The sequence below is a fragment of the Camellia sinensis genome, chromosome 8 (genome assembly GCF_055761805.1).
Source record: "Camellia sinensis isolate YWXY chromosome 8, ASM5576180v1, whole genome shotgun sequence".
NCBI lineage: Eukaryota > Viridiplantae > Streptophyta > Magnoliopsida > Ericales > Theaceae > Camellia > Camellia sinensis.
Genome location: NC_138968.1, coordinates 178,753,819 through 178,897,997, shown reverse-complemented (window position 1 = coordinate 178,897,997; position 144,179 = coordinate 178,753,819). Strand labels below are relative to the sequence as shown.

Below are 144,179 nucleotides of genomic sequence, written 5' to 3'. Positions count from 1 at the left end.
GTCAGCCAAGGCGCCACGTGTCCTGGTAGTTATGCCGAGGTTACCTAGGCAAGGCCGAGGTGATCTCCGAAGATATCGGAATCCGAGATAAGCAGATAAGGGACAAGAGTCCTAGAGTAAGGAGAAGACTTTGCTAAAGATAAAGATAAAACTCTTAGGGAGTTTATCTTTATCTCTTGAAGAGTCCAAATTCAGTATTAAGTTGGAGTCCATAGAAGTTAGGCTTCTAGTAGGACTTGGATTGAGTAAACTATAAAAGAGAGGCACCCCCGTGGGTCTAAGGTACACAGTTTTATACTCAAGGTTGTGAGTTTAGCACTTGATTTGTCTTTGAGACATATACTGACTTGATCGTCGGAGTGCCCCCGGGTGGAAGAGCCACCGCCGGAGCCTTTTCTTTTTGTTGCAGGTTTGCTGAAGCCATCTATTCTGCCGGTGCTCTCCAGCTGATTACTAGGCAGGCAGTGTGATCAGAAAATTACTCACACAATTTGGCGCCGTCTGTGGGAACTTAGAAGAATAGATGGCCAGTGACGAACAGAGGGAAAACATTGGGGGCGACACTCCTGCTAGGAGTGGCAGACCAATTGATCTTAACATTGAAGGAGACAACCACAGTACAGAAAATCATGACCAGGGCCACGGAGAGAAAGATGTCGGCCAGGAGGGCGGTACTTCGAAACGAACAGACCAAAGCAAGTATTATAACGAAGATAACCTTCAGGTATGGAGGGATAGGTGCCTACGGAGAGATAAGGAAGTAAAAGACTTGGCAAACAAATTGGCAGACCTACAGTCAGTGGTCAACTTCATGATGCAAAACAATGTTATGCAGCCATCATACCCGCTGCAAGATACGCCGATGCCAGCAATTAATACCCAGAAGGGAGGAAGGAAAGCAATCCTCGAAGCCCCTCAGCACACCAGGAGTGGAAGGCACTCTCACCGACCTTCCAGGGAAGTCGGACGAGAGGAGCCGAGGCAAGAAGAGTCCCGAAGGACACATCGCATGAAGGATCCAGGGCCCAAAGGACATCGGCATGTTCAAGGGCAAGCACTCTGCTTTGACACAACCCGTGGAGAAAGATCCAACCGGGCCCACCACGAGGCCGAAAGTAATGTGCCAAAAAGATTGAAGTCTAGAGATAGCCGAGCTCCAGGTAGGAGTAAAGAAGACTTGAGGGATTACATCAAAAGGAGGCAGCAGAATGTTGAAGGCGAGGTGACTTCCCCAGTTAAGCCGAGAACACCATTCTCGGTGGAACTGGACAAATTTGAAGCACCAAAGAGATTCAGTATGCCGAGATTCCATATTTATTATGGTAAGTCAGATCCCAACTTTCATGTTGGACTATACCTGAATTCAATGGCATTATATAGTGGGAACGAGTCGTTGCTCTGCAAAGTATTCCCCTCATCCTTCGTGGAGATTGCATCCGATTGGTTCCATAAACTACCGAAGGGAAGCGTAAAGACATAGAAAGGCCTGGCCGAGATGTTTGTGGCCAAGTTTGTGACGAACAAACTACAGCCCTTGAGGGTCGACGCCCTGATGGCTTTAAGAATCACCAAGGAAGAAGGCCTTAGGGCCTACGCGAAGAGGTACTACGAGGTGTTCAATCGAATACCCGAATGCAACCAAGAAGTAGCGGTCGTATCTTTCAAGAACGGCCTGAAAGATGACCGCCCACTACGGAAGTCTTTGGCAAAAACACTACCAAAAAGCATGGAAGAACTCATGACAAGAATCGAGAAGTACGCCAGAGTCGAGGAAGATACATCAGGAAACAAAGAGATAAAGCAGGAGAAAGGAAACGGCTCGCCGAAGCGAGGCCGGGGTAACAACAGGCCAACCAAACAAGAAACAGGATTGAAGGGTAAACAGGCAGTGACGACGGTGTTCCGAATCCCTATCCATAAAGTCTTGGACCAAATACGAAATCAACCCTATTTCAGGGCACCGGCAAGAGCACCAGGGGAATTTATGGAAAGAAACGTTGGTAGGCGCTGTTCTTGCCACAATGAAGAAGGACACCCAACTCAGGGTTGCAGAGCCTTAAAAGCACACTTAGAAGACCTAGTAAGGCAAGGCCATCTGAGGGACCTTATTGATGAAGCCAGGACAAGAGAAGAACAGGCAAGATTGCCTCAAGCACTTGCAGCTCCGCCTCCCCCAGCACAACAACCACAGGCAGGAGGACCACGGGTGGTTAATGTCATCCACTCAAGAGTAAGCAAAAACGACATTCGGGGAGAAACCCAAAGAGTAAAACACTTGCAGCACGTGAACCAGGTCGGACACAAAAGACCTCGGCCTGAAGAATGCCAAGGACCGATGATAACCTTCACCTGAAGCCGACCTAGAGATGGTCCAGCATCCGCATAATGATGCCTTGGTAGTATCCCTCCAGGTTGGGGAGTGCCAAGTAAAACGCATCCTAATAGATCAAGGCAGCTCTTGTGACATCATGTACGCTAGATGTTACAAGGAGCTGGGCCTTCATCCCGACGACCTGGAACGATCCAGCAACCCGATGGTCGGCTTCAATGGAACGTCGACATGGCCACTGGGCGCAGCAAGTGTGGATGTACAAGCTGGTACTAAGAAGATCAAGACAGAATTTATGGTGATTGACACACCCTCGCCATATAACATCATTTTGGAAAGACCATGGTTGCATGCAATGGGGGCAGTTCCCTCAACATTGCATCAACTACTACGGTTCCCAACAGAGCATGGGATTGAAGAAGTCAGAGGAGATCAACTGCAGGCAAAAAGTTGCTCCATGGCAGCAATGAAGTCTACTTGCTGCATTCGAAAGCCAAAAGAGGCAGAGATTGAAGACGAGGACATGGAGGTACTTGATGATGTCGGCAAGGAGCCAACCGAAAAGAGTGAAGAGACACTAAAGAAAATCCTTGTCCAGGAGGGCGACGAAGAACGCTTCTTTCTTCTCGGCTCAGGCTTAGCCAAAGAAGAGGAAAGCGAACTGGAAGATTTTTTGAGAGCCAACATTGAGGTGTTCGCCTGGACACCTTACGAAATGCCTGGCATTGACCCCGAGGTCACTTGCCACAGACTGAATGTCGACAGGTCGGCAAAACTTGTGATTCAACGAGCCAGAAGACCGACGTTGATGCACGTCGAAGCAGTAGAAGAAGAAGTAGACAGACTTCTAGAGGCCAGGGCCATCCGAGAAGTTCACTACCCGACATGGCTGTCCAACACAATAGTAGTGAAAAAGAAGAACAGCAAATGGAGGGTCTGTGTAGACTTTACCAGCCTCAACAATGCCTGCCCCAAAGACAGCTTTCCTCTGCCCAAGATTGACTAGCTAGTAGATGCAACATCAGGGCACGAAAGGATGAGTTTTTTGGATGCATACAGAGGGTACCACCAAATAGCCATGTACCCTCCAGACGAGGAGAAGACCGCGTTCATCACCCCTAAAGGCTTGTACTGTTACAAGGTAATGCCTTTTGGGTTGAAAAATGCAGGAGCAACTTACCAAAGGTTAGTAACAAAGATGTTCAAGCACCTGATTGGCAAAACAGTAGAAGTCTACATCGATGACATGGTCGTGAAGACCAAGGAATCTAAGGGTCATCTTGCCGACCTAAAAGAAGTCTTTGATATACTTAAAACATACCGGCTCCGACTCAACGCATCAAAGTGCGCGTTTGGAGTTGGATCAGGTAAGTTTTTAAGGTATCTGGTAACAAGAAAGGGCATTGAGGCCAGCCTAGACCAAATCAAGGCCATCCTAGAACTGAAGAGCCCAACGTCGGCAAAACAGGTTCAGATGCTTACTGGAAGGGCCGCAGCCCTAAACAGATTCATCAGTAGAAGCTCAGATAAATGCAGATCCTTCTTCAACTTGGTGAAAAAAGCCACAGACTTTCTGTGGACAGAAGAATGCGAAGCCGCTTTAACCGACCTAAAAAAGTACTTGACCACAACTCCGGTTCTTTCCAATCCAGAACCAGGGGAAGAACTGTTTTTGTACTTGGCAGTTTCAGAACACGCAGTCAGTGCAATACTAATCCGAGAAGAAAAAGGGGAGCAAAAGGTTGTTTATTATGTAAGTAAAACCTTGGCCGATGCAGAAACAAGGTATCTACCACTGGAGAAATTAATGCTAGCCTTAGTAATGGCTTCAAAAAAGTTGAACCATTACTTTCAGGCGCACAAGATTGTGGTCTTAACAGAGCATCCACTGAAGTCCTTGTTGTAGCAAGGAGATTTAACAGGAAGGATAGCAAGATGGGCCGTAGCCCTAGGTTAGTATGACCTGGAGTTCAGGCCGAGAACAGCAGTTAAAGGCCAAGTTTTGGCCGACTTCGTGGCAGAATTCACCCCCGAAACCATCGAACATCGGGCTCCATTGAGTCAGGATGAGCATTGTCCCAGCAAACAAGGAGAATCCCAGCCAAAGGCAAAAGAGCAAAGGAAGGAAAAGCTCAGACCCTGCAGCATCTACATCGGCGACTCATTCAGACTATTCGTCGATAGAAGTTCGAACCGACAAGGAGCAGGGGCAGGAGTACTGCTGATATCTCCAGATGGAGAAATAATAGAGCAGTCCATCCGTTTGGGGTTCAAGGCCTCAAACAATGAAGCGGAATACGAAGCATTAATTGTAGGGCTAAAACTGGTAGCAGCAGCAGAAGCAGATGAGGTAATAGTTTTTTGTGATTCACAACTTATTGTTAACCAGTCAATAGGTGAATTTGCAGCCAGGGACAAAAGGATGTCCGCATTTGCAAAAGAGGTCATCAGATTGGCAGCCCTATTTCAGAATTGCCGACTACTCCAAGTTAGCTGAGATGACAACACCCACGCCGACGCGTTGGCTAACCTGGCAAGTTCAATGCAGACTGGAAAAACAAGGACAATTATGATCGACTATATGTCGGGCCCGAGCATAGAACCAGAGAACACAGAGCAGCAAGCAATGTGTGTGGACATGGGGCCAAGCTGGATAGATGCAATTGTTGCATTCCTGAAAGAAGAAAAGCTACCAGAAGATCGTAAGGAGGCACACAAAGTTAGACTGAAATTAGCAAGATTCTGTCTGACAGAAGATGGACACCTCTACAGAAGGTCCTTCACTAGACCACTTTTAAGGTGCGTACACCCTTTGCAGGTTGAAGATTTCCTATATGAAATTCATGAAGGAATTTGTGGAAGCCATGCTGGGGGCAAATCATTAGCCTACAGGGCCATTACCCAGGGGTATTGGTGGCCCTACATGCAAAAGGATGCTGAAGCCTACGTAAAGAATTGTGAACAATGCCAAAAGTTTGCACTTTTGATACATCAGCCAGCTGCTGACCTGAACCCAGTGTCCAGCCCTTGGCCGTTTGCTCAATGGGGCATGGATCTGGTTGGGCAACTTCCCCAGGCAACTGGGCAGAGAAAATACTTGCTGGTGGCAACAGATTACTTTACAAAATGGATAGAGACAGAACCTCTTGCCAAAATCCAAGATGTGGACGTCAAGAACTTTATATGGAGAAACATCATCACCAGATTTGGGATTCCAAGAGCAATAGTTGCCGACAATGGAACACAGTTTGACAGCAAACTCATCAAGAACTTTTGTACGAAATTCAAGATCAAGAATTACTTTTCAACACCAAGTTTTCCCCAAAGTAATGGGCAAGCAGAAGCATCCAACAAAGTAATTTTGGATAGAATAAAGAAGAGGCTGCAGGCAGCAAAAGGAAAGTGGGTAGACGAGTTACCCAACGTGCTTTGGGCATATCGGACTACGCCGAGAAGATCAACAGGGGAATCCCCCTTTGCCATGGCTTATGGCACAGAAGCTGTCATCCCATTGGAGATCGGCATCCTAGGGATCAGGACCCAAGAAGTAGAGAATGGCACCAACGACATACTCTTAGCCCGAGATCTGGATCTTTTGGAAGAACGAAGAGAAAAAGCTGCAATTCAGCTCGCAGTATACCAGCAACAGCTTGCCAGAGCTTACAACAATTAGGTCAATCCAAGAGATTTTCAAGTCGGCGACCTAGTCCTGAGAAAAGTCGTCGGCAACAAGAAGGATCCCAGAGAAGGCAAGCTTGGCCCAAACTGGGAAGGACCGTACAGAATTACTTCGGTACTAGGAAATGGAGCTTATCGGCTTGAAGATAACGATGGCAAAGCACTGCCAAGACCTTGGAACACTTGTAATTTGAAATTATTCTATCATTAGATGTGTACTATTTTTGGCCGATGTCATCAATAAAATCTTTTCCCTTTTCTTTAAAACACATATGATGGATAAAGTTACATATTGGTATTTTTAGAAGACATAAGTAATGAGAACCCAAGTAGAACTCAGGTTCACATTGGGGGCAGAGAGAAGACAGAGACATTTAATTCACTTGTTGAAATTTGTAGCAATTTACAAGTTGGAATTAAGCTGATTCCTTATCTTCACTTGTTGAAATTTGTAGCAATTTACAAGTCGAAATTAAGCCGAGATTATTCCTTAATTCACTTGTTGAAATTTGTAGCAATTTACAAGTTGGAATTAAACTGATTCCTTATCTTCACTTGTTGAAATTTGTAGCAATTTACAAGTTGAAGTTAAGCCGAGATTATTCCTTAATTCACTTGTTGAAATTTGTAGCAATTTACAAGTTGAAATTAAGCTGATTCCTTATCTTCACTTGTTGAAATTTGTAGCAATTTATAAGTTGGAATTAAGCTGATTCCTTATCTTCACTTGTTGAAATTTGTAGCAATTTATAAGTTGAAGTTAAGCTGAGATTATTCCTTATCTTCACTTGTTGAAATTTGTAGCAATTTACAAGTTGAAGTTAAGCCGAGATTACTGTTTCTCTTCACTTGTTGAAATTTGTAGCAATTTACAAGTCGAAGTAAAGCCGAGGTTATAGTTTGCACACCTATAGCAATCTACAGGTTGATCCAACCAAAGAAGATGCTTAACACTTGTTGAAATTTGTAGCAATTTACAAGATAATGTTAAGCCGACATGTGATCATCTGTTGAAATTTGCAGCAATTTACAGGTTGAGGCAAAAGCTAAGTATATTGTTTACATACTGGTTGAAATTTGTGGCAATTTACAAGTAGATCATTGTTATAACTTGAAAAAAATTTACAGTATATGATTAACACTGGTTAAAATTTGTAGCAATTTACAAGTAGGTTAGACCAAGATCACTGTTTAAATACTTATTGAAACTTGAGAAAAAGTTTGCAAAAATTAAACATCGAATAGTATATGTTTCATACTTGTTAAAATTTATGAAAAGATTGCAGGTCAGTATCTTGCCGAAGTAAAGCTTGTAGTTATTACATCAGAGATATGTAACCCCGAGAAGATTGCACAAGGAAGGAAAGAAGTATGTAAATCATGCAAAATATTCTAAGTATAGAAACCACGCAGAAGCAATCAAAGAAAAGACAAAGATTCAAGCGTTACAAAAAGGAAAGCTGAGTTAACATTTACAAAATTGGGAGGCACGTCGGCCACGCAAAAGCTTACATTGTTCAGAAAAAGATAAAGGAAAAAACAAAATACAAGTAAGCAAAAGAAGAACATAAAGCTAAGGGTCTTCTCCTCCAGATTGTTGGATTTGGAGATCAGATACAACCTCGGCCTCCTTCTCTGCCATTATTTCGATGTCAATTTCCTGAAGAGTTTGTTCGACAGTCTTAACCTCGGAAGGGATGTCGGCTGGAACAGTGTCAGGAACAGCTTCAGGGATAACCTCATCACCTTCTTCATCTTGAGTCAAGTCAAGGACTTGCTCATTCTGAGGAGAGGACTTAGCCCCATCAGCATCCTTTGGTTTTCTGACCAAAGCCTTATCATCTTCCTCATCGGCATCCGCAGACTCAGATTCAGATTCTCCTCCAGGTTGACTTGATGGAGGAGGAGGGGGAACGGCAGAGGAATAACATCGGCTTCGCGCAGTGGCGAATCATCAGGAATGTTAAGTTTTTTGGCAAGGGCTATCCAACCAAGGGAGAAGCCCCTGTTGCATGCCTACCTGACTTGAAGTTTATACTCCTCAGTAACGTCAGCCATACCTTGGGTGTAAGCCTTCTCATCAGCTTCCTTGATTTCGGCTTTTTTGGTGGCCAGAGCCTTCTGAAGCTTTTTTTCGGCTTGGGCCTGTTTTACCTCGGCCTCTTTTTTCTCGACCTCGACAACTTTTCTGATAGCCTCAGCAGACTCCGCTTTTTCTTCGGCCATCTGTTGGGCCTTAGTGGCAGTCTCAGCCTGATCTTCCAGCTTCTTCACCTTTGTCAGAACAGTTTTGTTTTCCTTTTTTAAGACGGAAACCTCCCGCCTCATATCGGCCAACTTCTTCCTTGTTTCAAAAGCTTGCATGGAGAGAGAATGGGCATGTTGAATGGCCTGAAAGAACCCAAGGGAAAAGTTATTACACAAACCTTGCAAGTATAGAAAAAGGGATAGAAAGACAAGTTACCAAATGGGGGAACTTACTTGTACAGAGCGTTGGAGCATAAGGGCGTAGTTCTCGTACTCGCTCATCTTGGCATTTCGCTCAAGATCACCAGGAAGGAGAACAGCAGTGCTGAGTGCCACGCCGACGTTTATGTCTTCAGCACTGTCAGAAGCTAGAACAGGCTTATCCTCTAGGGTGATTTCAGGCACCCAGGGGACTCTTGGTATTTTGGAACTCGAGGTCGTCGCAGACGATGACCTCGGCTTCTTCGATTGAGTGGACTCTAACGGCTAGGCCTCAGCAGACCTCTTGGCAGAAGCAGAAGCACTCTTTTTACTCTCAGCCAATTGTGAGATGGGCAGAGCATCATCAGCCTCAACCTCAACCTCAGTAGCTTTGGCCTTGGGCTGAGCCTTTTTGATTGTTTTTGGCTTTGGTGGGGGCATGGATTGAGCTGGAACAGCATCAACGTCGGCAGGTAGGTCTGCTAAAAGATCAACAGCGATAGGCTTCGGGCGACCCATCTCAGTAGTCTTGACAAGTCGTCACCGACGTTTCCTTTCTGGTATTGGGATTAAATATGAGGCAGAAGTAGATGACAGATCAGCTGAGTCAGATGTTGACTCTTGATCTGTTCGCGAAGAGGTGGTTTGAGTTGTGGCAGTAGGAGGAGAAAGGCTTTTCTTCTTTCGTTTGGGAACGTCGGGCAAAGTCGACTTGTACATCGGAATAAAATTCAGTACCAGTGGGGCCTTGCGCTTTTGGATTGGCAAATCTAGGAGCTTCTTTAAGTCTCTGCTAGGAACGTAGGATTGGCGGAAGTCTTTTGGTAATTTACGAACGTCTGCAAGAAGAGACAAACATTAGAAACAGATAAAATATTGAAAACTTGAACAGAAACAACTAAAGTATTGACATTGGGCTCTTACCCTTGCCCTCTTTAATAGATCGGGGAAGAGGGTAGAGATGGGCATCCTCGTCTGGGCCAAACTCTCAATTTCCCGAAGCAATAACATAGTCATCCCCAGCCCCCTTGTTGGAGTCTGGGAGGTTAGCTACGATTTTGTATTTTGTCATCCTCAGCTTAAGATAATAAACGAAGCCTTTTTCCTTCAGGTTAAGGGAGCACATGGTATAACAGTACTGAATGTCGGCCAAGGTAATCCTAGCGTTCTCCTGCCTAGCTAAAGCTATGATGCCATTGATCACGCGATAAGAGTTTATGGCAAGTTGCATAGGGTTCAACTTGTAAAAGTGAAGAATTTCGCGAAAGAGAATGTTAAGTGGGAGCCGGAGTCCGCACTCAGTAAAAGCTACTATAGAAAAGGGCATTGAATCATCCGTGGGCATGATAGAGTCATTATCTTCAGCTAGCCTCAGATGGACATCGGCAGGAATAGAGAACTCCCGCCTAAAGTACTCAAGTTTGGTCGGGGTATCTACCCTATGTCTCCACATACCCATAACGTCGGCCTAAAGACAGAGGGCTAGGTTTCAGAAAGAAATGTGTTCTTAAAAGGGTTATCGGGACCTTGGCGAAACCCTAGGTATATGCTGGTAAGGATTGTTTCAGTTTTCCCTAAAAATTGAAGGTTCTATAGACAAAGCCCAAACCTAAATCTATGAAGGCAAAGATTGAAAGAAAGCAGAGATCTGGCAAAGACACAAAAAAAAAACAGAAAACAAAGGCAAAATTTCAGAAACAATAACAAGGATGGGCTATCAAGAACATGAAGAATACAGAAGTAAAAGGTCAAGAACAATGGCAAGAAAAGTGTTGAAACAATGCAAATGTTCAAAATATGAGTGAAATCATGGAATAGACGCATCCAGATAAATAGTTCAGCAAATCAAAGGTTTGAACAGAGTAATAATGGCAGTAAGTAAACGAAAGCACATAGAAGAAATTGGAAATGAGAGGAACAGAGGCTTACCAGAACAAATGAAGCCGGGATGAAAGTCGCCGAAGTAAGGCAACGACTGTAGACACGACGAAACGGCGAAACCCTCGCTGAGATGGAAGAATGAAGACGGTTGCAGAGCTTGAAGCTAGAGCAATGGCGGATTTGGGAGAGAGAGAGAAAGCCAGAGAATCAAGTGCAAAAGTAAAGAAACGAAGAAAGAAAGTAAAGTTTTGTAAAAAACTTGAAACGGCAGCAAAACAGGGCATTTATTGCGCCTGGAGGAACGTATGCGTCAGACGGCACAGACAGGTGAAAGACGGCTTACAAGTGCGTCACGGACACGGGCCAATGACGATAGAACACGTAAGGGGAACGGTTGAGAAGAAATGCATGACAGCTCATGCGCGCGAGGGAATTTGTTTGAGTTCTTGTTCTTCGAAGAGAACACGTCGGCCTAAAATGAATGATCTCGGCCGAAGAGTTCTCACGCCGAGGTACTGGAAGAAAATACAGATATAGGTTCCATCACCTCAGAATGCTGAGGTAATAGAACTTAGGGCGCAGTTGTGGGGATGTATTTTCTGAATACCAACACGTGGCATGGTGACGCCGACGTGTCAGCCGAGGTGCCACGTGTCCTGGTAGTTATACCGAGGTTACCTAGGCAAGGTCGAGGTGATCTCCGAAGATATTGGAATCCGAGATAAGCAGATAAGGGACAAGAGTCCTAGAGTAAAGAGAAGACTTTACTAAAGATAAGGATAAAACTCTTAGGGAGTTTATCTTTATCTCTTGAAGAGTCCAAAGTCAGTATTAAGTTGGAGTCTATAGAAGTTAGGCTTCTAGTAGGACTTGGATTGAGTAAACTATAAAAGAGAGGCACCCCGTGGGCCTAAGGTACACAGTTTTATACTCAAGGTTGTGAGTTTAGCACTTGATTTGTCTTTGAGAGATATACTGACTTAATCGTAGGAGTGCCCCCGGGTGGAAGAGCCACCGCCGGAGCCTTTTCTTTCTGTTGCAGGTTTGCTGAAGCCATCTATTCTGCCGGTACTCTCCAACTGATTACTAGGCAGGCAGTGTGATCAGAAAATTACTCACACAGAAAAATATATTTATTATATTTGAAAAATCGCATATATTGTTGTGCCATACAGGAACAACTCGCCCGATTTGCTTAAAAAATCCAAAATAATATTTATTCACAGTTATAATGTAAATGCCACCATTTTATTTATTTTACGTATCCCATCATGCTAAACCTTTATCTATTAATAAAAAATAAGCAAAACAAACAAACTCATTATACTAAACTAAACCTTATTCTTTTTTTCCTTTACAAAAAATACAATCAATTCAATTAATCTAAAAGAGAATATCTACAAGAAAAAATAAAATTTTCAATGAAGATGCAGATTGCTGCCCTTTAATGTTCCTTCTCTTCATGCACAAGCATTGCAAAAGCTTACTAGCATTCTTATACATACCTTTTGCCCCCAGAAAAAGCCTTGCATTTGTATTTATTTTAATTAACAAAAAAAATTTAAAAACTTTTCATGGGTGTTTAGACTAAAAGCTATTTTAAATATATATATATATATATAGTTGATGCCATCTTTAAAAATACAAAAATAAAACCAAGAAAACCTTTTAAATAAAATTTGTGTTTGTTTACTAAGGATTGCTAGCATTCATTTTTTATTTTTATTTTTGTTTTATTATTTAAAAACACACTCTTTCGAACATGTTCGTTTGACTAAGGGTTGATATCTTAATCACTATATTACAAATGCTTTGACATATTTTTTCTTTTTTTTCTTTTTTTAAGGTCTATTTCATACTTCACTTTCCCCAGGTTAATCATAGGAAATGCTAGTGAGATTGACTCAATGATTCTTACCAACCATTGTAATTGACCTTTCTTTTAAAATTAAAAGGAAAAGCATCAAACACATTTTTTAGAAATTTTTTTTTGTCTTTTTGTTTTATTATTTCAATTAGAATTAACAATTAATGATGCGATGATTGTATCTTTTATCTTATTTTATTGGGTAAATTACATTTATCTCTCTTGAGATTTTCAACAATTACAGGGACATTTCCTATAGTTGCAATAATTACACTAACCTCCCTTACTTTTAAAACTATTATTAAGATCCCCCCACTATTAGGTTATTTAACAAAATTTGCTAATGTCATACTGTTGTCATACCAAAAGTGACAAAATTGTCCATTAATTACTTTAGCTATTCAAATAAGAAATTTCACTTACCTCCCTTGAAATTTTGCATATGTATTATCAAAAATTCATACATATTTCACCATTATTTAATAAAATTCTTAAATTTCATGCAATATTAAATAAAGTCTTTAAATTGTTAAGACATTATTAAATCTTGAATGCTAAAAAAAAAAACTTATTTATTGATAAAGTATTTAAAAATAAATAATCTCCCTCAAATTAATGTTAGATAACATTCTAATAATTTAATATAACACTTATTTCATATTATATAAATAATCTAAAATTTATTATTAATGCATTTGTTAGTTGATTTTTTAAAAAGTTAAAATAATACGATTTATTTTTTACTGCAATTTGCATTACTTATTTATTTATATGTAAAAAATTTATTATTTTATCTTTTCTCAATCATATATTATTCTCAATTTTTTATTTTTTATTTTTGAGTCATTAAATTTCTAGTCAATACATATTTCAAAAAACGTAGGTTAATATTTTTTGCATGATCCAAATTTTTTTTAAAAAAAAGTAAAAAAAGAAGAAAAAAGAAGTGTCTCACAATAAATTAAAATTAGTTACTAGGGAAGGAAAGATCAATAAATCATTTGAGAATAATAAACAATTCAAACAGATTGTCATTTCTTACACCTAAAATTAAAATTAATCTTTACTTGAAAGAGAACTTATTTTAGAATAATAAAATAATCAATTAATTTGTTATGTATGATACCTAAAATCTATTTCTCCATCTTTATTTATCTCATTTAAACTATTTTTATTTTTTCTCACCTTCATTAATGGTTGAATTTTTATTTTATTTTTTGTTTATAAAAGTTCAAAAACTTGTTGCGGAAAAAATTAGAATCAAGAAATTATATTTAAATTTTAAAAAAATTATGAAAAATAAATAATAATTTCATATATATTTAATAGGGTAAATTAAATTACATTTACATATTTTTTCTTTAGAAAGTGTTTTATTTCATTGTGTGTTTAAATTAGTATTAGAGTATGATTTCTTAATATTGTCAATAAAATTATATGAGTATTAGATCTACGGAAGAAGTAAAATTAGATAATTTAAATAATAACACTTCATTATAAATAATAATAGAACAAAATAAATGTGAGAAATTAAAAAATAAAGTAAAAATTTAAGCGAAAATTAGTCTAACGTCCTCTAATTTTAGCTAGTAGAAGAGGTCCACAAATTTTTTTTATGTTAGATAAGGTCCCTCATATCCTTTACTTTTATTTTATTCAAAAAAAAAAAAACCAACTTTACCCTCACTCTTCTCTCGTCTCTCTCTACGTATTTAGGTCTCTCTTATCTCTCTCATCCATCTCTCTGATCTCTCCCTTCCTAAACCCTAAAACCCAAATCCACCATCTCCTCACTCTCTCACATTGCCATCTCTGCCTCCTTTCACTCCGACAACCACTTCATCACCGCTGTTGGCTCCTACTTCGATATCATCTTTCATTTTATCTTCTTTCTACAGATTTGGATCTCTCTACCACCTCACAATTTTCTTTTCCCAAACCCCAGAAACAAAATCTACCATCTTTTCATTCTCCACCACCGCCACCACTACCTCCACCTCCTTCCATTCTGACGACCGTTTCGTCACCGCTAGCCTTGTCCATGTCTCCAACGCCAAGTTCCTAACCCCCTCCGCCGCTTTTGCGGCCACGTCCACCCCATTGACCTTGTCCACTGCCATAAGGATGGGTCATTGATCTATTTGTTGAAGAATAAAGAGTGGGTGATCATGGCTAACAATAAACTCACGGATCTTGAAGAATTTAGAGGACCTGTTGAAATTTCTCTAGGTCCATACCATATAAATTTCACTGGACCTATACCAGGTAATTTTCTCTGGACTTGTATCAAAGAAATTTCTCTGGACCTATACTAGAGAATTTGGAGGACCTGCTAAAATTTTTCTAGACCTATACCAGAGAAATTTCACTGGACCTATACTGGAGAATTTTGAGGACCTGCTAAAATTTCTCTGGATTTATACCAAAGAAATTTATTCGTGGAGAGAAATTTCACTTGAACTCATATCTAAAATATCTGTTATATTGTTCTTTTTTGGTCATCACACACTTACAATCTAAAATTTCATTATACCTATATCTGAAATTTCTATGTCATGTTGATTTTCTTTGAATTTTCTTTGCAAATGTAATCAGAAAAATTGACTTGCATGTTGATTTTTTCTAACACATTTGATTTTTTCCTGAAATTTCTTTGCAAATGTAGTAAGAGAAATTGAATTGCATATTGATTTTCTCTATACATTTGATTTTTTCTAAGTTTCTCTACAAATGTAGCCAGACAAATTTAGTTGCATGTTGATTTTCTATAATACATTTGATTTTCTCTGAAATTTCTTTGTAAATGTATTCAGAGAAATTTACTTTCATATTGATTTCTAATTCAACGAAATTTTGTCAATTTTTTTCTTTTGAATTTCATTTTCATCATTGATCTTATTTGATAGATCTCGACAAGGGCATTCCAAAATATTTTTTTTTTTTTTTGTTGAAAATGGACATCCAAATCAAAAGTTATTAAATTTTTAAGTTTTGAAAATTTTCAAAAAGTGAAAGACATTTGAATGCAAAGGATATTTTCGTCTAACAATTTTGGAAAGAAGAGGCACATGTTTTTGAGGGACTTGAGGTAGTATGAAAGTTTGGAATGTCATTTATCTCCTAAAATTGTAATATTAGAGAGCTTAAAAAAATAAAAATAAAAACCCTAAATTTAACCATTAATGAAGGTGAGAAATTAATTTTTAGATTTAATTTAATAAAAATATTTTAAATGATAAAAATAAAGATGGAGAAATATATTTTAAGTTTTATACAACAAATTAATTGAGCATTTTAGTGTTCTCATATATCCATTCAAGTAAAGATTAATTTTAATTTTAGGTGTAAGAAAAGAGAAATTGTTTGAATTGTTTATTATTCTCAAATGATTTCTTGATATTTTATCCTGTGTTAACTAATTTTAATTTATTGTGAGGCGATTAGATTTTTTTTTTGCTTCTATATTTACTTTAAAATGTTTTTAATCATGTAAGAAATATTAACTTATGTTTTTTTAAATATATATCGTCTAGAAATTTAATGACTCAAAAAAAAATTAGAATTTGTTAATAATATCTTAACAATTTAGAGATTAATAATTTTCTTACATATGAACAAATAAGTAGGACAAGTTACTGGAAAAAAAATTAATCTATTTGTTTCAACTTAAGAAAAGGAAAGAAAAAATAAATTTAAATAATAAATGCATTAATTAGAATTGATAATTTTTTTGTTGTTTATATAGTGTGAAATAAATCTTATAAGTATTGTATTAATTATTATTCTCAAATCTTATCAGTATTGTATTAAATTATTAGGGTGTTAAGTTAAAATATGCATGCATTTTTCATAATATATATGCAAAATTTTAGGGGAGGTGAGTAAAAATTTTCATTTAAATAGTTTATTGGTTGATTTAAATAGTAATTTCCGTATCTTCTTCTCAATTCAACGGGGCAATATGGTTATTTTGGATAGCCAAGTAACGACATTTATGCTAAATTAATAGATTAGAAAAATCATGATATTATCAATAAAAACGTTAAAAATTTTTATAATTATTGAAATCATAGAGAAAGACTTTATATTTATCAAAAATATCATAAGAGGTAAGTGTAATTTATCCTATTTGTTATTGATAGGTTAAACCTGAATGAATGATGAGACTTATTAAAGTGATACATAAAATAATAAATAAATCTAGATACACTCCATGTGATTATTATAAAATGATTTTTTTTTTTTTTTTTTTTTTTTTTGAACCAGATTATAAAATGAATATTGGCGAGGAAAGAGAAACGTTAGTGAGTTGTAAGCCCACAGATTTAAAGCCCTTACCATCCAAGCAAGTGGATAGATAGAGCACCCGGTAAAAGTGTTGGACCTTCGGGTCAAACCCGCTCGCAGTATCCGAGTTCAATCAATGGGAATCTCCATCTCCTCTCCTCTTCTCCCAAGACCACAGAAAACAAAAACAAAAACAAAAAAAAAATATCCTCCTAGAAAGAGTCATAAGTCACTATTTGTTGTGCAAAATGGTATCTAGCATTGGAGACAAATTCAGAATTTAAGATTAATTTTGCATTGAAAAAATTTTAGGAAAAATTATATCACTGTGGATGTCAAGAAAAAAATTACAAAAAAGTGGTAAATATTATAAATATTAATTATTAAAATTATAAATTTTTTTCACTAATGTATAATAACTTTTAAGAAACCATGTTGAAGGGTAATTTCCCCATAATTTTATTAACTTGAAGAACAACTCTAAAGTATTTGATAAATTAAAATTATAAGGGAAAAAAAAAATCTAGAAACTATAAGTAGTTCTCATAAATTGCATCAAATAATGCAATATATTCATCATTACATGCAAAATAGCACGTCTTTATTTGTTTAAATTTGACTTGAACCAAATCAAGTAAAATTTGACTTGTGTGGCCTTTGTTTACAAATTTTTTTATCTAAAGGGATTAGAATATGCATGAATTTGTATATAGTTGGGGCATGTGATTATGTGCTTGATGAGTTGAAGTGAGTAGTCCATAAAATTATTGTTTGCTTCCGGAGTAATATTATGTGATGCACTTACACAATTTTTATTGGTTAGATCTCTTATTGATGGGATTGTGAGAGAATTTTACTATCAATTCATCATATCATCGACTAATTATATGGCGATTAGAGTACCACCACACCTTGATCTTGAACCACATATTAACTTCTTGAGTAGTCCAAGCTTATGATGTTCCTCTTTCATTGTCAAATATGGCCTTATTTGAGAAGTTGACTATTTTAGTAAGCCTCCGTTTGGCAAGAGCTAAACGGGACTTTTTTGGCTATTTTAGCCACAAAAGACAAAATAGGCTATTTTAGCCACAAAAAACAAAATATCACATCCAACCCATAATCATTACATTATTCTCTCACAAAAAAAGTTAAAAAAACCAAAAAGCCAAAAAGTCCTTCCCAAACCAAACTTTTTAGCCCAGGCTAAAAAAGCCAAAAAGTCAAAAAGCCAACTCACTTCCCAAACGGAGGCTAAGTTAAAAATTTTGTGTTTAGAAAGATAGTTAGATTTTTTTTGTAATTCGATATAATGTTTGTGAGAGAAAAAATGAAATGATTATGGATTTGATATAACATTTTGTCTTATTATCTGTTTTAACCTATTTTATATTTTTATGAATTTTAGCAAAAAAAAAAAAAAAAAAACCTATATATCCGGATACAAGATAAGGAACCACAACAATACATCTCATGTTCGTATACTTTGTTGGTTTGGTTTGGTCCATTGTAGTTTTTGCTGCTTAAAAGGCAACTTCATCAAATGACATTGACCCCACAATGTCTTTGCCTGCCACATGATTTAGAATAAAGACCAACCACCTTCGAAAGCTATGGATTTTTGTATGTCACAAAATTAAAATGATAATTTAGTATCATATCCAAAAATTAATTTCCTTAAATTTTGCTTTAAAAATAATAATAATAATAATTATTGATTGATAATAGTTTTTGTGATCATACTCACTACTGAAATTGATCATATACAAAACACAATTTAAGTTTGTCAAAAATGTACAAATTAATTGTTGTGATCTCACCTACTATTAAAATTGATCCAAATTAATTGTTTTTTTTAATAAAAAAAAAATTTGATGTCAAAAGTTTTACTTTTCAAGTCTTTATAATCTGAAAATTATTTTTTAAATAAAATCCAAGCAAATATTTATTTGTATTTATTGATTTTTGTATTAAAAAATAAACTAGTGTCTTCTAATCTATTAGGATTTAAAATTAAATTTTTTTTTAAAAAAAATTACTAAATAAAATAAATCAAGAAAATTTACTCAGAGAGGCAATGGTCAACCCAATTCTAAAGTACAAAAAGAGTAAAAAGAAAAGTATATGGTCATGAGGAACTTTTTTTATTTTTTGAACTGGATGGTCATGAGGAACTTGACTACCCACTGATGGCTATGTTTGGCATGTTTGGGGTAAAATAGTCTTATAAGATAAAATTAATTATTTTACTTAAATAAAATAAAATATCACATTTAAATTATAATTATTTTATTTTTTTCTTATCAAAGTTAAAAAATTTATTAAAATAAAATTTTTTAATCTTAAATTAAAATAATTAAAAATTTTAAAAAATTAAAAAACCAACTCACATAAAGCAGTGACGGTTGGGAGTGGGACCAATCATGAACTAATGCCTGAACTAAGTGGGTTCCAATCCCTCGTTTCATTGTCTCATGGAAAGAGAACATACCATCAATTTCATGCATCTATGATTATGTAATATTATCATATACTGTTCATTGTTGATTGATATGGACACCTACCATTGGCCTATGATGTTGGAGATTCTATCCTCTGCTCCTCCGCTGCATTCACCATATATATATATATATATATATATTAGAATATGTTTGGGACTCCAAAAAAAAAGGATCCCCGCGACCCCTATTAATGTATTGATCATTAACGTGTTTGAATTTTTTGGTAAAACTTGTGTCTGACAATGACATGAATGGTTCAAATCATTTTAAAAATTGTGAAATTATATTTTGTGAGAGTCTCTATCATTACTGATTTTTTTTCGTTGAATATAATATAGCCAAGATTTGTAATCTATAACAGGATTCAATTGTCACACCCTAGATGAACGTCCGCATTAACGAAATTATGCGTGCCACTTTTTTTAATCAAACATTATAAGCATTTTGTGTTAAAAATTTGCAAATCAAGGCTAATATATATTATAAGGAAAATGTTTGAGGGCCTGAAATGCCTGGCTCGAATGCCCCGAATGCCCAAAACGACGTTTTTTTTTTTTTTTTTTCCCGCCATTTCGACCTCTGCAATGCAGAGGAAGGGGAGAGAAAGAGAGGGAGAGGGAGAGAAAGAGAGAGAGAGGTCGCGTCGCCTGCGTCTCCCGCCGCCGATGGCGTCGCCTCCGCCGATCGCGTCGGCCACCGTCGATCGCGTCTGCCTCGCCTCAGCCCCTCCTCCTCCATTTTTTAGGCCCCCTCCAGTTCTTCCCTCCCCTCCCCTCCCCTCCCCTCCCCCCTCCTTCCCTTCTTCTTCTTCCTCCTTCTTCTCAAATTCGAGCCAAATTTTCGAGCCAAATTTGGCTCGAAACCCTTTTGGACTCTGTAGCAGAGCTCATATTATAATTATTAAATCGATTTATTTTTTTAACTTAAAATTATGTTGTATTAATTGCTAATTAATGCTGGAGACATCTGGACAATGGTTTTTTAGGGGACTCAAAATTTCAGCCCATCATGCTAGGAATTAATAAGTTCGTCTGTTATAAGATCTCGTATGATCCTCCAATCATTATCAAACACTTGCAATGATATTTAACGTTAAAAAAAATAATAATAACTGTTCAACGTAATTCACAATATTATCACAAATGCATCCAAACTAGGGGTTATTACATTACATACCAATAATGTCAGGAAAAAATATATATAAATTTATAAAAATATTATAAATTTAATTATTAATATGTATAAAATTTTCTATTAATTTGATTTTTTTTTTTTTAAAAGTTACCCTGATGTGTAATTTTCTCTCAAAATTACCCAAATGAATGATTTATACGTTTTTTGTGATACAACTATGCCAGCGTTGTAAACGACACTAAGTAATTATTCTAAAAATATTATACACATTGATAAATTTTGTAAAAAAATTTTTTTTTACTAATTAATGTGACATAATAATAAAATTTTACAAATTAGAACTTGGTGGATTCGATAAAGATTGTGTTTGATTTATGTCATTTTTTATTTCAACTAATTAAGTCAAAATTTTAACCTTACTTTGTTTTTTTGACTAAAAAAAGGTAATAATTGACCAAAAGTAAAACTAATATTTTAAAAGAACACACTCAACTCTTAGGGGAAAAAAAAAATTACATATATGAAAAAAAAAATTGTGTGACTCCCATGTAAATGGGATCGAGAGGTGATATAAAAATAACTCTTAATGCGTGTGTAATTTAGATAAAAAAAATAAAAAATAAAAAAATTAATATTATGATATGTATGTTACTTAAATGATAAGAGTGTTCTTAATAAAATTTAAATAAGATTTTGAATTTAAATCTTACTTTAGCCGATGAATAATAATTTTTTATTTTAGACTACATAAAGGTGTCACATGCCATGACATGAAAGTTTGGACACAAAATCTAACCTTCACTTAATAATAATATAAATAGAAGATGGATAAATATAATAGATACATAGATGTGAGATCCACGATATATACTTGTGTATTTAAAATTTTTATTTTTATAAAAAAATACTTATAATTTGATAAAAATTAAAATTAAAAAAAAAAACTAAATGATTTTTGTAGGGTCCCATACGAGGATCAATTTTTTAAGCCTCATTTATGAACATAATATTTTAGCTCAAAAGGGAACACAAGTTATCACATTACTTTTTTATTTTTGTACAAAATTTTTAATAAAAAATTAAAAAATAATCTTAAATAATCAATTTTCAAACCACGCCTTAATTACGAAAAATTATAAAATAATCTTAAAATATCACGTATTTTTACTTGGAAAAATGCTTGAGAGCACTAATTAGTGCTCCCACTAATTAGGTGACAGTGGGTCCCGTCATTAATGATGTGATATTTTGGTCTTGGAGTTGTATTTTTTTTTTATCTTTTTTAATACATTAGTGCTATTAATGATGATGTTTTTAGTGGGATGAATTGTGGTCATCGAGATGAAAATTATTGCTTATTATTATTGTTTTTAACAGAGATAGAAATTATCTCACCTACCCATAGGCTGTATTTAAGAAGAGAGTACTATTAAAGCCGAGGAAAGCCCAACGACCTTCTTTCATCTAAACCACACTACATTTTACACTGAAAAGGCAGTCAATCCCATGCTCACGCGCCTTCGAGATCGTGAACGTACTGCTAAATCCTGACCCACAATAAATATTACAATTATTTGAGTTGGGCTTCTCTGGTAAACAGCCCGGCCCAAAAATTGTAAAAGGACTGTGGGGCCCACTGTTGTGGGGCCTCACATATTACGTTTCTTAGACTGGACTGGATTAACGGGAGACGAGAAAAATGGGACACTTGCCAGTAAGTTACATATGCGAAAAATTCAAAATAAAACATTTGCGCCAATTAATCTTATATATTTTTAATTATTACTAAAATTTTTTTTTTTTTTAAATATAAATTTAAAAACGCTGTTACATCCCACCAGAGGATTCTATTTACACCCAAAAAATCATTAAGTGCTTCTAATTTCTCAGTACACTTTATTCAATTATTTAGAATTTTATGTTGCTCTCAGTACACCCTATAACTTTTCTCAAATTACCTTTAAGGTATACCCAAATAATAAATAATAAAGAAATTAAAAAACTAAATTATTTCAAAAATCTTCCGATACAGGGAACATGACTGACACCAAATTAATCTGTTGATATTTGGGCTGAACAATATTGCAAAATCTCTCTAGGTTGATAAACTAGATTAAACAATCAATCTTGAATAACAATTCCAATCCATGATTACCGATTAATCCATGACAAATTATGCTTACTAAGTAATTAAGATGAAATCATGAATTAATTACATATGTGATGTATTAATTGTGTTCATATCTGTCTATCGTAGAAATATCTATTTTTATTTCTATTTTATTCTACGAATTGAAGGCCTTATCGGTATTTGATCACAAAATTGACTTGATTTCTGTGCTAGTTATAATTTCTAGAACCTTATAATAAGTTTAATTAAAATTCGATTTGGAACGCATTAAATTAGAATAATTAATGTCAAATTACTTAGCTTAAGTTAAGATTAATTAAATGTCCTAAGCAAGCCTATATAAGGCCTATACACACCACTTCATTCACCTTTTTCTCATCATTTTTAAGCCTTCAAGAGACAAACGTGAGAGAGAAGAAGAGAGACCAAGAGGGGTTGAGATCAACACTAAATATTTGAAATTGTAAAATGTTACAATTTCAAAGCACGATTCTATTAAGCATTTATCCTTATTAATCAAATTGAAAAACATGTTATGAAACTGTAAAAATTTACAATTCTAAATAATATTATGAAATTATAAAATTTTGTAGTTTTAAAGCATGATTTATTTCAGCACCAAAAGACCTGAAACTATAAAATTTTACAGTTTTCACCATCTGTAACTAAAACTTGAAAACAATTTGTTTAGAATTTGAATTTTTTTTTTCCATTAAAACAGAAAAATAAAAGTGCGTAACAGATAAAATATATAAAAAATGAGAGATCAAAAGAAAGAAACAAATATACAGAGAATTTGTACCCCGACAACTATTTTTTGTTTAGATCCACTCGGATCTCATGTAGATCTACTCAGATATCGGATCTTATGTAGATATGAGTAGATCTACATAAGATTTGAGTAGATCTACTGTAACAATCCCGAACTATGATTAGCCACTAAACCATGATTAAGAATACTTAATGAGTAATTAAGATGAAATTCTGAATTAATTGTATGTGTATTGCATTATTTGTGTTTGTATCTGTTTGTCGTAGAAATATCTGTCTGTGTTTTTGTTCTGTTCTACGAATTGAAGGCCTTATCGGCATCCGATCACGAAATTGACTTAGTTTATGTGTTTATTTGGAATTTTTAGAAATTTATGATAAGTTTGATTAAAATTCGATTTAGAGCAATTAAATTAGAATAATTAATGCCAATTTAATTAGTTTAAGCCAAGTTTAATTAAACACCACTAAGCAAGCCTATATAAGGCTTAAGTTAATTATAGAGCATGACCTACACCCTCATTTTATCATCTTTGAGGCAACAAAACATAGAGAGAGGGAGAGAAGAAGATATTGATCTCAACTAGGAGAATTCTTGGAGAATCAAACTTGAAGCCTTTGAATTCACACCTTAGGTATGAACATTTTCCTTAATTCTTGGAAATAAGGTACATAGGAAGTGAATTCACGAGTCATGTAGGAATATTTACATGAAATTGAAGTAAATAAGTTAGAATTAAGTCAATCATGGAAGAAATGAGGTAATTATATATATGCATGCATAATTTATGGATTTTGAGTTTTGATTTCAACAAATTTTTACATACAAGGACCTATTTTTGTTCAATTATGGGAGCTCATTGTGGTTTTCCACCTTAACACTTCATTTGTACATATTTTGAAATATTTGGGTTCATGATAACACATGCATGATGTGTATTTATATAATTCAAGTTTGTTTTAAAGAATCCATTTGCTTTTGGGCCTTAATTTTGTGTAATGACCTTTAATTCACGATGTTTTCCAAGTTTATACATATTTCCTTAAGTTTTTGCCCAAAAGAACATGATTTTGTTGGTTTGAATTCGAGTTTTGAAGCTTGGAAGCAAATCTGGAAATTCCAGAATTCTGCTTCTCCGCTCGAGTGACAGATTTTGCACTCGAGCGACCACTCTTTGTTTTGCACTTCCGCTCGAGCGAGAGAAAGTTGGCTTGAGCGTAAAATGCATGAACCTAGAAGTTTACAATTTTTGCAGACCGTTCGAACAACAATAGTTTCGCTTGAGTGAAGACCTCAATCTCACGCTCGAGTGACCGTCGAGTGAAAAAATCAAGCACCCAATACTTTTGCAAAGTTTATAGACCGCTTAAGTGATGAAAGTTGCGTTCGAACGACCACCCTTATTTTTGACTCTCCGCTCTAGCGAGGACTCTGTTTTTCAGCAAATTTGACTAAGCGTTTTGACTCACATTTTGACATCCTCATTGCATCTTAGGCATTCTTAAGCCCTAATTAAGACATAATAATAAGGATAAGACTTAAAAACACACTATAAACGAAATGCAGTAAGTTAAGTACTATCCGAGTGTGTGTTTCAATGTGTGTGCCTATCATATTTGTGTAGGTCACGTGCCGCAAGTTATCTGATTTATCTGCTCTGTCTGTTTGCTTTGGAGTTATCTGTGCGTAATAACTTAGTAAAACTATGTTCAACTTTATTTATTTTATGTGTGATGAAATAAGATATGCTTTCTGAAATGTTATGTTCTGTATAATGAATGATTGTCCAATTTCTGAAATGTATTCATGGCATCCTTAGCATATCTGTTAGCTGTTACCCGATATCAACGGTTCTATTATGGAACTTAATATGTCTGCAATCTGTTGCCCGTACTGGAGGCTTCATAATGAATCTCAGCATATCTATTATTTGTTACCCGGATTCGAAGATTCCTTTATGGAACTGGTTACTCATAACTACTATCTGTTCTGTATCTGTTCTATTAGCGCTAATGGATGTACCACATATGATTAAGCATGAACTCTGATTTTTGTACATGATTTGTACAAGAATATGTATCTGAATTTGATATGGGACATCATTCAATAAAAACCCTTTACTCTGTTGTTATTCACTGGGCTTCTGCTCACTCTATTACTGATGTATGTAGGTGATTAAGCGCGTGGCCAAGCTCAATGATGATCACCCAGAGTTCTGTTTCGTCGACTAACCCTTGTGCTTCTCGATGAGGTTCCGAAAGTCAAGTGGTAATGTTTTGTTAACATATAAGACTTTGTTTTCTTTTGGATTATGAACAAGATTTCTATTTTATCTGCATAGTGGGCTAAGTTCCCTTTTGGTTATATCTGTAATGAGTGTGATGTAAGACTATTGTATTTATGATGTCACATGTATGTATATAAAGTTTTGAAATTTCTGTCTCATGTATGTCTACACAACTCAATGGGCTATGCAGTTTATGTATATTTGCTTCAACTAGCCCCTTAACATGTGACCATTTGGTCAGAGGCCTTTGGTGATCCCAAGATTACTGGCCAGTTACGGCATTAAACTTATAGGGGCGGGTTTGGGCCGTGACATCTACTCACCTTCTTCGCCGGAAACTTGTCTCCTTCACCGTCAGTGAGGGTAAAGTAAGGAATCGATGGTCGATGGTTGTTGGTGAACCCTAATCAATGGTGATCGTCGGTCGCTAGTGACTATATGTTAGAAAGAGAAAGAGAAAGAGAAAGAGAAAGAGAAAGAGAAAAAGAAAGAGAAGAAGTAAGACGTGATTGTCAATCGCTAGAAAGGAAGAGGAAGAGAAAGAGATAGCGAATAACGAATGCATAAAGAATAATGAAGAAGAAAAATACATAGTGGACTTTTGAGAATATCCAAAAATTTGTGAGACTAAAGGTTGTTTGGGATGATCTAAATAAGTGTATTTTTTTGACTTTTTATGAAATATGGGTTGGGTTTGAAGTGATGCAGTAAAGAGGTGATGTGACTTAAATAAGATGATGCGACTTAAATAGGATAATGACTTTTTAAATTTTTAATAAATGCCAAACTTAGCCTAAATAGACTCCTCATCTTTTAAATAGGATTTTCAAGTAATTCACCCAAAATTTTTAATAATTTTATAAGTAAAATACGAGACACAATAATTCAATCACAAAAAATATATATGTAATTTAAATTCATTTTAAGGCCTCGTTTGGGAACATATTTTTTTAGTAACTTTTTTATTTTTTGGCTAAAATGTGATGTAAAAAAAACTAGTATATTTGGGATGACTTTTTGACTTTTTACGAAAAGCTGTGCAAAAAGTAGAGAGAAAAATGAACCTTTGACTTTTTTGTATGAGTTGTTGGCTTTTTGATTTTTTTAGTAACTTTTAATTTTTTAGCTAAAGGGGATACTTGCCAAACGAGGCCTAAGTATATAAGTATCAACATACAATTGTTAAATTTGGGATACAAATTAATATTTTTAAATATTATTTTGTGTTTATTGATCGTCAATAATATTGTAATTTTATAAATATAAAATCAATCACAATTTTCTCATACGCTTGCATATGAGATTTACATTGTTGTAAACATTATATAAAAATATATAAGATATTAAGGTTATGTTTGGCATTTTTTTTTTGTTATTTTAGTCATAAAAAGGTAAAATAGATTAAAAAATTAATAAGATAAAATGTCACCTCTAAATTATAATTATTTTATTTTTTTTTCTCATAAAAGTCAAAAAAATAAAAAAATCCATCCCAAATGATCTCAGACTAAAATAGTCAAAAAAAATCAAAAAATCAATTTACATCCCAAACGAAGGCTAAGTTATACGTATGGAAAAAATTATTCTGTGTAATTTGTGGACATGATTACAAATGAGTCTGAATATTTTTTTGTAGGGCAAATTACACTAACAGTCTCTATAGTTTGAGACTCGTGTCACTTTAATTATTGACTTTTTAATTGTGACACATTTGATCCGAAATTTTGAATATTGTTCAAAATAAGGACAACTGAAGATGCCATTACTTAATTTCAAAGGCAAAATCGTCAATTTGATAAAATATAAATTAATTTGACGAAAATAAATGTCAAAAAAATATTTTTAAATTTTTACAAATTATTTCTATCCACCTAAGATAAATTATGTAAAATTGATAAATCTTTTAGACATTTATTTATTTATTTATTTTACCAAATTAATTTTTATTATATATTTGAATGATCATGTAATTGGTAGTTATTAAGCTTTTAATGTATAATCGATATATTTAATATATGAAATATTTTTAGTGTTGGATATTTGGATTTAATTAATTGGTTTAATAATGATATTAAAATTGTTGTCATATTTGACTTTTGGAAAAATATAAACTAATTTAATGAAAACAAAAACAACCACTCATTACATGATCATCATCCAAATACATAATAAAAATTAGTTTGGTAAAAAAATAATAAATAAATGTCTAAACGATTTGTCAATTTTACATAATTTTATCTTTAGTAGGTAAAAATAATTTTTAAAAATTTAAAAATATTTTTTTGACATTTATTTTTTTCAAATTAGTTTATATTTTATCAAATTGATGATTTTGCCCTTGAAAAATCCAATATTATCTTCAATTGTCCTTATTTGAAATAAGATTTAAAATTCAGAGTCAAATGTGTTACAATTGAAAAATTAAGAACTAAAGTGACATAAGTCCCAAAACTATAAGGATCGTTAATGTAATTCACTTCTTTCTTTTCTTTTTTTTTTTTTTTTTTTTTTTTTTTTTTTTTTGGTGGATATGTTGAGACGGTGCACATGGTTCACAATTTTTTTAATAAATAATTTTTAAAAAACACATAATTCATTAATGACATGGGAGTTATGTCACATGGGGAAAGTTCAACAGCTATACTATTCATTAATTAATGAAATTCAATTACAGTGAGCATTTTAGGGGTAAATTACGGGTTAAACATATTAAATAATGTTGATAATGATATATGACTAATGATATATGGTAGTACTAGGGGTACAATTGACTACAATTTGGGAGAAATTAAGGGCTGGTTTGGCTTATCTTAAATAAGTTAAAAAGTCAAAAAGTTATTCCAAAATTCAAAAAGATATCACTATTCACAAAAAAAAAAATTAAAAAATCAATTTTCTTCAAAAAAAAAAAGTACACACCGAATTGATGTGTGTGCAGCTGCTGTGTGCGGCAGTGGAGAAAAAAGAAATGATTGGGTGTGGTTTTTACACACACCGTTGTTCGTCTTATAGGGGTCATCACGGGTCCCGTTTTGATAATCTGAACCGTTCAATGTGTAGAAATCGTCGAGAACTATATGTCTGCAAAAATCACATTGATCGGATATCGATAACTATATGATCAAATCAGTTATGTACAACAAATGGATGGTGTTATAATTAATGATTAAAAAATAAATAGATCTGATCAGATAGCTATCGATATCCGATTAACGTGAGTTTTTGTAGGTATATAGTGTTCGACGAGTTACACACATTGAACGGTTCAGATTATTAAAATGGGACCCGTGATGACCCCCACGGGCCAAACAAAACCGTCCAATGCTTTGTACAAAAATTAGCCAATAATTTCCAACTCCAATTGAGTTTGCCGGTTGTACAGCCGGTTGTATGGCTGGGGCCCACTCCTCTCTTATCATCTCTTACACACTTTTTTTATACAATTTTTTAATACACATTTTTTCATAAAAAAGTCAAAAAGTTAACCCAAACCTCCATATTTTTTTTTTGTCTTTTTTAGTCCAAAAAGACAAAAACACTTATATATTATGCAATCTAATTTTTGATCAAATTATTTTGTTTTGATACCAATGGATCTTAAAAAATTTAAAGAAAAAATTATTTGAAGAAGAGTATTAATTATTTATTTAGAGAATAATAATTGTGCCACTAAAAGACAATAAAGTTTTTATAATTAAAATATAAGTTGCTGTTTTAGTGAGACTTTAATTGTAATCACTTCCAAGTTCCATCACATTAGGACGTTGTCTTTGACCTGCGGACAAGGGGGGAAATTTTCTTGTTAAAAAAAAAGAAAAAAAAGAAAAAGTGTAAATCCCACCTGTAAAAAGAAGAATCTCCGCAATTAAAAATTTGTTAGAAATTAGTCTACAAAACAACTTAATGACATGAAATAATATTTAAAAAATAGAGATAGAAAATAAAATCCAATGAATAGTATTCTTAAAAAACAACTACATAAAATTTTAAAACAATTTAATCAAAAATAAAATTTAAATTATAATGTAACACAAAAATTGTTGATTGTGATGTGAATGGGTATCTGGGATTGATATTTTTTATTTTTCTTTTATTTTTTTGTGTGTCTTTCGTGAGTTTAAAATATAAAAATATTAAAAAATTTATTAAATGTCTTATATGGGTGTGAGACTTACATGAGACCCACATTGTATGAGTTTTACACCTATGTGAGACATTTGATAGAAATTTTGATAGAATTTTTGAGATTTCTAACATTATTCTTTAAAATAAATTAAAAACTTTACAATTTTAGGCTCCGTTTGGTTTGCGTTTGGAATCATGATTCCAAAGGCAAAATTTTCAAAACACTTTTCAAAATTCATAACCAAACACATAACTTAAAATTACATAAAACTCAATTCAAAAATTAATTTCAAAACTCATAACCAAACACACAACACAAAACTCAATTCAAAACTTTTTTGATGATACAATGTTGAGGCTAAGTTTGGCATATTAAAAAAAAAGTTAAAAAGTCAAAAAGTCACTATCCTATTTAAGTCACATCATCTTATTTAAGTCATATCATCTATCTACTACATCACTTCAAATCCAACCCATATTTCATAAAAAGTCAAAAAGTGCACTTATTTATAACATCCCAAACAACTGATGGGATTGTTAAATTATTTTTATAAAAAATCTAAAAAAATAATTTCTATATTTAAAAAAATATCTAAAACAAATATATATATATATATATATATATTTTCAAATAACAGGCTGCAATTGAAAAAAAAAATAAAAATTCACAGTTCTAGTCAACCGAGCGGACTATCGGGTAGACCCAATCCGCTCTTTTCAAAATTCAAAATTCAAAATTCAAAAATATCTTTCAAAACACTTTTCAAAACTCATAATCAAACAAATTTTTTCTTTTTAAAACTCAACTCACAATTCCAAAAATAGAATAACAATTTCAAAATTAAACCAAATACAATCTTAAGTTTTAATCTAGACAAATCAGGAAAAAATTTATTACAGACTAGGAAAAAAAGTTTTTTTTAATAGTGAATTTATTTTGGATTTATTATTTTATTTTTTACTTTTTGATTTTTACATTAGATAAATTGAAAAAGTAAAAAATTTTAACACAAAATTTAAATAATCACTAAAAAAAAAATTATGACGGCGTTTGGTGAGGCTCTCAAATCATAATTCCACTCATTGATTTGAATGCGACGTTTGGTTCAGCGTTTCAAAAATCATTTTGACAGTTGCATTTGAAAACTCGTTTATCCGGTCATCCACCCGGACGTCCCCCGTCGTCCGACTGGTTGATTGGAACAGTGTTTGTGTTTTTTTTTTTTGCACCTGTTATTTTTATATTTTAAATAAAAATATTTTGAAATTTTTTAAATTTTTTTTATGAGTTTTGAATAGAAATTTAAGTTGTGGATTTAGTTATGAGTTGTAAATTTTTAAATCAAATATCGTATATCACATCACTCTTTTTAAAATTCATTACTAAATAAATTTTTCATATTCAAATCATAATTATAAAACTTACAAATTTAAAATATAACTCTATTATTAAATTATAATTCTAAAATTTTACCAAACGCAATCTATATATATATATATAACTCTTTTAATTGGATGCCAAACATACCCTAACAAGCTGATGTGCTGCGCGTGGTGGTGGATTTATCAGGAAGAAGAATGTCGCCTTGCATTGGGCTTCTCTCTCTCTCTGTCTCTCTCTCTCTCATCAACAACACTTAAATAAAAAGCTGTCCCAGCGGTCAGGATATATAAATACACCATGAGAAGATGTACAGACAGTTTTTTACATCTTCGTTGCTTATTATTACCCTCTCTCTCTCTCTCTCTCTCTCTCTCTCTACTATCAGAGTGTCCTAGATCCAATCCCCCTTCCATTTTCCAATTCTCAAGCCCTAGATCACTCCTTCCTTCCCTTAGGGTTTTCACATCGCGCCGTTTGGAGGATGCAGAGTCTCCAACTACCCTTTCCTCCCTCAATCATTCACCAAGGTACTATGTATTGATACCCCCTATCTGTTCTGTAAAAAAAAAAACTCCACTGATTTCTAGGTTTTTGTTTTATCTGTATATCTATAATGAAGCTTATTGATTTCTGTATAGGTAGATACCATTAATTCTTTGTTGTAATTTGGTAATGTATGAATATTGAATTGGGTTGAGTTGAGTTGAATCTTGGGTTTTGGGAATGCTTGTTTCATTGTGTTTTGGGTTGTGATGGACTTGGAAGAAGATGGAATTGTGGGTATAAAGGGTCTTGTTCGTGAAAAGTTTTCGTCTTGAAGTTGGGTTTGTATTGGTTGTGCAATGGGTTGTTTTTGTTGTAAGCCCTCTGCTATTGAAGATAGTAGGGAGAGTCCAAAGGAGAGGTTATCTAGTAAGACTGCGTCGGATTTGCGAGTACCTAGGCTGACTTCGTCGAGGAGAGAAGATGGGTATAGAGTGAAGGATCGATCGGATAGTAGTGATGGGACGTCAATGTTGATTGATAAGCAGACAAATGGTGTAGTTCGGTTGCACGGTGAGACATTTGAGAGGAAAAGGGAAAAGGCTGAGCATGTTGCTACAATTCAGTATCCTGGGTTTGGCAGCATCCCAAAAGCTACAGAAGGGGAACAGGTTGCGGCCGGGTGGCCCCCATGGTTGTCAGCAGTGGCGGGTGAAGCTATCAGGGGATGGTTACCACGGCGGGCAGATTCTTTTGAGAAGTTGGACAAAGTATGTCTCTTTTTCTCTTTGGTTACAAAATTACATTGATTTTATATGAAGAAATTGCACATATTTGTTAATAAGTAATTATTGTCTTTTGGATGTTCTCTTCATAAGCTCCTCAACCTAGAATTTGTTTATCATGTAAGTTCAAATTTTGAAAAACAGTGTTTTCTGTATGAATTTCAATACTGTTAGCTCATTAGAAAGTGTAACTTCTTGAATGGAATTAATGAAAAATATGCTCATTAAAGATGGAGTCAATGAAGAACAGTTAGCTCAGAAGGCACTTTGATAGGTGTGCAAGATCTGTTAACTAATGTGGTATATGATGTGCTATTATGTTGGCCTTGTTCAACCAATTGAATTTTCTCAGATATCATGACATGGATGATTTTGTAATTTTTTGCTTCAAAGAACAACAAGCGCTTCCAATTTATCGGAGCTCCTAAATTATTGGGTTTTAAAATTTTTACTTGCAAGTTTTTTTGGTAATATTCAGTTGAGGAAATAGGATAACGTTGAACATGATGACATTGACCAAGTCCACTGGAAATTGGATTTGTAAGAGAGTCGAACGCAAGCATGTGACATAATCTCCAGCATGCCTCACTAGGTAAAATAGTGCAATACCTACCACAAGACAAGGCCTTATAGGGATTTTTTTAACCCTAGAAATAGGGTAGAGCACTTTTTTCTTCGTTTTTGACTTAAATGACTTTTGTTATCTTCTTTTTAGGAAAGTTTCAACTCTTTTTTAGAGGTTCTTACCTAACATGTGAAGTACTATAATGAAAGGCAAAGACCTAGGATATTGTGCCCATTTAATCTTTTTACAGAAATCTGGAGTGATTTTTGTTTTTATTCATTTTTAGAATACTAGAAATAGCAAATCATCAGGGTAGAAATAGCAAATCATCAGGGTAACAATAATACAATAGAGAATGAGAATGTAGGAATGAACCTAATGAATGGGACGGATGTTAGAGTGTGTGTAGGAATGAGCCTAATGAGTGGGAAGGATGTTAGAGAGTGTGTAGGAATGAACCTAATGAATGGGAAGTACGTTAGCATAGAAAGGCTAATGCATTCAATCAAATAGAGAATGGCGGTCCTCAATTCAAATATAATAATATATTATCTTTTGAGCATGTTTCTCTTCCAATCCTTTAGAAACCCTTACTCCCTAAAAGTTCCCCTTCACAGATGTTCAATACAAATATATTTTATTTTGAGCATCTTTCTTTTCCATCCCATGAGCTGCCTCACCTCACTACCACAAAACCTTAAACAAAAGCACCTTTTCACAGATGCTCTATTTCTTTGAATCTTCAACTGGAATTTCATGCATCATGTCACATTTTGAAGTCTAAAACGTTGGTATGGATCCCATGATTATCAACAAGTCTTTTTTGTCCAAAGATAAGCGTCTATGGTAGTCTTTAGGGTCTATATCTACCTCTTTAAATGTTTTATTTGTTGTTAGGATCTGAGGGCATTTTGGTAATTTTCAAATTGGATTAGAATTGGATTAAATCCATTGATGTTGTTTTGGGTCAAATTATTATATGAGTCATTATATATTGGTTTCTTGGGTCTTCACATATCGGTTTTGTTGGGCCTAGAATAGCTTGTAGTAAAAAAGGTCAAGGTTTCTTATGTTGAAGTTATAGTGTTATGGCCAACCAGAGGAAATGAATCCATGTAGTTGAGTTTGGGTAATCAGGATAGAATCTTTTGAGTTGAGATGAATCATAGTTGGGTAGGACTGAACACAAGACTAGAGTTTTGATATTGCATGTTGGGTGATGAAGTCTAACCCTTGTAAGGGTAAACCTTAAGGATTCTAGGTAAGGTAGTGTTTGCTGGGGCTTTTCAAAGTCCTTCCCAACTATAGAAGTCATTTTGGAAAAGGAATTTCGGTTTGTTTGGTGAAGATAACAAGAAGGCATTCCGCCAAAAGTTATGGGCTCTAAAGCTTGTTTGAAAGAAGCTACTTGGGGTGGTTTTGAAATCAACTCACGAAGTTCGAAGTTCACTTAAGTGAAATTTTATAATTCCCTATACTATACTTATTTTTTTAATGAGTTGTTCATAATACCCCATATCTCAAGACACTTGCAACCTGTAGCAGTGTAACCTATAACTTTTGCAATTTCAGCTTTGTATCGTGCGTACCTATCACATTGGTATCTATGTCTAGGCCAATAGTGGCCTCGACTGGAGGAGTTGAAGGAACAATAGTGGCAGCCCCATATTCGGCTAGAGGTGCCAAGAGGTGTAGGGAGTGGGTTTGTTAGGTGGGAGCTTGAAGTTGAAGTGCTGAAAGGACAGGTTTCTAATGCTGGGTTGGATGTTGAGCCACACTGAATGGTTACAATTTTGGGTGAGTCCCAAAACCAGAACTAAGTACGACCCACTAAAACCTCCTAGAATCAAAATAGGGTTTTCACCCATACGGCCTTCCCTTGCTCCCCCTTCGTACTACCGGGTTTGTGTTATCGTTGCAAAGACATCTACTATTGCCATCCCATTAGATCAACCAATCAAAACACATTATCAGGAGTGATCCGCTCTCAAATTTTACAAATAGTTGAATAAACTAATCAAAACACACACATAATCTGGAATGATCCACGCCCAAATTTGTAAATAGTTAAATTTTCTTATAATGTTTTCTCAGTTATTGTATTTTTGAATTAAATTTATATGAAAATTGATATAGGTGAGTAAATCATAATGCTAATGGACAATATTGACAGCGAGAAGCTATTTAGCATGTCTGAAATGTTGCTGCCCAATGTACCTTTACGTAGTGAAAGCACCTCTTGATTTCAAAGGAGTTTCAAAATAAACGTTAAGGCCTGGTTTGGAAACTGCTTTCAAGTTGACCCAATGATTGCTTCAAGAAACAACTCTCCATTTTATCCCTACCACTATATCATTCCAAGCCTAGTCAATCCTGACTTTTTCCTTTAAGTTGGGCCTTATTTAACATAAAAACCTGTTAGAATTTACCATCACCTACCACCACTACCACCTCACCTACTCCACTAAACCTAACCCACTACACCACTACCACCATCCACTACACCTACATCTATATAAGGAACCATTTGTAATAGACAGAATATCAATCAATCAATCAAATAATACAATTCTCTTTATACATTGAATTTCAACATGGTATCAGAGCAAGGTTAACACCTTAGTAATTCCGCTTCACCGGCGGGCGGCAGCCTCGCCTTGGCCGCCCGCCGGACCTCTACACATACCTTCCATCCGCTGCCACGAAAACCCTTAACCCAGAAGCTACATCACCGAAGCCTATGTACTCTTCTGCCACCTTGAGATTCATCTTCTCCAAAAGTTCTAGTTGATTGTTTGTCCCCTGAAGCTCGGCTTTGATAATGGTGGAGAGATTGGAGAAGAGACCTTTGAGAGACTCCGCAAGTTCGTCTCGCTCCTTCTCCTCCTCCCCAGACATGCCTTGAGCCCCCCGGTTCTCAACACTGATCTCCATGCTGGACACAACTCTCTCTCTGCCATGAAATTTCAGGCACACCGTTCAAACCACTGAGATTCTCGCTCTGCAATTTCGCTTCGTTTCCGATGGGTAACGTTTTAAGGAAAATCAGCATGTGCGTCACCCGCGACGATGGAGTTCGCCGGAGAAAAGACATGTCCCTCGTCATCTCCGACCCCATCGACGATCTGGGTCACTCCTTCTGCTACGTCAGACCCGACCCAGCCCGTCTCTCTTCCTCCAAAGTCCACTCCGAAGACACCACCACCACCTGCAGCTTCATCTCCACCGACGGACCACTGTTCATCCTCTCCGACTCCGGCGCCACCTGCCCCGTCTGCTGCCAGCAGTAGCATGAGTCAAGGAGGTCTGTCTGGACAGACCGATGTTCAAAATATTTCAGAGTTTTGCAACACCCCACCGACAACCTCAGCTCTGTTCTGCCTCAGATCGGAGTCCGATCTCCTTTGCCGGTCGATTTTTCGAGTTCAGAATCGAAGCTCGCTGCTTGATCGCACGCCGCTGCGGTCTGATCAAGATCCTCGCCTGAGATCCATGAGCCGGTCGATGCGCCGAGCCACTGCGCCGTCCTTGCAGTCGGCTTTGGCGAGGTCTAGACAGAAGTCTCTCTCTCTCGATTCTTCGATCGAATTTACAGCTTCCCGTTAATGGGTTCTCTGCTCGGTGACTGGCCTTCCTTCGACCCTCACCACTTCAGCCAACTTCGACCCTCTGATCCGTCCATCATCCTACTCATGATCGGACCCTTCCGAGTAAATATTCCCATCATCCTAATGTAGATGTGTGTGTGTGTTAGTGACTTCCAGCACAGCAAAGCTTCCCACGTGATTTCATCTCTTCTTTTCAAAAACATCCTCAAGTGCCCCACTTTCTTTTCTTTGTTTTTATATTTATTTTCCTCCATTTTTTTTTGAAAAGCAACCGCCCACTTTATTTTTTTCATCAAATTTTATTTTTTATTCTAAACCTTGATTGATACTCTCAGACATCATATTGTTCCCCACTTTTTTTTTTATATATCTATATTTTATTAAACAAGCAAAAAAAAAAAAAAAAAAAAAAAAAAAAAACACAAATAAAAAAAAAAAAAATCAAACCATTTACAACTTTGCCAAACACCCGTATTTTATTCCTCTCCGGGATCCACTCTGATCATAATTTTACACACACACAAAAAAAAAAAAAAAAAAAAAAAACAAACAACAACAACCAAAGCTTTGTTTTCTTTTCTGCAGCGGCCACACATCGACCTCACTTCTTCTCTACTCTGCTGCCAGTCTTTTCTTTTTGCCTCCGTCCTGGACGGCCCTTACCGGCGTTGCCTCCGTGTTTCCCACTCCACTGGGCATGATCACTACTCCCTGCTCCTCCACTGCAGCATATGGCGGCCCTCCAAAACGGAACATCACGGTGGCCTTCCGCTTCAGCTCCTTGTTTTCTGCCTTTAGCACACTTATCTCTGCTCGCGCATCCTTATACATGCGTTGGAGCAGAGCCAGCTGGGAGTTTAAATGCTGCACCTCATTTGTCCTACTCTGCAGCCGGTTCGACAAGTTTGTGACCGCCGTCATGCTTTCCACACATGCCTTCAGAGTATACTGATTGGCATCCACATCCGACTGCACTGCCATTCTTTGCTCCACCGCCCGCATCGGAAAGTTCAACGGAGCAAACTCCGGGGCGCTTGGTTGAGGTTCCAGTGCCACCGCACCAGTTCTCTCTCTTGTTGACTCGTTGAGGTCGGGAAAGAGGGTGAGCAGCCCGCGGGAAGACGATGAAGCCATTTTCTAGGCAACAGAGTGTTACACAGTATCTCTCTCAGAAATCTCTCTCAGACAACAGAGTGTTACAGAATCTCTCTCAGAACTCTCTCTCCGAATATCTCTCGCAGGTTTTTTTTTTGCCTCAGCCTCAGCCTCTGTCTTATAGCCGGGGCAGCCACGCGCATCGCGCGCCTCTTACCACCAGCCGACAACACGGGCGCGCAAGCCAAGGCGCCCACGTGCCTCGCCATCATGATGGCACGCCTTTTGATGGCACGCCTTTTGATGGCACGCCTTTTGAAAAATTGGGCACACCTTTTGAGGGTGCGACTTTTTAAGGGTCCGACAAGACTCTGTAAACTGTCTCGACATTGATTCCGGTTAGCTCCTTTATGAGTCCGACAAGACTCTGTAAACTGTCCCGACATAGATTCCGGTTAGTTTCTACAAGGGTCCGACAAGACTCCGTAAACTGTCTTCTACAACGGTTCGACATGACCCCATAAACTGTCTTCTACAACGGTCCGACATGACCCCATAAACTGTCTTCTACAACGGTCCGACATGACCCCATAAACTGTCTTCTACAACGGTCCGACATGACCCCATAAATTGTCTTCTACATAGGTCTGACACCGCCATCCAGTGTCCTCTACACCGTTATGACACCCCCATACAGTGTCCTCTACAACGTTATGACACCACCATCCAGTGTCTTCACCAATGGTCTGACACGACCATACAGTGTCTCCTATCCTCTTTTATTTTTATGTATTTTCTTGTTTTGTTACTATCTCCAAACTCAAGTTGGTTAGTTCCTATCCCCCTTGAGTTTGCGGGGGGCTGTTAGAATTTACCATCACCTACCACCACTACCACCTCACCTACTCCACTAAACCTAACCCACTACACCACTACCACCATCCACTACACCTACATCTATATAAGGAACCATTTGTAATAGACAGAATATCAATCAATCAATCAAATGATACAATTCTCTTTATACATTGACAGAATATCAATCAATCAATCAAATAATACAATTCTCTTTATACATTGAATTTCAACAAAACCCCTATGTAGTGTAATTTCCCCCTTATTCTCCTTTTTCTTTTGTCATTGAGTTGTACTTTGTTCAGGGCTCTGGAAGAATTCAATAGCTTATATCTAGCTTATTGGATGGAATGTTTTCACTACTGAAATGTAGTTGATCACATTCATTTCTCAGTCTAATGGCCTCCTTTTTTGCAGATTGGCCAGGGTACTTACAGTAATGTTTATCGGGCTCGTGATCTTGATCAAGGAAAGATTGTTGCTTTGAAAAAAGTGAGGTTTGATAACCTGGAGCCTGAGAGTGTCCGTTTCATGGCAAGGGAAATTCACATTCTTCGTAGGCTTGATCATCAAAATATTATAAAATTGGAAGGTCTAGTTACATCAAGGATGTCTTGCAGCCTGTACCTTGTTTTTGAGTACATGGAGCATGACCTAGCAGGGCTTGCTTCACACCCTGGCCTTAAGTTTACTGAATCACAGGTACTCTTTTTTTTTTTTTTTTAACTGCTATTTTTATTACTGTTTATAGTAAAGTTTTCTCTCATACTTCTGTAACTGTACATGCATTTTTAGAGCCCCTCCAACTGTAGCATGATATTATTTTACCAATCTTGTATATCGTTGTACTTGGAATAGATTACGGACCGATACTAATGTCCTATAAACTCTTGAGGTTCTTTAAGGTTTGTGTTTTTCATTTTCATTTTTGCTTTGGAAAACCTCAGGTTTTGTTTGCTCATTTGCAGGTTAAATGTTATATGCAACAACTTTTACGTGGACTTGATCATTGTCATAGTCGTGGTGTTCTCCATCGTGACATAAAAGGTTCCAACCTTCTAATTGACAATAATGGCATTTTGAAGATTGCAGACTTTGGCCTGGCAAGTTTTTATGATCCTCATCGAAGTCAACCATTGACAAGCCGTGTTGTGACTCTCTGGTATCGTCCACCGGAGCTTCTGCTTGGTGCTACTTATTATGGGACTGCGGTGGATTTATGGAGTACTGGTTGCATCCTTGCGGAATTGTATGCTGGCAAGCCTATTATGCCAGGAAGAACAGAGGTATCTTGTCATTAAATTTTTTTATGCAACATGTACAGCTGATGCTCTTTACAGCCTGTTTTTGTTCAGTTCTGGATGGTGCAATTTATCATTTTTTTCATTTGAGAGTTGAAGTAGCGGTAAGTGTTGTTTAACTGCTCATGAATTATCTGAAGTGAGGATAGGAGAGTCTGTTCAATACCCAATCTTCTGCAAAACCAAAGAGTGGATGGACAGTGGGTGCCGGAGGGAAAAGATAAAGGACATGATAGAGTAAATCAATAGATGGTCCACCTGGTGCTCTGTGAACACATGCATGTTTAGGAATGAACAACGTTCTGGCATTGAGGTGCAAACTACCGAAGTACCATCAACCCTGTGAATCTGTGATCATCTAGAACCTTGGAATGAAAGTCTAGACATTGTTCTGTTCTTTCTGGAAAAATCCTCTCTTGAAGTGGATGTTTGGTGGACAAATTGTTTGATTGAGAATGTATATGGAATGAGATGTTCAAACCATTCTCTCTGTCTCTCTCTCTTATTTGAGATAAGTATGTTGAAACCATTCTATCAATTGAGTTAAGCCTAATACTGAAACCTGGAAGCAAAAAACAAAGTTTTGTTTGGCAAAGAGTTCTGTCTACTCCATTGTCACCAGGAGTGAGTTAACTAAGACCATTTTGAGCAGTTGATCTCCAGAGAAAGAATTCGTCCGTAGCATATTTGAATTTTGTGACCGTGCCTAAAGTTTGACTATTTTTGTGATTATATCATTGAAATTTATATACGCCTCCCATGAGGTCCTCTTGCGTATTGTGTTGAAGCTCAAAGAAAAGCACCTTATTTGGCTTCAATAAGCGATCCCTTGAGACTTTCAATGTGCTACTTCTTCATAATTATTTTCACAATTGGTCTTTGTTTGTGGTGGCTAAACATCTCGTGTGCCTCCTAATTTTTGTGGGAGTGCACAATATTCTATTCACTAGAAGATACTTTAGCCTTCGTTATCTTCCCAAACAAAGGAAACTTCATTGGCAACATCACGATTCTATGGGAGGGTGATGAGACCACCCCCTTGGAATCACAAGTCTGTTCATCATTGAATAATGAGTCTATTCATCATCATAAGGTTTATTATGTGATATTTTTTGTGTATCTATTGTTATAGGGAAACAAAAAATCTTTGCGTGTTAATGAGCCATAGTTTCAAAAGCATTGGAAGCTTTAACTTGTTTTGAAGCAAAATAATTTTTAATATGATCACTGGGCATGGAATTAACTTACATATCATCTTCTTAAATGATACTTGGCAATATTATTAAGGTCGGACTCTTGGCCTCATGGTGACTTGGGCTTGTAAAGGTGTCCTACAATGTGTTTAAACACCATTGGATGCATTACCTATGTGCTCCTTTTTGTTTATTACGTTTTTTCTTTTCTGTCATTTATATGAATTGAATGTTGTTTTGTAAGTTTGTAGTTTCTGTCTCGTAGGTTGAGCAGTTGCATAAAATTTTTAAGCTTTGTGGCTCACCCTCTGAGGAATACTGGAGAAAGTCAAAGTTGCCTCATGCTACCATTTTCAAGCCCCAACAGCCTTATAGACGCTGTGTTGCAGATACATTTAAGGACTTCCCTGCACAAGCCTTAGAGCTTATGGAGACCCTACTTTCCATAGATCCCGCTGATCGTGGTTCTGCGGCTTCTGCTCTACATAGTGAGGTATGAACTATGAAGTTTCTTAAAAGTTGAATTTTCTGGAATGCTCTTGGTTCTCTTGAAGATTTACCCTTCTATATGGCTGACTTTGGGAGCACTAAGTTAAAATGATGTGAACAATAGGCATGTCGCTTGCCTTCCTGTCAATTTGGATAGAAAGTATAACATCTACAATTTAATCCAAGAGTACGAGGGTAACTTCATTTAAGAATCAGAAACATAAAAGTGCTTAAAGGGCAAACCACATGGTGTAGAAGTACATACCTCCTAACCTTTGTTATAATTTGCCAAAAAAAAAAAAAAAGGTGGCTGCCCTCAAACTTAAACCTGCAATCTCGCACTTGGCAGCCCAAACTTCTACCATTGCACCCAACAATGGCCCCTTGGCAGTATTACATATTTGATGTTCAATAAACTTTCTGGTCTGACTTTGTCCATTAAGTAATAGGTCAGGGGTCAGTTTGCAAATATGGTTAGTGACACGTATTTTTTGTGTCTGCTTCCCCAAATCATTGTGAACTTTGGAAATAGCTTTAGTAAACTGTGGTCATTTTGTCTGTGTAGAGCTCTTGATGCTTTTTTCTTTTATCATTGAACTCTCTCTCTCTCTCTCTCTCTCTCTCTCTCTCTCTCTCTCTCTCTCTTATGAGTATTGTTGAATTATTTTTGTTTGGAACTAATTATTATTCTCATTTCTGGTCATTTAGTAAATTACAGAAATATTTTTCCTTGGCTGATATATATTTTCTCATTGAGGAACTTGTTTCTTTCTTTTTGTGGAGTCTTTGACGTGTCTTGGTCTATTCTCTCCAGTTCTTTACAACAAAACCACTTCCTTGTGATCCTTCAAGCTTACCAAAGTATCCTCCCAGCAAAGAGTTTGATGCAAAAGTACGCGATGAAGAAGCCAGAAGGTGCATCTTGTCATATAATGTTAATTCATGTTATTCATTTAAGCACATCTCTGACATTTCAAACCAGTTATGCCTCTCGTTATATTTGAACTTGAAGGTGGCTTATTCTGAATTCTAATGTCCTTGATTTAGGCTGTGCAATTGTTATGCTAATTAAATTTAGATGATTTTGAAAACACAGCCATATACAAACATTTATAGATTGTATGTGACATTGGTATTTAATGCAACATTCACTTTAGATCTGTGCATTATGTGTCCCAAAATTAATCATGTCCCAAGAATGTTTGTTGGCTATTGGTTTTGATTCTTTGAAAGTTAATGTTTATCATAAAATAGCCCTGATTACACTTGCAAAATGCAATCAGCTATTTGTTAGTCTGATTGTTGGATTTTGGTGATTTACATGGCTTCATCCCGTGAATAAGAACTTTGAAATTTAACATTCATTTTTCTGGTCTTTATTTTTCACACTTCACTACGAAAGGGATGGCTGGTGAGAGAGGTTTTATGTACTGATAAAGTTGTGTTTGTCGGAAACTGTAGACAAGCAGCAGCAGGAAACAAGGGCCACAGATATGACCCAGAAAGGAGAGGAGGTAGAGAGTCTCGAGCCGTTCCAGCACCAGATGCCAATGCTGAATTAGCCTTGTCAATGCAGGTAAATATTTTCATAATGTTAATACAGTGTTCCTTCTGTATCTGCATTTCTTCTCACCCTTATTACCCAAAGACTGTTTGGATCAAGGCTTTGGGATGGAAAGGGAAAAGTGAAGGAAATATAAATGAAAAAGAGGCTAAATTTTTCTCCGTTTGTCCCTTTTTCCTTTCTCTTTCCAAATATCTCTACCCAAATTCATGATCCAAACATATGCTTAACTTGCTGACCTAGATGCTTGCCAGATCGTTGTTTAATTGTTGCTACTATAAAGTGCCACATTTCCCTAATTCTCTGACCCATGTCACTGCCTGTTCGCATACACTTGTTTTTGGTATTTTTTACTTTATACTGCAATGATTATAAAGTGGTGCTTTCTGATCACAGAAACGACAAGGTCATGCCAATTCCAAAAGCCGGAGTGAGAAGTTCAACCCTAATCAGGAAGAAGTTGCTTCTGGCTTTCCTATTGACCCACCTAGGCCATCTCAAGCTATAGAAGAAGCAAGCATTGATCCCCATGGACATATTCACAAGAGAGCCTCCCACTCTGGGCCACTGGTTCACCGGGCTGCATGGTCAAAGGCTGCGAAAAACATGGAAGAGGCTCCAAAGATTTCAACTGGGGCTGACTTGTCAATGGTTTCCAGCTTAGTATCAGCAAGAAATTTGTTGTCTGAAGATCGCAGAGAGAAATCAGGTCCTTCCCAACAGGAAGGTCAAAAATTAATCAGATTCCCAGGTTCTTTCAAGGAGGCTTCTGAATCCATGATGAAGCAGGATCAAAAGATTCGCACGCAGAGTGTAGCGGGTCCTCATCAGAATGAAGATGAAAGAACCAGTAGCAAAGACCCAGTTCTTGTAAGTACTACTACAGATTCCACCATCCACACACCATTTCCACCTAAGTAGCATGTAGAAATTTAATGTATAAAGAGAAATGATTGTATTATTGATTGTTGTATTTTTCTAAATTACAATGATTCATGATTCCTATATATAGAAGAGGGTGAGTGTGTAGTAGGTAAAGAGTAGGTGAAGTGGAGGTGGTAGTGGTGTAGTGGGTTAGGTTTAGTGGAGTAGGTGAGGTGGTAGTGGTGTAGTGGGTTAGGTTTAGTGGAGTAGGTGAGGTGGTAGTGGTGTAGTGGGTGGATTTTAACAGCCCCCGCAAACTCAAGGGGGATAGGAACTAACCAACTTGAGTTTGGAGAGAGTAACAAAACAAGAAAATACATAAAAATAAAAAAGGATAGGAGACACTGTATGGTCGTGCAGACCATTAGTGAAGACACTGGATGGTGGTGTCATAACGTTGTAGAGGACACTGTATGGTGGTGTCATAACGGTGTAGAGGACACTGGATGGCGGTGTCAGACCGATGTAGAAGACAGTTTATGGGGTCATGTCGGACCGTTGTAGCAGACACTGTGTGGTCGTGTCAGACCGATGTAGAAGACAGTTTATGGGGTCATGTCGGACCGATGTAGAAGACAGTTTACGGGGTCATGTCGGACCGTTGTAACAGACACTGTTGTGACAGTTGTTGTGACAGTTTACGGAGTCTTGCTGGACCCTTGTAGAAACTAACCGGAATCAATGTCGGGACAGTTTACAGAGTCTTGTTGGACCCTTGTAGAAACTAACCGGAATCAATGTCGGGACAGTTTACAGAGTCTTGTCGGACCCATAAAGGAGCTAACCGGAATCAATGTCGGGACAGTTTACAGAGTCTTGTCGAACCCTTGTAGAAACTAACCGGAATCTATGTCGGGACAGTTTACAGAGTCTTGTCGGACCCATAAAGGAGCTAACCGGAATTAATGTCGGGACAGTTTATAGGGTCATGTCGGACCGTTGTAGAAAGCTGCACCCTCAAAAGGTGTGCCCGCACCCTCAAAAGGCGTGCCATCAAAAGGCGTGCCTGAGTCATCAAAAGGCGTGCCATGAAAAGGCGTGCCAGGTTGTCGGCGAGCGTCGAGTGGCGCGCGATGCGCGTGGCTGCCTCTGTGTCATGGTCTTTATAAACCGAAGCGGAGGAGGCAGAAACTGAGACAGAAAAACTGAGAGAAACCTCTGAAAAATTCTTCGTTTTGCTGAGAAAGATAGTCTGTAACACTCTGTTGCCCAGAAAATGGCCTCGTCTTCCCGTGGGCTGCTCACTCTCTTTCCCGATCTCAACGAGGCCACAGGAGAGAGAACTGGTGCGGTGTCCCGTGAACCTCAACCAAACACCACTGGGTTTGCTCCGTTGAACTTTCCGATGCAGTCGGTGGAGCAAAAAATGGCAGTGCAAACGGATGTGGAGGCTAATCAGTATACTTTGAAGGCATGTGTGGAGTCCATGACGGCGGTCACAAACTTGTCGCACCGGCTGCAGAGTAGGACAAATGAGGTGCAGCAATTAAACTCCCAGCTGGCTCTGCTCCAACGCATGTATAAGGATGCGCGAGCAGAGATAAGCGTGCTAAGGGCAGAAAACAAGGAGCTGAAGCGGAAGGCCACCGTGATGTTCCGATTTGGAGGGCCGCCATATGCTGCAGTGGAGGAGCAGGGAGTAGGCAACTTGCTTGGTGGTCTAGGAAGTACAGAGGGAGCACCGTCAAGAGCCGCCCAGGACGGAGGCAAGAAAAAGAGACCAGCGGTAGAGTAGAGAAGAAAAAAAAAAAAAAAATCCCGCCGGTGGATGTGGTTGTTTTGTTTGTTTGTTTTGTTTTGTTTTGTTTTGTTTTGTTTTTTTTTTTTTTTTTGTGTGTGTGTGTGTAAAAGTGTGATCGGGGTTGTTCCCTGAGATAAATAAAATATGATTGGTTGTGCAAATTTGTAAATGGTTTGCAATGGTGTTTGGTGTTTTTTTTTTTTTTTTTTTTTTTTGTTTTAATAAGAATAATAATAATAATAATAAAAAATAGGTATCATGGAGTGGGCGGTGATAAAAATATGATTTAGAAAAAAAGAGGAAGGTGGTGGAATGATGGGTCAAAAAGTAGAATAAAAGAGAAAAAAAAAAAAAAAGGTGCACATGAGTTGGTATGTCAAAAAGTAGAATAAAAACAAAAGTGCACATGGGTTGGAAAGTAACATGACCTCGTCAATTATTTGTCCATAACTAGTTCCTTTCTCCTTAAACCAGTATGGGATTTTTCTCTTGGAAAATATGATGTTATCATCGGGGAGACCCGGCAAAGCAAATGTCTCTGTAACATAGAACAAGAACCTGGGAATGCCGAGGCGAGCACCAAGGTCGGCAGTCCAGGGATGGAACATGTCGCTGACGATGCAATCAGGGCGGCGTCGTTTGAAATGATCGCCGATGACCTGCGATTTTGGACGCCGATCACGAGGTTGAGATTTTCCGGCGAGGAAAAGAAGCAGAAGCTTCCGAGATCGCAGGATTCGCCTCTGATGGTGACGACGTAGGCGAATCGGACGGCGATGATGAGAACACCGAAGACAAAGAGTCGAACCAGAATGTTCCTCAGTAAGCTTGGCTTAGACTCCATAGCTCTCTGTATATACTAAATCTAGAGAGAGGGAGAGAGAGCCGTGGGTCTCCTTGGTTTGATGCCAGGAGAGTGTAAAAGAAATTGAGAGAGAGATGTGGAATTTGTGGCAGCGGAGTGAAGGAATGTGTGGAGGTCCGGTGGGCGGCCAAGGCGAGGCTGCCGCCCGCCGGTGAAGCAGAATTACTAGCTTCTTAACCTTGCTCTGATACTATGTAGAAATTTAATGTATAAAGAGAAATGATTGTATTATTGATTGTTGTATTTTTCTAAATTACAATTATTCATGATTCCTATATATAGAAGAGGGTGAGTGTGTAGTAGGTAAAGAGTAGGTGAAGTGGAGGTGGTAGTGGTGTAGTGGGTTAGGTTTAGTGGAGTAGGTGAGGTGGTAGTGGTGTAGTGGGTTAGGTTTAGTGGAGTAGGTGAGGTGGTAGTGGTGTAGTGGGTGGATTTTAACATAGCATGGACACACGACACGACATAGACATACTGACTTGTCGATTTTCAAAAAAAATAAGACAAGACACAGTTGGGGACACGTTAAAATTTTATATTCTTACAAATTTATTATGACATATGACTCGTGTGAATATTTTATTGAAGGGCAATGAAAAGTATGTAATATAATACTAAGACTTAGCACATGCTATATTATCTTATTTGAGTCACAATCATCTCATTTGGATCACATCATCTCTCTACCAGATTACTTTAAACCCAACCTATATTTCACATTATTTGTAAAAAGTCCAAAAGCATACTAATTTAGCACATGCCAAACACCCTCTAATTACATTAAAAAGTTATATATTTCATAACTTAAACATCCAAATATCATTCACGTAACATTACATTTTAAAGAATGCAAGACAAGTATAGAACATTGCAATACATATGATGTATTCATCTTATAAATGTTTTGGAGGATTCAATAAGTTTCGCTGAAGTTTGTCCAAAGTGTCAGTAAAGTGTCTAATATTATGAATTTGATTTTTTTTTTAAGACACATTAAAAAAGTGTCCAACATGCTTTTAAGAGTGTCGTTGTCATAAAGGGGTGTGAGACACAACAGGTTAACTCTACAAGTGTCCACACACACGCACACCACCCTTCCCCTTCCGTTGTGAGAAGTGGGTTGTGAAACCAATCCTCAATTATGAAGCGGGCACTCATTGTTATTATCATTACATATGTATATATATATGAATTTTGATGGTAATTCTTGGTTTCTGAGGACTTGCATTATGTTTGTGTATGTTTCTCCAGCTTGGATATGGGTCAAAGGGAAACAAAATCCACTACTCGGGGCCACTGCTAGTTCCATCAGGGAAGATGGATCAGATGCTGAAGGACCATGACCGCCATGTCCAAGAGGCAGTAAGACGAGCACGCCTCGACAAGGCCAAAGCGAGGAAAGTTCAGGTTGAAGGGAATCAATTACCAACCAATTCAGTATTTGTTTCTGGTCGTTGATCCAGTTCAAGTAATCCTGATTAAGATAAGCAAGAGAGAATTATGGAGAAAAATTCAGCCATGATCTTCTTGTGAAATGAGTTTGGGGGCGGTTTTTGTATAGGTGTGGTTCCACGAAGGTTTGCTGGTAATCAAATTTTAGTTGTTAATCCTTATAGTTATCTAGGACAGCTCTCTCTCTCTCTCTCTCTCTCTCTCTCTGAGCAATCTATCAGGTGAATGCTCTTTGTACTCTGTTACTGCAACCTGTATGATGGGCTATATTCATCTAGAGTTTATTAATTAGCCATAAGCTGTAGAGTGATCTTAGAAGAAACGACATAATTTGTTTAATGGGGACATGTGAACAATTAATTCCATAGTTGATTTCAGCTCAATGGAGATGGTGAGGCTGCAATTAGGTATTTTTATGGTAATCTTGATATAAAAGGCCTAGTTTCTTGTCGCGGTGGATGATCAGTTGTTTTATGACAGGTTACCAATATTGTATCTCTTGAATTGCAGGAAAGCTAGAAGTATTAGATGTGGAATAAATTCAGTCTACATATTTTATTTTTGAGGTACTTTTTCTTGGCATGTGTTATTGGTGCTGTAAATATTATTAGCGTTTGTGCAGCTCACACAAAAATATAATTCTACAGATTGTCTTTAAAATGTGACATTAAGTTTTTTTTGCACTAAAAGTAGTTTTGCAATAATTTCATAAAATTTGAGGTCTTTTCGCACTACTTTTTTTTGACTAGGGATTCTGAATTTGTTTGTTGTTTGTTGTTTTTTTTTTGTCCTTAGCGTCTTCTATAATTGTCTTTCCTGTTTGGTGTAGCTTATTGAATTGGTTAGAATTTTTTAATTTTGATAATCTGTGTTGTGTTTGGTTTTCTACTTATAAAATAATTTTTTTTAAAATAAATTGAAATTTTGATTATTTGAAAGCTGGAAAAAAATGTTTATTTTATTTTTATTTTTTTTCAACAAAAAAATTTAATATTCTATTCATGGGAATAATTCATTGTGAACTGGACAAACACAGAACGAGCTCTGCAACAAACCCAATGATGCATCCTCCTTATTTCTCTACCCCCATGACTCCATGAGGACTAAAGATAAAAAAAGGAATTGTCTTTGAACTTTTGTTTTTTATTTTTATAAAATTGTACCAAATAGACTCATTAGGCCGTGTGATTGCACGGAGGCGTTGATTATTTAGGTGGTGTTGGACATGCATTGTGATATCACATGTTATTTTAGTATATTATTTTATTTTGATTATAATTATTTTATTTAGGTTATATTATTTTTTATCACATCATTTCAAACACAATTTATATTTCATATTCTTAAAACATATATTTATTTAGATTATTCTAAACACCTTCTTTATTCTATGTTATACCCTCTCCTAATCAAATATAGTAAAAATGATCTCTTAACGCTGTGTTTGGTTGGGGTTTTTGGGGTGGGATTTGGAAAAGGAATGAGAAATGTAATCCTATTTATGTTTGGTTATAATAAAAAATATATGGGAAAAGAAAGGGGGTGAGAAATAAATAAAGAAATAGGAGACCTTTTAGGACATCAATTCTATTTTATAACCAACACAACCAAACATAGTTGGGATTTGAAATTCTATTAATTCTTTCTCCTTTTCCTTTCATTTCCATTTCCCTTTCCATTTCCCTTCCCAAATCCCCCAACCAAACACAGCGTAAAATATTTTCTTGTCCTATATCCTAAAATATTACATGCGCTCCTCACCCACCCAAGTAAGCTAGAAGACATTGGTTAGTAAATGATTATCTACTCAACTAAGAATTTTAAACAGATTAATATTAATCAAGATGACGGGGGTTCTGTTTCAACACACCAAAAAATTTTAGTGTGTCAAAATAGAAATTTTGAGATTTTAATATTTTAAAATTTAGATTTTGCACAAGAGAAGGGGTTGCACTGGAGGTGATTTGCAATAGTAGGAGTGGCTAACAACTGTATTGGCTGAATAATGCTATATGTATTAATTAATGTACGTTAGTGTACTAACAGATGATATTGTATAATTTTAGAGATTCTAGTTATTTGTAATTTGTATAATAAATAGGGTCATTCATGATATCATAACACTAGTTAGTACACTAGTGTGTATATTAATTGGTGCATGTAGCACCACGGGCATTGGCTTGGTGTTTTGCGAAGATGTGTATTAAGAGTATCTTTAGGGCATGTTTGATTGACAGGATTAGAGCATGAGATTGAGATTATTAATCCGTGGGCCCAATAATCTTGTGTTTGTTTTAAAATTTTGTTTCAGGATTATTAATCCAATAGATAATTAATCCAACAAATTTTTAGGATTATTAGTAATGGGGTAGGGGTGAGATTATATATCCTGAGTTAGGAAATAAAAAAAAAAAACTCTTTTACTTTTATATGTTTTCTTATCCCATACAAATCAAACAATGGACAAGAGAATACTTTACTACTAATCCAATTGGATAGTGAATACCACACTAAGGTCATGTTTGTTTGGGTGGACATGAGCTTGGGATTGGACTAATAGTCCAATAAAATTATTAATTCGATATTTGGTTAAACAATTGAAGTACAAACTAATTATTTTAAACTTGATTATTAGTTAAGATAGGATACATAATCCAACGGATTCGTGGTCCTAGGACTATTAGTCATGGGAATGCTAATCCAGTCCGCCCAAACAAACATGGCCTAATTTGATACGATTGTTAATACCTTCACTATTAGTCTTGTGAATCAAACATGATCTTAATGACAAATGTTATAATAGTATTGTCATTGTTAAATTATGGCAATGAATAGTAAAAAATAGATAGAAAATTGCAATGGTGCTCTAATGGTTCAATTGTCATTTTGGCATATAAATTGGTATGTTCGGACGACTGTCTGATCGACTAGGCGGTGGTCGATTAGTCGTTCAAACACATTAGTTTCTGTGTTTCTTTTGAAAAAATGATGGGTGGGAGAGAGGGATGTTTTGTTGGGAGGATAGAGGGAAGGAGAGAGGTGTTTCTTGATGATTTGACATAAATAATAGCATTCAAAGCTTGTGTTAAATTTGACACAAGTTTTAACATTTTTTAAATTTGGTAGTTGCTATTTCTTATCATTAGAGCACAATGCTCTATTGTTGTTACCAAATTATGGCAATAATAACTCCAATGATTTGTTATTGGAGATACTCTAAGAAATTTTATTTAGAATTTTGTTTGAAAGAATAATTTAATTAAGAAATAAAATCATAATTAAAAAAATAACACTATACATGTAAACTGAACATTTTTAATGTGTGATATTTAAGCTACTCAAGATGACACGCCATTCCATTCAAGGCAACAAAAAAACTTTGTATTGTACATCATTTTTTTAGTATAATTCCATTTGCATAATACAAAAATCTCAATATACAATATTTGTTATTTAGATATAAATTTTTAAATAAAAATTAAATATTTTGACATAAACTTTTAAATAAAAAATAATTATTTGAACATAAATAGTTGAAAAAAAGGATAATAGTTAGAGAAAAGGATAATTTCCCTATTAAACATGACTATTGTTTCCTGCTAGCGATGTTTTAAAAACCAACTTCTGAGCTAAAATATCTCCAAAAACACATTTTGACATTTATCAACAAAATTATTTTATCTGATTCATTTTCAGAACTTAAAACTTTATCACTAAAAAACCAAAAAAAGTAGTAAAAAAAAAAAAGAAAAGAATCAAGATGGAGAGGGAAGCAGCAACAGCAACAGCAACAGGAACAGCAGCAGCCAGGTTGAGGATAAAAAAGCAGGTGTTGAGGATAAGGTCCCAAACGCTACTCAGCTTAGGTTCGGAATTCGGTTCGGCTCAAATATAGTTACCGAGCCTACGTCCATTTTGTTCTCACTTCCACGTGTTGCTCTATCTATCTGTCGTTCACCACCGCCACGTGTTACTTCTTTGTTGTTATCATAACTCCACACCACACCATCACTCCTATACACTCTCTCTCTCTCTCTCTACACCCCCACCATTTCCATTCCATTCTCTCTCTAAAATCACCATTGTTAGGGTTTAATCTTCTCTACACTAATTTCAAATTCTAGGGTTTCAATCGTCTCGTCTATGCTTCAATTTTCCAATTCTTAATGGTTAGTTGCGAAGATTGCTACTCTCTTCTCTGTCAAATGAACATACTTGAATTTGATGATCAATTTTTTTTTTTTTTTTTTTTTTCGATTTTCAGCTCTGAAAGCTCATGGCAGAGTCCAGAAATGTGAAGGAGTTTTCGTTGGTTGAACGTGCGATTCTAGGGTTTTTGTAGATCGACGTTAACGAAGAAACAAAAGGTGAGTGAGAGTGCTGATAATGCATATATTATATTATATTATATTTAAAGGGCTAGAATAGTTTAACCTAAGTTGATTAGTTGGTAATCTTATTTTAATTTTGTTCAATGTGTATGCCGATACTTGTTCATTTCATTGGAACTCGAAGATCTCGTTAAAATAAAAATTTATGAAGATCCTCTCTTTCTCACGTGCTGGTTAATTTTTTATTTAATTTAATTTTTTTTTTTTGGGTTTGAATTTTTGTCTCTGATGGTCCACTTGGTTGATCGAATTTACCATTTTGCCTCTGGGTTCAGAGGACATGGTTGCGCCACGTACGCACCTGGAATAAAAGCGGGAACGAGTGGGTTGTAGATAACGAGGGACACCCAACGTTTCCACAAGAAGTAATTAAAAATTTGAGCTTTCAAACCATTACTAACGGTCTGTGTTTTTTATGGTGGAGATTTTTCTTTTTCTTTTCTTTTCTTTTGTTTTTTCTTGCACTGTTTGGACGAAGAAAATGCTTGGGAATTTATGAGGCTGTGGTGCTTCTTTTGTGGGGGAATCCCCACTCTCTGTTGTGAGTAGAGCTTTTTCTGTGTGGCTCTGTTTGCTAGTTGGATTGGGTGAAACAGAAGAACCTACTCACGTGGTGGTACTGGTACCTCTTTCCCTTGATACCCCTGCCCTTTCTCCCTCTCCATATTTGTGCTTGTTTGTGTGTATACATATATATGGGTCTCTTAATTATATGGATGTAAATATTCATGTCTGTTTATTTGTCCGTGTATATATATATATATTTATGATGTTCTTGGCTTGAGTCTCTTAAAAGTAATTTAAGCATCCCATTTTTGGTAATTTACTGGATTTTCTTTGATGGGTTTCTGTTGGTGGGGGTGTTTGTTTTATATAGGATTAAAACTGTGTGTCTAGTGCTGATTCATATGGATTTTATGCCCGGCAGGGAAGTTTTTCTATATGAAGTGAGCTTCTGGACATGATATGTTGATGGGTTCTCATGCCGATTCTCATTAAGATGTGATTAGTTATTCAAAATGATAGTGGTGGAGGAATGTGGTAGAACTAATCTAAGAGCTCCTTCATCTCTGAGTCGTGTATATTCCATCCTTCATGCTGCTATAGGTGGATAATAATGGAGGGTTCATCTGAGTCTGGTTGGCAGAAGTCCGATAGTTCTAGGGGATTCAATACTTCTGCAGTCTCAGATAGAAACCCACAACTGTTTCGTAACAGAAGAATCAGGTCTTCAGGAGATGCATCACATGATTCAGGCTTTATAACAGGAAGAAAGGAGAGAGATAGGGCTGTGTTGGCACGCAGAGATCTCCACAGAAACCTTGTTAGCTGTTCTGGAGTTTGTGAGGATGAAGTAGCTATGGACCCAGTTGTTTGTGCCATAGAATGGAGTGATGTTAGCTTGAGACAATGGTTGGACAATCCAGAACGATCAGTTGATGCTATAGAATGCTTGCACATATTTACACAAATAGTAGAGATCGTTAACCTAGCACATTCACAAGGAATTGTTGTTCATAATGTGCGGCCTTCCTGCTTTGTCATGTCCTCTTTCAACCATGTCTCCTTTATTGAGTCTGCATCTTGTTCGGATTCAGGATCAGATTCCTTGGAGGATGGGTCAAACAGGGATTCAGGATCAGATTCCTTGGAGGATGGGTCAAACAGCCAAACAGCGGAATTTAAGGGGTCAACTTCACCTTTGCCCCATGATTCCCATCAACAGATAAGTCAAGTTGGAAGAGAAACTTCTCAACTTGAGATAAATCAAACAAATGCTTCCCACTTGGTATCTGAAACTAGTTGCTTGCAGTCAAGTTCTGCCTACCTAATGCATAATTCTTTGGAAGTAGGCAGTAATGTTGAACAAGCAGAAGAAAAGAAGCACCCCTTTCCCATGAAACAGATTTTGCTTATGGAAACAAATTGGTACACCTGTCCAGAAGAGCTTGCCGGTGCGCCAAGTTCCTGTGCATCTGATATTTATCAATTAGGGGTCCTCCTTTTTGAGGTCCGTAATCTAGCTGTCGTTCTTCACTTACTATCACTCTAAACTGGATGAAATGTTCAGTGCTGTTACCCTTTTTTTTTTTTTTTTTTTTTTTTTTTTTTCCCCATATTTCTCTTTATTTTATTTTTTAATTTTGAAACTATTTTCAATATTTAGAACCGTTTTTGTGTTTTTCCTTTCCTCTTAGCTGGTGTGAATGTTTTAATGATGAGCAGTTATTCTGCACATTTACCTCGGCAGAAGAAAAGAGCTCAACTATGTCTAGTCTGAGACATCGTGTACTTCCTCCTCAGTTGCTACTGAAGTGGCCAAAAGAAGCAACATTTTGCTTATGGTTACTGCATCCTGACCCAAGTAGTAGGCCAAAAATGAGGTAACTTCTCACTTCATACCATGTATGTATCTCGTTTCATATATCTATTCTGTCTCTTACCACAGTAGTAGGAACTTGCTGCATTGAGGCTTGTACATGTGGTGTAGGATACAGGACAGTATTAGTGTTTGTAGAATCACTGTCGACGTCTTTCATTTCGGTCAATGAATGCTGAAATGTTTGTATGAGTTATACTGAGTTCTTCTCCTAGCTGATTTGATTCTTAGCTCAACTGGTAGTATAATTCCAAGATGACATTAGTCCTGCTCTTGTCAGGGGCCAAGTCCGTATTAGGGGTGTTAAAGTCAATTTCCTTTTCGGTGCATTCATTTGCAGTTTCAAGGAAGTAAGAATATGGCTTGACATATCTATACTTAGGAGTACCATCTTTCTTTTGTTGTCGCAGTAACGATAACTTATAAAAGAAGAAAACCTCAATCCAGTGTTCCTTCCTGATATGAGGTGCTGGAGGCTTGGATTGGATAGACTCCTTTGTCACCTTCATTTTCAGAAAGTGGCTTTTCCCAAACTCCAACATGTGTGCTTGCTATTGGCGGTCTAGATTTTTATAATTGCAGCAAGCAATAATTTGTATTTGTAACTTCATGAAGAATGTGATGTAGAGTATAAGAAGCTCATAGAAGGTTAAATTCAGAAAAGTGATGATACATGGACATTGGCATGATTTTATAGAGAAACTGATAGAAATCTTCTATAATTAGGTTTCTAGTATTATTAGAGTCATATTTTATTATTATTATTTTTTTGTTTTCTAGGATTTTTAAGATTAGGGGTATTTTGGTAATTTTATATTTACTAACATTGGTTATATGGGTCGGCCATGGGTCGTTTTGTGGGTCAAGTTATTTAATTGAGTTTTATTTATGTTTCTTATTTGATTTTAAATTAGTTTTGGAAGTCTAAGATATTATAATAGTTTTTTTTTTTTATTCTAGTTGGTTTTGGAAGTCTCTAAAGTCTATATAAAGTCATGTAATGCCTCTAATTCAATAGAGTTGATATTTTATAAAAAGTTGAGAGTTTTGAAGCTTTTTTAGGGTTTGTGTGATGCAACCCAACTCTAGGTGTGATGCCTAAGGGATTCTAGGAGTGATTTCTAGTTTTCTTCATCTTTTTCTCTTTTTCTATTGCCTCTCTTCACAGATTACTACTTCCAGCCCATAGGCAGTCTTTTTTCTGTCACAAATTCTTGTTTCCTTAAGCCCAAACCATTCATAACCAAACCTTAACCATCCCTAGCGTTATTTCACTAAACCTAACCCTAAGTTAGCTTAAAACTTGCTTCAAACCTGTGTGTTCTGCATCAGTTCCCTTGGTTGGAAAAAACTCGACCTCGAGTTTTGAACTGTTAAAGTATAAGCAGCCATAAACTTTGAAATTGCATCCGCGACTTCATGTTAAAATCTTTAAGTTGTTGCTGCCTTTTATTTGCTGGAGATAGGAACAAAAATTTTGATATATTGATCTTGTCCTTCATGATACTAAATATGTTGGGAATGACAAAATTAATAGAAGGAATTGAAACATTCTTGAATTGATCCAAATTTTGGGCTGCAAAATTCATTCCACGCATTCTGTTCTTGTTTGGCTCTATTGGAGAGAATGTAGGCAACAAATTGGTGACTTGTAAAGCCATATTTTGCTCAGCACTAGCAGCTGGTTGTGTCAGTTCTTTAGTCCCTACAACTCCCATAGCATCTAATTCCTTGCTTTGGACGCTAGCCTTTTCTTGAGTAATAACTAGATCTTCTTGAGGTGCTTTTGGATCATCAATAAGTGCCTTGTTATCCTTCAAAATCTGGTCATCTTTCGTTTTGGGCAAAATTGATTGTTTTCTTTCACTTTTGACTTCAGTCGCACATGTTTGACAATAATTTTTGATTTTGGTGTTACTTGTGATGCATGTCTCACACAATTTTGTGGTTGTTGTAGCCAATCCTCCTTTTGTAGTAGGCTTCAAAACTGTAGAATTCTCCCTAAATTCAAATTGCATAGCCGTTTCAATAGCATCTTCGAGGTCTTCCAAATATGCATGAGACATCTCTTCTTTAATTACAGATCTCAACCCACTTTTAAAACGAGCAATAGTCATCCGTTCACTTTCTTCCACTCCAGATTTGATAATAATTCCTTGTATTTTCTTGTGTAATCAATTACACACATATTACCTTGCTTAAGAGTATACAATTGATCAAGAAAAGCATCTTGAAGATCCCTCAGATGAATATTTTCTCTAAGAAGCGCTTTACCTGCTTCCCAAGTCAATCCACTTGTATTAGATCTCCCACAATGTGAGAACATCATGGCGAAACCTTCAGCTCTGATACCAAACTGATGCAGTACACGTAGGTTTGAAGCAAGTTTTAAGCTAACTTAGGGTTTGGTTTAGTGAAATAAAGCTAGGGGTGGTTAGGGTTTGTTTATGAATGGTTTGGGCTTAAGGAAACAAGAATTTGTGAGAGAAGAAAGATTGTCTATGGGTTGGAAGTAGTAATATGTGAACAGAGGCAATAGGAAAAGAGGAAAAGATGATGAAAATTAGGAATCCCTCCTAGAATTCCTTAGGCATCACACCTAGGGTTGGGTTGCATCACACAAACCCTAAAGAAGCTTCAAAGCTCTCAACGTTTTATAAATATCAACTCTATTGAATTAGAGGCATTACATGGCTTTATATAGACTTTAGAAATTTCTTAAACAAACTTAAATAAAAAATGGAAACCACTATAATATCTTAGACTTCCAAAACTAATTTAAGACCAAATAAGAAATATAAATAAAACTCAATTAAATAACTTGACCCACAAGGTGACCCATATAACCCATGTTAGTAAATATAAAATTACCAAAATACTCCTAACCTTAAAAATCCTAGAAAACATAAAAAAAAAAAAAAAAATAAGACTCTAAAAATACTCGAAACATAATTATAGAAGATTTCTATTAGTTTCTCTATGAAATCATGCCAATGTCCAAGTATCATCACTTCTCTGAATTTAGCCTTCTTTCAGCTTCTTATACTCTGCATATTTGGGTGATAAGACAAAGTCAGTGAATCCTTTGTTTTACAGGATGCATTTCCTATGATCAATTACTGTTTTCTCTATGTATTCTAAATAATAAGAAAAATAATAAATAAATAACCTCTTCTCTTTCAGCTTGGGTTTGCCTAGGTAATACGTTCAGTCTGCACGTTTTTACTTGTTTTCAGTGTGGATTTTCACATATTTGGTTGTGTGAATTTAGTTTTGTATATTTCCAGAAATTTGGTATTGGTATTTTGGCGTAATGTAAAGTAGAATGCATTGATACTTTTTGGCAAGGCTTTAGACACTGCTGAAGGATGATATCAAGGTACCCTATCAAACATCATGTTTTCGCAATTTCTGTGCCACATCAAAATTTTCCTTCTAGATTCTTGGTCACTGGAAGTTGGTTATGAGCTACTGTTGTCTTAGCATTTATCATAGGGAAACCATGCAATTTTTGGTTCTCTTGGCATCCTTCTTTCAAACAAATGTGTCAACTCATTAATTGCAATTCTGGGCAGGAAGTACAAACAAGGCACTCTGTGGCCTTAAGGAAATTGCTTGGCTGGTGGGGACACCAAATGAATTTCTTAGAAGTCGTCTTACCCTCTATTCATTTTATGTTCTAATTCATGCACCATTGGCCATAATGATGTATATTTCTTGCGTCCTAGTCGCTTCTATTTGTGGATAACTGTCCCTGGTGTTGGGGTATAAAAGTGTCTGAAATGGTTTACCAATAATGTGTTGCAAGTTGTTGGATACATTGTTGTCAAATCCTGAATCAAATCATGAATCGTTTTGTTAAAATAATGAGTTGTATCGAATCGTGAATCGTAAGATTCATTTTATTTAATGTAATATACAATATGTTAAAATCCACCTACTACACACCTACCACTACCACCTACTACACACTCACCTACTTCACCTACTCTCCACCTACTCCTCACCTACTCCTCACCTACTACACACTCACCCTCTTCTATATATAGGAATCATGAATCATTGTAATAGATATCAATATACAATCAATCAATAATACATAATTCATTCTCTCCATTTCTCTATACATCAAATTTAACATGGTATCAGAGCGGGTTTAGAACCTAATATTCTCGCTTCACCGGCGGGCGGCAACCTCACCTTAGCCGCCCGCCGGACCTTCACCTAGTCCCCTAGAATTTTCTACACATACCTTCCCTTTCCTGCATCTTCCAACTCATCAACAAAATCAACACAGATTTGTGCAACTGTAAGCAAACGATCCAGAGCCTCTTCAATCAACAAACGATGGCCTTCCTCGCCTGAATCTGAAACTCCGATGATCGCAGAATCAAAGGCGTTTACTAAGCAAAGAGAGAGCTCATCGAGTTCGTCTTCATCGGAAAGTTCTCAGGCGGAGGTGGCTCGTGGATGCACGCACTGCGCGTCGGAGAAGCCTCCACAGTGGCGAACTGGACCAACTTGTCTCTACTCTTGTTTACAATACCTCTTGTCTTCTTTCAAGCTTTCTAACACCCATGTCCTGCACTTCCTCTTGCCGCGTTTTCTTTACACCATGATTTTCGTATTCACTGAATATGACTCCATCAGAACACAATCCTTCCTCAATTTTGATGAGGTGAAGAGTCAACCTAGGTCCAATCTCTTGAAGCTTGACAGCACTTTTTGTAGAAGCTCGGTTAACCCTACCAAGATCACTTGCTAGACTTACAGTTGCCGCTTCCTCATCTGCTTCGCTTTCTGATCCATAACCAGCCTTGGTGACAAAGTCGCTCACGCCTTGAAGACTTCTTAAATCAGGAACTTGATGGTTCTGCACAAACTTTTCTTTTTTTTTATTATTTTACTCCATCTTTTGAAAACCCACTTAACTTTCTTTTTCTTTTTTTATTATTTTACTCCATCTTCTTTGAAAAGAAACCGACACACAACTTGCTTTGCACATGTCTCTCCTCTCTCTCTCTCACTTTACACCCACTCTCTCTGGTCCCTTTCAATCTCACATTTCTTTTTTTTAAATATATATATATATATATATATTAAAATAATGCATCATAAAACCAAAACCATGTTCACCCACATTCTTTCACACTTTTGCACCCACGTTCTTTCCTTCTTTTCTTTTATTTAAATATATATATATATATATATTTATTATAATATATTTCCACTACTCCTACTTTTATTTTATTTTATTTTATTTTATTTTATTTTTTTATCTTTCTTTTTCCATCAATTTTCCTTATTATACAACTCGTGAGCATCACCCTATCTTCCGTCAAAAAAAAAAAAAAAAAAAAAAAAAAAAAAAGACGCAGGGAGATCTGCACACCAAACTCATTTTATTCATGTCGGGGCTCACCCCGATCACCATGTTTCCACATAAAAAAAAAAAAAAAAAAAAAAAAAAAAAAAAACAACAACAACAACAAAAGAAAACAACATACACACCAACACCCACATTCACAGGTGGGATTTTTCTTCTCTACTCTGCCGCTGGTCTTTTCTTCTTGCCTCCGTCCTGAGCGGCCCTTGCCGGTGTTGCCTCCGTGCTTCCTAGATCACCAAGCAAGTTGCCTCCTCCCTGCTCCTCCACTGCAGCATATGGCGGCCCTCCAAATCGGAACATCACGGTGGCCTTCCGCTTCAGCTCCTTGTTTTCCGCCTTTAGTACACTTATCTCTGCTCACGCATCCTTATACATGCGTTGGAGCAGAGCCAGTTGGGCGTTTAACTGCTGCACCTCATTTGTCCTACTCTGCAGCCGGTTCGACAAATTTGTAACCGCAGTCATGGTTTCCACACATGACTTCAATGTATACTGATTGGCCTCCACATCCGACTGCACCGCCATTTTTTGCTCCACCGACCGCATCGGAAAGTTCAACGGAGCAAAACCAGAGGCGCTTGGTTGAGGTTCACTGGCCACCGCACCAGTTATCTCTCTTGTTGACTCGTTGAGGTCGGAAAAGAGAGTGAGCAGACCACGGGATGAAGAGGCCATATTCTGGGTAGCTGAACGGGAAGACGAGGCCATGTTTTTAGGTTGCTAAGTGTTTCAGAGAAGCAGCGATTACCGATTGGTATTGTCAGACAGGGTTGGTTACCAAGTGTTTCAAGATTTGCAGCTCTTAGAGACAAGCTCTCCGAGAGTTCAGAGGTTTCAGACTGGTTTGCACAGCCTCCGCCTCATCCTTGGTTTAAATAGCCAGGGCCGATCTGCGCATCGCGCGCCACTTGACGCCAGACGACAAACGGGCGCGCCAGCCAAGGCACTCACATGCCTCGCCATCATATCTGGCACGCCTTTTTATGGATTGGGCACGCCTTTTGATGGCACGCCTTTTGAAAGATTGGGCACACCTTTTAAGGGTGCGACTTTTTAAGGGTCCGACAAGACTCTGTAAACTGTCCCGACATTGATTCCGGTTAGCTCCTTCATGGGTCCGACAAGACTCTGTAAACTGTCCCAACATTGATTCCGGTTAGCTCCTTCATGGGTCCGACAAGACTCTGTAAACTGCCCCGACATTGATTTCGGTTAGTTTCTACAAGGGTCCCGCAAGACTCTGTAAACTGTCACAACAACTGTCACAACATTGTCTGCTACAACGGTCCGACATGACCCCATAAACTGTCTTCTACATCGTTCTGACACCGCCATCCAGTGTCCTCTACACCGTTATGACACCACCATACAGTGTCCTCTACATGGTTATGACACCCCCATACAGTGTCCTCTACAACGTTATGACACCACCATCCAGTGTCTTCACCAATGGTCTGACACGATCATACAGTGTCTCTTATCCTCTTTTATTTTTATGTATTTTCTTGTTTTGTTACTCTCTCCAAACTCAAGTTGGTTAGTTCCTATCCCCCTTGAGTTTGCGGGGGACTATTAAAATCCACCTACTACACAACTACCACTACCACTTACTACACACTCACCTACTTCACCTACTCCTCACCTACTCCTCACCTACTACACACTCACCTTTTTCTATATATAGGAATCATGAATCATTGTAATAGATGTTAAAAAATGATAGATGTATTATTGATTGATGTATTGATGTTGTATAAATTACAAATGGTGAGTGGCTCATTATATAGGAGAGGGTGAGTGTAGTAGGTGAGGAGTAGGTGATGGTAAATTGGTGGTAGGTGATGGTAAATTTTAACAGCCCCCCGCAAACTCAAGGAGGATAGAAACTAACCAACTTGAGTTTGGAGAGAGTAACAAAACAAGAAAATACATAAAAATAAAAGAGGATATGAGACACTGTATGGTCGTGTCAGACCATTGTAGAAGACAGTTTATGGGGTCGTGTCGGACCGTTGTAGCAGACAATGTGGTGACAGTTGTTGTGACAGTTGTTGTGACAGTTTACGGAGTCTTGCTGGACCCTTGTAGAAACTAACCGGAATCAATGTCGAGACAGTTTACAGAGTCTTGTCGGACCCCTAAAAAGTCACACCCTCAAAAGGTGTTGGGACAGTTGTTGTGACAGTTTACGGAGTCTTGCTGGACCCTTGTAGAAACTAACCGGAATCAATGTCGGGACAGTTTACAGAGTCTTGTCGGACCCTTAAAAAGTCGCACCCTCAAAAGGTGTGCCCAATCTATCAAAAGGCGTGCCCAATTCATCAAAAGGCGTGCCATCAAAAGGCGTGCCATCAAAAGGTGTGTCAAGGTTGGCGTCGAGCGCCGAGCGGCGCATGATGCGCGTGGCTGCCTTGGCTATTTAACCAAGGTTGATGCTGAGGCTGAGGCAGACAAAAACTTCTGAAAATCCTCTGAAAAAACTCTTCCTTTGCTGAGAGAGAAACGCTGTAATACTCTGTAACCAACCCGTCTCTGAAACACTCAGCAACATGGCCTCTTCTTCCCGTCCAGCTACCCAGAACATGGCCTCCTCGTCCCGTGGTCTGCTCACGCTCTTTCCAGAACTGAACGAGTCCACAAGAGAAATAACTGGTGCGGTGGCCAGTGAACCTCAACCAAACACCGCTGGTTTTGCTCCGTTGAACTTTCCAATGCGGTCGGTGGAGCAAAAAATGGCGGTGCAAACTGATATTGAGGCCAATCAGTATACTCTGAAGTCATGTGTGGAAACCATGACTACGGTCACAAACTTGTCGCACCGGCTGCAGAGTAGGACAAATGAGGTGCAACAGTTAAACTCCCAGCTGGCTCTGCTCCAACGCATGTATAAGGATGCGCGAGCAGAGATAAGTGTGCTAAAGACAGAAAACAAGGAGCTGAAGCGGAAGGCCACCGTGATGTTCCGATTTGGAGGTCCACCATATGTTGTAGTGGAGGAGCAGGGAGGAGGAAACTTGCTTGGTGGTTTGGGAAACACGGAGGCAGCACCGGCAAGGGCTGTCCAGGACGGAGGCAAAAAGAAGAGACCGGGAGAATAGGCGAAGAAGTGAGGTCGGTGGGTGGCCGCCTGCAGAAAAGAAAACAAATCTTTGGGTGTTTGTTTGTTTGTTTGTTTGTTTTTTTTTTTTTTTTTTTTTTTGTGTAAAATTGTGATCGGGGTTGATCCCTGAGATGAATAAAATATGGTTTGGTGTGCAAAGCTATATCACACGGATTTGTGAAAAACAGCAATGGTGTTTGGAATTGTTTTTTTTTTTTTTTTTTTTTTTTTTTAAAGAATAATAATAATCATAATAATATAAAGATAGGTGATAACAAAAAATAGTGGTGGATATGATTAAACGGGGCTGGTGGATGTTTTGGGATAATATTTTATAATAGTATTGGAAGTTGTGTGGTGTTGTGTTTGGTGTACTGATCAGAATCCATTAAGGATTTCAATTCATCACCGTTGCTTATTATTCTTCAGCATTCTTCCAAGGCATAAAGCGAACAACGCTTTGATTCCGACTTTCAGTGCTCGAGGATATGCTAGAGGACAGTTGAGGATTCCGACAATTCCTTCGAAAATTTCATCGCCATTGCTGATTTGAGCTCGGATTTCCGGCGATCTCGTTCCGGCGAGGACGATCTCGATGAGTGCAGCTGAGTTAACGCGGACTTCAATCGAGGAATGGAAGAGAAGAGACACGAGGTATGTGATTCGCTCCGGATCAGAAGACACGAACGCGCACTCCGATTCAGAAAGCGGAAACATCGCGAGAACCGCGAGCGCCTCGTGATTCAACTCGCACGAGTCGGAATCTGTATTCGAGAAGACGATAGCTAGGAGGACTTCACGCGCGTTGTGCGCAGAGATCACGGACCGATTCTTCTCCGAGTCACGAGCGAGTCCTCTGAGCCGTCGAAGCGCCGATAGCCGCGAATGCTTCGGAATCGACACCGACGAGGCTTGACTCAGGAGAGTCCGAACCATGGCTGGATCGGCGGGTTGCTTCGGAGTCTTCGAAGGGTGTGGTTCGGAATCAGAGTGAAGTCGGTAAGCGGGGCTTGGGTGACCGGACACGTGGTATTGCCGGTGGCGACTCAGGACTCGATACTGGTTCGGTCGTAGGTCTGACCGGTGCTCACGGTTACAGGGTCGCGTATGAGCTCGAGCGAGATCGGACACCTGAAGTAGTATGGGATCTGAACCCCCATGTCCAACGGCTCCAAGCTGCTGTGTGAATTCACTGCACAAACGGAGATCAACAAGACTTTGGGGAACTGGGTAGAGGAGATCAACAAGACTTTTGGGAGAGGTCCGGAATGAAGATATGTGTAAAGGTCCGGCGGGCGGCCAAGGCGAGGCTGCCGCCTGCCGGTGAAGCAGAATTACTAGCTTCTCAACCTTGCTCTAATACCATGTTAAAAAATGATAGATGTATTATTGATTGATGTATTGATGTTGTATAAATTACAAATGGTGAGTGGCTCATTATATAGGAGAGGGTGAGTGTAGTAGGTGAGGAGTAGGTGAGGAGTAGGTGATGGTAAATTGGTGGTAGGTGATGGTAAATTTTAACAATAGATATCAATATACAATCAATCAATAATACATAATTCATTCTCTCCATTTCTCTATACATCAAATTTAACACAATATATATTTATATATAAATAATAAAAAAAAGGCCCAAATAGTACACATTAATGTGTGTTTGGGAAGGAAAAGATTGAGTACACATCTAATCTTTGGCATAGTGCATATTTATATACATATAAAAATACATACAATATTTAAAATAAAGTAAATTATCAATATCACTAAATTATATATGTATATGCATATAAAACACATATATCAATATAAATAATTAATCTCTTTTGTAGAAATTTAATGTATAAAGAGAAAAAGAGAATTGTATTATTGATTGATGTTTGTAATTGTTGAATTATTGAATGCTACAATGATTCCTATATATAGAAGAGTAGGTGGTAGTAGGTGGTAGATGGAGTAGGTAAAGTGGAGGTGGTAGGTGGAGTAGGTGAAGTGGAGGTGGTAGTGGTGTAGTGGGTTTAGTGGAGTAGGTGAGGTGGTAGTGGTGTAGTGGGTTAGGTTTAGTGGGTGAAGTAGGTGATAGGTTTTAACAGCCCCCCGCAAACTCAAGGGGGATAGGAACTAACCAACTTGAGTTTGGAGAGAGTAACAAAACAAGAAAATAGACGAATACATAAAAAAAAAAAGGATAGGAGACACGGTATGGTCGTGTCAGACCGATAGTGAAGACACTGTATGGTGGTGTCATAACGTTGTAGAGGACACTGGATGGTTGTGTCAGACCGATGTAGAAGACAGTTTATGGGGTCATGTCGGACCGTTGTAGCAGACAATGTTGTGATAGTTGTTGTGACAGTTTACGGAGTCTTGCTGGACCCTTGTAGAAACTAACCGAAATCAATGTCGGGACAGTTTACAGAGTCTTGTCGGACCCATGAAGGAGCTAACCGGAATCAATGTCGGGACAGTTTACAGAGTCTTGTCAGACCCTTGAAGGAGCTAACCGGAATCAATGTCGGGACAGTTTACAGAGTCTTGTCGGACCCTTGAAGGAGCTAACCGGAATCAATGTCGGGACAGTTTACAGAGTCTTGTCGGACCCTTAAAAAGTCGCACCCTCAAAAGGTGTGCCCAATTTTTCAAAAAGGCGTGCCATCAAAAGGCGTGCCCAATCCATAAAAAAACGTGCCATCAAAATGCGTGCCCAATCCATAAAAAGGCGTGCCATCAAAAGTTGCGCCCTCAAAAGGCGCGCCCACTTCATCAAAAGTCGTGCCCGACAGAAAGCGTCGAGCCATCAAAAGGTGAGCCGGAGACGCGGCGAGGCACGTGAGCGACAGAGCGGCGTGTCGGCCGCGTCGTCAGTGTCAATATAAACCAATGCGGAGGCGGAGGAAACCAAACCAGACTGAAACCTCTGAACTTGTCATTCTGAAACAATCTGTAAATACTCTGTATCCAACCCTTCTCGGAAACACTCAGCAACCCAAAAAACATGGCCTCTTCTTCCCGTTCAGCTACCCAGAACATGGCCTCATCTTCCCGTGGTCTGCTCACTCTCTTTCCCGACCTCAACGAGTCAACAGGAGAGATAACAGGTGCGGTGGCCAGTGAACCTCAACCAAACACCTCTGTGTTTGCTCCGTTGAACTTTCCGATGCGGTCGATGGAGCAAAAAATGGCGGTGCAAACTGATATTGAGGCCAATCAGTATACTCTGAAGTCATGTGTGGAAACCATGACTGCGGTCACAAACTTGTCGCACCGGCTGCAGAGCAGGACAAATGAGGTGCAACAGTTAAACTCCCAGCTGGCTCTGCTCCAACGCATGTATAAGGATGCGCGAGCAGAGATAAGTGTGCTAAAGACAGAAAACAAGGAGCTGAAGCGGAAGGCCACCGTGATGTTCCGATTTGGAGGTCCGCCATATGCTGCAGTGGAGGAGTATGGGGGAATGAACATGCTGGGCGGCGTGGAAAACACGGAGGCAGCACCGGCAAGGGCCGCTCAGGACGGAGGCAAGAAGAAGAGACCGGCGGCAGAGTAGAGAAGAAAAATCCCGCCTGTGGATGTGGTTGTTTGGGTTTGTTGTTGTTTTTTTTTTTTTTTGGGTGTAAAATTGTGATCAGGGCGAAATCCCGATAGAAATAAAATGAGTGTATTGTGCAAATCCGAATGGCTTGAAGGTACAAGACTGAGCAGAAAAATTAGATGGAATGAATTTTTTTTTATTTTTTTATTTTTAATAATAAAAAATTGAGGTTCAAGGAAAAGTTGGGCTGTGGAAAGAAGAAAAAGAAAAAGTAGCACCCACGTGAGTTCCATCCAATTTTTTATATATATAAGATAAAAAAAAGGTTTGGATGGTGGAAAAATATTTTAAAATAGAAAAAATTATATAATATAGTTATCTCTTTGAAACTATATGCTGGTGTTGATCAAAAAAGTGGGCCAAATTACCAATACCGCCAATCTTGTAGACATCCTGAAGTGGGAGACGAAGAGGCTTGTCTGATGGCTTCTTGGGCTCTGTAATCATGTCGAGGGCATCAAGAAGGGTTGGGCCCTTGTACCATGTTACCGGTGTAGAAGACACTGTATGAGTGTGTATATAGACTGCCCAAAAGATATACATGGATATAGATATCGAGCCCTCAAAAGTCGTGCCCTATTTTGTGGCTTGGAATAGCAGGGGATTGAAACCAGACGCAAGGAAGGCCGGTGTCGCGACGGAGCTTTGGCAAAGGGACATCGACGTGCAAGCGGTGGTGGTCTCCGGCGACTGAACAGTAGTGCACTCAGAAAGGAAATTTCAAGGTATGTGTAGAAAAATTTTAGCAGATTAGGTTGAGGTCCGGCGGACGGCCAAGGCGAGGTTGCCGCCCGCCGGTGAAGCGAAAAATACTAAGTGCTTAACCTTGCTCTGATACCATGTAGAAATTTAATGTATAAAGAGAAAAAGAGAATTGTATTATTGATTGATGTTTGTAATTGTTGAATTATTGAATGCTACAATGATTCCTATATATAGAAGAGTAGGTGGTAGTAGGTGGTAGATGGAGTAGGTAAAGTGGAGGTGGTAGGTGGAGTAGGTGAAGTGGAGGTGGTAGTGGTGTAGTGGATTTAGTGGAGTAGGTGAGGTGGTAGTGGTGTAGTGGGTTAGGTTTAGTGGGTGAAGTAGGTGATAGGTTTTAACATCTTTTATATATCTTCATAGTTTAGTGAAAAATTACGTTGTTTCATGTATTATGTAAACAAAAAAAAAAAATAGTACTAAATCGCAGTGAATCACAATGAATCGTAAATTGAATCGTACAATTCACTCAATTTCTGATTCAACAACATGATTCGAATCGTTTCTGTTGAAACTCGTATCGAATCGTATGAATCGAATTGTGAATTGTACGATTCTAACAACCATGGCTGGATATAAATTATGTGTAACTGACGCATGTCTATCCTTCAAAATCATATTTTTAGTTTGGTGAATAATAACAAAAGTTATATTGAGAACTTATAAATTGTAGTGGGCAGGGAAACCTTGGCCTATAACCTTGAGGTTATGGGTTTAAGTCTCGGGGCAACTACTTTGTCTACTATGCCAAAGGTTAGGTGTGTATCCAATCCTTTCCCTCCCAAACACACATTAATGTGTACTAATTGGGCTTTATTTTTTTAGGGAAACTTATACAAGTTTAAGATAACCGTGGATTGAAATGCCAGGCCACTATAAAAACTAAGATATAGATCTTGCACTGTTTAACTTTCAGAGTTGCATTCAATTAGCATGTTCTGTCTTTTGTGATTTTTGGCCTTACATGATAGTTTTTCTTTCATTTTCTCTTACCATGTACATCAGTGAGTTGTTACAAAGTAACTTTCTGAATGAACCAAGAGAGAATATAGAAGAACGTGAAGCAGCAATAGAGCTTCGGGAGGGAATAGAGGAGCAGGAGTTGTTGCTGGAATGCCTTTTGCTGATACAACAAAGAAAACAGGAAGCTGCAGATAAGTTGCAAGATACAATTTCCCTTGTATCTTCTGATATAGATGAAGTTTCAAAGCAGCAGTCAATTCTTTGGGGAAAAGGGTGCTCTTGTCCAGAACTGGGCAAGGATTCCGCTTCTGGTCCCCCTTCAATGGAATTTGTTGAAAATGAAGATTCTAGTTGCTCGGGGTCTAGAAAGAGGTACAGACAAGGGCTTCAGAGTCATAATGCATCGGAATATGGTGGTCATCTACATGAAGGTCAGAATTCAGAAGCTCCAGCTGAGAATCAAGGAAGTATTCTCTCAAAAAGTTCTCGATTGATGAAGAACTTCAAGAAACTGGAGTCAGCTTATTTTTTGACAAGACAAAGGCCTGTAAAGCCAACAGGGAAATCGTTAACTCGACAGTCTCCAGTAAGCAGTGATGGTAGAGGGTCCATTGTTGTTACTGAAAGAAGTTCTGTCAATAATTTGCCCTTGAATGACCAGTTTAGTGAAGCTAGACAAAGTGGATGGATAAATTCATTCCTCGAGGGGTTGTGCAAGTATCTGTCTTTCAGTAAATTAAAAGTTAAAGCAGATTTGAAGCAAGGGGATCTTTTAAATACCTCCAATCTAGTATGTTCTCTGAGTTTCGATCGCGATGGCGAATTTTTTGCGACTGCTGGCGTGAATAAGAAGATCAAAATATTTGAATATGGCACAATTTTGAATGAAGATCGTGATATCCATTATCCTGTAGTTGAATTGGTCAGTAGGTCAAAGCTGAGCAGTATATGTTGGAATAGTTATATCAAAAGCCAGATTGCTTCTAGTAACTTTGAAGGTGTGGTGCAGGTAGGTCAAGCCTTTCATCTCATTTACTTATAAGCTTTCTGTATTTTGTAATGACAATAAGTGGTTTATCTAACATATCTTCAGGTATGGGATGTTACAAGAAGTCAAGTTTTTATGGAAATGAGAGAGCATGAAAGGCGCGTGTGGTCTGTCGACTTCTCATTAGCAGATCCAACAATGTTGGCCAGCGGGAGTGATGACGGTTCTGTTAAGCTCTGGAATATCAATCAGGCAATTCTATTTTTGCACTTGGTGGATGTCAGCTTTGAAACTAAACGTACTGCAGTCATCTAATTACCATTGCTGTGTAGATTTTATTCTGGATGTATAATTAGTTGTTTCTCTTACATGGGTTGCTACTGCAGGGAGTAAGTGTTGGTACCATCAAAACGAAGGCCAATGTCTGCTGTGTTCAGTTTCCTGTTGATTCTAGTCGTTACCTTGCATTTGGTTCAGCAGATCATAGAATTTATTACTATGATCTCCGTAACACAAAAATGCCACTGTGTACAATGATTGGACACAACAAAACTGTGAGCTACGTGAAGTTCATAGATTCAACAAATCTTGTTTCTGCATCGACAGACAACACACTGAAGCTTTGGGATTTGTCAATGGCCTCATCCCGGGTTCTTGACAGTCCTCTTCACTCATTCACCGGCCACACAAATGTGAAGGTATATATCTATAAATACATACATGTATGTGCACATATATAAATTATCATGGCATGGGTTGAGAGTGCTGCTATATTTTGTTCTGTTCTTATTATCATTGCCTGAACAATTAATGTGCTTATATAAGCGATTTGAAGCAATCAAGCTTATTAGTACAAAATTACTAGCAATAAGTGGTAAGCATTTTTTTTTCTTCTCTTTTTTGAAGTAATGGGAAGGGCTTCCAATAGTTGTTGGCTATCTCAATTTGTTGGGATTTTTTTTCCTTTCTAGTTCTTCACATGCTACTTGAGGTATTTTATATATGTTGTACTTTTTATTCATAGAATTAATGTATCAATTTCTTGAGAGGTTGCACATGGGATTGGTGTATTTTGGTATTTTGTTCATACCATTTGTTGATTCTTTAATTTCTTAACTTATCTTGCACCATGGATGTGCACACAAATATTCGAGGAGAAAAAAAGGAAGAACAGCACATTTCAATAATTCCAAGATGGAAGTTAGAATTTCATAGTAACCATAATTGGCTCTTGTATATTTTTTCTGGCAACTTTCCTGGTTTTCACAGACTTGGTCCAGTAAAGAAGAAAAAGGTGATTAGTGAATTTGGATGAAGCTGCCACACACAGTCACATCTGTAGTGAAGATGGACAACTTACGTATCCAGTATTCCTTAGGACAAGAAATTTTTTAACCACTACACATTGACATTTGTGTAAAATTTATGAGCTAAATTATTTGTCTTAGTTTTGAATAGAGTGTAATCTTTATTTATCAAAAAAATTATGAGCTAAATCTTATCTATCAGAAAAATTCGTGTGGTATAACTCAGAGTTGGAAACAGGAAAGGTAAGGAAACGCCACATTCTAAGATACAAACTATTGGGGTAGCTTATATATGTGAATTCCTTGGAATGTGATTGGTTAGTTCAATCTTTTGTAGTTCATTTAAATGAACCGTGTCATATACATGATAAGTGCTCGACATCATGAACAATCTTTAATTCCAAGTCCATTTTACCCGTGTGATTTTGGCTTTGGAACACTTTACTCCCTTGTCATTTAAAATTAGCCAAATTCGCCTCATATGATTTGGACTGAAGGCAATGCTAACTCTGTTAACAGTAAATGTAAAATGACCTTAATAGCCTGTCTTTTTCTCTTTCTTTCTATTGTCTTCTCCTTCTCTTTTATGTTGTACAATTAAGGGTAAATTACACCACCCTCCCCTGAGGTTTAGAGAAAACACAGTAAGCCCCAAAATTTTGACATAATTGCATTGATCTCCCTTTTAGTAAGGTTAAATGGACTGAAACTAATGGGGATGGTGTGAAAACACAAAAATAAACAACGTAAAGTATACATTTTCATGTAAAAGAGATAACATTATATTTCAATCATTTCTCCAAACCTCAAGGACTTAACTTAATTTTTAAATCACCCTTAGGGAGGTCAGTGTAATTTACCCTACAATTAATTTTAATTTGACTGCGTATTAACCAATTATGCTTAATTCTCTAACCTAGTTTCTAATTTAATATAATACTAAATTGTTATATATGACACATACATATATGTACAAGTATACACACAAGCAATTAATGGAAAGAATTTGCTTCCCATCCCATTATTCAGACAGTCTTAAATGCATCTATCTAATTGCCATAAGACACTAGTTATGGATGGAAGTTTTAACAGTAGGGAGGGAAAGTGCAAACTGTCAAAACAACATTAAGTGCATTTGGCTGTTTTTAAATAATGGGGGGTAAAGTGCTGCAAGGCCAAATGATAAGGGGATAAAGTGGATTTTGCCCTTTTTTTTATTATTTAATATTTAACAATTCAATTTAACATTTACTGAATGTCACTGTGAAAGGAAAATAATGTTAGTCATTGTGCTAAGTATTATTTCCATGGTATTTATGATAGATAGACAAGAAAATTATTGATAAATTCTTCATTTATCCCTGTATGTTACTGGTCATGTTTGAAATGCATGCATGTTTTGCTTTTGACAATACATACATATATTTTTTTGATCAGCCACAAAGAAGAATTATATTAAAAAGGAGAAAGAGAAATACCAAGGAGGACAAGCAGTCCTCAAAAGCAAAAACAAAAAAACTACAACTCGCATATAGCCTTCCAATCGCTAAGGGAAAAAAAAAAATAGAATTCCCCTAAACGGCGGAGCAACTGAAACCCAAAAAGATGCCGGAAATCTAATTTTTTCCCACATTGAAAAAACATCAATACTTTTGTTGTCAAAGATGCTCGCATTCCTTTCCAACCATATGACCTAGAATAGAGCAAAAACTGCACAAAGCCTCAACACCTTTGCTTTTTTGTTAAGTCCTAAGAAGTGAAAATCAATAGATAGCATTGAACTACATGATTCGGGAGCCACCCAAGCAAGACCACCCGAAGCAAAAAACTGTTGCCACAAACTTCTTGCTACTGGACAACGCAAAAAAAGATGATTCAGATTCTCCCCCGCTCCCTTACACATAATGCACCAATGAGGAGAGAGAGAACAATTAGCCCTCCTCTTTTGAAGGACATCATTGGTCAAAATGCTTCATGAACCAAAAATCATATAAAAAACTTCATTTTGAGAGGCGCAAAAGACTTCTAGGTTCTTTTGTGAAGAGGAAAAAATGGAATATTTGGGGTGTGTTTGGTTTGTATTTTGAGATAAATTTTCAAAAAAAAATTTTGGGGGGGAGAGTTTGGAATTTTTTTTGATTTGTTTAGTTGTATATTTTGAAAATAGTTTTGGAGTTTGAGAGTTTGGAATGATTTGATATTTTGTTGTAATTGAGTAGATGTGTGTGAGAGAAAAAGTGATTGAGAATGAGAGAGGAGAGAAAAAGTGATTGATTGATTGATGTGTAATATAGAGAGAAGTAATTTTAGAATTTTTTTGAGAAAATTTGTAACCAAATTTCCAAAAACATGTTTTAAAACACATATCAAACACACCCTTGACTTCTCAATGATTTTTTTGAAGAAGGATTTGCAAGAAAATACACCAAAACAATGCAAGAGCCAAACCAATTTGTCACCCGAGGAAAGATCCAACGACACATGATCAATGCGAGGCAACAAGGAAGCTAAATCACTAGCCTACCTATCAGTTGTTGGAATTAGGAAATAGTGATATTGTAATTATGGTAGTGTGTATAGAATCTGTGATTGTGTTAATCACAGATTCAATACTTTTTTTTTTAATTTTCGTTTCCTATTTTGTTCGTTTCCATTTTGTAATATTGTTTCATTATAAATACAAGGCTCTACCTCATTCATAGGTAAGCCAAAACAATTCTTTTCATTCTTTTTGGTATCAGAGCCAAAACACAGAAACCCTAGACCACCCCCTCCTCTCTGTTGGCCCCTGTTCTTCACTGCCTAGCAGTTTCTTCATCTTCTTTCTTCTTCCTCCAGCAGCCAACAGACCTCCTTTCCCCTCTAGACCATCCGAAACCATTTACCCTCCCTCTTCTACACCTCGGCAGGACTGTATTACACCTGCCGAGGGCCTTGCTGCTGTCAACCAGGTCTCATCCTGGCCTAGAGTACTTCGACCAGGTCTCCCCCTGGCCTAGATTAGTTCGACACCCTCGTTAGGGTGGTCTAAACCGTTTTTTTCTCTTTTACAGGGTGTAGTGTTGATGCTTTAAGCACTTTTCTGGACCCTTTTTTTTTTTTTTTTTTTTCAGGCTACCATGTTTATTCGGTAGCATTTAGCCGTTGAGTTTTTTCCAACTTTTTTTATTGTTTACTCGGACAGTGTTGCTGTATTGCTGTCTATTTCAGCCCTCATCATCTCCCCATGAATAACTCATCTTCTACCATTCCTACTGAGGTATCTACTGCGGTCTCCACCAAACTTGTGCTTGTTCCAAGTATTGATTTTTCTCTTTCCCATCACACTCCTATTCATCGTATTACGAGTGTGATGTTGAATGGGAAGAATTTTGCTGCTTGGAGCTGTTCTCTTAAATTCTATCTTGGGGAAAAGGAAAGGCCCATTGGCTTTTATCTACTATCACCCCGCCAGCTACGACAGTCCCTATACGTGTTCAGTGCAATATCGATAACTGCACTATATTGGGATGGATGTTCAATTCCATGGAAGATCAGATTTATCATATGTTCCTTTATTGCGATACAGTTCCAAGTTTGTAGCAGGCATTGTCACAGATGTATGCTCATGCTCACAATGATGCACGTATCTTCGAGCTTTACCAGGATATAGCCCAGGTCTCTTAGTCCTCTCTTGGCCTTTCTATAGCTGAATTCTTTGGATATCTTCAGGCTCGTTGGGAGGAACTTGCTTAATGTGAGCATTTGACTAAACTTCCACCAGAAGCTGCCTCCCCTTGTGTCCATAGGAATGGCAACGGGCCGGAGCGGGGCCGGGGACCACACTCCCTGTCCCCGATCCCCGAACCTATGACCGTCCTCGTTCCCGCCCCCCCAAAGGGGATCAGGTTTCCCCGACCTCGAAAATTTCCCGGACCAAATATGTTTCAACAACACCATCAACACCAAATTTGTTTCATTTTCAACATCAACATTAACAAAATCATCAACCGATCTGAGGAGGACTGAACACACACAAAAAAAAAAAAAACAGTAGAGACAGTATAGATCTGAGGAGGATTGAAAAAATGGAAAAAACATACATATAAATCCATGCACAAATAGTACAGATTTGAGGGCGGAGGCGATGGACAAAACATACATATAAATCCATACACAAACAGTACAGATCTGAGGACGGAGGCAATGGACGACGGAGGATGATGACGGAGGCGATGGAGGATGACGGAGGCGACGGAGGACGACTGCGACAACAACGGAGGTGCTGAGGCGATGGACGGAGGCTATGACTGCAACGACGGAGGAGGATGATCAGCATCGCGGACAGTGGCGGCGGTGGCGTTGAAGAGGAGGAGGAGAGCTGCGAGAGTGAGAGAGAGTAGAGGGAAGAGAGAGAGAGAGAGAGAGAGAGAGAGAGAGAGAGAGTTATGTATGGACCGTCCACTCTCCTTTCTATTCTATATATATATGGGTAAAATAGTAAATTTACTTCGGGGACAAACGAGGCCGGGTATGGGGCTGGGACACTTATCCCTGTCCCCGGTCCCAAAACTGATTGGGGATTGATTTTTAAATACCATCCCCGTCTCGTTGATTCCGGTTAGTTTCTACAAGGGTCCGACAAGACTCTGTAAACTGTCCCGACATAGATTCCGGTTAGATTCTACAAGGGTCCGACAAGACTCTGTAAACTGTCCCGACATAGATTCCGGTTAGTTTCTACAAGGGTCCGACAAGACTCTGTAAACTGTCCCGACATTGATTCCGGTTAGTTTCTACAAGGGTCCGACAAGACTCTGTAAACTGTCCCGACATTGATTCCAGTTAGTTTCTACAAGGGTCCAGCAAGACTCCGTAAACTGTCACAACAACTGTCACAACAATGTCTGTTACAACGGTCCGACATGACCCCGTAAACTGTCTTCTACATCGGTCCGACATGACCCCATAAACTGTCTTCTACATCGGTCTGACACGACCACACAGTGTGCTACAACGGTCCGACATGACCCCATAAACTGTCTTCTACATCGGTCTGACACCGCCATCCAGTGTCCTCTACACCGTTATGACACCACCATACAGTGTCCTCTACATGGTTATGACACCCCCATACAGTGTCCTCTACAACGTTATGACACCACCATCCAGTGTCTTCACCAATGGTCTGACACGACCATACAGTGTCTCTTATCCTCTTTTATTTTTATGTATTTTCTTGTTTTGTTACTCTCTCCAAACTCAAGTTGGTTAGTTCCTATCCCCCTTGAATTTGCGGGGGGCTGTTAAAATCCACCTACTCTCCACCTACTTCACCCACTTAAACCTACTCCACTAAACCTAACCCACTACACCACTACCATCTCACCTACTCCACTAAACCTAACCCACTACACCACTACCACCTCCACTTCACCTACTCCTTACCTACTACACACTCACTCTCTTCTATATATAGGAATCATGAATCATTGTAATTGATATCAATATAAAATCAATAACATCAATCATAATACATACAATTTCTCTCTATATCAATTTTTCTTACAACCATCCCCGTCTCGTTGGGGATATTTTTCGAGGAAAAACCGCTCAAATCGGGATCGGGGAGTCGGATCCCCATCGGACTGGGTTTAAATTGCCATCCCTGTGTCCAAGAGGCTTGCCCGACAGCACACTTATCAGTTTCTCATAGGTTTAAACTCTGAATTTGAATCTCTTCGAATTCAAATTCTAAACACATCACCCATGCCATCTCTTTATGAGGCTTTTGCCATTATTGACAGTGATAAGCGTAGTTCAACCCAGTGTTCCTTTAGTACCTCCAGTTTTAGTAGATCAGATAGCTCTTGCCGCGAGTTCTGGTTTTTGGAGTTCCATCAGTTCTGTTGCTTGTCATCATTGTGGTGCGCCTAAACATGTCAAAGCCCTATGCTTCAAACTTCATCCTGAGTTGAGGCAATGCCCTTCCCATCCTCGTGGTCCTGGCTCTTCTTGCGTTGCTGCTTTGGTGGAAATTACTCTTGCTTCTAAGCCTCCCAATGTCCCTAATCTATAATAGTTACAGACTCAGATTGGTCAGTTTCAGGCCCAACTTGGGTCTCTCACCATTGGTTCTCTTGGTCCATCATCCTCTACTGCCACCCTTGCTACAGGTACTTCTACTGCTTTCCATGTTCGGTCTGCTAGTTCTTCATGGATTCTGAGGCTAATGATCATATGATTGGTGAGTTTTCTTTTCTTTCTTCTCTTGCACCCGCCATTGCTGCCCAATCTGTGTGTCTTGCTGATGGTTCTTACTCTTCTGTCCAACATAAGGGTGTTGTGTCTTTATCCCCTGATATCACTTTATCTTCTATGTTGCATGTTTCCAAGTTTGCTTATAATCTCTTATTTGTTACTCGTTTTGCAAAAAACTTTAATTGCGTCGTCATCTTCCTACCTTCTTCATGTCTTTTACAGGACCTGAGTTCGAAGAGGATTTTTGGCAGGGGATATGAGCGCGATGAGCTATACTACTTTGGGGATCCACCGGACCAGCCTTATTCGACTTTAGCCAGTTTTCAGGCATCTGTTGTGCCTGCTTCTATATCTTGTGTTTTTTCTGTTCAAACTTTAGAGTTATGGCATGCCCGCATGGGTCATGTTGACTTTCAATATTTATGTCTACTTTTTCTGTTATTAAATAAAGCTTGCAAGGATTCTAAATTTCATTGTGTTAATTACGAGTTGTCTAAACGTATCCGTACTAGTTATATACCACATATGACACATGTCCCTAGTGCTTTTGACCTTATTCATTCTGATATTTGGGGTCCCTCTCCTGTTCCTATTTTTTTGGGTCATCGTTGTTATGTGACTTTTATTGATGATTACACTAGGTGTACTTGGGTCTATTTACTTCGTCGCAAGTCTGATGTGTTTCCCATCTTTGTTCAGTTTTTGCAAATGGTAAGACACAATTTCGTACCATTGTTAGGAACATCTGCTCTGATAATAGTGGGGAATACATCTCCAATGAGTTTCGTTTTCACCTTAATTGAACGGGTATTTTTCAACAATTTACTTATACTCGGAACCCTGAACAAAATGGTATGGTTGAATGTAAAAGCCGTCATATTATGTCTGTCGTGCGTTGACTTTTTCGTGGTATGAGTGTGCCCAAGTCTTATTGGCACATGGCTATTCTTATTGTTGTCTATCTCATTAATAGGACTCCTAGTCGTGTGTTAAGGCCTTACTCCATTCCATATTCTTATGCCTAAGACTACCATTTTTTCTCTTTTGCCTCGTGTTTTTGGGTGTACATGTTTTGTTCAGGACCGGTGTTCCACTCGCATTAAGTTAGATGACAAGTCTATTCGTTGTGTCTTTTTGGGTTATCCTTCCATGTCTAAAGGGTATAGATGTTTTGATCCCGTGTCTTGTCACTTTCACCATACTCTGGATGTTAGTTTTTGTGAAGATCTTTTTTTTTAGTCCTAACCTTCCGATGCAGGTTTCCTCTTCAGATACTCAAAGTGTTCGTCCGGTCCTTATTTTAGATAAGGTTGACCCTCCCTCTCATCCTCCACTTTCGCCTCTTTCCTTGCACGTATACTCTTGCTGCCTACGTGTTCTGCCCCCTCCTGCCACCTCTCTGGATCTTGGGTCAGGTAATTCTTCCCCTTTACATACATCTCCTTCTCTTCCTCGTTGTAATCCTCCTTGGGATCGACATCCCCCCAATCATTGGGATTATCTGTGTAGTACTAATCATCCCATTTCCCAATATCTCTCATATGACAGGGTTTTCGACTCATATCATTCTTTCCTAGGCAAGCTTGAGTCCGAGTCTATTCTTCGGTCTGTGTCAGAGGCCCTTCAGAATCCAAAATGGGTGGAGGCAATACAAACTGAAATGACAACTTTAGAACAGAATCATACTTGAGATTTGATTTTTTACCTTATGGCGAGAGTACCGTAAGTTGCAAATAGGTCTTTGCTATTAAGTACCTACCTGATGGCTCCGTTGACCGTTATAAGGCCTGGTTAGTGACTAAGGGCTTTACTTAAGTTCCTGGCAAGGATTTTGGTGCTACCTTTGCACCAGTTGCCAAGCTTACCTTTGTTCGTCTGCTCATCTCTCTTGCAGCATCCCATTCTTGGCCCCTTTATCAGCTTGAAGTCAAGAATGTCTTTCTGCATGGGGCTCTTCTTGAGACGATTTATATGGCACCTCCTCCTGGTTTTCGAGTTGAGGGGGAGTATTTGGGGCAAGTATGTTGATTGCACAAGTCTTTGTATGGCTTGAAGCAGTCTCCACGAGCTTGGTTTGGTCGTTTTTGCTCAATCATCATCTCCATGAGCTTTGTTCTGTGCTATTCAGACCATACTTGCTTCATCCGTCATAATTCTGCAGGCCAATGTATAGTCTTGTTGGTGTATGTGGAAGATATCATTCTTACCGGTGACGACTCTACAGGCATTGATCAAGTAAAACAGAATTTGGGACACACCTTTGATATTAAGGATTTGGGGAATCACAAGTATTTTCTAGGGATTGAGGTGGCTCGCTCATAGCAGGGGATTTTCTTATCTCGAAGGAAGTATACTCTTGACTTACTTAAGGATACTGGTATGTTGGGTGTAAACCTGCTTCTACTCTATGAATCAGAGTCTGGCAAATTACTAGAGGACCCAAGTATGTATCACTGTCTTGTTTGGCGTCTTATCTATTTGACAAATACTAGACCTGATTTGACATTTGCGGTTAGTGTGGTTAGCCAATTCATGCATGCGCCTTTTATAGAACATCTTGATGCAGTTCATCAAATCTTGAAATATTTGAAGACCTCTCCTTGCTTGGGATTGTTCTTCACAATTGATTCTCAATCTGGACTCTCCTGTTTTACTAATGCTGACTATACAGGATCTAGAACAGATAGGCGTTCTACTTCTGGCTTCTGTACTTTCTATAGTGATCATCTTATATCATGGAAAAGTAAGAAGCAAACAGTTGTTTCTAGGTCTTCTGCAGAAACTGAGTATAGGGTTGTGGTACAAGGCATTTGTGAGATTCTATGGCTGCGTTCTAAGAAGTACGGACACTTCTAAGAAGGTGACGTATTTGTGTCGTGTCGTGTCGTGTCGTGTTCGTGTTGGACACTAACACTTTTTGGACACTCTTAGGACACGTGTCCGACACTCTTCAAAACGTATCCTATTTTTTAAATTTTTTTAACGATCCAGACACTTTTTGGACACTTGGAGGGCACATGTGTCAATCACTTAAACACACATGTCTATCGATTAGACACACGTGAAACTAATTATAAGTTTAAACAAAACAACGTAAGATACAATAATAAAACAAAAACTATATAAATTTGTAGGAATTACTCTCATATTGCATTTTTTATTATCTTTGAATGATATATTCATATATATAACATATAATAAATAAAATAAAATTATATATTTCATGCGTATCCCTCACGTGTTGTGTCCTGCATTTTTTGAAAATTAACGTGTCGACGTGTCCGTGTCGTATCAATGTCGTGTCATGTGTCCGTGTCCATGCTTTTTAGACTGCGTTCTATTTTGGTAGAGTTAGGATTTGAGGAGACTGGTCCTCTGCTTCTTTGTTTTGTGACAACAAGTTTGCTATTATATTGTCTTCTGATTCTATCCTACATGAGCGTACTAAGCATATGGAGGTTGATTCACATTTTATTCGAGAGAAGGTTCGGATTGGTATCGTGAGACCATCCTTTGTCTTTTCTTCTTAGCAATTAGTAGATATATTCATCAAGTCTGTAGGCCCAACATTATTCCAGTTGTCTATTGGCAAACTGCGTTTATTGAATATCTTTACACCAGTTTGAGGGGGAGTGTTGGAATTAGGAAATAGTGATATTATAATTATGGTAATGTTGGAATTAGGAAATAGTGATATTGTAATTATGGTAGTGTGTATAAGAGTTATGCTAAAGACCCCAAATATTCTACCAAATATTTTATCAAATCTCTCACATGGGTGTGGGACCCACACACATGTGGATTTGTGTGAGTCCCATCCCATGTGAGAGGTTTGGTAAAATATTTGGTAGAATATTTGGGTTATATAGCATTTCTCGTGTGTATAAAATCTGTAATTGTGTCAATCACAGATTTAATACTTTTTTTTATCTTCGTTTCCTATTTTGTTCGTTTCCTATTTTGTAATATTGTTTCATTATAAATACAAGGCTCTACCTCATTCATAGGTAAACCAAAACAATTCTTTTCATTCTTTTTCAGTAAGATTCCTGGTGAAACTAAGATTCCAAGCAATTGGAGCCAAACTAGAACATGCCAACGGTGCAATGGAGAACCCATGAGAGTTTACAACCTTATAAAGATCTGGGAAATCTTTAGCAAAAGGAGAATTTCCGACCCAAATGTCCTCCCAGAACCAGATCGACTCCCCATTTCCGACCCTTATAGAGAGAAATCTAGAGAACAGAGGAAAACCATGAGATATCGACTTCTAAGGAGAACGACAATTACCCCTCAAAACCACATGAATAGACCTACCATCATCATGAACCCCATACTTGCTCTTAATAATAGAGAACCATAATGAGTCACTCTCCAAAGGGAATCTCCATAGCCACTTTCCGAGAAGGGCAAGATTTCTTGCTACAATGTTCCCTAATGCAAGCCCCTTTTTATCTTTAGACAATGAAACAATCTCCCATCTAACCAAATGCGTCTTTTTTTCCCTCATCCTTTCCTTTTCATAAAAAATCGCTCATTATGCTCTCAATAGATTTAGCAACCCGAATCGGCACCTTGAAAAGAGACAAAAAATAAAGGGAATTCCACTTAAAATGGATTGGATCAAAGTGTACCTCCCTCTTTTTGAAAGCAAAGCTCTCTTCCAATCCTCCAATAATCTCTTGCCTCTCTTACCCACCACCGGCTTCCAAAAGGATTCACTTCTAGGATTTCCCCTTACAGGAAGCCCTAAATATTTCATGGGAAACTTCTCTATGGAACACCCTAGAATCTCCACCAAGCTTTGAACTCGACTCTGTTACAAGTTAATGCCTGCCTACAATACTACTCTTGCTCAAATTAACTTTAAGACCCATGACGACCTCAAAAATCCTTAATAGCGAAAGGATGCACCTCACCTTGCGCTCCTCCCCTGATGAAAAAAATATGGGGCCATCTGCGAATTGAAGGAGAGAAATACAAACTATATCTATCCCTACCATAAAACCATCTACCAGATCTAACTCTTTTGCCCTATCAACCAACCTACCGAAAACATCCGCAACTAGGATAAAAAGGAAAGGGGACAACGGATCGCCCTGCCTTAAACCCCTTGTGGCCTTGAAAGAATTTCCCAGTTTCCCATTAACAATGATTGACATATTACATGTTGATAAACAGCCCCAAATCCATCTCCTCCACTTCTCCAAAACCCTTTTTAGACATTACAAAATCCAAAAAAGCCAAAACACATGATCATAGGCTTTCTCAAAATCAACTTTAAAAACAACCCTACCTTCTTCAAAACTCTATATTTCTCTACCGCCTCGTTTGCTACCAAAACAACATCTAATATCTGACGACCCTTTACAAAAGCTCCTTGAACTGAAGAAACAGTATCCCCCAAGGTCACTCTTAGCCTTTTTGATAAAACCTTCCTCAAAATTTTATAGAGCGACGAAACCAAACTAATGGGTCTGAACTCACTTATCTTAACTGAAAACTCTTTTTTGGAATCAAACAAATAAATGACGCATTTGTGCTCAAATTAACAATCCCCCTTTCATGAAATTCTGCGAATACTCTCATCAGATCACCTTTCATCACCTCCCAACAATCTTGAAAAACAGTCATAGAAAAACCATCTGGTCTTGGAGCTTTATCTCTTTCGCAATAAAAAACTGCTTCTTTAATTTCCGCCTCCTCAAAATGCCTTTCCATCCACCTAGCCAATGCCGCATCACACAAGTAATTAATGTAAATAATTTGCTTCCCATCCCATTGTTCAAACAGTCTTAAATGCATCTATGAAATTGCCATATTAGTTATAGATGGAATTTTTAACAGTAGGGAGGTAAAGTGCAAACTGTCAAAACCACATTAAGGGCATTTGGCTGTTTTTAAATGATGGGGGGGGGGGGGGGGGGTACAGTGCTCTGAGGCCAAATGATAGGGGGATAAAGTGGATTTTTCTTTTTTTTTTTCTTTTTTTTTAAAAAAAAAAAAAAAAAAAAACAATTCAGTTTAACATTATTGAATATCAATGTGAATGGAAAATAATGTTAATCATCGTGCTAAGTATTATTTCCGTGGTGTTTACACATTGCTATGATAGATAGACAAGAAAATTATTGATAAATTCTTCATTTATCCCTGTATGTTACTGGTCATGTTTGAAATGCAGGCATATTTTGCTTTTGACAATCTCAGTATCCTTGACATAGCTTTTACTGATGATGCATGTTACCTTGTCGCAGAACTTTGTAGGTTTATCTGTGTCTGAGGGATACATTGCTACTGGCTCAGAAACAAATGAGGTATGTTATATATCGCCTAGCATTTTATAGATTATTAGGAAGTTAGAGTTTGCTAGCTTATTGTAACTACTTCAATAGCATGTGCAAGGTAAAAACTGTTTTCTGTGTTTTCTTTTTGTCAAGCATGTTTAAGAGAAGCTTCTATTGAGACAATTATCTGATAGTAGAATCTAAAGCTGTCTTTAAGAACAAGTTTAGTAAAAGAAAGAAAGCCTTTTCCTTGGTCCATTGGTGATGAGTTACGCAATGGAGCCTTCCCCTCATTAGATCCAAGGTCTATGGTACCACCAAGAGACATTACCAGCTATAAACTATCTGGCACATTCAAAAGAGTCCTTTCTAATGGCCACTAGAGTAGGATCAAAAGTTTCTGCGGTCAGTAAGCTGCTTATGCTGACCTGATGGAAATTAAATTGTTCTGAAATTATGGTTTGTGCCAAGTCTAGAGCTCTCCTCTTCTCTTCACTTGGTTGGTTGAACTTGGTTGACTCCGCTCAGCTAAGAGTTTGATATTGTCAAATTTACATTGTTACCTAGTCAGTACATTCAAAATTAGAGGCAATATAGGTATCTCGTGTGCCATGAGGATATATTAGTCCTTTTGTTACCTGAGAACTGTGACAAAAAGTTAACTTCTTACTTCGAAGAGAGAGACATCAGCTTTTGTTAATGAATGAAATTGGCTTTCAAGATCACTAACTAATTTGTTTCATCTTAGTGCTTGACTTCAGGTGGCTTATCTGTTAAAGGTTTTTCATCAGTGCAATAATTAAATTTAGGCTAAGCAGCAGAGACAGGAACACGTGAAATGACACGGACATGGACACGTTGACACCAGAATTTTCAAAAAACGAGGACACAACACGTGGGGGAGATGCACAAAATATATAATTTTGTATTTTATCTGGCATATATAATGAATTATTATATATCATGTATGAATATTTAATTCAGAGGTAATGATTTTTTAAGTCTAAAGGTGAAGGGAAAGAATAAGTATAAATTTATTTTGTTTTTATTCTGTCATTAGATCTATCCAACCTTTTTACATTTAAAATGCTTACTGAATAACTCGTAGTAATGCTTACTCTCATGCTAACAAGTCACAAGAATTCCCAAGTGAAATTGCACAAGCTAATCATTTTCTAATGGGCACAGACCCCTTAGTGCGGGCTTGGTTTGATGATCTTTCACAAGTTGAGCTTGAATGAGCCATAACTGAATGGAACTAGAGTCACTCACGAAGAATGCAGTTTGTTTTGCACTAGTCCTAGGGTGTGACAAATATGCTTGTGAATCAGTCAAACCTGCTTGTTGTGCTATTTTCTTGGACATAACTACCAGTATGATTCCTAGAAAAAAGCAGGATTACATGCACTGTGGGAGCTGCAAGTTTCATTAGAGGTTGCAAGAGAATTGACTTGTTAGAAAAGACTGCATTTTGTTGACTGCATTTTCACCTATTACCATTTTTGTTTACTTTGGTTTTTGCACACAAATTTAGGTGTCCTTCGAAGGTTGAACGTCCATCATCCATCCCTGCCCTAACATCCTCTAAATATTATGTCCTTTGATAATTCTTGGTGCATATATTAATCCGTGTTACCGTTCTTCAGTTTGATTTTGACTGATACTGGTGTTATTCTTTACGGTACAGGTTTTCATCTACCATAAAGCTTTCCCAATGCCTGCATTGTCATTCAAGTTCAGTAGCACAGATCCACTTTCTGGCGATGACGGTGATGACTCTGCACAGTTCATCTCATCTGTTTGTTGGCGTGGTCAGTCGTCCACCTTAGTTGCTGCAAATTCCATGGGAAATATCAAACTTTTGGAGATGGTTTAAATATAATCGTTGAAAAATTAAAGAAGGCTAGGTTTCCAAGAAAGAAAAGTGACGATGAACGAGGATACAAGCCAGGACAGGCTTGATTTCGAGGAGTTTGGATGGCTGAGATCTGTCACTGCATGGAATGGAAGGTTATAGCAACAGAACAAATTTTGGCATTCGAACACAGCGGATGCCGACAAGATGAAGAGTGAGAATGAATTTTGATTCAAAATGTACTGTAGATAAATATTTAGACGACAAAAAAGAAGGGTGAGAATCAATATTCTTGTATATCCTGTAATGGTACAGTTCAGAATCATTTGAAATTATAAATATAATTGTTGGATAGGATGAAATAGCTAGAGCAACAGATTTACGAATATTTTCTTATGAAAAACGTATTGTATTGGAAAATATTTTCAGAAAATATTTTTTGTTAAAAAACTAGTGATAGCGTGGTGTTGGTGCGGTGGTGATGGTTAATAAGCCCTCATTTAATCGTGCTTAGTCTTCCTTTGAGATGTGAGTTGGTTTCTTAATTATTTTAATCTGGGGTTAAAAGTCTCATTTGAGATGATTTTTTTGACTTTTATAAGAAAAAAATAATGATTATAATTTAGATGTGACATTTTGTCTTATTAATTTTTTAATTTATTTTATTTTTTTAGGACTAAAATAGTCAAAAAAAAAAAAATATGCCAAACATAGCTTTACTTATTTAGGGTTGGTTTGGGATGTTCTAAAAAAGTGCACTTTTTGACTTATTGGCTTATATGGGTTGGGTTTGGGTTGACTTTGATGTGATGTGTTAGAGAGGTGATGTGATTTAAATAAGTTAATGTGACTTAAATAGGATAGTGATTTTTTGACTTTTTGTATTATTTAGGTCATGCCAAACTTGGCCTTAATATCGTATTAGATTCATTTAAAAAAATGAGGGCTAACTTATTTAAGGTCAAAAGTATGCTTCATTGTTTAGTGATACGGAACAATGATAGAGAATTTTAATTTTGAAGTTTTAAAGAAAGTTTTAATGATGTAATAAGAGAAAAAAAGAAAACAAAAATATAAACATATGCATTACATCACATATGAATTTTACTTCTTATCACATCATTATAATTTTCTTTAGAGATTTAGAATTAGAACTCTCAATTCTACATTTGAAGGTGATATTCAATTTCTGAAATCCAAAGCAGTGAATTTTGAAATCCATTACCTCAAAATATGGCTAAATTATTTTCTTAAACACCACTCTCGTCAATTTTTTACTTGCAACTTTAACAGGCCCTGTTTGGTGCAATTTATAGACACTATTTATATGTTTTTTTCCCCCTTTAAATTTAGGAATCTGTCACAATTTAGTTTATGAGATAGAAATTGCTTAAAAAACAAAAAATTAAAAAAAAAAAAAACTAATTATTGAAACACTGAGGAAGGGGCGCTTTCAATTTACAAGAAATTACACCAAACAATAATAGTGTGTTCGGATTTTAAATTTGTGATGAAATTTGTCAATATATATTTTTTTTCTTTCATAAATCCCTCCACAGTTCGAAGATTCAAACATGGACTAAGAAAACCACACATCAAGACGTAAAATCAAACTGAAACATGAAAGTTAGCAGAACTTGTGAGAGAAAAGCGAACACCAAAGAATAATTAATATGGGTAATTGGGTAGAAAAAAAAAAGTAGAAATAAGTAACTACATAATTTTTAACCGTGACAAAACCTAAGATGACAATGGTGCTAACTTTAACCACCCCACCCCCCCCAAAAAAAAAAAAAACTAAAAATTTGCTCTCTTTGATACAACATTCTTAAAAACACTTGCGCTTGTGGATTTTTTTTTTTTGGTTTGATAACTCGATATCTAGCCCATTGGACCGATTAATCTGGTTGGGCTTGTAGATTGAACCAACACTTTCCAATTTGCCCTTTTTCCAACGATAATGCTTCAATGAAATCTTACTTACAGTGGTTTTCACCATTCTTACTCGACAAAAGTAGCTGATCTATGAGCCGTCGCAGCCTTCGAGCTCCCGGACTCGGTTTAATCTTGTTAGGATTCCCTACCTTGGAACACCGGGGCTTACCCGCACACCAACCACCCGGCGTGAAGCTCCCATTTCTTCGGCCCAATAACTCCTTATCAATCTTATCCAAAACAGGGTCGTTATGCTTGAATTTACGTGCAAACGCAGCGCCACTAGCAATCATTTTGGCTGTGTCGTTTAGATTGAGGGTGTGGGGGTGCTGCTTCGGGGGAGTGTCCCAAGAGATATAGTGCATATCATGGTTGATGGCGGTTTGGACAAACTCCGGCACGTTGCATATGACGGTTTGAAAGTAGCCTTCAGGAGAGGAGACGAAATTTGTGTAGTACATGAGTAGTATTCTCGGAAGGTTATCCCAACCCCATATGACGTATTCGACGAATGAACGTGAAAGGACCATCCATGCCGAACCTGAAACAAATTTATATGTCTTGTAATAAATCAGACTCCAATGCAGAGGAAATAACACCGGTCATGAGTGTGAAGTCATCTGGATAGAGATGGTTCTACTTCATCATATATTTGCAACATGAAATATATGAAATAGATTAGAAACAACAATGGGTTCTCTGCCCCTGCAAGGATGGAGAGACAAAAGCTGGGAAGCACAGACACAACAATAAAAAATATTTATATGTAGATTAATATTACATGTAGAAAAAAACAATTCAATATTTTTCAAAAAAATACTAGATTTAAATAATTAATAGATAATTTATAAAAAAGACCCAAAAAAAAAAAAAACCATTCATCATCCAACATTCATCAAAAAAGTAGAAGGTAAAAAAACTAGTTGACATGTCCCCGAAAAAACAAATTGATTAAATAAAGGGACATGCTAACCGGGGTGTCCCGAGCAGCCATGTCATGTGTCCTTGTCGAAACTGACACTACAACACCTATTTTGGAGTGTCCACGCTTCATAAGGATAGAAGTTTTGAGAATTTGAAACAAGGTTACGGCGAGACAAGCTGTTAATCATTATGATATGTCTCAAAGTGGAAGTGCAATGTATGCAACTTAGGCATCCTAACAGACTGGTGGACCTTAACCATGTTCCTACATGACCCGATCAATTCGATGCACGACTGTTGTCATCTCGTGTCCTAAGGTGTTGGGTGAATACATGTTCTATTGCAAATTGCAATTACACCTCGTAGTCTATTTAAATTGTCCTGTTTCAATTATTAAAAAATCCGTGGCTTTATTCCACTTACGTGGTTGAAGGTCGAATTTTCTCAGGCAGCATGATTTCATTGATTAACTGCTTTACATTCATGATAAAAACCAATTAAGAGAGTGACTAAAACATGAGAATATCAACATTTACCACTTCATTTCAAACTGAGCTAGCATTGCAATACAGAACACTAGGAATTCATAATTACTGAAATAGAGCTTATAAACTCAAAGAAGAAATCAACTGAAACAATTAATTGAAACTTGAACTAACACAGATAATTATAATGTGAAATTTCATAGGTTCAATCCGTTTGGATATTGTGGTTTTGTAGATTGAATCTATAAATAACCAAAGTTCAACACACATTAGCTATTAAATTAACAAAAACATGAAATAATCAAAAGTAAAAAATACTAACCAGTAAACAATTTATAGGCTGTTGGCAAACCTCTCCCTGGTGTGGCCCAAAATATATCTTGCTTTGTTGACTGGTAGAGCCCGGGATCTACCATCAATGGCATTGCTCTCTTATCCCTTGAAAGAGAACCAAATATTAACATTTAACATATGGTTACCTGAACAGAAGAGGTAGAGAGAGAGAGAGAGAGCTTACTCCTTCCAACCCAAATGGCTTGTGTGCTCAATGAAATTCAGCTCTCGCTTTAAGTCAGAAAAAACGAAAAGAAGATCTGGACACAACATTCTAAATAAATGAAACAGCTTTGAAGAAAAACAAAATACATCTCAACTAACAATGGGATTTTTTGGGAAGTGGGTTATTCTCTCACAATCAGCTTTTAATTAGCTTTTAACCAAAAAGCTGATTATAACCATCTTCCCAAAATAGTCCAATGTTTATAATAGAGAAACGAACAGTAAAGCAACTTACCATCCTGTGTCACAAGAGGATAATCTGAAGCACTGAGGTTAATAAACCAATCCCAATCCTTACTTCTCTTGAGAAGGATAGCACATGCGTGAAGAGTATTGGCAACCATGGTCGGTCCTCTATAAGTAACCATATTAGCTTTGGTAATCATGTGAACATTCCCAACTTTGACAAACAGTGGGTCTTTTGCCACCAGGGAAGCAAGCTCCAACCTCTCTTCTACAGGCGATTCTAGGTCTAGATGGACAACATATTGGTTCCGTGGATGATATAGCGTTCTAAGCGTTCTCCAAAGCTTTTCCAAATCACCTCTAGACCCGGAAATCAGATAAGCGAAACGAGGGATAGAAGGCCCAGCAGGAGGAGGAGGAGGAGTGTGCACAACTTTGCTTTCCGCAAAAAGTTGGTCCGTGTGATTGGTATGAGATGGGAAAATAGAAATGATTGAATTGATCTTGCGCAACGAGGAAACAAGACCCATGTTGAATGAGGTTGCAAAGAGAAATACACATATGAACGAGGTTATAACCAGAGGAAATACCCATTTCTTCTCAACGTTCATCGACCCCATGGCTAAAACCTTTCACCCAACTCCACCAAACAACTCTTCTTTACATCCCACTCTTCCCCAATCCTTGGTTCAACAATTTGTTTTCCAAATTTTGAATTTGTATTGGCATAGGGTGTCACAAAATGTTCAAACACGGATCAAACGTTCAAACTCCTTCAAATAAACGTTGTAATCTGTCGAATAATCACCCAAGAATAAAATTCATTCCTACTCTATTAAATTAATGCCAATTATGAAGAAATCGAAGGCGTCGTAAACAGCAAAATGAAGTATTAAAATAAAGACACAATAAGACAAATTAACTCCAAACAAACAGGTACTAATATTTTATACGTATGTATCTATCTAGAGAGAGAGAGAGAGACAGAGAGAGGTGAATGAATATTATATAATCAATTAGAGGAGAGAAAACTGTGACATCAAGAAAATTGAAAAAGGTAACAACTGGGATAAATAAATAAAAAAAATTAAACAATTGGAAATATCTACATCGTTCAGGAGCTAATATTAATGCAATTGTCAATCACTTTCATTGAAAACCCACGATTTTGAAGCAAATAAAAAGCCAAATCTTCGTTCAATCTGAGGAAACCACGCACAAATCACCAGAATCGAAACCCTAGTTTGTAAATCTAATCCCTGAGCAGAGCATTAATGGCTAACTACTTACATTAACTACCCAAAAAAATACCCAAAAAATACATACAAATTTCAAAACCCAGATGATAAATCAAAGCTTTTAAATCGCTCAATAAAGAAAAAAAATACAAAATTTATTTACCATATCAACAATAGAGACAGATTAGAAGCTCAAAAAAATGTGAAGATTGAAAACCCAGAAAAATTCTGAAACAGTTCAATGAAATCCAAGCAATACAAGCTCGAAACACTCATCTAAAATGTTATATATATATATATATATATAAACAGAGATGGAAAGAAGAAGAAGAAAAAAGAGAGGAAAAAGAACCTGGGTTTGATGAGTGCAGCCCTGTTTATACACGTACAGTGTAGAGAGAGAACAATAAAAAATTGAGATGAGAGAGAGACAGAGAAAGCTTGTGAAGCAAAACTAGTATATTTTTTGAGACAGGTGTGAAAGAAAGGTGGGTTTTTTTTTTTTCTTTTTTGATTATTTCTGTTGTCAGTTGTTGATTGTTGAGTTTTCAATCTGACTTAGGACTTTTCTGTTACTGGTTTAAGGGAAGAAGACGATGAAGAACACATCAATTGTATGTTTACTTTGACCGAGGCGGCAATCAAATAGGTCTTTTACACATATATATAGCAACTGTTTATCTGTATGTATATCTACCTGCAAATATATACATAGATGGGAAATAGATTAAGAGATATATAATTGCATTAATTCATTATCATAACTAAAAAAAAAATACTTATAATTGAAAAGTTCTGACATCATAATTAAAATAATGTTCAAATTAGGGAGTTAAGGCAAATTTTTTAAATTGGGCCCTTCATATATCATTATTAAAAAAAAAAAAAATTGTTTGGATAAAACAAAAAAGATAAAAATTTATTTCTATTACATTACAATTTAACAAAATTTAGATAACAAATATATATATAATAGTTGAACTTCAATTAATTGAATCGAATCTTTATTTTTTAGCTTATCAATGCTATAAGAACAAAAATAAATGGGGGTAAGGATGAGAATTTTCGACATAACTCAAGTAATATATAAAATTAGCAAGTTTAGATTGACAATTTTCAACATGAATCCAAGTATGACGCAACTCAATAACATGAATTATTAGTTATATATTTGAATATTCATTAAGGAATGCCATGACATTTTTTTAATATTTTATTTAAGGGAAAATCGGTCTAAGGTCCCTATCCAACTTTTAGTAATAGATTAGGTCCACAATCTGTTCTTTTGTAGTCTAAGGTCCCTCACCCCATTCCCACTCCTAAACTCACCCATCTCACACCACTCTCACCACCACCACCACCGCCGGAATCTCGCTACTCTCTTCTACCCCTCCAGATCCCCAAACTCAACCTTCTTTCTTTCTCCCCCATTATTATAAACACTCTGCTTCTAAAATTTTCCAAAACCTGCTTCATCTCTCTCTCTCTGTGGTGGCCATCGAGTCTCCCCTGCTTTTTCATAATCTCAAGTTCATTTTGAGGTTGTTGTTGGACAATGTGATGGCTACACTGAGGACCCAACAATTTCAGACAACTCAAATACTGCCACTTTTGCAACTATGATTCTGCGAATTCACAATGAAATATGGGAATGTGTGATATAAGATATTTACACAAAGTGAAGCATTCTATCACAAATCTGGCGCACTCTCGAGTTCGTTTCTGGGTTCTATTGCTGGGGTTAGGAGTTCCTCACTGCTCTCTTGTTCTTTAGTGGTTCCTTCTAAACAATAAATACTTGAACATCCCCAAAAACAAAACTAGGGAAATTCGAGTTTTTCCCGGATTTCTTCTTGTTTCACTAGATTATTATGTTGTTTTTTCAGATTTGTTCTGATTTCATAGATTATTTTTTGTGGGTTTGGTGAGAGATTGATCGATTGATTGATTTGATAAAATGTTTCTTAGAAAAATAATCATAGAGAAAAACAATTAAAATTTTCTCTAGTTTGTTCAAAACACAGAGAAAATTATGATTGTTTTTTTGTTTGTAGGTAGCCCAAATTTCTCTGGTTTGGTTTGATTTTGAATGACCAATAATAAAGAAGTTTAGATAACCAAGAAATATTTCCTAGTAGGTAACTAGAGAAATTCTTTGATTTTGAATGACCAATAATGGCTATGAGAAATTTGGAGAATCAAAAGCTTCTTCTGCAACCATATATCCAAAGAAAAAATATTAGAGAGTGAGAGAGAGTTTAGGCTAAGATGAGACTTGAACTTACTTTGTCCAAAGAAATTAGAGTGGGAAATCCAGAGAAATTTGGCGAGAATTTCTCTGGACAGTGGGAAGCACATTACAATTTCTCTGGATTTCCCATTACAATTTCAAACAAGATGAAGCACATTACAATTTCTCTAGAGAGAAGAGAAATTTCTCTGGAGAGAATGGAAGGCCAGAGAAATTTACAGTGGGAATTCTAGGGAATGTTAGAGAAATTAGAAAGTCCAGAGAAATTCTTCCCAGAATTTCTTTGGACTAATTTTATCTTTGAAGTTGAATTTTCTCTGGAAGTCTAGGGAATGACTTCTTCTCTTTCTTGTCTATGCTAAGGTATGGCAAGATCTTACTAATGTCTAGGGTAGAGAAATGGACAATGGAATATGGGATTCAAAATTCTAATGTTGCTTACATATTACAATGTGGAATTTTTCCAGTTGAATTCAGTTGAACAATGTTGCTTACCCAATGAATCACAATGATTTGGATGTGAATGAGAAGAAAAGTAGAGAAACTCATCCAGAGAAATTTGGTCCAGAGAAATTTCTCTGGGCCAGAATTTCTCTAACCAATTTTCTCTGCACTGAAATTTCTCTGGACCAAATTTCTCTGGACCAATTTTCTCTGGACTGAAATTTCTCTGGACTGAAATTTCTCTGGATCAAGGTTGAGGGACCTTAGACATTATGAAAATATTGTTGAGGGACCTTAGACATTATAAAAATATTTGATGTCCTTTATGCTATAAAATCATAATACCAGGGACCTTAAAAAAAAAACCCCTTTATTTAACTCTATCTAATTGAATAAAAAAATATATAAAATGATAATTAAGGCTAATATATTTTTTTTCATTTAAGATATATATTTTTTTGTTACTTATTTTAGAGTCAATCTAATAAAAATATATAGTAATAAGCTACAATTTTTTTAATTAGAAAAATGCAATTGAATTAAAATAAAACATTTTATGAATAATTTCATTTAGTTGAAATAAATTTTATAAAATTCAACTTATGAGAAAAACTCTCAATAGGCTTGCTAAGTTATTCTTAACTAAAACTAAAAGTTTTCACATTAAATATCAATCGAACAAGAATTAAAATAACACCACACGACAACATCAAAATAAATAAATTGAGCTAATATTAAAATAATTATGAGATAACATCACATGATACACTCTCCTAATTAGGGGTCCTAAATTTTGTTCAAAATTGGGGGCCCGAGGCGGCAGCCTCAGTCGCCTCACCCCAAGGCCGGCCCTGTTAATTACCAAGTATGAATGGATAATATATGCAAAATGTTAAGGCCCCGTTTGTTTTCAGAGGTAGAATGGATGAGATTGATAGTGAGGGAATTAAGTAAAATTGTGTTTGTTTTGATGATAGTTGTTAGTGTAGGGATTGTTAAATTATTTCTATACTAAATAAATATAAAATAATAAAACAAATAAAAAAATACAAAAACATTAAATATTAATGTTTTAAAAAAATGCCCAACATGTAAAAAATTTAAAAAAAATAAAAATAAAATAAAAAATTTTCAGAAAAAAATAAAAAAAAATAAAAAAATAATTTTTACTTAACAAAAAATACAAAAAATTAAACATTAATGTTCAAAAAAAATGCCCGACATGTAAAAAATAAAATAAAATAAAATAAAAAATTTCTACTATTTTTCTAATACCAAGTCCTGGAGGCCCATTCGAATCTCATCTGCAAGGCCTATCCTAAGCCTTTCGGCCTAGCAGTCCCTTCCTCAACTCTGTAAACAAACAACACATTAAATGGGGTCTGCAGCTATCCTAATCCCAATCCTCCTCTCATACCCCAAAACAAACGGGGCCTAAAGGTTTTGTTTGGCAATCAATTTTTCGGCTAAAAAAAATATAAAAGACAAAATAAGTTAAATAAATTAATAAGATAAAATGTCACAATCAAATCATAATCATTTCACTTTTTCTCTCATAAAAGTAAAAAAAAATCAACAAAATCAAACGAAACAAATTGTTAATCCCAAACTAAAATAGTCAAAAAATCAAAAAGCCAATTAAAAGAGCCTATTGTCAAACGACGACTTCGACCTTATTTGTCAACTATATATTTTAACTAAAAAGTCAAAAAAATTACTATAAGCTGTCACATATCTCTCTCTATTTTTCTACACATCTTTTTTTAAAAAATCAAAAAATTACTAAAATAATCTATTTACAAATGAGACCTTAATTATATAAGACTTATAACTAAAAAACAAATGGAGTTATAATCGAAAAGTTCTGAAATGATAATCAAAATAATATTAAAAACTACAAAGATCTTAATAATTGTATTAATTATTAATTAACAAGTATGGATGGGTAATATATGCAAAATGTTATAACATACAATATTTATAACTAAAAAACAAATTAAGTTATAATCGAAAAGTTCTGAAATGATAATCAAAATAATCTTAAAAACTACAAATATTGTAATAGTTGCATTAATTAATTAACAAGTACAGATGGGTAATATATGCAAAATGTCATAACTTATATAAGACTTATATCTAAAAAACCAAATTAAGTTATAATCGAATCATAACTAAAATAATATTAAAAACTACAAAGATGGTAATAATTGCATTAATTAATTAACAAGAATGGATGGATAATATATGCAAAATGTTATAACTTTTATATAATCCTTATAACTAAAAAAACAAAGTGAGTTATAGTTGAAAAGTTTTGAGATCATAACTAAAATAATATTAAAAACTATAAAGATAGTAATAATTGCATTAATTAATTAACAAGTATGGGTGGGTAATATATGCAAAATGTTATAACTTAATTATATAAAACTTATAACTAAAAAACAAACTGAGTTGTAATTAAAAAGTTCTGATATCATAATCAAAATAATATTAAAAACTACAAAGATAATAATAATTGCTTTAATTAATTAACAAGTATGGGTGGGTAATATATTCAAAATGTTATAACTTAATTATATAAGAGTTATAATTAAAAAACAAATTGGTTTCCCTGGATATTTTTATCAGAAATACTGGGACGAAGTTGGGGGGGGGGGGGGGGGGGGGTTGTTTGTACCGCGGTGCCTAGTTTCTTCAATGCTGGTTAACTACTCAGAGAACTCAAGCAAACCAACTTGGTTTTGATTCCTAAGGTCAGTAACCCTATTACTTTATCGCAATTTCGACCTATCAGTTTGTGTAACTTCTTTCTTAAGATTATTACCAAACTCCTTGCTAATCGCTTCAAAGGAATTTTGAAGCTTTTGATTTCCCCTAACTAGTTAGCTTTTGTATCCGGGTGGCTTATTCAGGATAATGTCATAGTGGCCCATGAAGCTTTTCATTCACTCAAACTCTGTAAGTCAGGGCAGTTGGTCAGATGGCCATCAAGCTTGATTTTGATAAGGCTTATGACAGAATCGAGTGGGATTTCCTGGACATGGTTTTGAGAAAAATGGGCGTTGATTCGAAGTGGGTTAATTGGTCATGGAATTTGTTCCCACGGTTAGCTTCTCTATTTTTGCCAATGGAGAGAAAAGGGCCTCATTTGTCCCATCGCGGGGCCTCTGGCAAGGCGATCCTCTCTCCCCATACCTCTTCATCATCGTGGCTGATGTTTTGTCCAAGCTTATTTCTCAGAGCTTGCGGAATAGAGAGATTTCTGGTTTCAAGATTACACAGTTGTGTTCTACCCTATCGCACTTGTTCTTCGTTGATGATATGATGCTTTTCTTGAAAGCTAAGGACATGGAATGTCAAAAAATTCTGGATCTCTTGAGGGTGAATTGCGAGGCTTTGCGTCAGATGGTAAACTTTAATAAATCCAGTGTGTAGTTTTCGCCAAATGTTGCCCCTGCCGTTTGTGATTCTATCTGTGCTCTCATCGGCTTCAAAATTTCTTCTCCTCATGTGAAGTATTTGGGCTTGCCTTCTTTCTGGGGACGATCTAAAACAGCAGCTTTTGAGTTCATTATTGAGAAAGTCATCTCCAAGCTTCAGGGATGGAAACAAAAATTATTATCACAAGTTGGAAGAGAAATTCTAATCAAAGTTGTAGTTCAAGCTATTCTATCATATGCCATGGCGTGTTTTGCTTTTCCTAAACAATTCTGTGCAAAACTCAATTCCTACATAAGTAACTTTTGGTGGGGAGGAAACCCAGACAACAAAGGCATCTATTGAATCTTTCGAGATCAGCTAGCTCTGTCCAAGTTTCAAGGAAAGCTTGGATTCCGTGATTTTCAAGCGTTTAATTCAGCACTTCTTGCCCGTCAGGGATGGCGATTGGTGAAATATCCTAATTCCTTTTGTGCTCGCATTTTGAAAGGCATCTATTTTCCCTGCACAGACTTTATGCATGTTACTAAAGGCAGGCGAGCTTCATGGGGATGGGCAAGTCATTTTCAAGGGCGCCAACTCTTACAGCAAGGAATTAGGTGGCAAATTAACAGCGGCTCGCATGCTTTGTTTTGGGAGGATTGTTGGGTTTTGGGTCTCCCAGATTTCAAAATTTACTCATCTAAACCCGTTGGGACTGAGGTAGTTAAAGTTAAGGATGTTATTGATCCTATTCATAAGAGTTGGAATTTGAACTTATTACGTACTCAAGTGTCGGAGCCTAAAGTTCAAGCAATCAGTTCTATTCCCGTCTCGCTAGCACCAACCGAAGATTATCTTATCTGGCATTTCGAATCAACAGGTCACTGTACTGTGAAATCTGGGTACCATGTCACCAAGTCAGGAAATTCTGGGTCTACTGGCCACACCCCATCTTCTTCATTTCAGGTTCCGAGCTCCTTTTGGAAGCAAATTTGGAGGTTGAAGGTTCCCCAAAAAATTCGTCACTTTTGGTGATGGGTGTGTTGAAATGTGCTTGCATCAAGGGAGAATTTGTTTAGACGAAAGTGTGCTTATTCCTCAACATGCCAACTTTGCCATAAGGCACTGGAAATTGTGGAACATGTTCGTTTTGGCTGTGAGTGGGTTCGTCCAGTTTGGTTTGGTAGCACTCTCAACTATAGAGTAGATTAGGGTGCAATTCACTCGGTACTGCAGTGGTCTAGTGTCATGATGGACATCCTTGGAAATGATGAGGACCGTAATTCTTTCTTCAGTATGATGGCATGGATTGGCTGGTATATTTGGAAAGAACGTAACAATTTTGCTTTCAATCATCTCCTGTTGAGCCCTCCTCGACTCTATATCGAGCTAGAGTGGCTATGGCTGAATTTGAAGCGGTGGTCTCTCTTCAAGTTGCAGGTCATTCTCAACAACCTCCTCAGATCGCTGCTGCAACGAATAGATGGGAACCTCCTGACCATGGTTTTTACAAAGTCAACTGTGATGTGGCAGTTCTACAAGGATCTTCTCGTGTAACAATTGCGACAATGCTAAGGGATAAGAACGGTCATCTGGTAAACGGCCTCACAAAGAAGTTGTGTATTTCTTCACCTTTCCAAGGGGAGGCTCAGGCTTGCTGTTTGGCCTGTCTTCTTGTCCACCAGTTCAATTTGTTAGATGTTCTGGTTGAAGGGGATAACAAAGTCGTGATCTATTTTTGTGTTACCGAAACGGTTCCTCCATGGGAATGTGGAGCAATTCTTAGTGACATCAAGCTTTTGGTGTCCCAAGGCAGGTTCTCCTTTCAGTGGAGGCCCAGGGTTTCGAATAAAGTGGCACATTGGGTAGCACAGGCGTGCCTTCATGATCAACTCCCTGTAGATTGGGTGTCTAATCCTTCTTCTCCCCTGCTTTGTTTTTTGGCAGCTTCTTAGTTTTGGTTGTAATGATTTCCTCTATTAAAAAGGAAAAAGAAAAAAAAGTAGATAAAGTTTACGTGTTGTGTGTTTGTGTTGCTCTCTTCTAACTACTTAGATTAGATTAATATGAATGAAAAAACTTTATATATAATTCAAATTGTAGTCATTTTAGTTTTTTTCTTCGGGGGTGTTTGGGAAGTTGGGTTGGGCTATTTTTTTTGGCTAAAATAGTCAATAAAGACAAAATAGACTAAAATAGTCAATAAAATAAAATGTCATATTTAAACTATAATCATTTCATTTTTTCTCTCTATGTTGGCTTTTTGGCTTTCGAAGGTTATTATTGTAATTGCGAGCGTGCCAGCAAAGATCAATTTAGTCCTTACAGAAATTTAATTGCCAACCAATTATCAGACGACTGTGTTTTAGTTCTCTCAACCTCAATGACGAGGACTTTTACTGGTGGCTTGATTTAGGAGAATTTAAACAGAATACCAATCAAATAAAGAAAATCTGAAACATTTCACTAGAATGAAAAACTTACAATGATTCGAAGCGACAATCTATTTGAAACTACTCCTATGAATGAAAATGCAGTGCAGAATTTGAAGTACTGGAATGTAAAGAACAGGGTATGCAAAAGTAAAGTAAAATAAGACTTATTTTTTAGATCTGAGTCCGGGGGCTTTTTCCAGGGCCTTCTCTGCTATTTATACTGCTCAAACATGACAGTCGAACTGAATTTCCAACTGTCGAACTGCTCCCCCATGATCGTTGATTATGTAGCCTCAAGATTAGCTCCACTATGCCATCATTTGCAGTTAAGCTTCCCTCATAAATTTGAATTTAAATAAGAGTAACCGCTGATACCACATCACCTTGCATCTCTTTGTTGATCCACTGCTACTCAGATCTCATAACAACCAATATCAACTGCCACGTGTACGATCAGGATCGAAGACTTGAATGGTCTCCCCATATTACCCTTACTTTGCCACGCGTTGAATTGTAACTGGCTTGTACAAAATATGCAGCCAACATTACCCCCCGCACTAATATACCCAAGACTTTGTGATATTAGTGGATCAGGGTCTTTTTCCCACGTCTTAGAAAGTGCATGGGTTTTGCATCTTCCCAGAAATGCAACTGTCACTCACCATCTGTATTAAACTCTCATTTAATCCTTTGAACACTTCCACTGTCTTTGAACAGACTGATACATTTCATGGCCGAATTAATTTTTTCCTCCAACAATCGAGCACACGAAAAGTCATATGTCGATGTTGTTCCTCCTCGAAAGAACGTCCATGCATTTATTAGCCACCTTTACCCATCTTTCTATATTCAGGTCATGGATGCCTTTGCAAATTATCAATCCTTGGACTTCGAACATATTGCCCTTAATCCTTCGGTCTAGAAACTCACAAATATGGACATGGGAGGTTCTTCTTCTGTCTCACCCTTGGACTACGAACAAATAGCTCTCAATCCTTTAATTCAGAAAGTTGAAAATATGGACATGGGAAATTCTTTTTCACAATCCTCCGCATGGGACAAGGCCGCGACTTCTTCATCTTCTGGTGCTTCCGACTGGACAAGTTGGTCAAAGCCTGAGTCTTGTGATTTGAGGGAACGAATTAACCATCACTTTGTCGAATTTACTGACCCTTTGGAGTTCCCTTCTTATGCACGAAGCTCGGTGGTCTATCCTTACGTGCCCATTGACCATCGACGCAGTTTGGAGGAGAATCTGCTTGTGGCATGGTATACATCCTCCATGCCTACAAAGATAGTGCACGCCACCCGACGCCTAGAAGAGGCACAAGGGTACAATCTATCATTCTTAGCCCAGAAGGCGAAGATTTGTTCTTTTGACTGGCTTGATTATATTAATGCCCTTGTTCCTTCTACCCTTGTTCCACCTCCTGAAATAAAAGCATCCACACCTTCTCCCCTGCCCAATCCTCGTTGGATAGAGAGATTAAGGCTTGCCCTTTCTGTAGATAAGATCTTTCCACCTTACAAGCCTCCATCTTCCCCCACTCCTGTTGAACGGAAACAAGCACTACTTCTGCTCGCGGCTTTTTCTCATTTGCCCTTCAATGTTCTTGAGGATGAAGTTCTTCTCAAGAACCTTCGATGGGCTTGTGATATTCTGACTCGGGGTCATGTTCTCAATCCCCTTGCCCAAACAGAACATTACATGTTTTTGGACCAGCTTCCGTTGCTTCTCCACTGGCATCGGACCTCTATGGCCACTACACGATCTTTAGACCAACTTTCGTCCCTTCGAATTCATGCCCAGTACGAAGCCGAGAACTTCATTGAAGAAAGAACAAAGATTCTGCGTACTAGGATGACTTAGAGATGGACGAATTGGAACAAGGATTGAGAAAAACAACTTTCGAAATAAAGGCTGAAGAACTCTTTTACGAAGTGAGAGCTCATCAACTCATGCAGCCAATGTTAGAAGAAATAGAGGACAGAATAAAGAAAGAACAGAAATTCATTGATTATAGCTGGACTAAATTTCATGATCTTGTTATTTATTCCATTCCTTATTTTTATGAGCTTGAGTTTGTACCCAAATAGGGCCATTCGATGTAACTGTTTTTGCTTTAATACAAGACTTCTCTTTGTTTGATATGGTTTGATCTTGTCTCTATTTGTCTTTAAAAGCAATTTCAGAGCTTCGAACTGAACAATCTTTTCCTTCGAACCTGGATTCGATCGTTTAAAATGAATACTAACAACACGACCATGAACTTTTCCAATTTAGGGAATGCAGATTAATCAGTTCTAAATTGATCTTTTCGTTTTGAACAACAGTCCACATTTTCAAAAATATGGAAGCTCCTTTTGAGGGTTGCACTGTTTTAGTTCAAAAAGTCAACTTTTCTGAATATATATATAAACCAATTATGGGTTTCGATGTTTCGATTGCCAATTTCCCTTCCCAAGGAATTTCTAATTTTATTTTGAAGAACATCATTGTCATTGAGAAACCTAAAACAGGTATTTAGTCCTTTTGAAGTAAAAGAATACTTGAGCATTCTTGTGTCCATTGAGTACGGAATGCGCTTCGAAGCCGGCTCTTAGTTTCGAAGCCGTTGTTATTGGACTTTTGGGGCCAAAATCTAGTGTGTTATGTTTTGAACACCAATTTCCATCCTCACGGGGTCTCAAGTTTCACTTCGAAGGTCATCGTTTTCATTAAGAAGTCCAAAACAGGTCTTTAATCCCCTTCTAAGTAAATGAATATTTGAGTATTCTTACATTCTTAAGCATGGAATGTGCTTCGAAGCTGGCTTCTTAGTTTCGAAGCAGTTGTTATTTGACTTTTGGCGCCAAAATCTGGCTTCAAAGCCAAACATTCTACTTCGAAGCTGGTATCAACATCTGGGATATGTTTTTTTCCTCCAAGAGTATCAATATTGAAGGAAATCCTTCGTATTCGTACTTTTAGTACTTAACAAATTTACGCGATGTATCTTTCAGATATAAAGACTTTTGAAATCCTTTTATTCCACATTCTGAAATCACTTGCTCGTTCAACATACAAAATCCTTCACCTCTATTCGTCTCCCACTTCTTTCTACTCTCTTTTTCATCTTCGTCCTTTGAGAAAGCGTTTTATCAATGGCTTCCTCCTCATTGAAAGTGCCAGTTGTAGAGCGTGCGAGCCCATCTGTAGCCCTAAAAGGCTTATTGATGCAGAATGTGAAAAGTACAAAGCTGGGGAGAAAAGTGATATTGACGGACGCATCTTCATTCCTCGTCGTCATGCGCAACAAGACTATGTGCTTGGTCCCATATTCAAGGAGATTCCTATTGAGCTTCCAGCTCTATACCCTCGTCTGGAAGACCATTGTCTCTTTTACGCAGGTGGTCTTGACTGGAGGAATTGGAAGACGAATCGTCCCCACTGATGCTGGCCCACGGTGTGACCGGAGTGGCAATAATGGTATGATCGAGTTGTCCCTAGTAGGACCCTGGACGTTCAAGAACTCTGCCTCCTCGATGCCCTTCGGTTATCCAGGTTAACCATTTCAAAAGACCCCTTTTTAGTTCTTGCTGCTCTGTTCTTTTGGAATTCTGTTTTTAATTTCTTCCAATTCAGATGTGGGATGATGGCGCCTACTGTGCTTGACATTTGCCATCTTTTAGGATTATCTCCCATTGGAACTCTCATTGGACTAGATTATCCTGACCTAGTAGTCCCTTTTTCCCTTCCCTCTCTTAACTCATCCTATAGTGACTTTGTCAAGGCTGAGAATAGAAGGGAGGGTCTTGTGACTGATAGGGAATTCTTTTCTTATTATATTGGCTTTACAAGTTCCTTTTCTGCACTTCTTCTCAAAGAATTATGCCCGAATTTGCCCTTCTTGCCAAAGCCTTTGTTTTACAGAAAAGGGTGGCTTTAGCCCCATACGTTCTAGGTCACGTATACAGAGCCTGCTCTCTTTTTTGTGAGAAACCCTTAGATATCAATCAAGGGGGACTGATTTGGATTCTTCAGCTTTGGCTTTTTGCTTGTTTTCCCGAGTTACAATCCAAATGCCTTAAATTTTTTGAACCAGACCCTCCTACTCATGGCATGAGGCTAGCCAATGCTTCTCTTTATCCTTCTACTTTTGCTTTTTACTTCTCTTTCTTCCACCTTCTCCTCTTTCCTACTGCTTTTGTCCCTTCAAACCTACTACTATTGGCCCACTTTGGTTGAAAAATTTCCTAAGTGATAGGCTCTGTGCTTCACCTGTTCACAAGGATATATGGGCCTCTATTTTAATTCCCAGAGAATTATTCATTGGGACCATGAACCCCAGAGCTTACAAATGCATTGCTGAGCCCTATTGTCCTGCACAATTTGCTAGACAATTTGGCTTTACTCAGGGGGTCCTAATACCTCTCTGTAGTAACACCAATCTAAGTCTTACCACAAGGGATGTGAAAGTTCGAAGGTCCAGACTGGAAGAGGCAACTTCCAAATTTATACAGGACTTGATCGATTTTGAGTATATCCCCTTCCTTCCCCAAGGTAACATTTTGAAGAGATACCAAAATTGGTGGGTGACCAATATGGAAGTGCACCTGGCCATTCCCCCTCAAGACCTACTGACGGTGTTAGATGTACCCAAGCCCAAAGGAGCTGGAGCTGCTACTTCTTCCACTATTCTGACCACTCCAGTTCCTGTGTCTGCCTCTACTCCTAGAGTTACTCGGGCCACTTCAAAGAAAGGTATATACTCTCATCTCTTCTCTTTTACCTTCTTTATAATGCTTTCAGTCTTATCTTTAGTTCTTCCTTTTGTGAAGGTGGTGTAGGTACCTCACAGGGAGATTCTCCTCAGAAGATTCAAGCTCTAAATCTCCTCAAAAGCAAACAGCAACAAAAGAAAAGGAGACTTTTACTTGAGCCTGAGAAGGAAGTTTTTGAGGTGCAAGCAGAAGAAGAAGAAGAAGTAGAAGAAGAGTTAACCCAAGAGCAAGAGTCTCCCTTGAAAAGAAGGAAAAGAGTGGCCGTCCCTTCTTCTGGCTTGGTTCAAGATCCCATGCATGAGACAATGGTCAGAGTGGAGGAACTCACTTCTAAAGAATCTGAATCCCAAACTGGAGAGAAAGAAGTTGAGGAAGAACATTCAATGTTTGCACAAAGAAAAAAGAGAAGGAAGATGACTGTCTCTCCTTCTGATTTTGTTGAAGACTCTATACATGAGGCAGCTGCTAAGGTAGTGGAACAAGAGCATTCCAAGGCCATAATTGTCTTTGATAGAGCTAAGAAGAGATGGCAGCAGCAATTCTTAAGAGACGAAGCTGCTGTTGCTGATGCGCTTCAAAGGGATGCTGCAAGAAGACAACACGTTGCTGATCACTACTTTCTTCGAAGCTCTCCTACTGCTACTGTCATTTCTGAAACAAGTAACTTCTTTAAAGCCTCTACTGTTTTTCCTCATTAATCTTGTGGGTATTGAGCTTTGACATCACTTTGTCCTTCTCTTCTTTTGCAGCAACCAATCCTGAGCTTACTCTTTCAATGAGAACTCTCTCAGTTTCAATTAAGGCTGATCAGATACAAAATGTGAAGACCATTCAGATAATGCTCCCACTTCCTAGGCCTACATTCAATGTATCCTCCTTGAGGCCAAGCATTCCTACATCTCTTTCTTTTGGATTGAATCAATATCTCCCTTTCTTATCTTTGGATCTACCTTTATTCGATTTTTTTCTGAGCCTTACACTTTCCCTTCCCCCTAAGGAAATTCCAACTATTACTCTATCTCAGATGATAGCTGATTCCCCAAAAGAGGGTGCTGGTGGCTCTCCAACCCATGATTTATTACCTTTATCTACTTCCAGCCCTTCTTCCCTTGACATATTGGTGGCTAGGACCATAGAGACTGCTGAAAATGTTCTATCCATTTCTCCTATCCCTATGCAATCCTCTGTGTCTTCTACCATTACTCTTTCTGCACCCCTCATGTTCATGGATGAAGTAGATGTCTTCGAAGCAAGACTAGCTAGTTTCTTCGACATAGCCTCTACCTCTCCAATAACTAATGATGAGGCTAAGCCGTTGGTACTAGCTGACTCCCTGTTAGAAATTCTTGAGAGCTCATCTTCCTCCAGTAGGAAGCCTTCTGCACCTCTAATGGATTTAGACAGCTGTCTGGAATTACTGATATCTTTTTTAAGGATTCCTTTCGAGGCTTTACAAAGGCCTATAATAAGAAATGGCTTCCTGCAGTGCTGCAAAGCTGTTGAGCAATCCAGCATGACTGTCTCAAGTCATCTATCTCAGGCAGCAGTTACTATTGACTTTTATATCAACATTTGTCATACTGCCCAGGTTGCAGAGGAGAGATTAGCGAGAGATCAGCGCTTTGTTTCCGCAGTACATTCTGAAGTCTCAGTACTGAAGGAACAACATTCCTCTGTCTCCCATTTTCGAACTCAACTACTGGAGAAGAAAGCTCAACTTGAGGAGGAGCTGTTTGCAGTAAATCAAGCCTTAATTCGAACTGACACAAAACTGCAGATCACCAACCAAGGATTGACCGATCGAAAGTAAGAAATGACCACGACCATTCAGTTGGCTCCCTCATTTAAGAATTGGAAGTCTGTTGTAAAAGAACAATTAAGGCATTGTAATGATTTTTGGGCCAATTTATGGCAGAATGTATTTAACCCTTTATGAAGAAAAATAAATTCTGATTTATCATTTGAGTACTCCTGTGTTCTTTTGCTTGACATTCATTCTACTTCTTGTGTTTCCCAGATAGTTGGAAAATAAGGCTTCAAATATCTGCCATTGATCTTTTGGGATGTATGTATCCATTCAAATTTCTCAAATGGTATGCCCCAAAAGGCAGGACTCTATGAATTTGATATGGTCCTTCCCAGTTAGGTGACCATTTACCAAACTTATGGCTTTTAATACCTATTGGGAGTATAGTTTTCTACACCAAATCACTTTCATCAAAGCCAATGTGCTTGACTTTTCTTATTGTAAATTTTGGCTGCTTTCTTCTTTTGAAAGAGAATGCTATTTAATGCCAGAATTCTGGCCTCATCTATTCCTTCTAATTCCAAGCACATACTCTGATGGTATTGCTCAGAATCTAGCTGGTTTTGGCATCTTACCCTCAAAGACTTAACATTAATTTCCACAGGCAATACAGCATCATGCCCATACACCAAGGCATAAGGAGTAACTCCTGTGCTTGACCTTGGAAAAGTTCTATAAGCCCACAATACATCCAACAACAAGTTATGCCAATCCCTAAGATTGTCTTCCACAACCTTTTGTATTCCTTTCTTCAAGGACTTGTTGGATGATTCAGCCTGGCCGTTAGCTTGTGCATAATAGGGAGTGGAATTAATAAGGCTAATTCCAAACTCAGCCACAAAAGACCTCACCATTTTTTCATCAAACACAGTCCCATTATCAACAGTTATGGTTTGCGGGATGCCAAACCTATGGATCAAATCCCTAATGAACCCAATGACCTCAGTCTGGTCTACAGCCTTGTATGGCTTAGCTTCGACCCACTTGGTGAAATAATCAGTAGCCACCAAAATGAAACAATGATGCTTCGAAGAGGGTGGGTGTATTTTTCCCATCATATCCATGACCCATCCTCTGAATGGCCAAGGCTTTACTACTGCATGCAGGTCAGTTATGGGCACATGCCTTATTGTACCATGCTTTTGACATGCCTGGCAACCCTTTGCATATTCTATGCAGTCTTTAAGGATAGTTGACCAATAATAGGAATGTCTTCGCAGCATCCATCTCATTTTTACACCAGGCTGATGTGCACCACAGATGCCTTCATGAACCTCAGTCATAGCTGTTAATGCTTCTTTTGGTCCTAAACATTCCAACAATAGAACATCTCCCCCCCTTTTGTAGAGATCATTGTTATATATGATGTATTGCATAGATTGCAATTTGATTCTTCTGCTGGCCTTTGAGGATGGGCCAGCCAAGTACTGTATTATTGGATGCCTCCAATATTGTTCTTGTAAATCATTATGATTGACTTCCAGGACCACATTCCTTTTATTTAAGGGTGGTATAGATTTCTGGTATGTTGTTTGGCTTATGTCCCATTGGGTACCATCATTCATCTTGAAATTCGAGGCTTTCTGAGCTACATCATTAGCTCTATTATTCAAGAATCTTGGAACATGAGTTACATTTGCTATTTGAAATTGAGAGAGCAAATGTAATGCGACAACATAATATGGCAGCATGCTTATACTTTGACATTTGAAAATCCTTTTCACTTGGTTAACCACCAATTGAGAATCTCCAAATATGTCAACTGTATGTACTTGTAATCCAATAAGAATTTCCAATCCTACTATCAAGGCTTCATATTCAGCTTAATTATTAGAACAAGTAGTTTCATCTACTTTGAAACCATGTGTGGTTTCTATTCCTTGTGGTGACTTAATTACTATACCAATTCCAGTTAGGCCATTAGCTTTCGATCCATCGAACCACATTTGCCATGGCTCGACACTAGCCATACAAGTTCCATTATCTCTTGACTCTCTGTTTGAGATGGATGGTCTGCCAAAAAATTGGCTAAAACTTGTCATTTCACTGCCTTTTGGGGAACATATTCTAAGTGAAATTCTGACAAGGCTAATACCCATTTGCCAATTCTTCCCCTCAACATAGGTCTAGATAACATATATTTAACCAAATATGTGGTTGCAATTACCAAGACAGTTGTAGGCAAAAGGTAATATCTTAATTTCATTGCAGCAAAATACAGCGCAAGGCAAAGCTTTTCTACAGCTGAATATTTACATTCACAAGAATTTAAAAACCTACTAAGGTAATAAACAGCTTGCTCCTTGCCTTCTTCATTGACTTGGGCTAAGAAAGCTCCCAATGAATCTTCTGCTACAGCTATATACAACTTCAAAGGCTTAACGCCATTTGGTGGCATCAGTACTGGAGGGTTGGCCAAGTAGGTTTTGATTCCTTCGAAAGCAATTTGATGCTCCGCTGTCCACACAAATTCCTCTTCATCTTTCAGCCTTAATATGGAAGAAAATACTTTAGTTTTCCCTGCAGTGCTAGAAATGAATCTTCGAAAAAAATTAACCTGTCCAAGGAACTTTTGTAATTCTTTCTTTCTTACTTGATGGAGGTTTGGCTTCAATGATGGTTTTGACTTTATTCTGGTCAATCTGTATTTCTTTCTTGTGTACTACATAGCCCAAGAAGTTTCCAGATGATACGCCAAAAGCACACTTAAGAGGATTAAGCTTCAATTTAAACTTTCTCATTCTTTCAAAGGCTGCTTCTAGGTGAAACAGATGTTCCTCCATGGATTGGGATTTAACCACAATGTCATCAATATAACACTCTAAATACCCTCCAATAAGGTCATGAAAGATAGTGTTCATAGCCCTCTGATATGTGGCCCCAACATTTTTTAGGCCAAATGACATTTTAACCCATTCGAAGGTCCCAATATTCCCAGGACATCTGAATGCTGTCTTGTGAACATCCTCCTCCGTAATGCAGATTTGGTTGTAACCAGAGTGCCCATCCATCATTGATAAAATTTGATGCCTTGCTGAACTGTCCACCAGCAAATCTACTATAGGCATAGGATATTCATCTTTTGGAGTTGCTAGATTTAGGTTTCTAAAATCGATGTATACCCTCATTTTGCCATTCTTCTTAACTACAGGCACAATATTAGATAGCCATTCAACATACCTGGCTGTCCTGATAAAGCCTACCTTGAGTAGTCTAAGAATTTCTTCCTTAACTTTTTGGATCACTTCTGGACCCGTTCTTCTTGGTTTTTATTTGTATGGCTTGAAGTTAGGCTTCATAGGAAGCCTATGTTCCACTAATGACCTATCCAATCCTGGTAGTTCATTATAAGACCATGCGAAACAATGTTTATATCTCCTCAGTATAACCAACAACTGGTTCCTGTCAAGAGTATTCAACCGAGCACTTATATAAATGGGTTGTTGTACAGAACCTTCCCCTAAATTTATTTCTTCTAAGGGGTCTTATATCTGAGTACTTACTGGAACTCCTTCTTTGATTCCTGCTGGCTTCGAAGCAATCTCCTTGCTGCGTTCTGCTCCCAGGTTCTTTGATTCAGCCTCTTTACCCTCCTCCTCATAGACAAAGTCTGTCCACAAGACTTCTTCTTCCTGTATTTCTTGGACTTTTGTCTCTATGTCCAATGCACAATATTTATCAAGGGTCAAAACTCTGGCTTGTTGCTGCTCCTGCTTGTAGCTAATTATCATGACTTCTTTCTCTTGCTCCCGTACTTTCTGGACTATTGACTTTACATCCAATATTGAAAACTTAATTAAAGCCAAAGACTTGGCTTTTGGTGCTTCATCTTGCTGCCTATAACCGGGCATCATTGTCATCTTTAACGACCACCTCTTCATCAGCACTCTCCTGGACTAAGTGCTTCAGGTGTGTCACTTCCTCATCAGCCGTTACTTCGGCTGAGCCATCATATTTTATCAGTATACTGAGCGGTGTCACTCCGTCAATATACAACTTGGCTTCTGCGAAGTCTGCGCAGGCTACGAAAGGTTGAGGATCTGCATCAATTTCCTCCGTCTCCCTATTGCCTAGAGCCATTATCATTTTTTGATGCAAAGAGGAAGGCACACATTTGTTAGTGTGGATCCAATCTCTACCAAGTAAAGCATTGTACTTCGCATTGCTGTCGATGACAAAAAATGCCGTCATGCAGTCCCTGGTTCCCACACTTAGTTTGATGGGTAGAATTCCCTGGGCCATCTGTTTGTCCCCAGCAAAACCAGCAATGGTTGTACTGGTTGGGATTAACCTGGGATTCTTTTTTCCTAATTTTTTCAAGGAAGATTTCGGTAGTAAGTTCACCGCTGCCCCATTATCCACTAAGACTCGGTTCAACTGTATCCCATCGAAGAAGGCCTTAATATGCAAAAGCTTAACATATTGTGTCATAGAATTCGAGGGATATTCAAAAGGATACGAGAGATTAATACTTACCACTTCTTCACTCTCATACTCAGTTTCCATTGGGGTAACCATTCCGGAATTATCTTGTACCATACTCACTTGTGAGTCTTCACTAGAGATTGGAATTGGGTCAATTTCTTGCCCCTCTTGATTCTCATCTCTAGCTTGGAATTCATGCGGTAGTATGTGTACCATGTTCACTGACACCGAGCCAAATTGGATGGCCGGCTGTGTCTGCTTCTCCTTTTGGCCACCTTATTCAGTCACTCCAGAAACATCCTCCATGCCGCTTTCTAGTACTTTATCCTTTGAATGGTCTGTCACGACTGGTTTTTTAACCAGGAACGTTTGTTGCCATGAAGGCTTCGAACATTTCTTCCTCAACCATTTTTTTCTTTTGGCTTAAACCAACTTCCGTCTCTGGTTCGCCGTCACTTTCCATTAGCGTCTTCTCTAATCCCGCTAAACTGGACTTCTCCCTGGCTCTTAGTTCAGAATGAACTTTGGCCAACTGTTTTCTGTTGCAACCCATTTTGCCTTGTAGAGTTGGTTTTGGAGTAGGGTCTGACTTTGGATTCTTCTTTCCTTCTGTCTGTGCCAATAAAGAATTCTCTCAATTTTCTTTCAGGTCTCGTTGGTACTGAGTGTATCTACGCTGAATTTTTCTCCTTTGTGATCTAGAAATCACGGGGACCATATCTGGTTCCTTTGTTTTTGGGTGCTTAAGCAAGGCCCAATTGTTCGGAGCCACCAAAGGAGGTCTGACCATCCTACCTTGGTTTCCAGCAACCTCTCTCTAGGTAGACACTTCCCTAGGTTTGTTCTGCATTACAAACCAGTCTGGGACCCCAGGTACCCACGAACTTACTGACCCTGCCGTGGAACTACTTCCTTCTTCCTTCGAAGCTTTCCTCAAAGCTAGCCGCGAAGGCCACTGCTTGGTCCTGACTTCATGCTTTGGGCCTAACTCCGGCCTTCGATGAAGGTGCCCACTTTCTGTCTTGCGTGAGGCTAGTTTAGGGGACCAATCTTGGGTTTTAATCCCATAAACTGGACTTCTCTCCAATCTCCTCCCAGAATGGCTGCTCTCCGTTTTGTAATAATTAGCTGGCCTGGATTCATGTAAAGGCTTCTTGCCTTTGAAATGCATCCTATCAACTGTTGGTTCAACCCTCAAGGGCTGCTGCCTGACGCCAGATGGATATGGCCTTTTATTGTAAGCATTGGTTGGTTTAGGACGTCTCTGCACATCCTTGTAGTACTGCTTCCCATCAGTCGGGAGTCCTTTCAACCATTTGTAGCTTAGTCTGCACCTAGGACACATCCTCTGCATTACAGCTGCTTCTAAGGAATCGTCATCCAATGCTTCTTCTTCAGAGTCTTCCCTCTGATGTGAGAAACCTTGTCCAATAGCTGGTAAATCTCTAGTGTCTTTATTGATTGCTGTCTGGTTGGCCATATGCATCTGTACATTGACTTCTTCTAATTCTTTCAAAGACAGGTTCTAGAAATCTGGCATAATGACATTGGTTGCCACCTCTCCAATTTCTAGAAATGGATTACTGTCGAACCCCATGGCCTTTTCAGCTTTGGCTGGGAATTTCAAACTCCCTTTCCGAATTTGTTCTTGGATCCTGTCTCAAAAAACAACACAGTTTTTAGTCGAGTGAGACTAAGAATTATGCCATTTACAATATACTTTTCCTTTAAGTTCATCAAGAGATGGAATTTTAACCCCTTTTGGTAACTTAAGGAAGTTGGCCGCAAGTAAATGATTAAAAATGTCATCTGCCTTAGTTAAATCGAAAGAATATTTCCTGTGGAGATCTTTCTTTTTAAATTGCTAGTCAATTGTCGTATCCTTATGAATTAATGCTTCACATATCATAGGCTCTTTCCCCACAATCTCTACTGTATCAAGCTCATAGTTAGGATCTTTGTAGTATGTCTTATATGATGCATTATTTTGATCTTGTTCCTCTTCTAGTAATGCTTCATAACTAGATACTTTGTAAGTCAGTTCCACTAAGTCCCTGAACTCTGTTGAGTCACACTTCTTTCGAAGCCTAAATTCTAAGCCATTTTGAGCCAATCTTACGAATTCTGGCTCTGGCAAAATGACTCTACATTTATTTCGAGCCTTTATAAATCTGGCAATAAACTGAGTAGCCTTTTCTTCAGGCCTTTGACTCAACCTTGCCAAGTCTGCCATGGAAACTTCTGGCTCCGATTGGAAAAATTGGGCATGAAATGCCTCTTCCATTTGTTGCCAAGTTTGGATTGAGCCAAGTGTAAGGTTAATGTACCACACAAATGCTCCCCCAGTTAGAGAATTTGGGAACAGCCTCAGCTTCATAAAATCATTATTAGTGAATTCACCGCATTGAACAGCGAACCTAGCGATATGCTCTACTGTTGACTGGTTTTCATTCCCATGAAAAAGGGTGAAATCTGGTATCTTGAAACCTCTTGGGTATTCATGTACCCTATTTATCCATTCTGGGTAGGGTTTTCTGTATGCAGGAGTCTGGACCCCCCGAGCCATTGGTCCACACATCTCCCTAACGATGTCAGCAATTTGGTCCCTAGGGACCATATTTTGTGCCTGCTGAATCACCGCCGGAGGAACAAACATAGGATTTGGTGGACAAACTTGTGCTTGTGGTCCTCTTGGTCCATAAGGTGGTATATTTGGGACTGGTTGGTCCTGTGGTGCAGGTTGCTGTTGGGGGTGTGGGTAACCCCTTTGAATTTGTCTTACGAAAGGACCTGCGAAAGGTGCTGGAACTGGTGTTGTGTCTCTTCTATTTGTAGGAAAACCTTCTAACCCCCTGGGTATAAATTCGAATAAGGGATTAGTGAACCCCCTTGTGCCAGGTATGGCTTCGAACATGGGATTCGGAACCATTCTTATGCCATTTCCTTGTACTGGGCCAGTTCCATCAAATTGCATGGCTTCACTGTTAAGTACTGAGACATTTTGACCTACAACGGGCCTTGGAACAGGTTCGTACCAAGACTGAGGTGATAGTCTTTCATGGTTCTGATTACTAGTTTGTCCATTAGAATGTCCATTAACTTGCATAGGTTGTTTATCTCTAGCCAATCTTTGCTGAGGGACATTCGAAATTTCCTCCATGGGTATTCATGTACCCTATCTATCCATTCTGGGTAGGGTTTTTTGTATACAGGAGTCTGGAACCCCCGAGCCATTGGTCCACACATCTCCCTAACGATGTCAGCAATTTGGTCCCTAGGGACCATATTTTGTGCCTGCTGAATCACCGCCGGAGGAACAAACACAGGATTTGGTGGACAAACTTGTGCTTGTGGTCCTCTTGGTCCATAAGGTGGTATATTTGGGACTGGTTGTTCCTGTGGTGCAGGTTGCTGTTGGGGGTGTGGGTAACCCCTTTGAATTTGTCCTACGCAAGGACCTGCGAAAGGTGCTGGAACTGGTGTTGTGTCTCTTTCATTTGTAAGAAAACCTTCTAACCCCCCGGGTATAAATTCGAATAAGGGGTGAACCCCCTTGTGCCAGGTATGGCTTCGAACATGGGATTCGGAACCATTCTTATGCCATTTCCTTGTACTGGGCCAGTTCCACCAAATTGCATGGCTTCACTGTTAAGTACTGAGACATTTTGACCTACAACGGGCCTTGGAACAGGTTCGTACCAAGACTGAGGTGATGGTGTTTCATGGTTCTAATTACTAGTTTGTCCATTAGAATGTCCATTAACTTGCATAGGCTGTTTATCTCTAGCTAATCTTTGCTGAGGGACATTCGAAATTTCCTCCATGGGTATTCATGTACCCTATTTATCCATTCTGGGTAGGGTTTTCTGTATACAGGAGTCTGGACCCCCCGAGCCATTGGTCCACACATCTCCCTAACGATGTCAGCAATTTGGTCCCTAGGGACCATATTTTGTGCCTGCTGAATCACCGTCGGAGGAACAAACACAGGATTTGGTGGACAAACTTGTGCTTGTGGTCCTCTTAGTCCATAAGGTGGTATATTTGGGACTGGTTGTTCCTGTGGTGCAGGTTGCTGTTGGGGGTGTGGGTAACCCCTTTGAATTTGTCCTACGAAAAGACTTGCGAAAGGTGCTGGAACTGGTGTTATGTCTCTTCTATTTGTAGGAAAACCTTTTAACCTCCCGGGTATAAATTCGAATAAGGGATTAGTGAACCCCCTTGTGCCAGGTATGGCTTCGAACATGGGATTCGGAACCATTCTTATGCCATTTCCTTGTACTGGGCCAGTTCCACCAAATTGCATGGCTTCACTGTTAAGTACTGAGACCTTTTGACCTACAACGGGCCTTGGAACAGGTTCATACCAAGATTGAGGTGATGGTCTTTCATGGTTCTGATTACTAGTTTGTCCATTAGAATGTCCATTAACTTGCATAGGCTGTTTATCTCTAGCCAATCTTTGCTGAGGGACATTCGAAATTTCCTCCATGTGTCTTGCGTTTGTTAGTTGGTGGTTATTCATTCGATCCAAAAAGGATGTTGCCTACCTTTCCATTGTGTTCATTAATTGCTGTCCCATTACATCTATTAAGCCACCCCATGGATTCACTAGCTGAGTAGATGGGACAGTGGATGGTCCAATTCCTTGGTCTCGTCCAATATTACGAACAAATGGCATTTGTTCTGAAGTACTGGTCTGTTCGACCATAGGTTCCAATAAAATAGGAATTTTCACAGGATGTGTTATCACATTATCCTCTGGATTAGGTATCTCTACCTCTCCTTCCACGCCTTCTTCTAAGCGTTTATTTTCTCCTTGTCTCCTACGTCTAGCCATTTTAAATGTAGTCCCACCGGGCGTGCCAAAAATATATATTGGCTTTTTGGCTTTCGAAGGTTATTATTGTGATTGCGAGCATGCCAGCAAGGATCAATTTAGTCCTTACAGAAATTTAATTGCCAACCAATTATCAGACGACTGTGTTTTAGTTCTCTCAACCTCAATGAAGAGGACTTTTACTGGTGGCTTGATTTAGGAGAATTTAAACAGAATACCAATCAAATAAAGAAAATCTGAAGCATTTCATTAAAATGAAAAACTTACAATGATTCGAAGCGACAATCTATTTGAAACTACTCCTATGAATGAAAATGCAGTGCAAAATTTGAAGTACTGAAATGTAAAGAACAGGGTATGTAAAAGTAAAGTAGAATAAGATTGGTTTTTTAGATCTGAGTCCGAGGGCTTTTCCAGGGCCTTCTCTGCTATTTATACTGCTCAAAGATGACATTCGAACTGTATTTCCAACCGTCGAATTGCTTCCCCATGATCGCTGATTATGTAGTCTCAAGATTAGCTCCACTATGCCATCATTTGCAGTTAAGCTTCCCTCATAAATTTGAATTTAAATAAGAGTAACCGCTGATGCCACATCACCTTACATCTCTTTGTTGATCCACTGCTACTCAGATCTCATAATAACCAATATCAACTGCCACGTGTACGATCAGGATCGAAGACTTGAATGGTCTCCCTATATTACCCTTACTTTGCCACGCGTCGAATTGTAACTGACTTGTACAAAATATGCAGCCAACACTCTCATAATTATCAAATTAACTACAAAAAAAATCAACTATCCCCCCAAATATAATTTTTTTAATTTGACTAAAATAAGTAAAAAATTAAAAATCTAATTAAAACAGTCAAATTTCCAAACCTGCCCGTAATTAAAGATTATATATACATACATGAATTCTTACGTTGAGAAGTACACTCTAACTAACTATAGTTGCATTGTTAATCCCAAAACTATTCTCTCTCCTCTTTGCAGGGATGTCTTACCTAGATTACACGAATGCAACCAGTTGTAACCAGTGGCTCTAATATTTGATTAACAAACTTTAAAATATGAATAAATCTTAGATTTAGAAACCCATCACAGATTGGACACAATGTACATGGATGATGGAAATTTTTTTAGAAGTGTATATACTAATAAGTTTTTTGCAAATTCTTTTATTTATGTATTTTTTGTGTTTTGCTTACGTGTGTACCAATAATAGAGTTGAACAAGTAATCTTTGTGTGAAAGAATACCAATTCTAGTCACTAACCTAACTTTAATGATCAAACCTATTTTTGGGTAAGCTAAACATTCTTAAGGTTTAAAGAAAATAGGAAAAAGTAAACATCATTTGTTTTTTGATAAAATATTTACGGATTAGTGGAAATGGTTATGAATTTAATTATTTTTTTTATAATTTTTACCATTTTTAAAAATATACCGAGTTGTAATTCTTTCAAGAAAATATATTGAGTTCCACAAGTTAAGATACTTACATTGGCTCTTTCAAATTTTTAATTCATATTATACTTCGCCGCTTTTCATTCATAATTGGTTAGTTATATGGACAAAATAGTGATGTTGTCATCTATTTTATACTTAAATGTATATTTTATTTATTTATTTTTCTTATACTTTTACACTATTTCTTTAATTCCTCCCATTTTAGTCTTATTGAAAGGAGATAGATGTAATTATCTCAAATTTATGAAGTTAATGTATTTTTTCTAAACACTAAGGCGGTCAAGGTATTTACCATACATTTTTTTTATAGAAGCAAGGGGGATAAGAACAATCATTTAATATAATATAGCGATTCTGGTCTTGACCTGATCTATTTGATATTTTGGAGCTCGGATTTTATGGTTTCCAAATGTTGTTCATGTCTTTTTCCCTCCATTCTTGCTTGAGTTTGATTATTGAGTTGGTTGGAGCTTGTTTGGAACAGGTTGATTGCTTAGTTTTCGAACTTTTGTTACCCAGATTTTTGCTCTTGCACTCGAGCGGCACGTCTTGCGCTTGAGCGGTTTTTTCTATGGACGAGCAGCCCTTTTTGCACTCGAGCGATGGTTAGTCCTCTGCAAAACTACTAGATGTGTGTATTTTGCACTCGAGCGATCATTTCTTGTGCTCGAGCGGAACAACTTATTGTGTCTGACTTTCGAGCGTCAACTCTTGCGTTCGAGCGGGCTGTGCGTATATCAGTTCGCAGCAACCTATTTTTTCATCACTTTTTCATCTCTTTTCTCTCAAAAACCCTAAATCGGGATTCTCTCTCTCTCTAAAACTCCCATTCTCTCTACATTTTCACCTAGATCTAGTGATCTCTCTACTCGTGTGCGTTTGTTAAAAATATAAAACGTCTCAAAAGTTCCGTTTTGATTCGAGTAGAAGTTGGTTTCGGCATCCTTGAAGTTTCTCCATTGTTGAATTTGTCTTCTAAGCTTGAGGTAGGGACTCTCTACACTCTCTATAAGTTTTAACTTGGTCATTTTTTTGATGTGTGAGAAACATTGGGTTTTGAAGAAATTTTAACAAAACTAGGGTTTGGGGTTTCAATTCCAAAGAGGGGTTTTATAATGGATGCCTTAGAAATGGTTATGGGGATGGATATGACTTTGGGTTATGTTAAAATGGTTGATTTTTGGTGATTGCAATAAGATTGGAAAAAGGGGAAGTTTTGCCCTAAAATGTTCAAATAATTATTTTGCATAAATAATGAAATTGGCAATGGGAGTATGAAGTTAGATGAAAGTTTACAAAAATGGTGAAGTTGGATGTGTGTCACCTCTCACCTATGGAAATTTGAATAATTTATCTGTTGAGAAGATTATATATATATATTTGTTTAGAAATATCTATTTTGAGTTATCGGCGGAAGATAGCTATGATTGTTGTAGAAATTGCATAAGGATTAGGTAAATTGAAACTGATCTCTTATTGATTGTCATTGAATATGACTGTGTTTAATACATTGTATATATATGATGTTTGGAAGGAGAAAGGGGATATACTCCATGTTTGGGAGAAGAAAGGAGATGGACTCCATTGAATTAAGTTGACCTATGCGTCTAGGGTGAAAACCCAAAAACATTGTGTATACATGACTGTTGGTTCCCGCGGATGAAATTTTCGTAAAATGGCAAATTGAAGTGTCTGTGTGTAATGATGGTGTGGTAAGAAAACCATTGAGTTGTATATGTATGATGTTTGGGAGGAGAAAATGGATGTACTCCATGTTTGGAAGGAGAAAGGAGATGGACTCCATTGAATTAAGTTGGCCTATGCGTCTAGGGTGAAAGTCTAAAAAACATTGTGTATACATAAGTGCCGGTTCCCGTGAATGAAATTTTCGTAAAATGACAAATTGAAGTGTCTGTGTGTAATGATGGTGTGGTAAGAAAACTACTGAGTTGTAGTCTTAATTGAGTTGTCTGGAAAACAATGGATACGACTCATGAATTGAGGAGATATGAAATGACATGAAACGAATTGATATAAAAGGGATTGAGATATAATACTTGGCATGATGTGGTGTTGGAAAAAGAGTTGTAAATGATTTTATCTTTAAGTATTGGTTATGTGCATCATGTTTATAACTTTGTTAAATTTCATATATTGTGTTAAATTGTTACTGGGTTTTGGCTTCCCCTATTTGGAAAAAACCATTTTCAAGTGTCGATGATATACCTTTACTAATGCAGTAGCTTAGAGGGGTTGGGAGCAAGAACTTCTATTTTATTGTATCTATTTTGTATAGCCAAGGGCTTTAATTTGTGTTGAGCTAGGCTTACTTTTGTTGTTACCAAGTAACGACTTGGAAAGATGTAGCTATTAGGACAAGTGATGATCTATGTAGCTTTCATTTTTTCTTATATCTGTCCCTCATATATATTAAACTCTGATGGATGAAGGTACGTTAATTCAATTATGTTTCCGCTTATGAGATGGGTTTGTTGTACTTATTTTGGGGGTGTTACATATAATCTTAAGGATATAGACAAATCTTGTTTGACAAAATATATTTGTAACTTTTTAGAATAATTTTGAAATTTTATACTCACGGGATTATTACACTTTAAAAGTTTAAAATGTATAGCAGCACTTTTTTGAAATTGGATTAAGATACATTTTTTTTAACCAACTTTTTTTAGAGCTGTAAATAAGTTTTTTCAAACAAATAATTAGAGTTCATAATACTAAATGGTAAAAATTTGATAGAGCTAATATGAAAATCTAGATATATAGATTGACCAATATCAAGATAAAAAGGCAATAAATAATTTTTTTTTTTTTATAAAAAAAAGTCAAAATAATGGTCACAACTTCATTAAATGCTGAGTATGGTTAAGAAAAGAATGGGTCGTGGTGATTTTGAGCATTAATTATTTCTAACCCAGTAATGAATATTGTGGGCATTCATCGAAAATTGTGGTCTTATTTATTATATTAAGATAAGATATTAAATATAATATGAATGCATGGACCAAACTTAACTATATATATTGCAACTGACCTTTCTTTTTCTAACCGTATAGTCTCTCTCGGCAATGAATGCGTGTACATGGTGTAATGGTAGTGTGGACGCAATATGGTTAGGCTAGTCTAGCATAGCAACCAACCATGTTGCATACTCCTACTAAAAGTCTAAGGAGGAGTTGTAGTTCAACTCAAATTTTCCATTGATTGGATGGTTGAGTTGTCATTCTAATCCCAATCTAACTTGCATAAGACTCCCTTTAGTACTCTCAATGGTTTAGCTTAGTTTTTGGAAAAATACAGTTGCACCAAAAAATATTTTTATTGGTAATATAAGTATTTTGTGATTATGTTACCTGTTTATAATTTGTTCTTAATTTTTGGCCAATACAAATGCTAAGATGTAACATGGGTACTCATATTACATTGTAACAAACACTACTTTAGGATATAGTCAAACACTATAATGAGAGGTAACTAACTTTAATTTGATGATAAGCTATAACTAAACACTATAATTAGTTTATAATCAACACTAATTTAGATCATAACTTGTATATAACATACATTATGTATATTATGATGTGATATGAGTTTAAAGATATTTATAATTGAAGACACTCCAAGAAAAATGGGCTTAAAAGACGAAAGTATTTGCGACGGCACACCTGCCGTCTCAAAAAGTGACTTTTTGCAACGGCATAATTTGCTGTCGCGGAAAATAGAGTATTTGTGACGGCAGAAAATGTTGTCGCAAAAAAGGAGAGAATTTGCGACGGCAGAAATTGTGGTCGCAAAAAAAAAAAAGTGTATTTGCAACGGCAGAAATTGCTGTCGGGAAAAATAGAGTTTTTGTGAAGGCAGTAGTTGCTGTCGAAAAAAAAAAAGTGAGTTTTTTGCGACTGTAATAGGTACCATTGCAAAAAAAAAAAAGTAAAAAAAAAATATTGTGATTTTGAGATGGCTTCATATACATACAGTCAGGGACAGAACCATGATTTCTTTTTTTGGGGGGGCCAAAACAAATTTTTTATTTAAATTTTATATCAATTGATATAAACAATTCTATTTCAATTAAAGAATGTAAAATAAATTAATATTTAATACTAAATTAGTACGTAAAAAATAAAATAAGTTTCTATTTGAACAAAAGAATACAATTTGTTAAAAAAATCATCATTCGTTTTGTTACAACACGTAATTTTAACAATTTTCTTCATAATTATAGTAGTAACTGAAAGAGTAAACACAAATGCAATACTTTGCAAACAAGTGGATAGATTGTTTCATTTTTTAGTTCTTCTCAACCATTGACGCAAAATTTTTGTAATCTCTTTAGTTCTCAATTGTATTTTCTTATGATCCATGAAGTTCTGAAGATAAAACTTGTTTGCAATCAACTCTCTTTCACTTAAATTTTTTTATTTAGTCTTTTTTTTATTCTAATAAAATTTGCTCTACATTTTTTGTATAACAATAATATTCATGGTCATAATAGGTAATGTCATGGAAAGAATGACTCAAATTTATATGTGAGATGTCAAGCCGTTGGAAAATTTGTCATTTAAATGAGGCTAGTAACCTTCCTTTTGGTTATTCCAAATCGTAATGTGCAATACGCACTTATTTGAGAATTTCTCTTTTTCGTATGTGTAATGTGAGTTGTCTATTTTTTCACGTAATAATTTACACATGCATCCACATAGTGTGGAATAACGTTTCTCTTTTTATATCCTTATGTTTGGTTCATTGATTTGGAAAGAGAAATAAAAAAAAAAGATAAATAAATGAAATGTAATTATATTTCACTTACATTGTACACAAATTTTCTCTTTTTCTTTTCAAATTTATAAACCAAATACAACCTAAAAATATGTTCAGTGTAAATTATATTATGAATCTTGTAAGAAACAAATAAATAAAAATTTCAAATACACAATTGTTTCCTTGTTAATAGAATGACGTGGGCAATCAAAAAGGGATGGGACCATATCCATTCAAAGTAGAGGGGTCACATTTAATAAAAATTGTATTCAACTTTCAAACAACTAACCATAGCAGTGGCACTCTCCAGACAGGCGGGGGGGCCATGGCCCGTATGATTTTTCCACAGGTCCGTCCCTGTATACAGTCACAAAATGGTTTGAATAAATGCAACGATATTTTTTTGTCACAACAAAAAATTTAAAAAAACGACGTCGTCTTGCTCTTTTGATATAACATGTCTCTTTTTACCCATTTTTTCATCTTCATGTCTCTGTCTTTTCTCTTTCTCTCTCTTACTCATCCCTCTTCTCTCTCTGTCTATCTGTGTGTCTCTCACTCATCTCTCTTCTCTCTATCTCTCTCACTTATCTCTCTTCTCTCGTTCATCTCTCTTCTCTTTATTTTTCTTTCATCTTGTTTCTCTATCTCTCTCACTTATCTCTCTTCTCTCTCGCTCATCTCTCTTCTCTCTATCTCTCTTTTCTCGTCTTTTCTTTCATCTTGCTTCTCTATCTCTCTCACTCATCTCTCTTCTTTGTATCTCTGTTTATCTCTTTCGCTCATCTCTCTTCTTTTTTTGTCTCTTTCTTTTTCTATGTATCTCTCTCGTTCATCTATTTTCGCTCTCTTTCTCTATCTCTTTGTCTATCTCTCGTTCATATCTTATTTCTCTCTTTCTCTCTATTTCTTTCTCTCTCCCACTGTGTTTGCCTTTCTTACTCTCACTCTCTCTCCTTCCTCTTTTCTCTATTTACCGAGCTCCCTCTTAATTTATCGATCCACTACAAGAAAATGCACTTTTAACGACCATTTTGTCTCTTTTTCGCTCATCACTGTCTCTATCTCTCTTATCTATCTGTTGCTCACTCATTTCTCAATCTCTTACCACCCATCTCTTTTACCATCTTCACCACTACTGCAAATGTCATTCTACTATCACCACCACTGCTACTGTTGCCACTCCACCTCTACGACTACCATTACTACCACCATTGTCACCACTCTACTACCACTACCACCACCACTACTATTGTCACTAGTACTACCATTACCTCTCATTCACCACTGCCACTCCATCTCCATCTCCATCTCCATCTCCTCTACCACTACCACAACTTCACCACTAATCTCTTTCGCCATCACCGCCACCGCCACCGCCACCACCACCACCACCACCACCTCTTATCCACCACCTTCACCACTATTGTCGTTCCCTCTCTTCTACCACAAAAAATTAATTCATGATTTTTAATAACAAAAAAAAAAATTCATTGACCACAAAAAATTTATTTTATTTTAATTGAAAATATTTTTCATTAAAATATTACCCCTACTTCTACCAAATAAAAAATAATAATTTTTTTCATTAAAATAAAAATAAAACAAATAAATTTTCAACCTTAGTAACTAAAAAAAAATGAAAAAAAAAATTCATTAACTATAAAAAAAAAATTTATTTTAACAAAAAATAAATAAATTATTCTAACTCTCCTCTTCTTTTCTTCTTTTTGTTTTCGTTTTCCCGCTATTTCTAATTCCCCTCTTTCTTTCCCTTCTTTGTTTCTCACGATCTCAAATCCCTAATCCCTAGCAAAAAAAAATCCCCAAAATATGATACTATAGAGAGGGAGAGAGAGAGAGAGTTGATCGGAGATTCAAAAATGGCGAACTATCACTTCGTGTACAAGGACATGGAAGGAGCTTCGACTCAATGGGATGATATTCAGAGAAAATTGGGAAACCTCCCTCCGAAGCCCCTGCATTCAAGCCCCCATCCTTCAAGCCCGCCGAGGACGAAGACTCTAAACGCAAAGGCAAAGCCCACCACTGCGAGTGCGACTACCACCGACGACTACGACTATCTGTTAAGTTCTCTCTCTCTCACTTGTTTGTTGCTCTCACTCTGCCCCTTTCCCTCTCCTTCTAATTTTTGAAACCCTAACAAGTGATTTTTTTAAGGCTAGGGTTGGTCAAAGTCGTCTATCTCCTATGTGATTTTGATTTTGATTCAATTTGTTCATTTCCAAGTTCTTTTTCTTTAATTTAATTTATGTGTAAATTATGTACAGTAACAAATAATGAACCTTACCAAGCTTAAACAAAAGAAATCTAAGGTTGCTTTCAGAAGGTGTAGTATAGCCATCAGTTCTAGGTGGTGGTGATTATTAGGAAATTGTTGAGATATAGAAAGAGCTAGAATTGATTAGAAAGACCTATCAAATAATGTAAACTGTCTGCTATCTTCTTTGATAGTCAACTCATTAATTCCAATAGTCTTGTAAATTTTTTTTCCCTTTATTTTTTTTGCTTCTTATTGAAATAATATTGCAGGTGTGCACCTTCTACCCGAAAGGAGTCTGTTCTTATGGAAGCCAATGCAGATATGAACATGTTAAAGTTTGTTGAATATGGTTTCATTTGTTTCATTTTTTTATGGTTTCATTTGCTTCTTATTCATTTTTTTGTTTATGGTTTCATTTGTTTAGGAGTAAGCAATCAAAGCAGAAGCGTGCGGTATGAAAATGTATACTTAATTGAGTGTAGTTTAAGTGAGTTCTGTATATGTAAACAAATTGTATCTTAGTCAATATATAGTGGGCATTTTTTTTCTTTACAGCTTATTCATTTAAGGTTTACTTACAAATGATGAAAATCATTCTTTTTTGTTTGATTGAAAAGACTTGGACATCCAGCATGATGTTTGAAACTGATATTTATATCAAAAGTTGTTGAGTGCTCTTTAGGGAACCTTCTACACCATATTCTTTCAAAAATTAGAAATTGTTGAACCATAAATCCCATCAATGGATCAAAGCAGCAAAGCAGGCTGTTTTACATGTGTAGAATGCTAGCTTTTGAATATTTTGATAATTTTATGCCCACCAATCCCAATATTTGAGGGTGTTGGCAGGGGTGTAAATTTGATATAGACCTAGCATTTGGCATCCTTGAGCTATGACAAAGGACAATTAAATAACAGGAAGAAGTAGATTATATTAAAGGACATTGTAGCTAAGTCTACAAAGTGAACTTTCCCATGCCTTCCAAGTCAGCTACAACATATAAGTCTAGCTTATGCAGAACCGTTATACATGTTGACAAATCACTTGAATAATATTTGCTTTTTTAATGAGTTTATTGTTTGAATATAGTTTCAGAAGCTAGGTACTGAATTTTCCTTGGCTGCATTTGCTTTCCTAGGTACTCAATTAGATATTTGCTCATGTAGAATATATTTTGCACTATATGAAACAAAAAGGGAGAGAATACTCTTTATACTTACCCAAGCAGTGAAAATTTGGCCGTTGGTCTGCCTTGATCCGGGTTTTGCAGGTCTGAGCTTGAAATCAACTATACATGGATCGCAATTGCAAAGGTAAGCTTCGTTAGCATTTCTGCTTCTTTAAAGTAATTCATATATTATGTTTATATTTGTTTTCTTCCCTCTTATTTTGGTTTAAACTAAAAAGACGTTATAATGCACTTTGCAAATGAAAAACATTACATTCGATAATGAGTAAGAAGAGAAGGTAGGGGTGTCTTGCCTAATCGTGTAGCTTGAACCTTGGTATGTCATTGAAATACTGTAAGTAGAAGCCATAGTAAGAGAAGATGGATTAGATTCTGTGCTCTCCTCATCTGGGGTTTGAGCTTGAGCTTTGGTTTCAATGTCAAAATGGGATATAGATATTGAGAGTCTTTGGTCATAGTGGCTCAAATGGCTTATTTTATTATTTATTTATTTTTGCACTATGGCAAGCCAAAAAATGATTTTTGCCTTGCGCCATTGGAGATGCTCTAATGGCAAAGTGATAAATTTGAGATGCCATGGATGCTTTGCTTTTCTATTAAAACTAACTATTGTTTTTTTTTATTATTTATTTATTTGTTCTGTTCTTTTCCCAGCAATTTTAGCAATCTGATTCATAAAATTGAATTCCCAATCCAAGTAAAAGGAATCTGATTATTATTTTTATATAACTATGAATGGCAATATATTAGCTATAACAACCACAACTAGCTGAGTCCTATTTAATGAATTAGGAATCATTTAGAAACACAAATATCATGAATACATATATAAGCAATCATGAATGCAAGGGTGCCATCTATGGTTTACTTTTCATTTAGATTGTATTTCTAAATATGATCTTACAATATAACCTGAATTTGATATATTGGTTATCTCCAGCTATTATGCTCCCAAAAAGACTGATTTGGGAATTGGGGACCATCTTTTGGTTTGTATTCTTTTTGCTCCAGATAAGTACACTAAAATTTGATCCATTTAATAGTTTGTCATGACTCAAGCTGGTTCTCATTGAGATACTCAACATAATATTGACTTGACCTAAAATCTTGTTTTCTGTATCCTTGTCGATAACAGTTCTTATGGAACTTAACTTTAACAGAAACCATATTTATGTAATTTTATGGAGGTTGTTGACTAAAAATGGTCCAACGAACAACACACAGCTTTGTTGTGACCTAAGTTGGCTTTTCTTTTGCACAAATGCATTTGTTTAGGATGTCAATTTTGTGTATTTTCTGTTTTAGAAAAGTTTTCAGTTATCAATTACAGATTTCCTGATTTATATGTTGCTGTTTGTTATGGTAAGTTTTTACTCCTTTCTGGTATCTAAATTTGAGCTGAACTCAAATTTGCTATCTTTGGCGATTGTGTATTTTTCTTTATTAATTTCATGTTTTACAAGAAATTAAATTTGATTACATAACTTCCTAGTGGTGGAAGTCATCTTGTACAGTAGATAGACCTACCATGTTACACCTTCTTGGTGCTTTTAGCAGATTGCCTTCCCTATGATAGCAAAAACTACAATGTTGGATTGGATTTATAAAAATAATTTTCTAGAAGCTTGAAGGCATCATAAAACAACATATGTGAATATTTTTGTTTTATTTACTTGTTATTATCATTATTTTTTTATGTAGTTTTGGTATCTATCTCTATGATCCATGGTTCAAGAAATTTGCCAATACATACCAGTTTGTGTGCCCTCCAATTTGAATACACCCCGGTTTACTGTTGGGATAAAAAATTGCAAGTGAATCAGCTGATTTGCAATACGTATCACTCTGAATTGGAATTTGATAGCGGATCATAGCCAAATCCGTCCGGTTCATTAGACCTCTTCCCTACCCCCTACCATAGTTAACTGACCATGGATATGGCTATTTTGTTATGTAACTTTGTGAACGATACAGGTTATAAAGGTCATATAAAAACATTGATTTATAATTTTGAAAACATGATTTATTTTATGGTTTGGTTTAGTTTGCAAACTTCTGAGAGTGTCTTAATTGTTTCCCTCCTTCCTGCTACAATGCATGCACACACAAATTGGTCTTCCTTTTCATTTGAGTTTGATATTTTAACATTGTAATCCTGACCTGGCTTACTGATCCAGATCCTTACAATTAATTATTATTCTATGCTTTTGATCCTTCCACAGACATATACCTAACAGTTGTTTTGATTGATTGGCAGAATGGAATGCATTCTCTTTGTCCAGCTGTGTGGTCTAAGCATAGAAGGTGGCTGTTGATGTCAATGATCTGTCTCAATCCTTTAGCATGTGTAAGTTTGAAACAATGATCATACGCAAATACACTGGTAGGATGTGGTTGGTGTCTCATTAGTTCTCCTTGAACAGATTATGTACCATTTTTACTTTTAGTCACCTATATGAATGAGTATTGAGATGAAGCCTTGAAATCATTGTAGCCAGAATAGATGTATGATAATGTTGAGATTTTACTAAGCGATTGACAAATTGTGATGAGTATTGTGCAGTAGAGCTCTTCATGACTAGGTAACTCTCTAATGTTTATCACATTTTTCTTCTCTAGTGTCAATGAAGATGAAGGAATGCCAGACATAAGTAGATTGGGCAGGAAAGGGAAATTTTGGTTTTAAATAATTGTGTCCCTTTCTACCTTCGGGTGCTTTGGTGTTTGTGATACTGACAACGGGGAGTCCTTTGATGAAAAGTATAAGAAGCTTCACTGTGACATTGCTCTGCTTCCTCATAATAGCGACGATTATCGGTTGATAGAGAATTACTTGATATGTCAATTTTTGGAATTTTTGAATTTGGAAACTTTTTAAAAGTATTTTGAAAGCTTTGAGTTTGGAAACTTTGAATATACTGAGAGCTATGTATTCATTATGATTTGGTAATAGAGTGTCTTTGATGTGTGGATGTCATTTTTTTTTTAATTATTTATGATTGGATGACATTTAATTTTGGTGCATTTTTAGCTATTCCAACTTTGATTTTTAGCGATGAAAATGTGTTGTAGAGAAAGTTATTTGTCTTTTAGCAACCAAATATCATTGTCATTAAAAATGTCATTATTTTGTTTTTCGCAACCAAATTGAGACATTTTTTGACAAAGTATTAGCGACCAAATGTTTAGTCTTGTAAAATCAAACATTTTGTGACAATATAAAATTGGTCACTAATTGTCATTTTCAGCGATATATTCAAAAATTTGTCACTAAGGACCAAAATAATTAGTCGCCAAAAATCTTATATGTTGTTTAATAATTTTATTATTATTTTTTTTTTTGGTGACGGCACCACACTGTCGCAAAAAATATTAGAACTATTGGCGACAGGGGCCATGACGTTGCAAAAAAAAAAACCATTCGCGAAAGCATTTTTTCTTGTCTCAAATAAAACTTTTAGTGACGGTAAAAAGGTACCGTCGCAAAAGGTCTGACTTTTTTACATATTATATGTGACAGTAAGTTGTCGTCGCAAAAGGTAACAATTGTCGTCGCAAAAAAAAGGCGACGGCATGATGTCGTCGCTAAAAGGTTTTTGCAACGCCCTCTGCTGTGACCCCCCATTGCCGTCGTTAAAACTTTTTTGAGACGGCATTAAGAGTATTAGTGACAGCACTGTGCTGTCGCAAAAAATTAAATTTTTTGTAGTGAGAAAAATGTTAGGGACCCTAAATGTTTGGGTGTGAGACCCACACCTATGTGAGACATTTAGTAAAATATTTGGGTCGCTAACATTACTCATAATTGAATATGTGAGTGTTGATGTCCGACCATACAACCAAATGGGAAACTCAGCTAGAGAGTATCGGCAGAATAGATTAAGCCCGAACAACCTGTCACAGAAAGATAAGAATCCGGCGGTGGTTCGTCCACCTAGCGGCACTCCGACACTCAAGTCAGTAATCAAATATCTCTTACAGATAGCAAATTATGCTTAATCTCACAAGAGAGGACTTACCTCAGACCCACGAGGGTGCCCTACTTTTATAGCCAACACTGACCTGGTCCCTACAGAAGCCTCACCTAAGTGGACTCAGGCTCAATGTTTATCCTGTGACTCTCAGCTAGATAAGGATAAACTCCCTAAGACCTTTATCTTTATCTAGACTAAGATCCTCCCTTATTCTAGGACTCTTATCCCTTATCCACTTATCTCGGATTCTAATATCTCTGCAGGAAGTGGTGTGCATAATACCGCCAAAATCGCCAAAACCGCTCTGAATCACTTCGAACCGCTCAAACCGCGCATTTTTTGAACTATGGCGGGCGGGTTGGGGTTCCAACTCTGGTGGGTCGGCGCAGGTGGCGGGTGAAAATTTTCCAACCCACGGTTCTAACCAAACCGACCCGCCTCTAATGAAAAAAAAAAAATCATGTGCTACACTACACACACAGCATGAAATTCCAGCCATAGATTACACACATACACATCCATCACACAAATACTCACACACACACAATAATTCTTCAACTAAACCTAATTGACCCACACATTTCATTTCATTCATTCATGTCGATTCATCGCCACTGTCTTTTGGTCTCATTCCTCACCTTGTCGATTGGCTCACTGCCGCTATAGTCTCTCCTCACCACCGTTGTCTCCTTCCCTTTCCGATCAGCGCCTACTCGTCGTTGTCAACTCGTCACTTCGGTACGTGACTCTCTCACTCTTTCTGCTCTTTTCTCTTTTGCTTCGCTGATCTCTTTCTCTCTTTGTTTTTTTTCTTTTTCTATCGCTGATCTCTATTTCTTTGTTCTTTACTCTGCAATGTTGTTTGTTTGTTAGCCCTCATTGATATATTTATATATATATATATATATATAATCAAAAACCAGTTTAGATTCTAATATATATATATATATATATAATATGAGTGTATAAATTCAAATATAAATACATATATATAACATCATTGACATACATATATAAATAAAAAATCAAAAACCAAGTTACCTATTGATGTTTTTTTAATATATACTAGAAGCATGACATAATCTGAGTCTATAGATTTTTATAAAAAAAAAAAATGTTGTATCTGATAAGTATTCTTACTCTGCAATGTTTTTTTATTTTATTTTATTTTATAAATAGAGTTCAATATTGTTAAATTCTATTAAATCCAACAAAAGTTCAAGTTCAAATTCAGTATTCAACTTTAATTTCAGTATTCAATTTTAATTTTAGTTCAAATTCAATATTCAATTTTTTTTAAAGTTATTTAATTTCAATATTCAAATTCAAAAGTTCAAGTTCAAAATTTTAAATTTAATTTTATTCTGTCTTCAATTTTACTCTCTGTCTTCAAAAGTTCAAATTCAGTATTCAATTTTATTCTGTCTTCAATTTAGTTCAAAATTTTAGAACTTTTTTTGAATTTTTTTTAGTATTTATTGTCTTGTTAAATTGTTATTGTATAATTTATTTAAAGTGTTGGATTTTTAGTTTACTAGTTTGTTAATGTTTAATGTTACATTAGATGAATATTTTGATTTTGACTATTTCAGTTAATTTATAAATTAGATCTTTTTACTTTTTGATTCAAGTTTTATAATTCGAATTACTTTTTTTATAAACCACCGATCCGCCCAAACTGCCAAGGCAAATCCTCCATTATTTGCCAACCGAACCGCCGATTTTTGATAAGAAAAATGGCAAATTCTAATGACACTTTTATCAATCCGCCACCCGCCATATGGTTTCTATTTTTCTCTTTAACCGCACCGACCTGCACCGCGCACACCTCTATCTGCAGAAAACCTTGGCCTAGCCGAGATCACCTCGGTACCAAGATCAATCCACGTGGCACCTCAGCTGACACTTCGGCGTCATCTTTGGCCATGTGTTGTCATTCAAAAAATATGTCCCCACAACTACCCCTTAGGTTCTATTACCTCGGCAATCTGAGGCGATGGAACTACATCGTTTGTTTATATAGCATGTCGGCTAACAATCCATTCATCTCTGTGACCGAGATCATGACTCATCGGTTTCAATTTCCCAGGACTCAACTAACCATCTTTATCAATGTCCAAGAACCAAGAACCCAGAACCAAGTTCTTCAAGTTTTTTAACCAAGATCGTTCCTCTGGCTGAGGTTTTTGCTTCATTAAATCAAGAACTTCAAGAGTTTTATCTACGCACAAGCTGTCACGCACGGTTTTCTCAACCGTTTCCGCCACGCATCCTTTTTCCAATGGGTCGTACCTGACATGTGCCATCAGGTCGCATCGCTTCTGCGCATGTCGCCTGACAGATACGTCATCCAAGGCATATTCATTTCCTTTTGCCGCCTTTTCAGTTTTTAACAAAAACCCTATTTCTCTCTCTTCGTCTTCTTACTTCACAACTTTGATTTCCCTCTCTGTCTCAAGCTCTCTCTTCCTACGAAAAAGCTCTATTTTCATACCTTCAAAGTTTTCTATAACCGTGCTCCATTCTGCACTTCCGACGAAACCCTCACGTTCGTCTGACTCCGGTGAACCTTACTTCGGCGTCTTCGTTTTCGACCCGATTCGATAAGTCCTAAATTTCTGTCCTTTAATGATTTTTTTCCTTTTATATGTTTCACATCGCATCTGTTGTTGTAAGACTTGTATCTGTATAACTGTACTCTATTTTTTCATCATTCAGAATGCCAAACATGTTTGCTTGTGATTTGTTCTATTCAATCTATCTCTGTGTCACTGTTAATATATTTGATGCTTTAACAATTTGTCACTGCTATTGACTTTTGCACATTTATACACACCTACTCAGCGTTCTTGAATCTCTGTTACTTTCTTGATTTTGAATCATGTTTTTTTCTTGTTTTTCTTGCTTTGTTTTCAGATTCTTGCCTTTGATTCTTGTTTCCTATAGACTTAGGTTTGGGATTTGATTTACAACCCTGTTCTTTAGGAAAACTAAAACAAGATCCTTTTAGATCTTCAAAATCCTAGCTCCGGTGCTAGTTTAGGGTTTAGTCGAGGTTTTCAAACCCATACCAAATATTTTTTTCTGAAATTTTGCACCAATCCTCCCTAAGTCAACATCACGGGAATGTTTAGGTGGAGAGTTGACACCCCTGCCATGCTGGAGTACTTTAGGCAAGAGTTTTCCATTCCAGCCGACGTTCAGATCAGGTTGGCTGGAGAGGAAGACTCTATCGTGCCAGTTGGGGACTCCATGCTCTTTCTTGTGGTAGCATTTATCGAGTGTGGACTTCGGCTTCCCTTAGACATCCTGTTTAGGAAAATCCTCCACTACTACAAACCCAACCCTATGCAACTGGCCATTAACTCCTATAGGGTTATTAATGATATAATTGCTCTAGCTCGCCGAGAAAACGCTAGGATAACACTAGCCGACATCCAATTTTGTTATACCATGTGTGGCCTAAAGTCTGAAAAAGGCTACATTTACAACCTCATATAGAGATCCACAGCCTACAAAATCATAGCCGACCTCCCAGACTCCAACAAGGGTGCTGGAGATGATTACCTGATTGTCTCGGGTAATTGGAAATTTACTCCAGATGATGATCTTCATCTCTTCTCTCTACGCCGATCTGTGTTTAAAGAGAATGACGGTAAGAACTAAGTGTCAACTTCTCTATTTAAAACTTTACCACTTTATTTCCTTTATTTATTCTAATATCTGTTTTCTACCTTTTGCAACTCTTCCCCAACCATCAAAGGACTTTCGCCAATCCTTCTTCCCCAGCAAAGACTTGAAGAGGTTGCTGGGCCTACCTATTGACCTCCGCAAAACTCCCCTGCTACTTAGCTATATCCCCACACACAAGTCGGCCTTACCCGACGTTCTCACGTGTAGCAAGACTCCTTTATCTGCTTCAACTCCTTCAACAGCTTCATCTCCAAGGTCAGATCAGGCCTCTACTTCTGACCTAGTTGAGCAGCTATCCACTTATGCCCCTCAACTAATTGCTCCATCCCAGCGCCAACGCTGACGCCGAGCTCTAATTTTCGCTCTTGCTGGTAAAACTCGCAGCCGTAAACGTCGAGATTCTGAGATATCGGCTTACGATCTAGCCAATCCACTAATGGCCCTTCCAGCAATACACTTCAGCACTAGAGTAATAGTCGCTTCCACCGCTGACGAAATGAGCCGCACAAAAATCATACCGGACGACCTGCTTGTCGACATTCTTGGCTTGGTGTCGGTCCATTCCTCCTCTCTTTCCTAATCGCAACCAAAACCCAAGGCAAAGAGGGTTAAAAGGGCCAAGGCCAACTCCAGCGCCACCGAGGTGGAGTCAGAAGACACGATGCCAATTTCAAAATTTGGTGAAGTAGAGAAGTCTGCCGAGAAGAGGCCTGCCCAGGCCGAAGCATTTGACCAGCCGCAATAAAAAAAAGTTGAGGTCCGGCAGGTCTTCTAAGCCCTCTGGATTTTGTGCCGATGCTCCTTAGACTCCATCTGTCAATGTCAAAGACCGACCTCTTCTAGCTGGGGACAGTGCTCTCGACAATCTAGAAGTTGTGCCGCTATTTCCACCGCCATTTTACTCCCAGCCGACATCAATCAGCCATTCGGAGTACGAAAATTATGCGATGATGATGCAGCATTGTGTATTGGTAAGTCGCAACACTTGTAATTTTTGGTTTAATTTCAACTCTGATTTTCATTCTCAACACATTTTCTTTACATTCTTGTAGGCTATCTAGCAAGGTCACTCATTTGCAGTCAAGACCAATGAGTTCAGGAAAGAACTAATCCAAAAAACAAAGGAGGCAGCCAAACTCCTTACTTTACTAAACAAAGCCGAGGCTCGTATCCGATGTCATCTGGATCAGGCCAAGGCTACTGAGTCGACCCTGAAGAAAGCTGAAGACTGCTCTGAGGCTGTTGAAAATGTTGCCGAGGTTGCTCAGGCCGAGGCAAAAGAGGCCAAAGATAATGAGTCTCAAGCCCAGACCGAGTGTAACAAGCCCGCGGGGGGACCTCGCTACAGCTCGGACTCGACTTTTCGCAGTCACGGTTTCTAAATCTGAACCAAAGAGTCCAAATCCGGCAAATCGTTTTAGGAAAACTGATTTTTGAAAGAAGTGCCAAACATGGACTGCTTTGCCAGATACAGAGTCGCCACCTAAATATTTTATTTTGGGAAATTTAGGAAACCCTGACTCGGTGCCAAAAGGCCACGTGTCCGTCATCACCAAAGTTGCCTCGGCTCGGGAACTTGGGTACGATTGGGGAAGGTCACTTCGTGAGCACCCCCGCTCGCCCGGTCATAGGCCGGCCTCTACTAACCATGATATCAATTTTTGAAAACATTGTGAGTTCTTATACCGGTTATTAGCCTAGGTTACTATGTGATGCGCACAGCATATAAGTATAGACCGGGTCGCCCGAATTGGAACAAAACATTTCATGTTTGCCTTTTTTGAAAGAGGTTTTGCTACCCGCAGGTAGGCTTGAAACATTTGATGATTTACTCCAATTCTGATAACCCGACCTTCACCCACAGGCATTCAGGCAGTTATATCATATAAGCACATAGCCTCATGGTAAGCATGCTATCATGGCATTCACTCACACGCATGCAAGGATGCTAAAGCATAAAACTCACCGAGTACTCCAAGCCAAAATAGAAACTATATTAGAAATCATGCATGATCCTAAGTGTACAGAAATGCCTAATGCAACACATGCAAAATGCAACTATAGCAGGCTCGGTTATTCTAAGATGGCATATGGAATGCTATAACTACCATGTATTCAATTTGGAATTGAAAGTACAATGCAGTTAGTATGATGCGCCGAGCCCGATGCATGCAATACAGATGAATGATGCAAACATGCTGTCATACTGTATGCTAATTGAAATATGCCCTAATCTAACCATCAAAAGCGGATAAATAAAAGGGAGAAAGACGTGGGGTTGGAAGACATACATCACACTCACCCACACTTATTACAGTTGTGCCCTCACTCGGAGGGTCCAAATAAATAATACAGTCCAAATATTACAGTCCCCAAAATAAAAGAATATTACATTCCAAAATATTACAGAATTCTAATTAATTAATGAATTAACTAGAAAGCAAATAAACTGGCGTGCAAGCCAGGGACTGCCTTGCTTCTAGTGGATGATGCATGTCCGGACTGTCTTGCGCGGAAATCCACCGGAATGCCCCAATTAGCCTCTATTTACACCTATTATTTTTTGAAAAGCGTGCCAAGTCCCGAAAAGTTGCTGATTCCTGATTTTGCTGCAACAGAGAGCAAGAAAGGGGCATAGCAATGTATTTGCACAAATATATGCATGTCTCGATCCTCGTGCCACCAATCACGCATACCGAGGCATGATGGCAGAGGAGTCGAAATGCACAACTCAATATAGGATGAATGCACATGAAACTACAGCTAAAACCTAACTCCATCATGGATAATCCGGAGTGTCGGTGACTGGGGAATTGAGACACATTCCGTCACTCGGAGTACGAAACATACCTCGTTTCCCGTGCCCGGGCTAACTCATATTCCGGACACGATGCAATATGCATGATATGCGTGAAATGCAACTAAGATGCAATCCTAACATATACAATGCTATGAAAATGAGATGTCTCGAAATGCGTGCACACGGGCACGCAAACCGAGAAAATGACAGAATGCACTGAAAATGAGGTGCCTCGAAATATGTGCACGCGGGCATGCAAATCGAGGCGATGATAGGTGCCTCGAAATACGTGCACGCGGGCACGCAAACTGAGGCGATGATAGGTGTCTCGAAATACGTGCACGCGGGCACGCAAACCGAGGCGATGATATGAAAAAAGACAAATGGGCTTATACCAACATGAGTGAGCCTCAGCCGCACTCACATGAGATGCCGATGGCAGAAAATGAGGTGCCTCGAAATGCGTGCACACGGGCACGCAAACCGAGGCGGTACATACGCAATGCAAATGACATGGAAAATGACAAATGGACTTATACTAACATGAGAGAGCCTCAGCCACACTCACATAAGATGCCGATGGCAGAAAATGAAGTGCCTCGAAATGCGTGCACACGGGCACGCAAACCGAGGCGGTGCATACGCAATGCAAATGACATGGAAAATGACAAATGGACTTATACTAACATGAGAGAGCCTCAGCCACACTTACATAAGATGCCGATGGCAGAAAATGAAGTGCCTCGAAATGCGTGCACACGGGCACGCAAACCGAGGCGGTGCATACGCAATGCAAATGACATGGAAAATGCAAAATGGACTTATACTAACATGAGAGAGCCTCAGCCACACTCACATAAGATGCCGATGGCAGAAAATGAGGTGCCTCGAAATGCGTGCACACAGGCACGCAAACCGAGGCGGTGCATACGCAATGCAAATGACATGGAAAATGACAAATGGACTTATACTAACATGAGAGAGCCTCAGCCACACTCACATAAGATGCCGATGAATGAAAAACGAAGTGCCTCGAGATGCGTGCACACGGGCACGCAAATCGAGGCAATGGCAGAATGCGATGAAATGATATGGAAACATGATATGGGCTTATACCAACATGAGTGAGCCTCAGCCACACTCACATAGGATGCCGTCGGATAAAAATGAGGTGCCTCGAAATGCGTGCACACGGGCACGCAAACCGAGGCAATGATAAAATGTGATGCAACATGGCAAAAATGATATGCAAGCATGCTAATGGAATTCCAGCAACAAAACAAGGGGAAAACAGCCCCGGGATGAGGCGAAATGACATGAAATGCAAGGAAATGTCCCGAAATGCAACATTAGGCACCCGAAATGACCTATAGCTATGCTAAACATGCACAATATGGACATGCAATGCAAAGACAAAAGCTAGACAGTCCCAAAAGATGCACTTTCACAGTTATAAACATGGCCAAACAGCAAGCATAGGTAAGGGAAAAATAGTATGCAAGAAAAGGGGGCAAAAGAGGGGTAATGAAGCAAGTGGTATAAGCAAAACCCAAACTGAAAAATTTCCTTCTACAACACTGAAGAGGGACCAAAAATATGAACATTTACAGTATATGGCAGCCTCAAAATCAGTATACAAATATGCTAAAAATGTGATGCAAAACAAAGCTCAAAAGGTGCTATAACATGAAGTATACAAAATAATCACCAAACAGAAAAAAAGTGTTAATGAAACATGAAGTATAGATCAAAATAAGACTATCTCTAGGCCTGTAAAATGGCCGAAAACAAAAGCATGGTAGGCTAACTAAACACGCAAGAAAACGAACCAAAAGGTAGCCAAAGAGGCAAGTGGTATATGCAATGCTCAAACTGAAAAATTCCCTTCTACAACATTGAAGAGGGACAAAAAATAAGCATATTTCCAGAACTGTAAAACAGCCAAAACAGAATACAAACATGCTAGAAATGCAATGCAAAATTAGGCTCAAAAGTGGCTATAACATGAGGTATGCAAAATATTCCACAAATGGCCAAAGACCCTTAATGAAACATGTTAAGAAGTCAAAATAAGACTATCTCTAGGCCTGCAAATCGTCCAAAAATGGAAGCATAATGGGCTTCCAAAGCATGCAAGAAAACGGTATTTAAGGAGGACATTGAAGCAAGTGCAACATGGAGGGCTCAAACAGGGTTGAGCCCTTAATGAGACATGAAAATGAGCTCAAAATAATGATCTTTCCAGTTTTGGTCGGAGCTCAAATGTACAAGAAAGAAAGGCTAAGAAATGTTGCAAAAAATGAGCTCAAAAGAGAGAAAGTGGACTTACCCTTGAAGATCAATTCTTTTGTTGCTTCTTGGGCCAACTTTGTTGCCTCTTAGCTTCTGGAATTCCTCTCCTTACTCTTGGAATGGAGTGGTGGTGGTAGAGCTTGGTGTTGTAGTGTAAATGGTGGTGTAGTACTTGAAGCTTTTTAGGAAAATGAGAGAGATGGAGGAGGATTTGTCTCTTGAGGCTTGAAGAACCAATTTTCTAACCTCCTAAAGGGGAGGAGAGGTTCTCTTTATATAGAGAAACCAAAGGGGCAAAGCTTCTCTTGGAAGCTTTGACCAAAAGGGCCAAGCTTCTCTTAGAAGCTTGGAGCAAAAGGGCCAAGCTTCTTGGAGAAGCTAGGCAAAAAGGGTCAAGAGGTTCAAGCTTCTTGGAGAAGCTAGCCAAAAGGGTCAAAAGGTTCAAGCTTCTTGGAGAAGCTAAACAAAAAGGTTCAAAAGGGTCAAGCTTCTTGGAGAAGTTTTACAAAAAGGGTCAAAAGGTTCAAGCTTCTTGGAGAAGCTAAACAAAAAGGTCAAGCTTCTTGGAGAAGCTAAAAAAAGGGGTCAAGCTTCTTGGAGAAGCTAAAAGAGGTCAAGCTTCTTGGAGAAGCTAAAAAAAAGGTCCAAAAGAGTCAAGCTCCCTCAAGAAAAGGTCTCGGTTAGGAGAAGTGGCCGATTGATCAAAAATAGTGGCCGGCCATGAACTTTTAGGGTCCTCCCAAGTGTGTAGATCACAGATATGTGGTCGAAAGTTGGCAACACTAACTCCAAGGTGTTCAACATTAGCCCGGAAGTTGGGAAAACGGGCGCCGGGAGGCTCCGGAGGAGAGATAACTGGTTGCTGCAACAATTGCTGGCCTCCCACCCTTCAGTGACCTTCCCTGTGATAAAACAGAGGTACCTGCCAAAAATGAACGAAAACCATTGCAAAACGAATGTTCCGGGGCCAAAACACGCAGTTCGAGGTCCCGAAAATGGGCTGTTAAGCACCGAAAGTGGCATTCGACCATGAAGTGGGTTTCCGGGACCCCAGTGTCCCTCAAAAGGGAGCAAATAGGAAGTATGCCAAAAATCAGAGCAAACGGAGATGGTTAGGCGGTCCCGAACCGAGGCACACGGCCTGACGGTCCCGGAAAACCGGAAACCGGGCTCCGAAAAGGGCAAAATGGCCTACGGCCACCAAATGTAGCCTACGGACATTGAGAGATGGTCTACTAGACCTCTCCCTCCCCTCAGGAAAAGAAACCGAGAAAACCGAGTCTGGTTCGCAAACCGAGACAAGGCACAGAAGAGGGTTCGGAAGTCCGGAGGCAGGGCTCACGGCCGCAACTCTGAAGCTTCTGAACAAGCACATTATGTAACATCACCAAGCGCTCAATCGGTGACGTCTGAGTCTTAAGGTTGGTCAAAAATGGGGTGTCTACACCGAGTTGCAAGTGGCGCTTACTACCAAGGCGTCGAGATAAAGGAGGCGGATGAGAAGGCCTATGCCGAAGGGACAGCCGACGTCCGTGATAAATACAAAAAGCAAGTCAAACAGGCATGCAACAGGGGTTACACCGTTAGTTGGATGGCTACTTTGAAGGAGTTGGCTGTCCCTGATGACTCGCCCCTCTGGGATGAGAGCCGACTTGTCATGCCATTCCCTTCCGCTCCAAGCTAATCTGAGGATGAGGCTGAGGGGGATGAAGAAGCTGAGGCCGACAAGGCTGAAAAGACTGAAGTTGCTGGGGCCAAGTACCCAACTCTGAATGAGCAAGCCATGGACTTAAATTAGGGCGACGAGGACAAGGTCCCCAAGAACACACCTGAAGCCGAGGTTAAAAACGCCGAGAAGAGCCTTGACAAGACTTTTGTAGAGATCGAGGCGCAAAAGGCTGCTGAGAAGCTTTCCTAGCTATCTGCTGAGGACGAAACACAACCAACCGCTAATGCAGAATAGTCTATTTAGAATCTCTTCTTTGTACTTTTTCCTTTGTTTTGAACAGTGTTTGTTTTTGTCGAGCCAATGTGCTTACTTATGTACTTGAACAAGTTATGTCTTTCTTAATGCAAGTCTTCTGTTTTCTTCTAAATGTTGAATGTATACTTTATCTATCCTTACAACTTAATATGTTCCCATACTTAGAATAATTTACCACTTCTTCAAAGTACACCTTAATTGTGTATTCACCTCGAGGTAAAATACCTCGGATATAAACATTGACTGTTTTCCTCAGCCAACCATCGGCATACCTCTGCTAACACTTTAAAAATATTAAAATATTTTTACAAGTGTTATTTAGTGTTGCTTTTTTACCTTTATATGTTATCTTCTATTAAGACTTCACCCTTTCCAAGTTTGGACAACCTGGTGGTCACCTCGGGTAATATGTATTTCGGATACTTTATTCATAATTACCTCGGCTAACTTCAACTTGTAAATTTCTCCGAATTTTCAACGAGTGTTGAGCCTATTCGAACTTATAAATTTTTCTGAAAATTTCAACAAGTCCCATGCTCTTATGTTTATTTATCATTCCTGGTCCCTGCCTCTAATGTGAACCTAAGTTCCATTTAAGTTCACATTAAGCATGTGTCTATGGTCTTTCGTTGAAGTCAGATTCAAACAAAGACTTCCCGAGGTGTTTCAACCTTGGTTTCTCTGTTAATGAATTTAGTTCCATTCTGGGTTTGACTCTACCGATATGGCAAGTCTAGGTTAATTCAACTTAGTTCAACTCCATTATATGCAAGTATAATTCAACTCTGCCATATAATGAGTCTAAGTTATTCGTCATGTTTCTGAATGAAACATTGCCAACTTAGTTCAACACTATTATATGCAAGTATAATTCATCTCTGTCATATAATAAGTTTAAGTTATTCGTCATGTTTCATTTAGAAATATTGTCAACTTAGTTCAACTCTCTTATATGCAAGTATAATTCAACTCTGCCATATAATAAGTCTAAGTTATTTATCATGTTTCATTCAGAAACATGGCCAACTTAGTTCAACTCTATTATGTGCAAGTATAATTCAACTCTGTCATATAATAAGTCTAAGTTATTCGTCATGTTTCATTCAGAAATATCGCCAACTTAGTTCAACTCTATTATATGCAAGTATAATTCAACTCTGCCATATAATAAGTCTAAGTTATTCGTTATGTTTCATTTAGAAACATCGCCGTCAGATTGGTCAGTAGGGGTGAGTGTGGTCCGGATTGGACCAGATTGGGGTAAAACCAGGACCAATCCATTATCTACGGTTTCTGAAAAATTGAAACCAATCCAATCCGTTTAAATCATGAAACCAATTCGAACCAATCCATTTAAATAAGGATTAGATCGGTTTAGGACCACAGATTCACATAATTAAATAACATATATATATATATATATAACACTTTAATTTTATAAAAATATAAACATAGCGCTATATTAGTTCCACAATAGCAACATGTTTTTCTATAATAACGACACACTGTTCTAGAATTTAAACAACCGTAAGAAAATTGGTTTTGCCATAAGGGTTTAGACCATTACAAATTAAAACTAAAAACTAACAAACAAAAATAATAAAAGAAAATATTATACGGTTTTAGGTTTGAGTTTAGATTTTATATAGAATAAGAGAAGATACTATGGGGGAGGATGTATAATAAAAATATAGACTATTTGTATACAGTTCGGATCGGTTCCAATCCGGAACCGTAGGGTTCAATCCGGAACCAATCCGTGGATTACGGATTTTTAATTCTTCAATCTGGAACCGAACCGCGAATTCAAAAAAGCAATCCAAACCTATCGGATTGGACTGGACTGGATCGGGTTACGGATTTCACAGATTCCTTGCTCAGCCCTATTGGTCAGTTCTATCGCATAAATTTTAAATTCATAAAAATCGAACTAAAATTTTATTATTACTTCGGCTAACGACATAAACTTTGAAAACCAAAAAATCTAATGATAGAAAAACTTCAAGTTACAAGTGTTCCAGGGTCTTGGCAACATTTTGCCATCACTGTCCTCAAGCCGATATGCCCCATTGCCGGCGATCGAGATGATTCTATAAGGCCCCTCCTAATTTGGGCCTAGCTTGCCCTCCTTAAGATCCTTCTTGTTGCCGACTACTTTCCTCAGCACAAGGTCCTCCACTTTGAACTCTCTTAGGTTGACCTTTTTGTTGTAAGCCCTAGCAAGTTGTCGTTGGTATGTCCTCAGCCGAATTGTTGCTCTCTCTCTTTTCTCCTCTAGTAGGCCTAGATCTCGAGCAAGAAATGCCTCATTAATACCATTTTCCACTCCCTGGGTTCTGATCCCTAGAATACCGACTTCTAGTGGGATAACTGCTTCAGTGCCATAAGCCATGGCAAATGGAGACTCCCTAGTTGATCTTCTCGGCATAGTCCGATACGCCCAGAGTACATTGGGCAACTCTTCCACCCATTTTCCCTTTGCTGTTTCCAACATCTTTTTGATCCCATCCAAGATAGTCTTATTGGATGCTTCTGCCTGACCATTACTCTGAAGGAAACTTAAAGTAGAGTGGTAGTTCTTGATTTTGCATTTTGCATAGAAACTTTTGATTAGCTTACTGTCAAACTGTGTACCATTTTCTGTTATTATTGCCCTTGGAATCCCAAACCTGGTGATGATGTTCTTCCATATGAAGTTCTTCATATCAATATCTCGAATGTTCGCAAGGGGTTCAGCTTCTACCCACTTTGTGAAGTAATCAGTTGCTATCAGAAGAAACTTTCTTTTTCCAGTTGCTTGGGGCAGTTGTCCAACTAGATCCATGCCCCACTAGGCAAATGGCCAAGGGCTGGTTACTGGGTTCAAATATGCTGTTAGTTGATGTATCAAAGGTACAAATCTTTGACACTTCTTGCACTTTCTGACGTAGGCTTCAACATCTTTCTGCATGTAAGGCCACCAGTACCCCTTAGTAATGGCCCTATGAGCAAGTGATTTACCCCCAGCATGGCTTCCACATACCCCTTCATGTATTTCATACAAGTCTTCAACCTGGGAGGGATGTACACACCTCAAAAGGGGACCAATAAAGGACCTTCTATAGAGATGTCCTTCTGCTGTTAGGCTAAACCTTGCCGACTTCAGTCTAGTCTTATACGCCTCTTTGCGATCATCCGGGAGCTTGTCGTCCCTATGAAACATCACTATTGCATCCATCCAACTTGGACTCATCTCCATACACATCGCTTCATATTCTGTGATTAGTGGTTCCACACTTGGTCCTGACAAATAGTCAACCATTATTGTCCTTGCCTCCCTTGATTTCATTGCACTAGCCAGGTTAGCCAAGGCATCGTCATGACTGTTATCATCTCGGCTAACCTGTTATAGTCGGCAATCTTGAAACAGCTAGCAGCCTAATAACTTCTTTGACATAGGCTATTATTCTTTCATCTCGGGCTATATACTCGCATGTTGCCTAGTTCACAATAAGTTAGGAGTCGTAGAAGGCTACCACTTCGTCGGCTTCCATTGCTGTTGTTAAATTTAACCTTGCAATTAGTGCCTCATATTCTGCCTCATTTTTTGAGGCCTTGAACCCCAAACGAATAGACTGTTCTAACATTTGCCCATCTGGCGATACTAACACTACTCCTACTCCCGCTCCTTGCCGGCTTGAACTTCCATCAACAAATAGGCGGAAGGAATCGATGATGTAGATGTCTCAGGGCTTTGGTTTTTCTTCTTTCTTCTGCTTTGCTTGAGTGGGGTTCTTGGGCCCCAGTTAGGTTTCTTCTTGCTCCCCTAGGCATCCCAAACCTCGGCTCACCAGAGTCTGACGCGGAATGGCACCAGGGGTGAACTCGGCCACAAAGTCGGCTAGAACCTGGCCTTTAATTGTTGTTCTAGGCTTAAACTCTAAGTCATATTGGCCCAACACTACTGCCCATTTGGCTACCCTGCCTGTCAAATCTCCCTGCTGTAATAAGGACTTCAAAGGATGCTTCTTCAGTACTACAATTTTGTGGGTTTGGAAGTAGTGATTCAGTTTCGTCGAAGCCATTACCAGGGCTAATGTTAATTTTTCCAAGGGTAAGTACCTGGTCTCTACGCTTGCTAGGGTTTTATTCACATAGTATACTGTCCTTTGTTCTCCTTTCTCTTATCTGATTACTATTGCACTCACTGCATGCTCCGAAACTGCCAAGTATAAAAATAGGTCCTCTCCAGGTATTGGATTTGAGAGAACTGGAGCTGTTGTCACGTATTTTTTCAAGTCGGCTAAAGCGACTTCGCACTCCTCCGTCCATACAAAATTTGTGGCCTTCTTCAATAAATTAAAAAATGGTTTACACTTATCTGAACTTCTGCTTATAAGCCAATTCAGGGTTGCGGCCCTTCTTGTCAGCATTTGTACTTGTTTTGCCGATGTCGGGCTCTTTAAGTCAATGATGGCCTTGATTTGATCTAGGCTTGACTTAATGCCCCTTCTAGTAACCAAGTATCCCAGAAACTACTAGACCCAACTCCAAATGTGCATTTCGAATAATTGAGTCAGAGTTGATATGTTCTAAGAATATCAAAAACTGGCTTCAAGTTGGCCAGATGATTCTCAGGTTCTTTAGTCTTCACAAACATGTCATCAATGTACACTTTCACTATTTTGCCAATCAGATATTTGAACATCTTGATCACCAACCTCTGATAGGTTGCTTCTGCATTTTTCAACTCGAAAGTCATCACTTTGTAGCAATACAGCCATTTTGGGGTGATAAATGCAGTATTCTCCTTATTAGGGGGATACATTGTTATCTGATGGTATCCCCTGTAAGTGTCCAAGAAGATCATCATTTCATGCTTTGAAGTGGCATCTACTAATTGATCAATCTTGGACAGTAGAAAACTGTCTTTGGGATAAGTCTTATTCAAGCTAGTGAAGTCCACGCAGACCCTCTACTTCCCATTCTTTTTTTTTTCACAACAATTGTGTTTGACAACC

At 37.7% G+C, this 144,179-nt stretch overlaps 3 protein-coding genes and 1 pseudogene across 25 annotated transcripts; 2 read left to right on the top strand and 2 right to left on the bottom strand.

The window, feature by feature from the left end:
* The first annotated feature begins 30,964 nt into the window (after nucleotides 1-30,964).
* LOC114316534 (Protein kinase superfamily protein) lies at nucleotides 30,965-48,310 on the top strand. 2 transcript variants are annotated; one of them, XM_082884240.1, is made up of 9 exons: nucleotides 31,034-31,351; nucleotides 31,463-32,077; nucleotides 38,633-38,917; nucleotides 39,184-39,501; nucleotides 40,975-41,202; nucleotides 42,013-42,113; nucleotides 42,660-42,774; nucleotides 43,159-43,632; nucleotides 47,541-48,310. In XM_082884240.1, exons 2-9 carry the CDS (start codon nucleotides 31,667-31,669, stop codon nucleotides 47,745-47,747), a joined length of 2,139 nt encoding a protein of 712 aa, XP_082740366.1. In that variant the 5' UTR covers nucleotides 31,034-31,351; nucleotides 31,463-31,666; the 3' UTR covers nucleotides 47,748-48,310. The 2 variants fall into 2 exon arrangements, with proteins under 2 accessions (XP_082740365.1, XP_082740366.1); XM_082884239.1 differs by having other exon boundaries at nucleotides 30,965-32,077.
* A 3,198-nt stretch (nucleotides 48,311-51,508) lies between these two features.
* On the top strand, nucleotides 51,509-85,357 carry LOC114316535 (protein SPA1-RELATED 3). Of its 21 annotated transcripts, none has more exons than XR_014338764.1 (10): nucleotides 51,744-51,910; nucleotides 52,006-52,108; nucleotides 53,061-54,143; nucleotides 54,359-54,516; nucleotides 68,036-68,113; nucleotides 68,361-69,327; nucleotides 69,412-69,604; nucleotides 69,693-70,004; nucleotides 83,111-83,170; nucleotides 84,828-85,357. XR_014338764.1 is itself a non-coding variant. In XM_082884234.1 (10 exons), the coding sequence occupies exons 3-10, from the start codon at nucleotides 53,250-53,252 to the stop codon at nucleotides 85,014-85,016; spliced, it is 2,805 nt and encodes a 934-aa protein (XP_082740360.1). In that variant the 5' UTR covers nucleotides 51,744-51,910; nucleotides 52,006-52,108; nucleotides 53,061-53,249; the 3' UTR covers nucleotides 85,017-85,357. The 21 variants fall into 21 exon arrangements, 14 of the variants coding, with proteins under 14 accessions (XP_082740361.1, XP_082740360.1, XP_082740351.1 ...); XM_082884234.1 differs by having other exon boundaries at nucleotides 69,412-69,558; XM_082884235.1 differs by lacking the exon at nucleotides 68,036-68,113 and having other exon boundaries at nucleotides 51,509-51,910; nucleotides 69,412-69,558.
* Nucleotides 63,290-64,688, bottom strand: LOC145797454 (U-box domain-containing protein 26 pseudogene; annotated as a pseudogene).
* Nucleotides 85,358-86,660: 1,303 nt separating the features above from the next.
* Nucleotides 86,661-91,079, bottom strand: LOC114316536 (beta-glucuronosyltransferase GlcAT14A). Of its 2 annotated transcripts, none has more exons than XM_028263205.2 (5): nucleotides 90,674-91,079; nucleotides 89,133-89,876; nucleotides 88,857-88,932; nucleotides 88,662-88,777; nucleotides 86,661-87,471 (listed from the first exon to the last, which is right to left on the bottom strand). In XM_028263205.2, exons 2-5 carry the CDS (start codon nucleotides 89,701-89,703, stop codon nucleotides 86,972-86,974), a joined length of 1,263 nt encoding a protein of 420 aa, XP_028119006.1. In that variant the 5' UTR covers nucleotides 89,704-89,876; nucleotides 90,674-91,079; the 3' UTR covers nucleotides 86,661-86,971. The 2 variants fall into 2 exon arrangements, with proteins under 2 accessions (XP_028119006.1, XP_028119007.1); XM_028263206.2 differs by having other exon boundaries at nucleotides 90,485-90,811.
* Between the last annotated feature and the right edge of the window lie 53,100 nt (nucleotides 91,080-144,179).

What these genes read in the sequence shown, in the direction of transcription:
- LOC114316536 (XM_028263205.2), bottom strand. Translation starts at nt 89,703, where the DNA reads ATGGGGTCGATGAACGTTGAGAAGAAATGGGTATTTCCTCTGGTTATA. An exon ending in TCCTCTTGTGACACAGGATG is followed by an intron (nt 88,933 to 89,132) that starts GTAAGTTGCTTT and finishes TGTTGTGTCCAG; the next exon opens with ATCTTCTTTTCGTTTTTTCT. An exon ending in AGCCTATAAATTGTTTACTG is followed by an intron (nt 87,472 to 88,661) that starts GTTAGTATTTTT and finishes AATTTGTTTCAG; the next exon opens with GTTCGGCATGGATGGTCCTT.
- LOC114316534 (XM_082884239.1), top strand. Translation starts at nt 31,667, where the DNA reads ATGGGTTGTTTTTGTTGTAAGCCCTCTGCTATTGAAGATAGTAGGGAG. An exon ending in TTATGCCAGGAAGAACAGAG is followed by an intron (nt 39,502 to 40,974) that starts GTATCTTGTCAT and finishes TCTGTCTCGTAG; the next exon opens with GTTGAGCAGTTGCATAAAAT. An exon ending in GTAGCAAAGACCCAGTTCTT is followed by an intron (nt 43,633 to 47,540) that starts GTAAGTACTACT and finishes ATGTTTCTCCAG; the next exon opens with CTTGGATATGGGTCAAAGGG.
- LOC114316535 (XM_082884225.1), top strand. Translation starts at nt 53,250, where the DNA reads ATGGAGGGTTCATCTGAGTCTGGTTGGCAGAAGTCCGATAGTTCTAGG. An exon ending in TAGGGGTCCTCCTTTTTGAG is followed by an intron (nt 54,144 to 54,358) that starts GTCCGTAATCTA and finishes AATGATGAGCAG; the next exon opens with TTATTCTGCACATTTACCTC. An exon ending in AGTAGTAGGCCAAAAATGAG is followed by an intron (nt 54,517 to 68,035) that starts GTAACTTCTCAC and finishes TGTAGTGGGCAG; the next exon opens with GGAAACCTTGGCCTATAACC.